At 31.1% G+C, this 118387-nt stretch overlaps 7 protein-coding genes across 9 annotated transcripts; 3 read left to right on the forward strand and 4 right to left on the reverse strand.

Moving 5' to 3' along the window:
- The first annotated feature begins 3733 nt into the window (after positions 1 to 3733).
- Positions 3734 to 4673, forward strand: LOC148239184 (uncharacterized). Its single transcript, XM_088205478.1, has one exon. The coding sequence runs from the start codon at positions 3803 to 3805 to the stop codon at positions 4013 to 4015; it is 213 nt and encodes a 70-aa protein (XP_088061604.1). The 5' UTR covers positions 3734 to 3802; the 3' UTR covers positions 4016 to 4673.
- A 1724-nt stretch (positions 4674 to 6397) lies between these two features.
- On the reverse strand, positions 6398 to 9067 carry LOC148239185 (sec1 family domain-containing protein 2-like). The gene is made up of 9 exons (XM_088205466.1): positions 8749 to 9067; positions 8484 to 8687; positions 8107 to 8415; positions 7871 to 8043; positions 7591 to 7811; positions 7359 to 7528; positions 7011 to 7291; positions 6786 to 6947; positions 6398 to 6719 (listed from the first exon to the last, which is right to left on the reverse strand). The coding sequence occupies exons 1-9, from the start codon at positions 8932 to 8934 to the stop codon at positions 6506 to 6508; spliced, it is 1920 nt and encodes a 639-aa protein (XP_088061592.1). The 5' UTR covers positions 8935 to 9067; the 3' UTR covers positions 6398 to 6505.
- Positions 9068 to 11841: 2774 nt separating this feature from the next.
- LOC148239186 (cytochrome c oxidase subunit 6A1, mitochondrial-like) lies at positions 11842 to 12844 on the reverse strand. The gene is made up of 3 exons (XM_088189523.1): positions 12678 to 12844; positions 12130 to 12272; positions 11842 to 12059 (listed from the first exon to the last, which is right to left on the reverse strand). The coding sequence occupies exons 1-3, from the start codon at positions 12778 to 12780 to the stop codon at positions 11976 to 11978; spliced, it is 330 nt and encodes a 109-aa protein (XP_088045649.1). The 5' UTR covers positions 12781 to 12844; the 3' UTR covers positions 11842 to 11975.
- Positions 12845 to 15554: 2710 nt separating this feature from the next.
- On the forward strand, positions 15555 to 115437 carry S6KL (ribosomal protein S6 kinase like). Of its 2 annotated transcripts, XM_088182014.1 has the most exons (9): positions 15555 to 15700; positions 18194 to 18309; positions 18392 to 18620; positions 18689 to 18812; positions 18869 to 18976; positions 19042 to 19200; positions 22507 to 22595; positions 113949 to 114122; positions 114733 to 115437. In XM_088182014.1, exons 1-9 carry the CDS (start codon positions 15647 to 15649, stop codon positions 114850 to 114852), a joined length of 1173 nt encoding a protein of 390 aa, XP_088038140.1. In that variant the 5' UTR covers positions 15555 to 15646; the 3' UTR covers positions 114853 to 115437. The 2 variants fall into 2 exon arrangements, with proteins under 2 accessions (XP_088038140.1, XP_088038147.1); XM_088182021.1 differs by lacking the exons at positions 113949 to 114122; positions 114733 to 115437 and adding an exon at positions 22744 to 23268.
- Atg101 (autophagy-related protein 101) lies at positions 19194 to 22264 on the forward strand. Its single transcript, XM_088182035.1, has one exon. It carries the CDS (start codon positions 19433 to 19435, stop codon positions 20090 to 20092), a length of 660 nt encoding a protein of 219 aa, XP_088038161.1. The 5' UTR covers positions 19194 to 19432; the 3' UTR covers positions 20093 to 22264.
- bnb (bangles and beads) lies at positions 28621 to 38195 on the reverse strand. 2 transcript variants are annotated; one of them, XM_088181992.1, is made up of 2 exons: positions 33872 to 38195; positions 28621 to 33823 (listed from the first exon to the last, which is right to left on the reverse strand). In XM_088181992.1, the coding sequence occupies exon 2, from the start codon at positions 30742 to 30744 to the stop codon at positions 29086 to 29088; it is 1659 nt and encodes a 552-aa protein (XP_088038118.1). In that variant the 5' UTR covers positions 30745 to 33823; positions 33872 to 38195; the 3' UTR covers positions 28621 to 29085. The 2 variants fall into 2 exon arrangements, with proteins under 2 accessions (XP_088038118.1, XP_088038126.1); XM_088182000.1 differs by having other exon boundaries at positions 28621 to 30744; positions 38096 to 38174.
- LOC148239190 (uncharacterized) lies at positions 114808 to 117237 on the reverse strand. Its single transcript, XM_088181323.1, has one exon. The coding sequence runs from the start codon at positions 117235 to 117237 to the stop codon at positions 115447 to 115449; it is 1791 nt and encodes a 596-aa protein (XP_088037449.1). The 3' UTR covers positions 114808 to 115446.
- Positions 117238 to 118387: the final 1150 nt, after the last annotated feature.

Genomic DNA, 118387 nt, shown 5'->3' on the forward strand with positions numbered 1-118387 from the left:
TAAATTTAATGAATTCAGTTTCATACTTTTTAACTTCCGTGAATAAATACTTTTAAATTACCTGTCTCGTCGAATATAGCTAGTCTTTTTACTGATTTTTAATTGCGAAGATTGTTCAGAACGTATAAATATTATTCATGTATTAATTATAGCATTTGAATGAATACAAAAACATATTATATTATTATATCAAAAATAGATATAAATTCTTATTTTTTGTTATTGTTTTAATTAAAACAGTTTATTGTATTAAATATTATTTATTTAATCTGTTTTAATTTTATAAGTCGATAATGGTAGATAATGTTGTGTTGAATTGCAAAATTATAATAATATTCTAAAAATCATAATATTTATGACGTTAATATTTGTTATCTAAAAATGTTTATTATGATATATTAACAAAGCTTTGTATATCAATAATATGTAAACAATACAGTGTGAAAGTTTAATCTTCTCTTATCACTTTATTGTTTTGTTTATATTGTATTGTTTATTTTTAAATATAATAGCCAATATGCCTCGATTTGTTTGCAAATACAAATTTGTTTGCTTGTTTGACCTTGTGATTTAGTGTCATGGTCGATTCTTGGCGGGCGCTTCATGCTCATGTTTCCATAGATAGGTATTCACAGTATTCGTTTTCACTGTTCTTGATCGGCTAACATGAAAAAACAAACTAGAACCGACGTGATGTAAAAATATAACAATTATGCAAACAGCGTTCGTACACCGGCTTTGACCCATTGGCGTACCGAACCTTTATTTATATGATTCATAGCAAAAAGTTAATCAAATAAATTTACACAATTTAAGTTAAAAACGATTAGCTAAAAATATATGATATTGCGGTTGATCGCATCTTTAATAACCCTTTATCAGCGAAATACAACAAATAATATTTACTGTAGATAAGATAATGTTACATAGTTAAAAACACATATATTTCATAAAATATCGAAATGATTGCATTTTTTGATGAAATGTTTTAAAGAGAAAAAAATATATCACTAAAAGATCTTCCTTAATTATACATATGTGTATTGTTATCAACTGACAAATATAAAAAGACTTATAAATGAACTTTAAAACAATAATTTATTGCTATTTAATAATTTAATAAAAGTAAAATAAATAAATCTTATCACTGTTAGACCAATAGACAAAATAGACCACTAAATAGGTTCAAGTATGTATCTTTAGTAAACCAGTCGCGTTATGGCAGTTTTTATCAGAGCTGGCTCGAGAATATTCAGTTCCCCGGGATCATTTGAGAAGGTTTTGTTTGAGGAGGACAAATTCATGAGAGATCTAAAAAACCAACTCAGAATTTTTTTGAGGAGAAGAACTTACTGTGGGAGCTCAAAAAATGTCTTTTTGGAAATTTTTGTTTATGGAGTACAAAATTATTGAGGAAGACAATCCTCCTCAAGAGATGACGTCTGGTCACCTTAGCTAATGTAAACGTCCAACACCGTGCTAAATATAATCAAATAGCGCCCCTCTTCAAAGTAATTGAGTACAGCCTGACTCTCGGGCCGGCCCTGATTTGAGATGAGACTACATTTGAGAGGAGGGGGAATTTGTCCCCCTTGAATTTTGTCAAAAATTATTTTATCTAATTTATTAATCATATATAATATTATTGCACAATAATTAAAATATGGCAATATAATTGTTGTTTACTATTTTTTTGTTTTTATACATAACATATTTATCATCCTAGATAATATACTACTAATTACTATTATTCTACTAATTGTATTTGATATGTAATTACAGTGCTGATTAAAATTGATATTTTTACCTAAAATTTCTCCTAAATATGTTATATTAGCAACTATTTTTATATTATTATTTTACATATCTTTATAAGTGTAATATATATACATATGTAGTTTCTAAATAAAATGTTGAATACAATTTTTTGTATAAAAGTCGTTATGATGCATTGGGGATGATGATTATAATGATTATATTTGTTATAAATAAATATAATTACAGTAAAACACATAATTAGATCTAAGAAAAGTTCGTGTGTTCAATATAAAAAATAATATTTTACTATAAAATTACAGGTAAATATATAATATGAATTGTTATTTACATTTATTAGCGTAAAAGTTTGTTAAGAAAATAAAAACGAAACTAATTTATTTTAAATAATTTAATAATATAATATATAATTTACATTCAATTTTCATGAAATCATGGAATAATTAAATGACTAATTTGACTTCAAAACATGTCTCTAATCTATCAAAATAACAATTTCTCAAAAATACTTTTTTATTGCAATCTATTTTTTTTAACTGTTATCAATATTTCAATGCGTTACAATATTAATTAAAGAAAATTTGCATTGTAACAAATTTATAATCAAATAATATTTATGTACTTCCATTGTAAGTCTTCTAAAAAAATAGCAAACAATGTTCTCAAAAGTAAGTGTTTAATTATAACACTATAATATAAATATATATATTTTTACCAGCAGATATATATTTCTACTAGCGAAAATAGCATATAACTGACAGGTGCTAATGAAATTATATGCTGCTCTAAAATGTCTATGAAACTCAATTTAATGCGAAATGTACATTTTCTGTTCAAACCCAAACCTAACCTACACAAATTAGCCAAACCCAACTTGACCTAATGAAAGTTCTAAAACTAATTACAATTTTAGAACTCTTATTCGGTCAAGTCTAAAAATAAGCGGAAAAAGAAGTACAGACAGACGTCGCATCTCGCATATTGCTCTATAGTTTGTCTGCATTTCGATAATACACTATATTTTAAAAATATGATAACTAACCTTACTGATATTTCTACGGACTTCTGATATGAAAATGTAAGCGTGCATTAATTTATGTATTTATATAGGTTTTATTATGGCTCAAACTTAGCGGCACTCTGGTAACATTGACGTGACGTGGAGAAGTCAAAAATTCACGCCAAAGACTATAAAATATTGTCGGCGTGGATTTTTTACTTCTAAGAAGGGATAATCGTTTTGCGCTCTCCTATTGATTAAATTCGGTTTAGATATCATTAATTTGATTCTCATTTATAATGAATCGTAATATTGTTAGAAAAAGTCATATTATGTACGCTAGATAACCAAGCGTTCCCACTGTGATATTGCCCACACGATTTTATTGCTTTTGACGTGGATTTCTGTGAAGGGATAATTTTTTTGCGCTCTCCTATTGGTGAAAGTTCGGTTTATATATGCTTAATTCGATTATAAAATACTTAATATGGCGCTAGAAAACTGAGCGCTTAAACTGCGAATGCACGGTAAAATTGTTTATGATGTGGATTCTAAACAGAGACGTCGTTGCCCCCCCCCCCTCCCTCCTGGAAAAAGCTGAAATTACGTTCCTGTTATAATTCACTACGATTTCTTACCACCGTTTGCCTAAAAATAATTTTTCAATACGAAAATGCATTGGCTCAAACTTGATGCCTTATTCGTGATTTTTACCCCAAAACGATACTGTCGCGATGCTGCAGCTACTATATTCATTAGATATGACTTATTATTTGAATGACAATGTATAAGGTAAAACTTGTTAGGCGGTAAGATGTGTTTGTTTATTATCGATTTGTAAGCGTTTGCGTGTAAAGAAAACTCGCGCTGAACGGGTTGAAATTTTTAACGATGAAAATACAGTATACGCATGCGCGCCGCCGTCGAGTATATAAACCCCCTCTTTGACGTCTGACCGCCATTGGCTGAATCTCGTTTCGCGGGGGAACTCGTACGTCAAAACAGAAGCTAAACAGCTGAACAACAATGTCGGAGGTCGAAGTCGACGAATACGAACATTATAACTACGACATCGACAAGCACGTCCATTCCGGCCACAGCGGAAAACAGAGGAGCAAGAAGGAGGTGAACGAACACACGAACCACCACGATCCGTCCGGTCACTCCAGGAAGATCGTCACCAAGATGATGAACACGGAGACGAACCAGAAGAAGGCAGAGACCAAGACGAAGAACTGAGCCGCGAGGTCGTAGGAGCTGTTGGAGAAGTGATTTTTTCGTTCGGAAACGCATTTAGTCGGGACATCGTGTGACGCAGCAGCGCAACGGCAATCACCTTGACTTTTTATCTACCCACCGCCGCCACCTACCCACGGAACGCTAACGTATTATATGATATATAACGCTAAAAAGTCAACTTTGCCGGTTTGACAGCTCTGTACCTAGCGTCATTTTTTAATACTTAGCGCGCGGCCTTCGCCTCTTGCGAGCCGACCATAGACTCCACTTTTAAAAGTTGCAAAAAATCACTCCAATTACCTATGCGCATGCGTCGCTAGTCGTAATATCGCATTTAGCGTCCAACAACTTTTTTATTTCGTAGCAACGAAAAATCAACAAAAAAAAACTAATAAAAACTGTGTTATTATTATTAAAAATATATATATATAAAAAAATTAATATGCATTTCAAAATCTAGCGTAGGTATTTTCTGCAATATACTTTTGTGATATACAACTACTTTGGCATGATTTTGTTGTGAACGAATGTTAATTTTTGCGATGTGCGAATAATACTCGTCGAAGGATCGTGTGATTGTCCTTCCGTTTATTTATAAGCAAATTTGTTTTTTCATGTATACCTATTTCTTTTTTATTGAAATAAAATATGAAATGTTTTTACACGACTTTTATTCAATCCATACACGTTATCAATATTGAGAAGATAACCTCTCGCTCTTCGTAAACATAATTATGTCGCCATCGACTCATACATACAATCGCATTGAGGTTGAATTTGCATAAATGCAGTTCGACGAAATTTACGAATGAGCACATCGCTGAATTGACATAAAAATCGTCAACATTGCTTATTGGAAATATTTTTATCACTAGTCAAACACAACTGTGTAAGCAAATCGATCATTTTGCTACAGAAAAACAATATCGTATTTCGTTTGATATAAAATAAAACATTCTCTAGTATATTTTTAAAACAAAGAAAAATGATTCATAACAAAAACATTTGCGTGATTGTAATATATATATAAATACATACATATACATATTTAGACAGTTGTACTCGTTTATGTATAAGTTAACTCAACTTCAAAACTTTTTCACGCAAATCTAATACTACAAAATATGATAAAATCAAAGCTAAACATTTGACGAATAATCCCCATAATGATCTAATTTGTTAAAGTCCCCAGTGTTACATTATTTATTCTGTATTATATTAGAGTCAGCATCTTTGTATAATTTTAATATTGTAATATATTTTCTCCAAATAAAACCATTATAATAAAAAAGGACGTGAATGTGTTTTTAAATGAGATAATTAATCTGCTGCTCTTCGACGCACGTGTACTACATCAGGAGTCCCAAAAACTTTTAAAAAATGTTAAAAAATACATTTATTTAAAAAAATATATTGCTTTAGAATTTTTTAAATATTTTTTAATATTAACTAACTTTAGTTTAAAATTACCTCAAAGTTGGATCCATCGGACCAAATGACATTCGCCCAATTTTCAGATGTCCAATCTCGGTGTTTTCGGGCCCACTGAAAATGTTTGGGAAACACTGACCTAGATCAATGGAAGGTTGCAGAAATAATAATAATAGCAAAACTAGGGAAAGATACCTACAGACCTCTTGATTTTATAAAAAAATCTTCGAAAAGCTATTCCTTCAAAGACTAAAACCAATATTATTATTCCCAATCATGAATTTGGCTTTAGGGAGGAACATTCGATGACCGAAGTACGTAGAATTGTTAATAAAAGATCCAAAGACTTAGAGGAATAACAATACTGTTCTGTAGCGTTTTTTGACATCACACAGGCATTTAATAAAGCTTGGCACGAGAGAATATTTTACAAAATAAAAATAAACTTTCTTCATTAAACTGAAGTTTTATATAACCAATAGCCATTTCTTAGTAAAACATAAAGAAGAACAAACAAGTATTCTCATAAACTGGTGTCCTTCAGGGAAGTGTGCTTGGACCAATATTATAGATCTTCCGAAAACAAAACACACTACGGTGGCTACATTTGCTGACAACACGGCGGCACTAACATTGCATGACAAACCAATAAATACTTCTAGTATGCTGCGATAAAATACAGACATGGCTAATGAGATAGAAAATAATACCAAATTAATCCAAGTTAGTGCATATAACATTCACCATGAAGAAGAAAAACTGTCCGTTAGTATTTATAATCATTGTGTATTGGCTTTTTTATTCATGATATTAGGGTATCAAACAGGTAGCAAAAACTCATACACATCTTAAAGATAAATTAATTGTTGAGAATTTAGAAATTTCTATCTTAGAAAATATAAATATAAAAACACAAAGAGTTTAGAATGGAATGTTAAAAATACAATATTATAATAATCATTTTATTCATGATAAATTAATAACAAAACAACATAAATTACAAAATTAGCTATCGATATATTCTCATTTAGCGCGCTAATTATTGATGAAATCAAATTATTACAAAGCTTGCTTCATAGCTTCTATAGGATTTACTAATGCTGTAGAACCAATAACAACATTTACATCACTACCACTCATCATAATAGTACGATTCATCTTAAAGCATTCCTCGATCGTCATGCCTCCGACGATAAAAATTATGACGGTCGGATTATCGAAAGGATGTTTGGAAATGTTTTGAGCTGATTTAGTCGTTGTATTCATAAGCATACTAAAAACATATTAGTATTAACAATTATATACCATAAAATAAATACACGCACTTAAAATTGAATACCTGAGCCCACTTTTCAAAAAATCTTTTAGTCCACCTGTTCTACATTTGAGATCCGGTATTTCAGGCCTTCGCTCGTCGACTAAATCACAAACAAGTTGTTGTAAAACTCCTTTATATTCTCCAGGCGAAGCGCTATCCAATACTTTGATCACAGATTTATACCTTCATATAAATAAAAATTGATTAGAGTCGTATAAAATGAACGTTAAAAAATATTCTCATTACTTGATCATTGAATCCCGAATTTTTGAAATGTCGTTCAATCTTTTGATCAACATCTCGGCAAATGAGCTGATCGCTTCCGGCGATTGTAATCGCTTATCTTCATTTTTAAGCATCGTGTGATCTTCAAATAAAGCAATGCTCAAAGCGTCGTGTAAATTTTTCTCTTGCGTTTCTGAGAAAGTCACGTAGGCTCCGGCAATGGAATAAACGTATATCAAAAGAGCTAATATGCGCTCTAAGGATAATCCTCTTTGCTTCCATGACTTGATGATATTGCTGATCTAATTTTTATTAACAAATCAAGCAATAAAAGTGTTTGGATTATAAAATACTATTATATTGTATCACCTGAGATAAAACACTTGTGGAATCTTTGCTGGTTGTTAAGCTTTGTAACACTTGTATTTCCAAGCACGTTAACAATTCTATTTGTTGCATTTCTGATGACTTTAAGGTTTGAACAACACTCAAAGTTTGTTGTAATAACCCAGCGTTAGCTTCAATTAAGTCATAATTTCCTACGCATAACAGTAGCATAAAAATAAATTGTCTAAAACTTTTACAATATTAATAATAATACCTTTACATGACGACACGATTTTTTCTAAATTTTGTGCGGTCACTCTAGTGGGTAATTTGCAAGGCGTCGTATTGGCAATTTTTGATAATTTATCATACAAACCGAACAATACTTCAGGCTGTGTTTTATTCACAAGACGATCTATTGTTTGTCTGCAATTTTCATCGTTTGGATGTATTATGCATCCTGGATTTAAATGCAAATCTTCTATGACAGAAACCCTGCAATAATATTATGTTATTGCTTGGTTATCATTTAATAATACCAACGATTAAATTACATGTCAGCTTCGCATAGATTAGAAATATCAACAGCCAAGTCAACGACATGACCTGGAAATCTCGGCAATAAATTCATCATCTTATCTAAGAGCGACACAGAATTATGTGTTGTTACTCCAGCTAGATCGATAGTCCTGTCGATGAAAATTATAGAAGTCTGTTTGCTAGCATTCTAAAATTATAAACAATATTAATTACTTTTGTAAAATAATAAATTTAACCAATTTATATTCACTTTGCGTCGAGAAACTGCTTCAGGTAAGTGTTCCAAAACGCCAGCTATAATAGAACTAAAAGGACCCATGTAAAAAATGTCTTCTTTAGAATCCAAATACTCTAATAAACTATTGAAAGAAACGGCCAGACGTCTGACTTCATTTTTATCTTCTAATGATAGCGAATATAAATCCAACGTGGTCAAAGAAGGTGGTGTGAGTTCTTCATCGAACTTGGGGTAAAGAGTGTTAAATATCGGAGCAACAAATATATTACTTGTGAGTGAAACCGTAAAAATTGGTGAATAAACAATCTCAGCGACACATGGCTGTAATTAAACGATAAATACAATTATCATAAATTATAAATTCATAAGTTTATTTAGATTATAACAACCTTCTTAGGGTTCCAATCGTTGATGTTTCTTTCTAAATCAGCGTAATTTATGTCGCATTCATGGAATAATACATTAGAATCAGCTGTTAGTACCAATATTATGTTAACGAAATAGCTGTTCTTTAAAATCTCTTTAATAGTATCAAGATTTGTAGCATTTCCAATACATATAAATACACATTTCTTTTGATTTTCATTTCCACACTAAATAATAGTAAAACATTATATATTATTGAATAATGAATGTATTGTCGATAAGGAATACCTCAAAAAATGAAAGATTCTTCACTCCTACTGCACCAGAGTCTATCAAATTAGAAAGGCCGCCATCCCAATGTAGGCATTCTGCGCAAGAATCTTCAATGAAAACTACTCCACCAAACAATCTTTTGTAAATTTCTTGCCAACATTTCTTGTTAAACTTCTCGATGAAATTCTCAATACTACTCATGTTTATAGTGTTTTTGAAAATATTTTTTTATAATATTAATTTTAAAATGTTGACTGCCGTTCAAAAAATTAAACGTTTAGAACATATTGGAATCGTACACAGCTGACGCTGTCAACGTGACATTTATGTTTATAAATATTTATTTGACTATAGCAGCAGAATCAATGATCATATTCGCTTATTTAATTACAGTTGTATCGTTCAATTTATATATTATTATTATTGTTATTATTATTATTATTGAAAAATGTAAGTGTAAATGTACTTTAAAACTCTAATAAAAAAATATATTTAATTTAAGTAAAAACAAGGTGTCGCATCATTCCAGATCCCTCCATACATCACGTGTCAAAAGCAAAATTAATATGATATATAGAAGTAAATGTAATTGATTAAATATAAACGCATTTAAATTAATATTTTAATACTTTAAATACACTGTAGCTCTATAGAATTATTGTTATGTTTGTAATAATGATATATTAGTAAAAGTAAATCTCACGCCGTAACAATTCTATTGAACTCTTCACCCCAATAAATGTGAAACATTTTTATAAAAGCCAGTGTAGCGGGGCTATTTATTTAGATTTATTATAGCCAAAACTTGCCGGCACTCTGGTAACACTGGCGCGACGGACTCTTTTGGCTTGGCAACTTCGGAAGGCTCGCACAGCCGATGTGGGCACCACGCACCGTCCACTCACACTCATTTGTATATTCACGTAATTTATTTATCGCAATAAAATACTTCTGCAGCGGCTCAATCTGTATCTAATTGCCACCCGTCACCTCCCTTCGCCAAACCAGCAAAAAATTGTTTTATTAACATTTATAGTAAGGGCGGGTGGCAAAGGGTAGTCCATAACATCTCAGATTAGTAACTCTGAGGCTACAGGTAGCGTACAAAAACCCCGGCAGCGGCAGTCGAATTTTTATTTATAAAAATGTACTACTATTTATAACCAGTCCCAGCTGCAATAAGCACTATTGATTATAAATTATATTACACATAATGATTTATAATTAATAAGGTAGTTTCCATAAATAATGTTACATGTTAAAGGGGGCGGGATCAGCGGTATTGTGATAGTGTGAAACAAGCAGGATTCTGGCTCAAAGACATTTTGAGACATAAAGGGGGGTGGGAAGAAATTCACGAAAAACTTGTGACATAATTTATGGAAGCCGCCTAATATAGATGTAACTGATACTTTTAGTCTGTTGGTTATTATTTAGTTGTAATTTATTAAGAAAAATCTGTAACCTTAAAAATCCGGAGCAGACGGACTCTTTTGTCTCACTTCCAAATTACGCTACATACCCTTCACATATTATTATATATGCATATTACTTATTCTTGTATATATTATTTGTTTTTTTATTTAAGCTAGGTGTTTTATAATACAATGAAAAATGTAATAAAATAACGAATTGTCAAATTATCATTATAAATAATTTTAAATAATACAATAAAATGCAATATATCAAATAATATAAAGTACCACAAAGTCAACATATCATTACAGAGTAAAAAAATACAAAAATTATTAATTATAGAATTAGCAAACAAACTATGTATTATAATAAAAATATACTTTATTATTTATAATTTCTACTTAACTAAACGAAACTAGAAATTACAAATACGTGTGTATAATTTTTATAATAATGATGGATTTCTACTTTGATCTGTCAAATAATAAATTTAAATAATTCACAATTAATTAATTTTATATACAATTTATAAAATATGCCGCCCCCAAGCAAGTGCCGCCCGCGGCCGCCCCTATCGCCTTCTTATAGCTTCACCACTGCTTTCACATAAATATTTATCTTATACTATATATGATATTGTTGCCTTTGTAAGTCAAAATAATTTTGTTTTGTGACATGGCATAAAAATATTTTAATGATCGTTATTCTTAAAAGATTTTCATTTTTAATGTGTAAACTACTGTAGATTGTTAAAACAAAATAAGGCATAAAATGTTTTCAAACCATTTTATTAATAACAGGGATAGCAACCTGCCATCCGTGATAAAAACATAAGGGTGTTTATCAAGGGATACCGTAAATTTGGTGCATTTTGCTACTTTCTTTTGTTCACGCGAATCCAACAAATCTCATTAATTATTGCCTTCTAACCCAATTTTCTTCCATCTAAAATATATAACGGGATTTTTAACATGTATAGCTTGTAATTTGCGAATTTTCGCAAAAAATAAACCATTTTATCAACAAATTAGATATTAAAAAATCGGCCCATGGCACTTTTCGCATATACATACATGAATGACCGAATAATCGGACTCATAGCAGTTAAAAGATTAAGGCATTTGAAATGCAGATATTACTCCAACCGCTTAATGACAACATGGGACAGAGCATCGTATTCTAACAACAAAACCGATGTACTAAAAATTCATGTTGTTTTGATTAAATTGTAGGTCGAAGAAGATTCTTGAGGATATCCGTATGTCTTTTTGGGAACAATGTTCTTTTTGGACACATAGTGCTCCAAAAGTACCATTCGTTTATCACAAGTCAGCATAAAATATTTCGCATATGAAAAAGTTACTGGCAAACAGCAATTTAATTTTGCAGCCAGCTAGTACTCACTATTACTGTTGTGTGTCTGCTACATAATTCACACCACTTCATAAATGTAGTCTACGAGCAAGCGACATACTTCACTATAATGGATTGCTTCTTCACTACTAAAAAAACCAACATCCAAGCGCACGTAGCAAGTGCAGCTCTGCCTTTGTGTTACATGTCTGAATTGTACTATCAAACTCCCTATGTAACACGAATAAGGTATTTTGAATTTTTATAACATTCAAAGATCTTTATTTGACTAACGCTCAAATGGCATTTACAATATTCAATTAAATTAAAACACAAGTGTACCTTTTAAGCATAAAAAATAAATGCAAAGAAAGATATTACTTTATTTTATTTTGACTTGACCAAAAAATTACAAGCATCTATCACTTTCAAATAACAAAGAATATTATATTGTAATACATAGTAAAATATATTTATTCATCTACATAGCCATCAGGAGTAGCGTTAACTTTAGGATTGAAGAAAATGGCCCTTTTTCCATCACCCCATGGGAATCTCTGTAAATACATTTAAATTAATTAATTACCGAGGACTATTTAAATTTATTATAATATGCAAATTAATCACCTTTGTAATGATACGCAAATAGTCATACTTGATGAATTCGGGCCTATGGTGTTCATGATCGTCGAGGTAAACATTCAACATTCCTAATGCGACGGCAGGCAAAGCGACAAACAACGTCAGTCTCTCCCAAAGTTTGTCAGGACCTGAAAAAATATTATTGAATTTATTAGATTTAGTATATATGAACATTTATAGTTTTTAACATACATGGATCATATAATAAAAGATGTCATAAAGCAAATGTGCAGAAATAACATTGCCCATTCTGAATCTTTTGGGCTTTAAAAGCAAGTAAGATAAGGGTACATTTAAAACAGCGAGTATAGTGTTTTATTGGTATTATATTAAGATTGTTAGGAAAATATTTTTCAACTGAGCATTTGAATATTAGAACAAAAAATTACATGTTTTGATATAAAAAAGCTACCTTCAGGATTAAAAGTATATATATTGTAGTGATTCAGTGTAGGTTGTTTACAGGTCACTGAGAAAGCCGATGTTGTCTTCAGTAACGAGCGTGAGTTATGTAACTTCTGTCAAAAACTTACCGCCATAGCTTTCGCCGTGAGCGAAGCGACGCGGGCCGTTGGAGACAGCCAAAGAGGCTGCACGGTTAACCGGGCCTTTCAATCTACAAACCAGCATACGCATCACGGAGCGATTCTATCAACGAGACGAGGAGAACGTCTGCAACAGTGTTGCTAGTGCGTAAACTGCGTCACAATCGATTCCCACATATTGAATTTTATTTTTTTATTTTTAACCCGTAATTTTAGTGATTCGCTAATTTTTATTGGCTAAGAAATATTATATGATAAAAATAGTTATCTAATCATAAATAAAGCAAATAAAACTGAATAGGTAAAATTTTCATTTATTTTAATTTTTAACTAAAAAATGCTATTTTATTATCATTTTAAAATTAAAGAATAAAATCTATATTTTATTCTTTAATTTTAAAATATTATCAAAATTATATTCTTTAATTTTAAAATAATATCAACAAATGACTTTTGATATGATCTATCAAAAGTCATTTGTTGATTAGGATAATACCGAATATAATCTCAAAAAAAATTTGCAATATGTAATCGAATTTAGAAAAAATGTGTGCACTTTTCTCTGTAACGTTATTTATATTTTTGATTTTAATGAAATTTCAATGTTATATTGAATTAAATTGTTCATATGAGTTAGGTTGGAGTGTGGGACGCTTGTGGTAGCTAAAAAATAGCGGGCATCAGACATTTTTGGTTGTTTACAACTCATGTATTTATAAAATATATAAAAATCATTTAAAATACTTGTTCGAAAAATTTTATGAGAAAAATATTTTAAACACTTCTTTTCAAAGCAAATTAAACGCAGAAAATAAAAAAATTATATATATGTTTTATATACAAAAATGAATATGTAATTATAATAATAATAATATCATACAATAATAATATGTAACTATCATTCTAGATAAGGTGGTCGCCCGTGCGCCATTTAATAATATTTAACATGGTGATGGAAGTTTGTTTAAGCACCAGCAACGCTGTCCATATGGCAAAAAAGGTTATCTGGGAATTTTTGTTCATTTAAAAATGTCTGAGATTACATTTTCTTAGTTGCGGCTAAACGAACATAAATTTCCCAGATGACCTTTTTCAGATCCAGAAGCGCTGAATATTCTCGGGCCGGCCATGACTCTACTTCACATTTCTATACAACATGAAATGACAAGTCGAGCACTGATACAATACTGAGTTGCGTTCATTTCTGGTATGAGACCAAGAACGAACGAGGACAAAAAAACTATAGCTCCTAGTCTAGCAGACATAAGACCTAATTTCTATGCCAGAAATGTTGTTTCCATCAATTGCTTCAAAGGTTGCTATATTTCAATAGCTATATTTTTGCTGGATTTGTATTTTTATTTTCCAAATAACCTTTTTCGTGTAATTTAATAATTTCGTGTAATAAGCTACGTACCTTTTCAATAACTTTGAAGCAAAAGTTTAAAGCATGATAAATCTAAATTAATAATGACAACAGTAATTGAAAATCAGGCTTGGTTATTAAAATTACATTTATATACTGTTTCCACAAACATTTAATAATAATATACGTTTTATGCATTTTACTTGATGAGCAACACTACCATTTCCTATAGAATCCTCAGAATAAATTGCTGCTAAAATTTAGATATTTATTTCTGGCTATGGCAATATCTCAATATAATTAAATATCACAAACATGATCAAAAGAAAAGAATGTAATTTTATTGGAATGGCGACAAAAAATTTTTGAATCTCTTAAAGCTTGATTCTGGAAGTTGACTATATATCTAAGACGTAGGTACGCTCAGTCTGCCGTCAGTTCAGTCCATAATTGTGGTCCGATTGACGCTAGAGTGAACGTGTAACGCATTGAATGACGGACTGATGAACCGGACTGTCAGATATTTGAATATTTTGATAATTTTCGTCAGTCTGGTGCAGACTGACGGCAGACTGATCGTGTAATGCATTCCATCAGTCTGATCTATCAGTCACCACTCGGACAGCGATGGAGGTATGCGCCGAGAACGCTAACTACGCAGCCGTTTGAGGCATAAAAAGATTTTTTATGTAGATTAGAATCATTGCCTATTCTCTGGAATAAACCCATAAGAATTATGTAAATAAGTATTAAAGAAATGAAGCTTTGGAAAGGTTGTTGTTAATTTATAAAAAAATTAAACCTCTGGCCACCATCGACGATATTAAAAAAATAAGCACATTAAGATCAAATTTCCACCGAGAATTAAAAAAAAATAATAATGTTTATATTCCGAAGAGCTGGAACTTTAAATATCTTCGTTTTTTGGATAAATTCGAGTGACACCGAGTATGTTATTGTTAAATAAAAACGCTTAAAATATTTAATGCATTTATTAAAACGAATACAACATGACCTAATAAATGAATACAGTCAAATATTTATTACTAATTCTCGCGAATATTCAATATACCCTCGTTATTGAAAAAGTGACAAAATTTTTCTCTTTTCATTTGTACATCGTTTGGTGAATTTTGAGTGCTAATGGGATCCAATTCAAGTAATTCATTTCCATATTGTTATGTGATTTTCCAATTCGATGCCAAATAAGACCGTGGTTGGGTTTTAACCAAATAATTATGTAAATAACAGCACATCGCTTTATCGTTCTCTAAAATACTGGTGTCAGTTTCGACTGATCGTGTAATATCGTTCGTCAGTCCATCAGTCTGCTATCAGTATTTTTACGATCAAGATCACATACTGAACTGATGGCAGACTGAGCGTATACCCTACGTCTATAAGTGTGTATTTGAATTTCGTACATAGTCGGAAAAAAATCGATTATGATCAAAACGTATTTTTGTTGAGTCGGTGGCTGGTGTTGCCATAGTCGGTCTGATTTGGTGCGACGTTCGAAGAGTGCGAGGGTGCGGGACGACGTCGCTGTCGCCGATAGCACCGAATCGAACGAAAAGCGTACGCCCGGTGGATGGGCAGCGGCAACTCCAAGCCCGGCCCGGAGCGCCGACAGCGGACTCAGCAGGTGTCACTTCGCCCTCCCTAGATTCGCACTGAAGCTCCGTATGAGACCCTCTAGCTGCGCACTTTCCGTTGTCCTCTCGTCCTCTCCTCCCGATCGAGTTCGCTTACTCGCTCGTCGCAGCTCCCCGGATCGTCGCGAAATCCCCGATTCGGCCCTTGTTTACGTTCGATTGTTCGCTCAGCTGTTGGCATAAATAAAGCCTTCCGCCATATTGATTTGGAATTTCGCTTCCGGGTTTTTGGGTTATGTTTTAGTGTCAAATAACACACAACACTTGATTGCGAAAACAATGCAGACTGAATCTTGAGTCAAAATTAGGACAGCGTTTGACCATATGTGTATATTTTCTTTTGAATAATTACAATTATTTCATCATTTTTACTATACTTTTTTTATCTGTATTTTTATATATTTCATATCGATGTGTCGATGTTTGCCTCACCCAATTCTTATTTTTTTTTACTGTAGTAAATTTCAAAAAAATATCGTCCAATTATTTAGGCGTTCTTGAACACCGTTCATGTTTTAAAAACAACGGATCTCCTTCAATTTTAACCAATTATTTTCTTTTTACTTATTCTCTTTAAAATATATTAATTTCATTTTTCATAGCCGGGGCCGAGCCTAACCAGGTGGCCGATTTTATGGGCCACCGAACACATAAAAGTTAAAAAAAATAAAAGTTACAAAATGTAATATTTCAGGTAATTGCTTTTTGGTTGTATACATTTTAAATCTTATCTCGGGTAAAGAGCAGGTATAAATTGGTCCCATTGAGCCTGCTTTGTTGTAGGAAAGTACTATTTTTTTATGTGGAAAAAATGACACAGAATTCCTCTTTGGTTGTCCCAAAGGTAGCCGAAACGAAAAAAATCATTGTCTGCCACCCTCAGTCCACCATCATCTGTTATTGTTATCCACATTGTCATTGATGGAGGTTTTCCACAAATTGTTTTCGAGCATTGATTATTATAATTGGTATTGAGAGCTATCAATTTTTCTTGTGGATATAATTTTCAGCAATGAATTTCGCATTAACCCTTTGATTAGTGAGTTAATTTATACACATTTGTTAATTTGTTAGTATACACCTGGAAGTGAGTTAATTTTACGTATTTTTCTATAAATATTTCTGTTGTTATTTATTTATTATTTTATATTAAGTTTTTGGCAAATTATAAAAAAAATCAGTGATTCTCGACATTTTGAACTTTTCTATTATTAAATCTGGTTCATTTATTTTATATGTTTTTCAGCTTTTGTGGATTTTTTTATAATAATTCAGAGGCTCTTAATTTTTTTTATAAAATTAATATAACATATTTTTTGTTATGTTCATAGTCGACATAGAAAAATGATCTTGCTTATTGAATTTAATTCAATTTAATTTCCTTGGGAGTACTAGTTACTCTAATTTTTTGCATTGTTTTATTGCAGTTTGTCTATAAGTCTATATTTGTCTACTTACTATTAATATATATTTATATAATTCTTTTCAGAATATTAATGCATTTGCATTTATTTAGAAGAATGTGAGACAATTTTAAAACTATTCGACTTGATATAAGTTCATTATTGTCTGTCCGCGTGTGTATGTGACGTCGCAGACTAAAAATATTTGTTAAGATATAAAGTAGTCAATATACATCTCTGCTAATATTTTGAATTGTGAGAATAACTTGCCATGTCTTACCCTATGAAAATTTTCATTTGGCAGAATGTTCCAGGAATTTTTAACGGTTGAGTCAAATTGTTTATTTTTGTATTCCTGAATTTTAATTGAAGCTAAATTCTCAACCTTTGACCTAAAAAGATACTGTAGTAAAAGCTTATTAAAATGTATTTATTTATTTAAGTTGTATTATTCTAATAAACCTAATGTCTGCACAAAGATTACAACTAATAAAAACGCAAGATAAAATCAGAGAACTGCAAATTAATATAATATTAACCCTTCGGTTGTCGAGCTCTTTTGGAATTATTATTTAAATATCGATCTATTACATTATGAAATAAAATATATTTATTTGTTATTTATCTTCTGAGCAAATACCCTACAGCACATTAATAATGTATCGGATTCTTTCTTCAATGATGACGTCAGAACTAGCAATTCTCGCCAAAGTAGCCAAAGCCAATATATATCGTTTGGGTATACCGAAAAATGAAAAAGAAAACTTCTGTAAAGTTGTGAATTTTATTCGAGTTTGAGGTTGAATCGTGTAATGTATTGTCGCTGTTTTCTTAATTTTGTGTGGAATATTTCAAATTATTCTTAGTACTATTATATACATACATTTAAAATATCCATAAAATAAGTTTAAATTTTTGGGAGGGTATCAGACAAATTATGATCTTTAAAATGTCAGTGACTAGGGTCTTAATCCGCCTTTGGGCTGAATTTATAAACAAGCCTTACTTTATATTCATAGTACTTTTCATGTATACATATTTATATAGTTGTAAAATTATCTTATTGTTATAATTTTTCAGACTTCCTCGAGTATAGCAAACTTTGTCGGAAATCTAAGCGGCAGATCGTTTGTAAGCGGCGTCAGCAATAGGTCATCTGTTTCTTCAAGACCCTGGTCAAGAGTCTCAAGGCGTAGGTTTGTATTCAATTAAAACAAATCGTCAGTATGTAGTGGATAAAAAAAATTATTATTTACTTTTTAAATTTTGTATTTTTAGGTGGAACACTAGCACTCTAACTGATCCGTTAATAGCTAGTAAGACAGCCTGGCCGGTTCCTCAAATAGAATCTATTTTTCTGCCCGAATTTAAGATCAACACTGACGATCACAACAAACAGTTTTACATACTAGACGTAATATCAAAAGGAGCTTACGGCAAGGTTTATAAAGTAAAACAGATCGGTACGCAAGAACTATTTGCTTTAAAAGTACTATCTAAAGCGCAGGTATTTATAAATACGTTCACTATGATTTATGATTCGAATGTGTTGATTAATTTAGATATCGATAATAGATCTTATCTGAGAGTGCTGTGTTGCAAGTGAAAGACGAAGTGCATATTCAAGAAGTTTGCGGACACAATCCTTTTATTGTAGCTTGTACTTTAAAGTGGCAGAGCCATAAAAAATTGTTTATCGGTATGTTTATTGTGTTTTTTTTGTGCTATGTTCTTATTTAAAGGATGGTTATTTAGTTTCAGAATATATCTCGGGAGGGGAGCTTACAACTTTGCTGGAAAAATATCCCTGTTTACCTGAAGAACTTGTCCGTATTTATGTGGCAGAGCTCGCTTTAGCTTTAGGTATATATTTATGGCGAGAATTTACGGTTTTGATTCAGTGTTTAATTATTGAAATTATATTTTAGACTTCCTTCATAACGCTGGCGTTGTATATCGCGATCTCAAGCCTGAAAACATCTTATTGAATGCATCGGGACATTTCCAATTGATAGATTTCGGTCTATCAAAGTGGTTAAAATTTGGTTGCCGAACTTCTACCATCTGCGGCACTCTACAATACATGGGTACAATATCTACTATACATTCCAAAACGGCAATATACTTAGTTACTGTGGTTCTATTTATTGTCTAACTCTCTTGACGGGTATTTTATTATTTTTCGTGTAAGGCATCGAATTGGATTTCAGGTGGTCCCTTCGTAATGTACAGATGATTGTTTGTGTGTAATTTAAAAATAAAATGATAGATCTGTCGTCGAGTGCCACCAGGTGATATTCGCTAAGTCAATCAGTCAAAATGAACGCTCGCTCGCAAGTTTTCTCCCTATCGATGGAGGGGAGGCAGGTGGACGAAGCCGTCGCCAGCATATTTCAAACGATACTGTTCCACAGATCGTTCGGAAAGTTCATCTATAACAACGAGGGCAGTTATTCGATCGGTACGATCGGTTACACGGACGTCGATTGCGATTTCATAGATTTTACATACGTGTGCTGCTCGTCGAAGAGTCTCGATCGGACCGTACGCAAGGAGATACAGAGTTTCTCCAATTTGTTGCGCGGCACCGACGGCGCGTCCACTGGCCAAATCAGCCTCGAGTTCTTCCAAAAGAAACGCTACAGGTGGTTCAGACAGGCCGAGTGCACACCTTGGGAGGTGTGGACCATCCGCCTCGAATTGATTAACTTGCATGGCGAGGACGACAGGCAGGTGTGCCGGGAGAAAGTCGGCGAGATGTTGCAGGAAAAGATTTTCTACATAACCGAGGTTATGAACAGGCACGAGTACGTCCCCTCCGTGCCGATCCAGTCGGATCTGGATATGATTTTCGATACGACGTACGAGGACGTCCAGCCGTATCTCTTCAAGTTCAATTATAACTTGGGCGGGAACAACGACTCGAGCAGTACGGTGAACACTGTTAAAAAATTGATACGCGAGACACTCGCTCTTTGATTGTTTTGCTAGTTTTTATTTGCCCCGGTTGGACAATTAAGTTTTGAGGCTAATTTTCAATTTTATCAAGATGCAGTACTATTTAGATTTACTGCATGATTTTCACAGAATAGATAAACACTTTTTGTGTATTTTTCTTTGCTCTTTTTTTTCAAAAATAATACGTACTTAATATTTAAATGATTCGTTATTAATATTTTTCAATCAAAGATCTGCACTTATATTTTATATATACTATACAAACAAATTGTGGATATATTTTTATCATTTTTTACAATATTTCAATTCTCAATTTAAAATTGGGACTTAACCTACTGTCAATTTGTTAGTTTCTAATAAAAATTAACATAATTTGGAATATATATGTATTTCTTAAAAAATGATTTCAATTGTGTATAAAAATTACACATTCATCATTGTAACAATCCCATTCTTAATTCTATGCAATTGTTTATTTCATTCACAATCTGGTTTAGAATTTCATTATATCTATTTTCTTTTTAATTAAGTGGCTTATTAAAAGTCATTCTTGAGAAATTACATAGTATGTAAATGAAACGTTATTTCTTCAATAATTAAAATGAAGCATAGATGTGCTGATGTATTCGCCATAAACTTCAAAGGACTAATTTTATGAGCTTAGATCACTCACTGTTTAGGTGAATAGTATATTGCACCTATCAAAATTTCCACATTTAGCTCCACTTAATTGTCCGGCTATATATTGAATAGTTTTGCGATTAAATACTATCATAGCGTAAAATAGTAATTTATCCGAACTTGGTGTTAGCTAAAACAGTTTTCTGTACAAAACGATTAACGATAATTTTGTGATAACGATACGTCTAAATTATTCGTTTATTCGATTTTTAACTTTTTTAATACCAAAGCACAAATGTTGAAATTGATGTATAGAGCGTATTGAATTAAATATTTATAATAATATGATAAAAATATGCGGGGTACTTACATTTTTGTCGTCTCTCTTTGGGTTATTATAAATGTGTTTATATTTATTTTTTCGCAAAAAGATAAATATTAATACGAGAGACTGTTATTATATTAAATCATTGTAAATTGTAAGTGTGAATGGAAAATATACATACGTGTATAAATTCAAAGTGATAACGTTTTTAGTCGATAATAATACATATATGAATGAAGTTGTGTGATTTTAAAATTATATAGATTTTTATCTTTGTCAATAGAACAACGCTTGTGTTACGATGCATATAATCATTGTTCTAAGATTTATTTTTTGTGACAACCTTTCGTAGTTTAGGAAATTTTTAAGCGATTATTTTAGAAGTCGATAGTCTTATGATCGACTTTTTTAATTTCTTATTTTAGTTCGTCATGTGATTAGTAAAGTTCAAATGTATTAGTGAGAATCTGAGAAATGTATATTTAACAAATAATTTTGTTGATTATTTTTAAACTATTTAAAAGTAACCATAGTTATTAATCTTAATTATTTTGTGGTGTAGTTTACGATAGTTATGTATTTATCTATTTAAGATACTTTTTTTATACTTTGTTGTAATGTTTGCTTATAATTTGTGTATCGAATAATGAATTGTTATTTGTAAAAATGTCTTAATAATTTGTATAAATTCAATGATTTGCCTTATGGTCCGCAAGGCCAAAAATGTATTAGTGTAAGAAGTATATGCTACGATCATATACCATACAAGGGAATAAAAATTATAAGCGTTTTATAATAAAATAAAATTATCCATACGTGTTATTTTATTTCTTAGATAAGTTATTTTTAACACATGATTGTTGCTTGTATGAAATTTGCAAAAAAATATCACATTATAGATACGACAAATCATGATATTCAGCTTTTTTATCTTTATATAATGTACCTGGACGTAGTAGATGAAATATATGAGATATCTTTGTACAGGGGTCCAAAAATAAAACGTGTAAATGGATGTATTTAACGAAAAACTATATATAGTCATGAATTTGCCGGTTATGTTGTTTAGCGAGATCGATAAGTGATATATGTTGTCTGTGTTTGTAAATATGTATAAATAAGGTGACTTGTTATCTATATGATTAACACGTATATAGCGGATAAGTGTACAAATATATTTATATTTTACATTATTAAATGTATATATATGGAAAGAAAATCATTAAATGAGTCACTTATATATAACAGTTTATGTTTTCATTTCTATTCAATCTACCTCTATTGTCTAAATTTTTATCTATTTATAAGGTGTCTTTTACATCATCAGCATTCTTCGCCGTGTTTCGAGAAGTATCGTTTTATTTTATTTTTCATTAATGAAATATTGTCTTATGATATTAGAACGTCTGAGAAGAATGAATGATGATTGTAAATCACACATTTTAAATTTATTTCTATCTCTTAGTGGAATGTTTGTTTTGTTTTACAGCCCCGGAAATTTTGAACAACGAACCTTACGGTCATGCTGCAGATTGGTGGGCTCTTGGAATAGTCATGTGCAGAATGCTGACTGATAAGGTAAGAGTGCTTCAACTTTTCCGTCTCGCGTGAACGTTCATAAGCAAGAATTTTTGCACCGTTTTTGAACGTTCATAAGCAAGAATTTTTGCAAGGCACCTTTGTGGTGTCTCGATTTGACACAATAAATTGTCTTAATATATTATAGAAACCCTGTGAAATTTGCCCTATTTGGTTTATCCTGAGCGTGGCGAAATGCAGCCGTTATGGTTATGATTAAGGCAAAGCTAAATTCTCTGCAAAAAAATGGACAGCGTAATTATCAATAAAATTAGACATTTCATTTTTTTAATGGAATGTACCTTTGCATTCACATATTTAATAAAATGAGGAAAATGTTGTAATTGTATATTAATTTCACTCATCTTGTAGTGCCAATTTAATTAACTGTCTTATGAAATTTGCGATTGTTGAAATTATATTTAATATATATGGCAGTATTTTATTTACAGATTAATTCTGGTTTAAACAGTATTATAAATGGTAGAAATTATACTAATAATAATATTTAACATATATATTAGACTTGACATTAGGGTCAATGATAAATGTTATGCATTTTAATTCAAGTATAAAATTATTGAGAAATTATATAAAATGTATAAACAAACCATGTTTTTAATATTTATTAATTAATTATACTTTAAGAAGTATTCATGACCTTAGATGTATATTGATTGTTGTTTTATTTCCTTACATAAATTATAATTGTTTATTTATTTTAAATTATAAATAATCGATTAATAATCACAGCAAATATCAAAATTATTTGTTCATTATGGTACATGCTTCATCAAATCCTCCGTTTTAATTTTCCTATGTTACAAAAACAAAATAATCTTAGTATATGTATTTATATATGATATAAATACATATATGATAATCCAATCAATTTCCTGAATAATTTGAGCGGCAATTGATGTTGATGCAGGATACTCACTAGATGCCGTTGCCACCAATTTTATGTTGTAAATTGCCGAGTCCAGATGAAGCTCAACGATGCCACTAATTTTGTGTTGTTATTTTGCTGGTCGTTCCAATGGTTGTTAAGATTTCAATGAAACTCCGCGACTATTCTCAGCTTTCAGATTCAAAGTTTATCATATTATTAAACTCTCGGTATCGATTGCTTACTTATCAATTGTCTGTTAAGACATTATCCTAAATTTTTTTTAATCTGCTATATATTATACCTCTATAAAAAGTATAATCGGAAACTATAAATAATGTTTCTTATTGCTACTTTTGTTACAAATAAGTTGCTTATATATTTAATTTTATTAACCATATATATAATTATTAAAATTTTCATTAAATTTATAGATGCAATAAATATTTGGCCTTTTCTTATAATTCACTGTAGGGACCTTGCATGTATATATTAATGAATTAGTAAAGATGATAAATTGTTTATTACATGGCAAAAATATTTAATAACTTGAAATAAAAGTCAATCTATGAAAGGTTATTTGAAGAAACAATGACCAATGAAGGCATGATTGGCATTGAAGTGGAAAATAGGACACTTAACTGGTAATTCATATAATTCTTACATTGTACGACCTTTACAGATAAATATGTCATTTTTATGTGAAATAATTATCACTTCAACATATTTATTTATAGTTACCAACATTTATATGAATAACATTCTCTTTGCTAATAAACCTTTTCTATATACGTCATTACTGCTATGTTTAAATTTCAATATAAAAATTATATTAATTTATTTAAACTTGACTTATATAATATATAAAAACTCAAAGAAATATAGAAAATAATTATAATTTAATATATATTTATTTGACATAAAATATGGTTGTAAAAAATAACATATCTAAACTTTTATCCGTTAACTCTCTTTACGGCAACGACTTCATGAATATGTTGATAAAGAACAATTTTGTATATGTATAATTTATATAAAATGGCTTAAATATGTGATCTAGTCAGCTGCGATAAATCATTCGTATTTAATTTTCACACAAAATCTTAAGAGATATTTGTTTATTTACATACATGTGCAGGGCATAACAAATTTACGCCAATGCATTCACAATAATAACATTTATGGTTGGACCATAATGCGTCCACCAACTGTGAGTACCTGAATGAGAATTAATCAATACTATCTGACAGATGGTTAAAAAGTCAGTGCTTATTGGGGAGTTGTCCAAAACTCCTGTTCTTGCATTCGGTATTTCAAACAATACTACTTCCAAAATCTTTCTTAGCAGCAATTTATTGAAGTACTTTCCCAAGTGCATTCGTCGACGTGACTCAAGGGAATCATATCGCAACATACCGTGTTAGAATTTTGGGGGAAATAAAAATGGATAATAATTATATTCCCTCATGTATATCTGAGAAACCTTTTTCGGACCTATTCTATTAAAAAAGAGTCGGTCGTATTACTTGGCAACCAGACCTGAGAAGTATGCTCAAGGATAGTGCCAAAGATAGTGCCCTCGAGCTCCTCAATTGAATCTTGGAGCCTTTATTGCATATGTTTTATATATACTGATAAAACCTGTAGTCTGCTTGAAATAGGACACCGAAATCGGTTACCACTTCTATGCAATCAAGCACATTGTTATTTTATTAATGATTAGAATCCACATCAAAAACAGTAAAATTGTGTCGTCGCAGTGGAAACGTCCGGTTATCTAGCGCTCATGTTAAGACTTTTTACAACATTATTTCGACTTACAATAAGAGAGAATCGAATGAAGCATATCTAAACCGAATTTTGACCAATAGGAGAGCCCAAAAAACAATTATCCCTTCTCAAAAGTCAAAAATCTACGTCAAAAGCAATAAAATCTAGTCGGCGCCATCACGATTTTATTGCTTTTGACGTGAATTTTTGCCTTCTGAGAAGTGTTAATTGTTTTTGCGCTCTCCTATTGACCAAAATTCGGTTTGAATATATTTTGATTAGCCTTCTCAAATTAGTAACATCGGTAAGGATAACTATCATATTTTTAAAACATAGTGTAATATCGAAATGCAGACAAACTATGGAGCAATATGTGAGATGCGATGTCTGTACTTATTCTTCGGCTTATTTTCCCCGGAGAGATGAATTGGCTTAGTTTGTATACTATAATTAGTTTTAGAACTTTCATTAGGTTAGATCTGGGTTTGAACAGCAAATGGACAAATGGAAATTGTGTTAAAGCAGTGATCATCCACCAACTCGTCATAATTACGTTTTACGAATTTCCTACTCTTGTCTTCAAATGTAGGTTGGATTTTTCATTTAGAGGCCATCTCTATTGCTTCAGCTTTTTCTGATGCATACATATTGCTATTTGTTTTTAATTCACTCGTGACTGATTCTAAAGCGTGTAATGCGGCAATGAGGTGAATATATTTTTTGTAATAACTTTGATGACCTATTTATTTTTGCTAATATTTTTCGGTACTGGGGCAAATATCGACCTTCACTATTACCGGTGCTACAAAATGAAATACCGGTAGTACAGGAGCCACATTATCATTCTGTCTCCGAGTCAAGGACAGGATCAAATTATTAAATAAAACAAATTAATGTTTTATTTAATAATTATGTACATTTTCTAAAAAACGGTCCCCTTGTGTATGACACAAAATTGAAAAATACAAACTCGTTACTACTGATCACGATACACAATAGCTATGTTGATCAATCATACTTATGAATTTTCCTTTTTATCTATGCGAATCATTTTCATAATTAGCCATGCATCATAGAAAATATTTGTTAACATTGGAAGGATAAAAACAAATAACAGCCGATTTGAAATATGGTCCTGAATTTATTCATACTAACTTAAATGAAATCAGGACCTGCCGATATTTTCGCCTTCAATCTCCCAAAACTACACTGATGATCAGAATGGCTAGTAAATGTCTTCAGATTCATTCAATCGAAGCTGTACTTTTGTTATTTGCATCAAGTAGATGAAGCTCCAAAAAGTTTGAGGATCGCCCAGCATACTAGAGTTATTAAGGATCCTATTTTTGTACAGGTTTTACACTTTCTGGGAGTTAGCTTATTGTATAAATAAATGACTTGTCTAAAATAGATTTTGCATCCTCCGTTCTTGAAATATTTTAGTCGAGGAAAAATGTTGTATATTCATATTTGTACGAAATTTAAGCTACAACTTGGCGAATGTTGCTTTTTAAGTGCTCTAACGTTTTGGGTGTGTCGGTATAGACACGACTCTCCACAAATTAAATTCAGCAGCCAGTTGTCGTCACCAAAACTTTTAAAAAATTCATTTTTTCATGAACATTTTGTGGCAAATTGTGCCGTCTTGATGGAACGACACGTCTTCCACATCAATATCTTTGATTTCGTGCCAAAAAATAATCGGTTATCATGCGTCTATAGCGTTCACCATTGACTGTTACGGTCCAACCATTGTTCTCAAAAAAGTAAGGCCCGATGACGCCGCTTAACCACAAAGCGCACCAAACAGTCCTTTGTTGGACATGTAATGGTCTCTCGTGAATCATATGACGATTTTTATTGCCCCAAACACGACAATTTTGCTTATTAACATACCCAAAGAGGTGGAAATGTGCCTTATCAGAGAAGAAGCTTTTCTTTGAAAAATCAGCATCGACTTTCGCGGCTTTAACACCCAATCTGCATAAATTCTTTACTGTCCATTGAAGATTAAATACAGATCATATATTATAAATACTGACTATTATTTATAAATACTGACCAATAAACTGACTGAAAAAAAATATTATGAACCATTCGACACAAATTCTGGCCGTTTATATTCTGACCTTTCAACATAAATTTTGATCACAACCATATTAAAATTCTTACCCAAAAATACGTGCCGTGTAACTGCTATAAAATCATTAGTGTGTGTAATCTCCGACTGACACCACTTCGTTTCAGCCTGCAGGCGAGTGACATTACCATTTACAAATGCTTACTAATTTCTATAAATGTATCAAATTTTCGCTTAAAAACGTATGATCTTGACATAACGCATGAAGTTAGTCACGAGTGAAATAATACATATTTTATTTATGGTTTTAAAGTAGGCTACATTTGATTTATTTAATATATTTTTTTGTACATAGATGTCTACACATTTAGTAATAAAATATTTATGTTTTAGATTGATAGTAAATCTATATATTATATAATAACATACTGTCTGATTTTATAAGATAGAACAATATTATTCTCACACGTTACAATTGATAGGACCTTTGAAACAGACTGTTATTGTAAAATATGAACAATTTTCAAGCAGATTAGATAATTTGTATTAGTAATCATAAATAAATAATATATTTCAAAACTTTTGCCTTATTTATATTAATATATAGAATTTTTATATACTCACCATTATCTTTTATAAAAATTACTTATAGTGTTTGTAAAATAATACATATTTTAAAGTTTGCTAAATTTAAATATAAAATTATTGGGAATGTTTGTATGTATTACCTTTTATTTAATTTAAAATACACTTAAAGTGATAATTTTAATTACAAAATATACGTAGGTTTTTAATAATATCGTACCAATAGTAGATATACCGTTCATTTTTTATAAATGAAACCACCTTTCCAAATTGCAATAGTATGAGATAAGACGTTGTCGAATCAGACCAACTTAGCAAGATGTGATGATGCAATACTGACACAACAGCTATTTCGTGGTGAGTTTTAGTAGCTTAGTTATTTCGTTTAACCAGTAAAAATAATTGATTGATTATTAATTACAGTGTCATCAATATATGTTTGTATTATGATAGATCTGTAGTTTTTTTGAATGATCTTCGTAGGAGAGATGTGTAAATATTTAATCCATATCAGGCTTTGTGAATCTAACCGAGGACGTTAACCTACAACTGCCTTCGGGCAACGGCGTTCAGCATTGCGTGACTCCCTCTTGCAATTATCCTATCATTGGCCTTCTTCAGGTGTTCCATTTAGCGTTGATCACAGCAATTACTCTTACAATGTTTGTCTATGGTAGTAATGAAAATAAAATACGTTGAGATTTATTTTATAAAACTTTATTTCAAAGCTTTCCTTAACATAATAACTTACAATGAAATATAGTTACATCGAAATGCGCGTCTGATTTGATTTGATTTTTTATTTTGCATATGTAGCCAAACGACCGAATCGGTTTTGATGTTACGATCATGGGTTTTACAATTAAATAATACAACGGTGTCCTCCATTCACGCCATCACTCTGACGAACAAGCACACACTAGGTCCCTTTTTTAAATAAAATAAAAAAAATAAAAACCACAGCAACTTAGCGGACTGTACGTTCCACTATTGTTTTATTATATAATTTATATAATTGAAAATGACTCGAAGATGGGGGGATGGAGGGGAGCGGGGCGTCAGACGGGGCGCCGGCGGAGCCCTCGCCGGTAGGATTTAAGTAGGTGGGTGTCGTTAGCGACGAGGGATCCGCCGGACGCGCCCTTCGGCCCTGCTCGTTGAACTCTTTAGGAGCTGGCCTCCTCCGACACTCCTTCTGTTGATTTTTCATCGTCTTTTTTGGCATCCGTTGACTCTTCGCTAGACTTTTCGTCAGATTCCTTCGATTCGGCTTCTACCTCTCTCTTTTCGGTCTCCTTCTCTTCGGTCTCTTCCTTCTTCTCTTGCGATTCGTCGCTGCTGGTCGCTTCCTTTTCTTCTGGCTTAGCTTCGGATTCTTCCTTTACTTCGGCTTTATCTTCCGATGGGATTTCGGCAACTATTTCAGCAGGTATTTCGACTATGGCCTCGGGTTTATCGTCAGCTGGCTTATCTTCTACTTCAGCCGCTGGATCAGCAGCCACTTCAGCTACCGCTTCAGCAGCCACTTCAGCTGCCGGTGCAGCAGCTTCTTCCTTCGTCTCTTCTTCGGTGTTTCTCACGACTCTGGTGGCTTCCTCTTCAGCGGGCGGCGCTACAGCAACTGCGGGTTCTTCGGCAACGGGTGCATCTACTTTGATTTCATCGGCGGCTGGTGCTTCTTCTTTCTTATCCTCAACAGAAACTGGTGCTACTTCGGCTGGGGCATTTTCTGCGTCGGCTGGTTCGCTCTTACCTTCTACTTTATCTTCGACTGCCTCTTCTTTTTTATCACCAGCTTCTGGGACGGCGGCGGATTCGGCGACGGGCTCGGCAACTGACTCGACAGCTGGTACTACAGCTGGTTCAGCAGCCGGCTCAGCGGCGGCGGCTTCTTTCTCTTCTTCAATGGCTTCGCTCGGTGCTACTTCGCGCTTTTCTTGTACGCTAGCTGAAACTTCATTGGAAATTTCTTCCTTATTTTCTTCAGCTGCGGCAGGTTCGGCTACAACTTCAGGTATAATTTCAGGCTTTTCTTCTGCTGGTGCGTCTTCAGATTTTACAGCTTCTTCTTTCTTTTCTTCAGCGGCAGGCTCATCAGCTTTGGGTTCGGACGCTTCCTCTTTCTTTTCCCCTTCGGCGGCGGGTTCATCAGCTTTAGGCTCGACCGCTTCTAATGGTTTTGCTTCGGCGGCGGGTTCATCAGCTTTAGGCTCAACCGCGTCCTCTTTCTTTTCTTCGGCGATGGGCTCTTCGGCTTTAGGCTCAACAGCTACCTCGGCGGCGGGGGCATCAGCTTTAGGTTCAGCCGCTTCTTTATTTTCCTCAGCGATGGGTTCATCAGCTTTAGGTTCGACTGCTTCTTCGCTCTTTTCCTCAGCGGCGGGCGCATCAGCTTTAGGCTCATCTTTCTTTTCTTCGGCGTCTTCTGATTTTTTTTCTGCGGGAGCGTCAAGTCCGATTACACTCTTATCAATGTCGATAGGCTCTTCAGCTATGGCGGCGGGTTGCTTGTACGCTTCGACGATATCGACGCTTTCCTCAGCCGGCTTGTCATCAGACTTTCCTTCGTGGCTTTCTTCGCTTTTATCAGCTTCTTTCTCTTCTGGTTTATCATCAATTTTTTCAACAGATTCTTCGGAATTTGCTTCGGGCTGCGGGTCCTTTTTCTCGTCCGATTCCGATTCGGCCGGTTTGACTGATTCTTCTACTGCGGAGACGACATCAGCTGCTATTTCTGCGGCGATTGCCCCGGGTTCCGACTCGCTCGCCAACGGATAGGCGCTGGCGGCTACAACCAAAGCGAGGACCAAAAATAAGAACTTCATCTGAAACGAAAGGAAAATCTCGCGTTAATCTCGGTCGTATCCATTGTGTACGATGGCAATAAAGAGAGCGGATATTGGCATTACGGTAATGACCGGTCACTTAGGGTTCAATTGGAGAATCGCGCAAGCGAGCGAAAGAAACGATCTGACCGACGATCGAGCGTGCACTTCCTATTGTCGCCGATGTTAAAGAGGAAGCTCATTTCTAGAAAGTCGACACACGAAGGCCAATGTTACAATGCGTCCGCGAAATTGCCAATTGCGATCCTTCGACATCATCGTATGCAACTACAAATCTTCCAATTAGCCGGTGTCAAATCAATTTGCACTAGATGTGCTTATTTGCAATAAACCGAGGTCGCCGTTCATCTAAGATAATATACAATACCTTCGGCCGTGTGATTCGAATAAATTAAAATTATAAAACTCTCCGTTGTGAATGTTACCGTTGCCTGTCGTGACCATTCCGACTATTCATATTTATGCTAAGACTGGAAGACCATGTCAATGGCCGATTAACTCTCGATCAGGTTTTTACCGTTTCATTAGTTTTGTCCAAAGCGAACGTCGTGTTCGTTCAATCTATAATTATACATCCTACATTTTATTAATACAGTCTAACTAAAAAATGCTAGATAGATAGGCTTTGTATAGCATGACCCAATGAGTCGCTTGTGCATTCCACGCAATGGAATAATTAGAAGAAAAGCGGTTTCAAATAAGGTGGCATCTACCCGTGACATCTAATCCGTTCTTTAAAATTTCACATTTTTAACCATCGTTCTGTCATGCAATTGATTTCGTATGGAAAAATATTGTTTGATCAATATGTTGTGGAATATTTCAATTCGATTGAAAGTTAGATTCAAGATCTTCTTGCAAACTCCCAAGACTATTTCCTCACACTTCCTTCCTAGCATGTCAACATCAGCCTTCATCACTAGTATTTGTGCGTAATTGTCTGATATCGGATGTTGCAAAGAATATTATTTAATTAGCTATTAAATTATCTATAGACAAAATTACACAGCCTCGCTATTGAAACACATATAGTGAAAAACTGTTTTGTAATATAAGAAAACGTTATTATACCTAAAACAAATTACTGGATTCTACATCAATAAATATAATAAGGGAGCTATTTAACAGGGAATTATTTTGACAGATATGTGCATTAAAATAAATACTCTGTTCCATAAAACGAATTGTTCGTATATTTATGTAAGATTAATATTTGAAAAAGTACTGTTCTGACCAATGCTCGCTCGCTGCCGCTCGCTCCTTTCTAACAATAATGCACAATCTGTTTTATTGAACAAGTGTTTTATATATTGCTCATTTAAATTGTCCTCATAGAATAATAAAAGCGAAAACATACACATTGATTATGTGTTGTGTGTAATACTTCGGAGAAGATGGAAGCATATTTGAGAAAATTAGTGGAAGATTCATATTTATCAGTGCCTAAGTTATATTATTATTTGATATAAACTTATGTGGAGCAGACGGGTTGTAGCGACAATACAACTGTAAATTAGAAGATTCTAGTAACTCTTGTAACACGTTTCAGCGATTTGAGTTTATAGAGTTCAATCGAGTCCATCGCAAGCAGCGACTCGTTCTCTTCTCATGAATGAGACACAAGAAGAAGACTCGCTTCAGACGGCGCGGTACCATCGAGATCTCCGCCGAAGATTGTCAAGAAGAGGACGTGCGAAACACGTTCCGAGTGCATTCCCCGCTGAGCGCACGCGTGTAATTAATTATTACAGCTAGAAAAAGAAGAAGTAGAAGAAGTACGAGGCTCGGCCCCGTCGGATGTCAAGTTCAAACACCTTCGGGCGGGTGACCTCAGCAGAGCCGGGAAACCCGTTTTGTAGAAAACGTATTTTTAGATCGGAATAATTGCACGCCGCCGCGATGCACTCGCCACCGACGATGCCCCGTGCGTCCTCCTCCGTGTCCGCGTCTTCCTTTTTTCCGTTCTCGTTTCATAACTCGCAATTACGCGAGCGCGCACTTGGCCGATTAATGACCCACGGCCGGTTTTACGTAACGAACCCTGCTCGGTGCCGATCGGTTAACGCGCTCGCGAGCAGTTGCATAACGAGCCGGTGAATGGGTCGAAAACCGAAGCAGTTTGACTGCGAAATGGGGTGGGGGTGGGTCCTTAAATACTTACATATGACGCATGAATCATGCATGAAGTATATCCTATCCTACTTGTCTTGATCAAGACTCAAAGAAAAATGTGCTTTTCATCCCCTAACTATCAAGCAAGCTCTGTCAATATATTATATTAGGGTTAATCATATTGATATTGAATAGAAATCTAGCGTTTAATACATGGACTCAAAAATTTAATTTATTTCGGAACTTCGCTCTAAAGGGCTTGCCGCAATCGCGGCCTTTAGACCGACATTTCATAGAAAACGTGTTCATTTTAACATATCCGGTGTTGAATAAAAATATTTTTTTCTAATCTGCAAGTCATCCAAAATAATTTTCAATACACATTTTTATCTTCAAAATCTTAATTGGCAAAATAAAATAACAATTAAAGTACGTTGTTTTATTATACACTATTTTGCGTAACCACACTATCCTACTTACCTCAAATAGATACGAAAGCAAATTCCTTAATATAAAAATATATTTTAACATAAAACTGTTAGAAAGTAGTAACATATTACATATATTATATTTAATACTGAAATAAACGTTTAAAAACTACATTTGTATTCAAATTACATCTACCTTCTCTATTTTAATTTATTAATTAATTTCTATATATATCAAGGGTGGCCAAAGCGACGACAGCGGTCGACTGGTCAACCGCGTAACTATTCCTAGTCGCCCGCCAGAAAAAATAAAAGAATATTGCTTTATTTATAAACTATTTTTATGTTTCTGTGAAGTAATCATTAATTTCTGATATTAAAATAGCTTGATCATTAATATGTATTGCTATTATCTATGTTTATTTTAAATTTAAATTTTGATCAAAATTTATTTTTGCTTTTCTCAATTGTTGATGCAGAACTCCTGAAAATGTTTCACTGACTCAGTTTGAATATCACTGCTACGTACAATCCTATAACAATATGTTCTTAGTTGTATTTAGGGCTCTTAATTATTCGTAGTTTGCAACTATTCGAGTATTAAAAAAATGGATAAAATATGCATAGAACAATGCTGTGCGAATAACCCTTTTAAATTAATATTACATGCGACTGAATTAATTCAGCACAATTGATGGAATATTTCAAATACATAATTTTGTTGAATTTATTGATTAATATAAAGATTGGATCCGTATCAGCGTTTATTTTATGTAGATTTGCATATAAATTAAATAAATTGAAATAAAATATTTGCGCCTCGCCACAACAAATACAAAAACGAAACATTAATTTCACTAAAAATTGCGACGCACACCTGTTTTTGAGATAAGCGTTGAACGATAATAAAGGGCGGGCCCATATAAAATTTTGTTTTGTTCAACGAACGAATTCTGCGAATTTCTGTCATAGTAGATACCGCCGATGAAAATTTTTTTAGAAATGTTTTTAGAATACGTAAAAGCATTGTTTTTGTTAAAAAGGAGCGATTTAGAAACAAAATAAAGTCGCATAAAATAACATGAATTTTGAAATTAAAAAAAAAACGTGTTGCTCAAGTATTTCATTCTAATTTTTTTTAATTTCATTCGAGATAGTATATACGATTATTTGATCAATTATTCGAATGTTCGAATATTTGATTGAATCTATCTCGAAAATATTTTCTGAAATATGTCATATCGAAACACGTTTTACTAGTAAAATATAGTTTTTTTGGCAGGTGCTAGTAAAATTATTTGATATACTATAAACGAATATTCATAAAGTTGAAAATCAGGTGAATAAATCTAATGTTCGATTGAGAACCCTAGTTATGTATATTCTAGGACCCTAAGAAAATATATAGACTCTTCTTTGTACGACATTTTGCATAATCAACGAATATTTTTTTAACCCTTTGCTTGCCTACTGCTTGTATATTTTATATAATGTTTTTTTTTGCAATTTATTAAAAAAAATACATAATAGTTGAAAAATTAAGAATTGTATGATTTATTTTGTGCAATTTAAAAAACTGCTGTTTCAATTTAAAATATCATGAAAATGTATTCTTTAAACCATATCTGAGTTATTTATTTACAACTAACTAAGCGTTAATTTTACGAGATGAATTGAAGATGAGCGAAGTCAAAGATTTTTTAAATTTATTTACAAATCGAATCCGACGTAATCATAGAGAAAGAAAAAATCGAATGTTTTTAATAGGACGTAGAGTATTTGATTCATGGGAAATTTATGTAATACGTCGATATCAGTATTCCTAAAAGGCTCGGCAACTAAAGAGTTAAATTAAATAGTTAATATCTGCTTATATTTGTCTGATCTTTATGAAGAGCCGCCTTCTGATCCATGTGTGTAAATATAACATTTTTTTTTTAATTAATTGCATAATAGTCAAATCTTAGTATATTTAAAAAAATGTGTAAAAGTGTCTAATGGGATATTTAAAGGTTAAAGTATGCGACTTTACTGCAGAAAGCTTGTTGATATAAAATAATATCATCCATGTAATTGTAATATGATTTTTTTGTATTAGTTCGAGATTTAGTAAATCTAGGAATATATTTAGCATCACTAAAAATGAAAATTAGTCTGAAACAGGTCTAACTTACCAATACAGTTGTGCTGTTTTTAAGTTTGAATAGATTAGAAATATATCTATTTTAATTATAAGTATAATGATTAGAGTTGCCAATTTCAGATTGATTGGATCGTGGTTGAGTGTTAAGTTATCCAGGAATTTCAGAGAAAAGGTGCGCAAAAGATCACCTCAGATATTTTTAAACAAAAAATTTTGAGATGCCATTTTTTTTCCGAGATGGCCTTTATTTAAGACGGTCCTGGTTTAGAGCTTCATAAATGTGGTAATTTATGTGAATGTATTTTTTAAAACATGTATTCTTGGAATGATGTACATTTGCGCACATTCCACTGTATGCGATAGCTGATAGCTTAAAAACTATTTTATCTTTATCGCCTTGAGATGTTTGGATAAAAAAATAGCGATAGTTATGTGCTTGAAAAAAACGAGTGGTTAAATTTAGTTGTCGAGTTTAAGGCATTGTCTCGCATCTGAGTGCCGATTAAAATTTAACCACATTGCCAACACACTCGAAAACACCCTTCGACCCGTATAGTAATATTTCGGACATTTTATCGTTATTGGCCGTCTGACCGCGAAGCCTTGAGTTTTATCTATTATACCATTGTTGAAATTCTTCGCCGGGTGAAAAGCGTTCATTGTGTTGCGAAATGTGTCAGTTCTCGAATGTCCCATGAATGAATATAAAAAAACCTTGAATCTGTGAGCCATCTGCATGCAAATGATTCTCAAACGCGCGTAAATTAAACGATTGACCGTTCGAGAAAAGTTTTAAAATTTAAATAGCCATATTAAAAAAAAATATCGGCGTTCAGAACGTGGCGAAAATAAATTGCCATGAGACATTTTGCAAAATCGTTCTCATCCTGTGCGGAAGGAAGCAAATTTTTTGTCGCCTTGGGACGTGTTGTCTATAAGCTAAAAATAAAGTGAGAATTAATCAGAAAAGCTCGCAGATGTTCTGAAAATGCAGACGTAACGATCTACCTTTGAGTATGCATATGTACGTGTATATGCATGGGTGTAATATATTTGTAAACGAAATGGAAAGCGTACATTATGAACAATAATGACTGTCCCACTTTTTGCATTTGCGAATTTCTTTCTGCTCGTGCTCTCGTGTTTGCGATTGTTTCGAGTGACGTATGTGTAGTAAAATAGTGGTAGAAAACAATATATAAGTATAATATGTATTTAGATGAAAGAAAAATTGCCGAGAAAATTCACATGATTTTGCTATTCAGCAGATTTCATATAATATAAATTTTGATGAGCAAATAATATTTTTTTTATATATACTACTTTAAATATATATGTATATTTCCCATTTTTTTTATATATTACAGTTGTGTTTTTACAATAAATCAAATTTAAAGAAATACTTATTTGCATGTGCTTTTTTTATTCAAATTGAATAAATAATAAACATTTGTTTTTTTCTAAATAACAATTTAAATTTATGAGACGCGTATGTTTCTCATTTAATTTATTTTCTTAGTTTGCGTTTTCATGCATTTATTTAGCTATTAATCATATTGATTCTAAAGTTCAATATATTTTAATTCAAAACATGCGTATATTTCTGTATTTTCAATATATTTTCTTTACTGTTTTAAGGAAGATTTATTTGATTGTCCTAAATTGTGCTTAAAATATATTTATTATTGTTTTAATCTACGTTTTATTAAAATGGAAAAAAATATACTTTAATTTAAAACCAATTTTTTGCGTTTTACGTTTATTTTATTTCTTTAAAATATTAATAAAACGCAATAGAAATGCTTCATTTACTATCTGCATATAATATTGTGTATATAAGAACTGTGAAAAAATTATTGTTTTTTCAGCTGTATTTCGGTGTCGAAGAAAATTTTCACCGAGACGTCTAATATGCAAATATATGATTACAGAATTGCACTAAAATAAATAAAATATATAAAATAATAAATTCAAGGCAATCGTCGTTTTTGCTCAAATATTACGCATTACGTTCACGTAACGTACATAATCCAGGGTGTAAATATAAATTATGTGCGATACCACGTAGATGTAGGATGGCCGCCTTGTCCGCCATCGCCGTCCAATCTTTCAATTTAAACTACGTTTATCACATTAGGCTAAACTGGCGAATTGGCCAACACATATACATACAATCATATATATGCCTCTAATCTGTCACATTGTGATTCAAGATTTTTAAATATATATATATATAAATAATAACGTCACGCACGATACGCTATTGAAGATGGCTATTGTCACAAGCTTTCGATCGATAATTTCACTCTTTGTTCTAGGCGCACACGCGGGAAAGATCTACTTTACAGTTAGTAAGAGTTTCACAACTATTTACCGTTGAAACAAGTTGAAAAAATGGTGACCTTATAGATCAAAATGGACTGTGAATCACCGGCGCTAGGGCAAATTTGCCTATTGTCCGATCGCGATTGTTTGATATGTAGTACACGATGGTTGACAATTGGTTCTGTGAAGAGGTGAAGTCGACTGAATCGATCGTTCACTTGCTCCGAAGGGCTTTTTCGCGTCAAGGGTCGAATCACTTGGCTCGGGGGTTTGAGTCTTTTCACTGGTGGTGGCACTTTTTCAGGTTTTTGGGATCACTCACCTTGGTTCTTGGTTCTTGTCCAAGGTGTATCCGAGTTGCAGTTGGTACTGTGTTGGGCACTGGTGGCTCTCTGGTAGTCGGCCGCGCGGTGCAGTTGAGTGATTTGACCCGTCGGCCGCGGCCATGTTATATAGGGACGAGAACAGAACGCCGGCGAGGGGGGAGGACGATGCCGCTGGACATCTTCGGAGGATGAGTAGCAGATGGACGACGACATCTTGCGTCCGATCTGTCTCCGCGAGAAGCGAGGGATGCTGCCAAGCAGGCTTATGCTACGGTCGTTTTTGACATGGAGTATAAAATTAATTAAGAAATGACAAATGAATTATATTTATAAATTAAACCATAGAAAATTCATAGATATATTTATAATTCCATTTCTTCAAAAATAAATATATGTTTTGCCAAATACATTATTTTAAAGTTTAAATGAAAAACTTAGAACTACTTTTAATATTTATGATCGAAACTCAATAATTATTTTCTTACTAAAACGTTTCATTACAATTTTTCGAGTAGTTTGTGCGCAATTATGCACACAAAATATTGTGACAAGCACACACATGATATTTGATAGGTTTTTACTGAAATTTGATATTATAATATTTCTATGCAAAAATCCTAAAATGATCACTGCGTTGCTTATATTTTTTTTATTATGTTTTCTTTGTTGTTAAAAAGTTAAGAATTGTATGATTTATTTAACATTATTATTTTTTAAATATTTTTAAATATCATGAACATATTTTCTTTAAACATATCTAAAAGCATTAACACTAAGACATGATAAATAGAATTGCAGATGAGTGAAATCAAAAATACTCGTATTCTAGAAATACTATTTATGTATATGTTCTCAGAAAATATTGGAAATTTACCCAATACTTTTTAAAGAGTTACTTTTAAATAGTTTAATAATATACTTTTAATAATTCTTAATAAGAGTTTACATATTTATTCTGATTATATCAATACAATTTTTAAGAGGATATTTATGTTTATTAAAATATCTTTCAATACATAGTATTATTTGAGATACTTTTATTAATATAATATTACCACATGAACTTCGGTTGTCACTTATCACATTTACTGTAATATTTTAAATAATTAAGTTGTCATACTTGGTCATTCTAAAAAAAATGTTATTTGATAAGAGCATGGAAAATTCTTGAATATTTTTCTACAATCGCTTACATTGTAATTGTGTAATAAAAAAATAAATTTTCATGAATTTCAATTTATATTTAATATGGTATAAAAATATTATGCACTTCAATTGAAATTGGCACAATTATCTTGACACTGCGATTATGATAAAAAATGAGTTATTTGTGTCGTACGTGTCAATGGCGCATCTAAAAGTAGTCTAAAAGTTTATATTTGTTAATAATCGTTTATATTGATATGATATTCTCGATTAATATTGAACTTGACTTGTTTTATAAAAATATATAAATTATACTTTTATTAAAAAACATGCAAATATAAATTTAAAGGAATTTAACCACTTAAACACCAGCGACTCACCGGTGAGTCACTGGTTGATTATTATTCTTAATCAAATTATTGTTCTAAAACAATTTTTTTAATAATAAAATATTATTGTACTAACTTCATTTATCAATAAACCGAGTATTTTATATTTATTTTTAGAAAGAGATACTGTCGCGTGAAGAGTGACTCACTAAAATTTGCGTTTAAAAGGTTAAAAAGCAATTTAATTTTTGACATAATATTTATTTTATTTCGATTTACATTAGCTTTTTATTGTACCCTATGTATTGTACCACTGATTAGAAGCAATAAATTTATAAAACTTGATTTATTCTTAGAGGATATTATATAATAAGTTATTAATTGACCTTTTCCCCGTTGACAGGATGTACATATGTCTATAAATAGATAAACATTTTCTTCTCAACTTCCCACCGGTTTTTACCGTATATCGTATTATAGAACTGCATTTCGTTAATCGCGTTCAATGTCATAACGCGTTTTATGATATTATAAATTATATTTACCAGTTAATTTGACTGCCTTCGAATATAATACTAAATATACTTATTATCTATCTTATTCCACCGTAAGTGTAGGTGAAAGACTCCGATAGACCTTGTCAATGTTTAAATTCCATGCACTGATAACAGTGTAACATATTGGCAGTTTTTAACGTGTGATAATCTAGACAAACGGACAATAAACAAAATTATCTCTAGATTGATGACGTTTGTGACACGCGTGCCACGTGCTCGGTATTCCATCTTCAATTGCGATTTACACGTGTGTATCGTGTTACATAAGAGCGTAAATATAACGGATATTTCCATAATTTTACAATTTTATGATTATGACGATTAAATAACAACTTAACAACCCAATTGCTAGCACCTAAAACCTGTATTGAGTGTTTTAAAAATACATTTATTTTTTATACATGGTTCATGAACCTTTTGGGATGAAATTCTTCATGCTTCGAAGGGTGACCTTGTTTGCCAAAAGGATAAAATTAAACTAAAGTTGATTTTTTATTAACATTTTTATTAAAAGCAATTTGTTACAGGTAGGTTTTTTATACGACCTTATTTTTAGTTTTAAAAGTAACATTGTAGCCCAAAATCATTAAAGCAGCTCTTACCCTTTAAAGTTTTTAAACGAACTTTGAAATTTGCAAAGTATTATTGCATTATTTCGTATATTTTTAATAATTCTAACAAATTATTCAATGTAAATGACGATTTTGTCAAAAGATTGCTAACATTGTTACTAGTGTTTCTTCTCGTTTTCTTGATATAAATATTTTTATAAATAAATTTGTACGAATATATTTAAATGTTTTATAATCGCTTCATAAAAAAAGTAGATCCGTGCCAGATGTTTGAAAATATGCATGCTTTCTTGGATGATTGGATGCAAAAAAATTGTTTTTGATTTTCTTAACTATTTTAATTATTTTTATCTGTGCTAATTAGTAATCTTAAAACTACAATAATGATCAGATAAAAAAGCGCTCCGTTTGGGAATCGGTAGATTACAAAAATATATGGGAGCTTTCTTTTGTGTTTATACTTAACATATTTTTCATTCTGGATAATATGTTTTTCTTCTATTGTAATTTTTAAATATATAATTACAGTGTTCCTGCAAATTTAATTTTTATTTACAATTGCTCCTAAATATTTTAAATTATCAACTATTTTTATATTACTATCTAACATATTTTTACAATTAATAAACATACATTTTGTTTAAGTACATTATCACCTATGTAATATATTTATGTGTCGTCCATAAACAAATGTATTTTATACTTTTATATATTATTAATATATAATATAAACAGGAATGGTCCCAATTTAGACCTATGTGGTACACCATAAAATATTACATATTTTATCTTTGTAATACGTAGAAATTCTTGCTTTTTTTTTTTTTTAAATAAATATTAAACCATCTTAACAGATTACCACCCGGGTTGTTTTTGCCGAACTTTGCTTGGTAGCCGGGTGATTTCGCAGAATAATGGCAAACAATTATCTTTCTTAGTAATTTCCTTAAAACTTATAAACCAATTAAGATATTTTATTAAAATTTAATATGTAGCTTTCTTATGATTTTTCGCGTAAATATACCTTTTGAAAATTAATCTATTAGAGTATTTAGAATATAATCTAAATATATAATCTATTAGAGTAAAATATTTTCAATCACCCCAAAATGGACGAAGAAGATGAAGTGTTGATCACGCCGATCAATACATAGTTACCTAATATTTAAAAAAAAACAACAAAACAAACAAATGTTGTTTTTTATTTATTTTAATACGCATTGTTTTATTCGTTCAGTGTCTCTCGAAATTTGAATCGTAACCGCAAAATTAAATTCAAAGATTTTCTTTTGAGTAAAGCTAAAGGATGGATGCAGAATTCAGTGGAATCTATCGATTCTGAAGACATTTCTACCACATCTTACCGTGCTTGTGCTGTCGATCCAGAAAGGCTTTCGGATAAACTGAAAAACCATCAGTCAATAAAAATAAAAAGTGTGGAGATATATGTGAGAAGAAAATGTCGTGTTTGTTCTGCACATACACGTGCAGAAGTTGTGAAATTTCTCTTCATATTGACGAATGTTTTTATACGTTTACAGAATATTAAAATAGATAAAAAAGTGTAAATAATAAAAATAGGTAGTGATATAGTGTGGTTTATAAGTGTAATGTGAAAATAAATGTGTCCGTGACAGTTGTAAGCAGAAAAAGGACGTCGAAAAATTTGGTGAGTGCAAATTACTATATTATATTAAAAACGGATATTTTTCATAAATCGTTAAAACAAAAAAATATAGAAGCATTTGAACATACATACCATTTTCAATTTACACAAAATATTAGGAATGAAAAATACATATTTATTCGTTCATGATTTTATTCCTCAGAGATTCTTTTAAGTGCATTAATATTTATTTTTCAATTATAAACTAATACGGCGATAATTTATCCGAATTGTAGCTTTTTTCTCCTGATTTTTTAATTTATGACTCATTGCGGCTTACCAAATGGTGAGGAAATTTCAAAATAACGAACACCGGGAAAAATGTTCGTATATTAATGGATGATATTTTTGGAAGTTCTTTGATTACTGTGTTATCTAATTTATCTACATATAGCGTAACAATTTTTCTTTTTAATTTTACAATAACATACAGAATTTTAGATTGATATACTATCAACCAAGATGTTTCGACTTTATGATTACCTAGCCAGATATTCTGACCCTGAAATTCATTTCTGTTAGAAGTGCAACATAAAATATATTTTTTTTTTAAATGAAATAAATTATTGTTTATATATTGCATAAAAAAATTCACGTGCCTCAAAAAGGCGACGTCTCATTGCATTCCGCTGCAATGGGAAAGACGACTCTTTTTACAAAAATTTGACGTAAAATATAATTTATTTTTCTTTTGATAGTACGTAGAAATAGTATACTAGCATCTTTGATTATCATATAGACAAACTTGGTGGTATCCCAGTATTTTTTTAATGAAAGAAAATGCATGACGCAGGGCTCATGCGTTTGAGTTCACGGCCACTAAACAACGTTCTTTCTAGACTCGTATACGAGTCCGCGGGCGCTAAGCGGTTAAAACTATTTAACATATACCGATAATCTCTAATTTATTAAATATTATTATTGTGTCTATTGTTTTGAAAGCTCTATTGAAATCCAAGAAAAGTGCTCCAATATAAATTATTTTTTAATGTAATAGTACTACGAATTTTATTTTTATCAAGTCTTTCGTTGTAACCTGACAGGCGTAAGCCTAACGTATTACAACATGCAAATCTGTATTAATTGAGTAAATTAATCAGAGAAACCATCAGACTGAAAGTCTGAGTATCGGTGACATATGTATTATTAATTATAAATTATTATGTGCTATACAATTTATAATCAAAAAATGTCACTGTAGCTTGGACCGGTTTTTTAATAATAGCGCAATTTTATAAATAAAAATTCAAGTGTCGTTGCCGGGGCTCGAACCCGCAAGCTCAGAGTTACTAGCCTGAGACGTTACGCCCTTAAAAAAATAAAAGTCGAATTCCAGTTACTTCAAACATTTTTTTGAAACACAAGCGCTGATAATTAAGTGGCACAAAAAAATAAGTTTTTCCAGAATCTCTGGATTGTGTATATTGAATATCCTCCAGGAGCTTGAAACAGTGCTTCCAAGTACACGTGTCAACGCGACTCGAATAAATCATTTCCCAGCATATATAGTAGGAATTTTATATGAAATAATAGATATTCTTAGAGATATTTTCTATTATAAGTGAGTCAGTTGAATCATTTGGTATTAAGTATGATTAAATATAGTGCACATCAAGTGATTATACAAGGCACACAGTGCCCTCGAGACCCTTAATTGATGCGCGTATCGCAAAACAAATTCCAATATCTCAAAAGTTTTATTACATATGCTTGAAATTGTATCGAATACTACTTTTGTACGATAAAGCATATTGTTATCTATTTGACGTTGAATGGTGTTGAATGTTAACATACATTTTCAGTATAAAATTGTAGTTTTCGACAATCTTTAATGGAATCTATTTTAACGGATACTTTATTGGGCATCAGCGAAAAATAAAAAAATCGGAATTATGAATAGCTTTCTTCTTATCATTAAATATGTGATGTAGGATCGTATTCAGAAGATTGAACATAATAAAAAGTACGACTAAATTATTTTTATCGTTTGTATAAATTAATGATTAAGCCATTACAAACTTTATCAAAAGTCTTTTCCAAATCAGTGTTGATGGCATTTACAGATTTTTCTATCCAAATTGGAAAAATAGCAGAAACGTTGCTAATAATAAATTTTATAAAAAAATTATTAATTGGCGTAAAAACTGAAACTTACAAATTGTTTTGAAATTAAAGAATGACATAATAGTATAAATATTAAATAAATATTAGTGTAGTGTATAATTGTCGACAATTGTTTACAACATACAACCAGATCTAGACAGACAGACAGACAGACAAGTAGACAGCTGGAAAAACAGTCTAATACGAATTTGTTTTTACCTTAACGTAACATACATAATATTTGTAATAGGTGAAAGCAGACGACATAATAAATTAAAACTAAAAGTCCACACTGTAAGAAGAACATTTCGAGTCAAAGTTCTTGGATTTAGATTTACTTAGTATCATTCCATACACAACAACAAGACATCACTAATTTAGACAATATTATATTTTGTTGCAAATATCAATCGTTAGTTAGCTTATGTGGTATCTTCTCGCCTTAATTCTGGTACGATTCTATCATCCAATATAGAAACAGTTGTAGAACGATTATAGTTAAAATTGATAGAGACATGTAAAAAGTATATATGTATATACATTAATTTATTTAATAAAAAAGGCGCAGCATAGATTTTTAATAGTGACGATTAATGTCACTTTATATTTTCTTTTTGTTAACTCGTTTACCTTCTTATTTTTGAGAGACTCTCTAAATGTCGCTACACTCTAGTGACATTTAGATAGCCCTATTGACTAGATACACAGACTAGTTTAAATTATGCTTAATAATACATATGTAGAGTAGTTAATTTTAACTATTAAAAAAATTATCACAGAATTTGAGAACCGTAGGATTTGTGAACGTTCGATAGTGAATCAATGCGATTTTTTCCTCCAGCCCGTTGCTTTGTTAACGAATTAACAATCGGCAATAAGAACGACATAGATTAAATGACAAATGAGTCACGCACAAACATAATAATAATAATTAACATAATGGCACATACAAACACTCCTCAAAGTGTGTGTGACTAATTGATTAATTTAATGCAGGCATCGATTGCTATTGAGATGACGAATTTTTTTGTGTTGTTAATTGATTCGATTACCCTGCAAAGTGTTTATCCAGTTGTGTGTATTCTTCTACAAACAGAGTGTTTGTCTATGGTTATTAAGGCAAACATATACTTACACTTTTTGTAAGAATATATGTATGTGCATTTCCGTTGGTGTAGGCGATGCATTTAATAACTAATTAAGTCGGGTAAACAAAGTGAGTAAAGTTAAAAAAGGGTATGATTGACAGCCGATATTAAAGTAAACTATGGAAATGTATGTGTTTGTCGGTTAGTTCAATGGTTATTTAAAGTGTAGCTACTTTTAAAATAATTTATTTACAAAGTTCAAATGCTTCCAGAAAATTTATCTATAATTTTTGTAATACGGAAGTTCAAGTGGATTTCTTCCTTGCGTATTTAGATAGATTCCTTAATCTGATAGCTATCTGTTAAACAGGATTTTCATCCATTTTTAGCTCCGTAGGTTTTCAATCTAAGACCACAGCTATTTATTTAATTTATAAATGACATAGACATGGACATTAAATGCCTTTGCATTTATTGTGGATAAAAAAAATATCCGGTAGCATCATATAATTTTCTTATTATCAAAGGTAAAAAGTAACTAACTAAAGACCACGTAATTTCGTTCGAGACGAAGAGGAAATTCTCTTTATTTTTATATAATTACTAGCTTTATTTAGCAGATTCAGACTCATTCTTTAATTATTTTAATTAATATCATTCATCCTGTATTGCAGTAGCACGCAATCGGTCGTTACTACGTCGCTGTTCAGCTCAACTTTTAACTAGAATGATATGTGCAAATGTCACGTCGCTACTGTTCTTGTGACATACAGATACATGTACTTTTTTATAGTATAGATTATCCTAAGTCTTCTAGGATGCTCGGAATTGTTATGAGCTGCGTGTTTCATATGAGGAAACTTAATTATTATCTTTTCCTGAAGCTTTGGAATATGATTCGCCGTATTTTCATAAGAAGATTTATTTTTCTAATAATTTATTTAAATAATGAAAGGTTCTGTGGAAATCTATCTACTCTCAAGAATTTTCAGCTTTGGGTTCCGGAACATCCTCCAACCACGCGTTCAAGGATATCCTTGCCAGTTTCGGCAAGGATATCAGCACTTTCCAACTCGCCTGTGCCATTAGCTATCCAGCTTCTTAATACGTTGGCATTGTACGTTGATCTGTTCAATGTCACCTATCAGCAGCTAGTCCATTTAATATTCTAGTATTTTTTAATTAATTTATTTTAGGTTTTATACTTTATTTATTTACCTCCTTTTTTGTTGTTGAATATAGTGACGCATTGGGATAATCTGATATATATGATAGTCTTATTTTTATGAATCAATTTAAAAAAAATATTGATATTCTTATCATACATAAAATATTATTATTATTTTTTTGATTGACTTTGTAATGGTAACACAAGATTAATCAACTTAATTGCTTTATTTTATTTTATTAAATTTTAATTTCTATACATTTTCTTTGTAACAATTATTTTATTAACTATAATAGTTACATATTATATGCTCTCACTCTTCAGAGATTGTAAAGAATTCAAAATGAAATAATTTATACATATATTTAATAGGTATTTTAACGCATTTATGTAAGGTAAATCTTATTACTAATTTATATGATCCTTGAGTAGATTCGTTGCATATAGTTATTCATGAGGTGTTCCCTGTCTAACGCTATTATTTTATTGATCAAATGTGGTTAAAGTTGACGATGTAATTAGCTCATGTCGGAGAGTTCACACACTCACTAGTTAAAGCATATATTACCTAGTGAACTTATACACAAAATGTAGCATTATAAGCTTTAACTAAAACTCATAGTTATAAATCTAGTTTTAAAGAATATCTGGTTTAACATTGTAGCTAAACTTCAACCTTAATTTTTTAAATCTTATACCAATTTTTTCTGTGTCAAATCTAATTGACTATTTTTTATATGTATTAAATAATTATTTTTTTACATTAAAATAGTTTAGAATTACTGCATCTTAAAGTAACCCAAAAATGCATTAATATTAATAATATTGTTCGACATTGTCGCTACTATGATTTAATTGATGAAAATTTTACACATAAAAAATACTAATACTTAATCGTAAATTTATGTATTATTGTTTGGAATATTATTATTATTTTTATTCATTGAAACAAACCCTTGGTCTATAGTACTCTATAAGTGCAGTTTATTTATTAATATAATGTATGGTACTTTATACACATATCTATTTACTAAATGATTTTTACTTACACAAATCACATATTAATTTACTCAATATATTTTAATTCCTATATTTCAAAAATACATTCAGTGAGAGGTAATCTTTTTTGTCGAGTACTTGCCTTGGCAGAAGCTTTATAACATGTATTTATCTATCTATCTTCAAGCCATGTTTATCAAGTAGATACTCATGCGTAGAATTATAACTCAGTTGCAGTTGCATTTCGTATTTATTAAGTGTTGAACTCCTATATTCCTAGAAAATTATCACGCATAATCGACTACGATCACGTATGTCTATAAACGACAATAAAATATAAATCTTTCTGAAATATTTTCATAACTTATGTTTAGTAATGTAAGGATCAGATTTAACTGTTTATTCCGTACCTAGTCAACGGATTTAGATACACCATTTAAAATACCCGGCGTTTTTTCGGTTTAAAATTGGTATTTTTTAATACATTAACACTTTACCGACCGCTCACGCCATATGGAGTGCGAGCCTGCCGAACGTTAAATACCGCGCACGCCATATGGAGTGAGCGGTAGCTATGATTTCGTTATCAAATTAAAAATATATGCTTAGAGATTTTTTAAGATTTTTTTTTTTAAAAAATTAAATATTAGTATGAAGTTTCATTTGATATTGAAAAAAAATATTTAATTACTGTGCCTGGCATAATTATTAGACACGTTTGTCTATATATTATAATTTGTTTATATATTATAATTTTTAAAGCAGAAATTCGTTTTTTTGCTATTTTATTATTTTTTATAGCATTAGTTATTGAAAAAGAACTAATTTAGTTGTGAGAAGTCATAAATTATATTTTTTTTAATTCAAAACAAAAATAAAAATATTTTTCACTTTGCAATTCGGGACTATATTTAAAATATTTTGTATGTCCTTCTTTAGATTAAATAAGTGCCTGAATTTACTTTATAAACGTTGTTTAATTTTTGAAGGTTCAAAGTATGATTCTATTCCCGAATCACCTTCTCGATTAGCTCTCTTTTAGTGGTTATTTCGATTTTATCAATCTCTTCTTCAAATGCTCCCAAATATTCTCGACGGTTTTTTTGTTTTGCAAGTATGCAAAATATCTTCCCAGTGTTATCAGTAAAAATTAACAACAAAATCATATATAATAAAGATATAGTTCAAATATAATTAAGCTGCCTTTGTATTTCTTTACTTGTGTCTTATAATATAATCAGGTACTGTTTATCTATACAAATTCGAAAATCCATTTAAAAAATATATATTTATATCAAATATATTTTGTAAATTCTTTCTACTTTGCATTTTTTTAAGTACACTAACATTTTTTGTGAGTTAATCTATTAGATAGTACCGGTTTCCCGAATTTCTAAATTGACAGATTAGCGAGATTATATCGTATTTTTTCTGTCCTGTAATTTGGAAATTTCGACCGTTTATTTTATTGAGTGAATTTTATCTATCACGAGATAGCACCGATTTACTGGAAGTGATTCTCAGAAGTGACTCTTTTTTTGAAATTGGGAATTTCTTTTGAGATAAGAAATAATATGATGCACTTAAAAAAATATGAATAATAATTCAGTTTAGCTAACGCTGTCGTGTAAATCGCATATTGTTTTCGTGTGCTCGAGTGAATATTCTAAAAATAATAAAAAAATAAAATAAATAAAAGGAACTTTGTGCTGCAGTGATTCTTTAAAAATATTACGCTTACGCCTCTTTATAAAATATAGTGTCTATAAAAATATAAATACAGTGTATTTTATATAACAAAGTGTTAAAAATATAGTTTTTATTTAAATATAATTATAACCCAAATAAATAAATGGCAGAAGATAGTTTTGTAGAGGAAAATTACGCGGACAATGATTCAAATATTCCCAGTGATAACGAAAACTTTAGTGATAGTGATACAAGTTCGATTGTTCATGAAAGAAATCGTCCTCGAGTAATGATGCCTATTAGCGATGGAGAAGATACTGAGGATGATGATATTCCATTAGATTGGTGTGAAACTGATACACCTAGGCATAACCAGCCATTTGAAGGATTGTCGGGAGCAACTTTTGATGTTGATATCACGCGCCCTGAAGAAATCGCCGAAAAATTTATCGGTGATGACCTGTTCCGCATTATTGCAGAAGAAACAAATAGATACCGTGCTCAAACTTGGAATAAGTACAAACAAGAAGTTAAAAATATTATACAAGAAAAAAATAAGAATATGTGGGGCTTACCGGATATTCTAAAAAAGGCTAAACTACGAATATTTGAAAGTAAATATAAGCGAAACGGGGAAATTTTATTACAATTGTGGAAAAAACAGTAAAGAGTAGAGATATTCGAATGATATCAACAATCCATAATACAAATATTGTAAACACTGAAAAAACTGACAGAAGAACTGGGCTGCGTATAAAAAAACCAATTTGTATAATTGATTACAATAAATACATGAAGGGAGTAGATCGGGCTGATCAATACCTTTCGTACTATCCAATATATCGTAAAACTAAAAAATGGACGAAAAAAGTGGCCATGTATTTATTTAACTGTGCATTATTCAATGCATTTACAGTGTATAGAAGTGTAAATTCAAACAGCAATATAAAGTTTTATGATTATTTAATGAAAATAGCAAAATATTGGATAGAGGAAAAAACACCAGAAACAGAAACACCAACAATTTCAGAAATGTCTGAAAATTCACAACCGACATCCACATTCGCCACTGCTCCCTCATTTCAAAGGCTTTCAGGCAGTTTAAAACAACACCAATTAGTCAGGATATCATCTACTAATGAGCGTAAAAGAAGAAGATGCATAGTTTTTATCGCACATAAAATAAGAAAAGATTCTCTTTACATGTGCAAAGAATGTAAAGTAGCTTTACATGTTGGTGAATGTTTCTCCTCGTATCATTTGAAGAAACATTACTAGGTAAATAATAAAAATAACGTTTGTGAATTTTGAATTTTATTTTTTTGATAATTCGTATTGGTATTATTTTAGAATTAAATATTGTGAAAAGTGAATTACAAGGGAAAGACATTGAATAATAATAAAGTGTGTACCTGAAATATTCCGTATTAGTGTGGAGAAATTTATAATGGTGAGTGCACTTTAAACTTGCATTATATAAATAGTTATTGTGAAAAGTGATTTACACGTGAAAGATAATGTACAATATCTGTGTTTGTGCCTGGAAGATTTCGCATTACGATGGAGCGAATTACAATGGTGAGTGAATATTTTATTGCAATTGAATTATATATCAGTAAACTCATATTAGTAAAAATGTCATTTCTCATTTTTGTAGATAATCATTTGCACAAAATACAACAATACGAAAAAAAAGTGTGCTTGAAAAAAGTTTTTTTAAATTTGAAAAAGTTTGAGAACCGCTGGATGACTCAATTTAAATTATTTTTATTTAAATTTTTAGGTTATTCATTTTTATAATTTTAAAATCAAGATAATCATTTTAAAAATCTAATAATAAGGAAATGTAATAATTAATTTTTATTTCCGGCGATCCACATGTTGAGAACCACCTAATAATGACTTAAATTGATGCATTGATACATTTTTAACATGTTTAGAAAAATTCAACTAAATATTCGGACCGTATCAAAAAATACATAAATTTAAATAAAAAAGGTAAAATTCGCGAAGATTTGTGAAAAGGTGCCGGTATTTAGCGTAAGTCTGGTAGTGAAACTGCCGGTCGGTAAAGTGTTAATATATATAAAGCACTCCACAAATTGCTCAAATAATTTTCTTCAGCTCAGCCAACTTGTTGTTAAATATTAGCAGCACCATGTAGATTGAATAAACTTTCTGTAAAAGCGCGGAAAATTTTATTTTATTCTGTGAATCTTATTTTGGCATACTATATCTTTTGACATTCAGTGGACGTCAGATTGATTTCATATACAATTTCACAAATTCCACATTTTCTCTATCATATTAGGTGTCCCATCTGCTGTCACTGATACAACTTTAAATATATCAATACTTAGGTCACAGAACGTTTTTATTAAAACCTTACATATTTCGTTCCTTATGTACTTATTGGTATTGATTTTAGCCCAAACTTTTAGTAGAAAATTGTGGGGCGGCATTTCAGATTCAGATACCAGGTAGTGGATTGTACTGTTTATATACTATTTGTGATTTTTATTTGATTACCATAAACACACGTACAAAATAAAAATAACATTAATCGTTTTTCTGTCCAAAAATTACATTTTGACAAAACTATGATAGTATGTAAAGTTATCAAGATTATAAAGATAGTTTGAAACTAAAATTCAAAAGCCTAACCAATCGTCCTTGGACCAGTTAAATGATTTTAATATATAGAGTTTTTCATTGATAAGCGTGTAATGTATACATACCTACACATGTTCAATGAAAAAATAAAAGACGAGACATAAACGAACTTTTTTATATGTCGAACAAATATTTGATAAAAGTGATTAATAAAAGAGGTATTTTGTTCTCTATGTAATCAACTCCCGTTGACGAATCAAAGTAAATAATGAATATGAAAAAGTTAATTAACATTAGAAAGCGCCATTGAACGATGGTTGAAATGTATGGTGTACTTATGTTATTTTCCACCGACCAAATCACAAATTTGATACAATGCGATTGGTAGTAGAAAAAGCTTCGCCAATTGAGAAATTAAAACCTTAAAAATAAAATTGACGTAATAAATTGAATTCATTGGTATTAATATTATTATTATTTTGTTATTCCTCTCTTTTATTTCTTTATTCAGACTTCGTCACGAAATGTGCTGTATTTAACATTTGTGATAATATTGACGTATTTACCTAATTTTGCATAAACTGGTATGCGATATTGTTTCACAGCGGCACACGATGGAGGCATTTTTTTGTGTTTAAAAAAAATATATTTTAAAATTACTTCAAAGTATTATAGTTAATTATATTCAGTGACGCTTTAAAAATTTTAATATATTATGTATGTAAGTTTTTTATAATTTAATCAATAAATTGCTGATAACAATAAACAAACAGCTAACGCAATTAGAATAGCAATTTCAAAGTCATAAGGTACAAAATATTTTTTGGTGTTTTTAAAAAATTATAACAAGTGATAAAAAGATAAATTAAAATTAAAGTTTGTGAAAAATTATCTATATGATATAATTCATGGATTGTTTGCATTTTTGCGATGGTATTATATAATAGTGCAAGCTGCACGAAAATTAATATTTATTTTGCTACTTTCGTATTCAGACGATTCAATGCTAATTTCCGTTTATGTTCTTTGCTTTGTAAGAAATTGTTAAATATTAGCAATTTTGGTAAATTGCGCATTACTTTTTCAGATATTTTTTTATGTAGTATATATATATTTTTCTTTATAATATCAAATAAATTAAAACTATTTAAGAAATACGGTTTAAGACCTTTATCTTATAAATATTTTTTTTTTGTGTTTTGATCATTTAATCACCAGTGGTATAAATCGGTGACGAATATTTATAAAAACTGGGTTCCAATTATTATAATGTCTGGGAGATTAGAATTAGTGATTATTTAAGAATTTTAATGCTGAAGGTGTGTGACTTTGCAGCCAAAATAGACGTTGAAAAAACTGGTAATAGTTTATTCAATAACCACATATAAAAAAGTGTGGAAGCGAGGCAGATCTTGGAAGTCGAAGAGTATTTGCTGGCGTGTCGAGTTGTACTATTGTCGGCTGTGATTTCGGTAGAGCGGCTGGAATCGTTGCTAATGTCTTTCAGCTCGCCTCTGAATGTCATATTTTAAAATGCTGGTTCAAAGCAGCTATGACAAATTTCAGATGAGGATGTTTGTGAGCTAATTGCATCTCTTTTTGCATAACATACGAAACGTGTTCACGCCTTTAAAAATATGTAGTCAATATGGTCACGTCGGTAATCGGTAATTAAAGAAAAAAAAATTTGAGTATTGCTTAACGTGCGTCCTTACCAAACAAAGAGTAGTCTTTTCGGCGGTACTTATGATTGATTAACGTCTCAAGTGGTCTATGAAATATTTTCAATTATTAACGCAATTTTTTGGTCACGAGATTGTTGTGAAAAAATACGGTGTGTGGTTTGTTTGCCGTTAGAATGACATTTATATTACAGCAAATGGTGCAGGTAGTTGAAACCCTACATCACATTTTTTATTTTTCCTAAGTTTTTCTAATCTTTCTAAGCTAGTTCGTGCATAGGGACATATATGAATCATAAGTTGTAATAATGGTTTTAAATTAATACACAAAAATGGAACAACTATTTTTCTTTAATATTATCAAAGCATTTAATGGTCAAAACCCATTAAAATTTGTATAAAAATGAGAGTTCAGTATGATGATGTGGTGATGTATGTACTCGAAACTTCCGTAGCAGCGTTAGTTTAGGCACACAACAGAAGTGGAAGGAATCGAAATTCTCAAAAACTATCTTTCTATCGTTTTGATACAACATATTTGCAATTTAACAGTTAAAAAAAATGTCTTGAATATTTATCGTGCTCAAAAAATGTGGATGATAGGAAAAAAGATTACCCGTAATCTGAAATATTAGAATTATCAAATAAGAAATTTTCTACGTACACATTCAAACAGATCAACGGAATAAGCTATTTAATTATACGTGAATACTTTTCCTTGTATTTCTAATGCATTTTTTTTCGTTTTGGGTGTGCACGATAATCGAAATGCGGACGCATTTTTTTAATAAATATTTTAACGTACATGTTTTACACGAGGACAAGACCGATGATTGATTGTCCTAGTCGTGTTCTCTTCGCATCGATTGATCATCACTGGCTCGTGATTCGGTTCTGAAATCAAACTACGTCATCCGACCATCTTAGCCTTTCTTAATACTTTTATGTTTTTCCAAGGCCGATTTTCATTGTCCTAGAATTTTTATAGTCTTCTCTTCCTGTGGAAATAATAATCTATTACATTAATGTCACAGGCGTATCTTAGCTCGCTAGCGAAACACAATTACATCAGAAAAGTATGCATCTACACCGTTTGGTCAAATAAATGAACTGCATAATTAGTTCATTTGCACCTAAATAAATTATTGACATAAGCTTATATTATTTATATAACTCCAAAACGCTTCTAGTGTCGTAGTTAATTTATGAATAAGAGAACCTGTACTAACAATGAAATTCACATATTTCGCGACAAGTAAAGTTATATATTTGTATTTTCTTAGAAATATATTGTAGAAAATGATCAGTAATGAACCAGTATTGGTATATTATTATCAATAAAATCTCAAATAAAATTTGAAAACAATTTGTATTTTTGAGCAACACACGTAATCAATTTTTTTCTCAATAAACCCGAGTGACTAGTGCCTCTCCAAAATCTATGGTTTTGAAGCGCATTTATTTTATTTTGAAATGCAGACAATGAGGCACTTCTCAACATAACATGCTTTTACGCCTTCAAAAAACATTTGTGAATAGAATGTTTATTTTCCGTATCTACTATGACCGAAATTCGCAGAACTCGTTAGTTGAACGAAAAAAAATGTGTAAAAGTCCATTCTTTATTAACGTTAAACACATATCTTAAAAACTGGTTCATTTTACGTTTTTGTATTTTATGTTTGAAACGTACAGATTATATTTAAATCAGTTCAATAATTCGATCGCGGTTAATTTATTTCTAGTTATTTAATTTGTATATAAATCCCCACAAAAAATACCAATTCGGATCCGATCTTGCTGTACATATGTACATATATCATTATTAGCTATTATCGGTGCCGTTGCAGTGGGAACGCTCGGTAACCAGCATTCTACTGCGACGGCACGATTTTATCGCTTTTGACGTAGATTTTTGACTTTTGAAAAGGGATAATTGGGTAAACTTCGGTTTGGATACGCTCCATACGATTCTCACTTATTGTAAGTCGTAATAATGTTATAAAAAGTCTTAATATGTACGACAGACTTTGGTCTAACACAAGCAATAAAAAATACGAAGAAGACAATAATATTATAGTATTTCCATAAACGGGCAAAAATTCGTCACTTTGTGTACTAGGCGTGTTTTATCATTGCATTCTTGGGAGTTTTTTTCAGACAGTGGTCCCAGTATAGGGTATACTTTAAATAAATTAAGTAAGAGGCCTAATTTTCGTAATTGAATAAATTGGACCGCAGTGGATTCAATAAGAAAAAAGTTTTTATCCGGTAAAGGTTAATTTTCAATGCGAAACCTACACGTAAAATATATTTGTAACCATTGATTTAAAAAATATAAGTACATTAATAATATTTGTATGCGTCATAATACTTTTTTAATTAATTTATATATGTTGGAAATATAAATATAGAAATCTGATTACATAAATACAACTTTATGTTATCTTCGTTGATTTGTTTAGTGAATTAAGTTTGATTAACTGGAAAATTAGTCATATGTCCCTAGCTTATCAGTATTTGCTGTCACTCGGCAAAAGTAAGTGATTATAATCGCTCAACAATGATATAAAAATATTTTTATAGAAGTGATATTAATAATTATTGATTTTATGCGCCGGCGCCTGAGAGCAACCAAAAAATAATCGCTCGCCTACTTTGATTGTGTCGATGCTCCATTTCCGTCCTTGCTGTCTTCTCGCCGATTGTTTTTGCTCCGAGTCTAAGACCAGTTGTTGTTGTTGTAATAGAAAAAAATAGATAACCATCACCGATCCACTATTTCGATGGCATTCCGTCCATGCTGCGCATATCGTTGTCAGGCCACTGGCATAACTGTAACGCGGATGCACTGAGACACTGGCCCAAACCAGATCGGCCACATCCTAAAAACGGATCAGAGAAGCAGAATTGAAAAAAAGCTACCAAAAAATTCACGACCTTTACCATCCATAGTCATAACGGAGACAAGAGTCGGAATGGTGGTATGCGACCGATCGAGATTCGAAACGAGGCTGACTCGGGCTCGAATCTATAATACATGCGAAAATATTGCAGCCGTCGTAAAAAAATATAACTGGATTTTTTTATGGTTGCCGGAAACGGTCTAGTATAATCTTCAAGTGCTATAAAAAATATAATGATTAACAGTGATGCTTCTGTAATATCCTAATACATTTAAACTGTCATATTGCACAAATCGTTAGACTTGTATTGTAATGTTCTATTTGACCATGTAATTTTACTATTATGTACGTTTCACTTTGCGCTGTCGCAATGGGAACGCTCGATTTTATTGCTTTTGACGTGAATTTTTGACTTCTGAAAAGTGATAATTGTTTTTGCGCCCTTCTATTGACTAAAATTCGGTTTGAATTCAGCCTTCTTATATCAGAATTTCATAGTAACGTCTCGAAGCCATGTTTCGAAGCATAAAAAATATTGCTGTTGACTGTTGATTTGTATCCTAAGTATGATTTGAAATGTACACGTGCCTAATGATTTCGAAAACTTCAACCAGTGTCAATGAAATAGCCACCAGTCTATTTGATTTGTTTAGTCGGAATAACAAAAAATAAGTCTTGTTGTGACATATCAAACCATATAGACGGGAAGCTGTCCGTTGCTCCCATTTTTATTTATTGTCTATTCGAAAATCTATTGAGCCCATGCCCTTGGCTTTGGCGCGATTGTTTTCGACGCAATAGAGATAATAATTACGTGCGTGTCCAAACACAACACACATACACACGTACGTAATTAAGATAGCGCCTTTGTTAAATGATTTATATTATGTTTTTCAACATCCCATCAAGGCCTGTCCACGGCGCGGGGTTAAAGCCGTTTTCCTAACCGAACGGTAAGTTTTGTGGGGTCGATTAGCAAGCAATTGGCGCAAATGACAGTAACGTCTGAGAATACTGATTACTGAGATGCGTTCGATAGCCCCCCCACGTGCTCGAGATTGTCATGCCACCGGCGTGGATCGGCTACCTTCAACCAGTTTTTGACCTTTCGAGGCTTCGTTTCGGATATGTATCGGTCATTGGCGCTAGACTCTTAAAACGAATCAATGTCAACTATAAATAGCCAGTCTCGACGCTATTTTGTATGTAATAGCCAGGGGGGGGAAGTAGGGGCACCCCCCCCCCCCTTGAATTTGTCTAGAAAAAATATGTCATTTTATTAAATACTATAAATCTAAACAAAATATAAAAAGTTGATTCTAAACCAGAGATTATCGGGTTATCCCTTAAAAAAATCTCTAAAATAATCTCGATTTAGGGTTCTCAATTACTCGTAGTTTTTAACTATTCGAATATTGAATAAAAAAAATTGTTTATTCAAATTAATTTGTATTTTTTTTCTCGGTTTTTTACCGATATTAATTTATTTAATTAGTACAGACAATCAATTCGTTTCTTATGAATATTATTTAATCAGATAATAATTATTGATTAGTAATAATAATATTCAGCGACACGCGTGCGCTTTAAATAGCAATTAAGAGCACACTGCATGTGCAGTGAGAGATGTTCCAGATGTAGGTCTATTGCAAGCAGTAGAAATAATTAACCCATGCGCTTATACATCGCCGTGCTACACGTGTGGAAGCAAATATGTTTAATTTATGATTATATAAAAACAAAAATATTTTTTTCTAACCGCGTAAATCGAGAGATAAGCATCATACACTTTAAATCGCAGCCAGAAGTTTTCTCTTAAAAAATGGGTATAAACTGCTTTAAATTACTGTTACACTTTGAGTATTGGGTATTTAATATTTTTTTTTATTCATTAATAATTATAATGATTAAAAAAACTTTATAGTAAAATAAAATATGTGGAACTTGATTTCATTATAGTTATGGCCCCACTTGTTGCAGACACTGAACAAGCTTATTTTGATTACCAAAAATAAAAATATTAATTGCATTGATCTTCTTTAGAACTAGTATTGGCGTTTTTATCTTATTCATATTATTCCTATTAGTCAGTTTTTCTTTATGACTTTACTGTAAATTGTTTTATAGGTGGATTATATAATTAGTAGCTTCCCACGTTTATGAACTGTTCTATGCCGTGTTTTTTTGAGACACTATCCTGGTTTTACCCATTCTTCTTTTTAAATTATTCATAGATAAATTCTTAATTCTTATAAATTATGCGAATTTCATTTTTATACAGAATAATAAAATGTCTATAACAAAAACAAATTCAACAATTTGTGGCGGGGGGAAAAGCTTTCACTTTAACCATATTATAACTATAAGGTTGGAATAGTGTAATACGTAAGGTCTAGACTTGTAACACAGAGGCCATGGGTTCAAGCCACGGTAGCAGATTCGATTTTTGGCTTATGAAACATGCGCTATTATTAAAAAAAAAACGGACCCAATTGATTATAAATTTGAGTTAACATAACAATGTATTATTGATTATATGTACATCACAGGCGGGTGGTGAAATACTTTCACTTTCGATCGCTCGCGTGTTAAGTAACAAGAGTGTATGAGAGATAAGGGCATGCTGACCGCATGCTCTTATCTCTCACTCACTCTCGTCACTTTACACGCGAGCGATCGAGAAGGAAATGATGTCACTGCCCGCGCCTGATGTACATATATTGTAGATGTCACCGATTCTGGTGGTAATATCATACATATTTGTATGTATTCATTATGTCTGATTGCCTTACCCAGTTGGTACAGCTGGTACACACCTTTCAGGTTAACTAAATATTAAAATGAAATTAAATTTAGATGTTTTTTTGACGTTGCAATCCGGAGAATTCGTATAACTTTATTTTTTATTTATTTTATTTTATTTTTCATTACAATTCTGATCATTTTGACTTGATAGTTTTCCCAAATGCGTCATGATGGCCATTATACATGAAATATTAAAAAATAAAATAAAAAACAATTATGGTACACATCAAAAATCTCAATATACTAGGGCATCATAAAAAGTGCGCAGTACTAAATTATTCTTAAAGTGAGTGAATTTCTCAAGATAAAACCGAGTATATTTATTGTCCTGCATTGTGCAAGCTGAATTTTCAGTGCTTCTCAAACGTTACACTAAGGAAGGCCTGAATATAATATATCCACTTGACTCGTAAAGGCATTTCGTCGACATCGAGAACCTTGAGAATGAAATTGTTTGACATTTCATGACACTGTAAAGCAATCGGTTATCGAAAGTCAACTTTCACTTCTAAAAATTGAGATTCTTCTGCAGGTCGATTGTGTGAATCCGAAATGCACCGCACTCTCTTGAAAATTTTAAAGTCGTTCGCATATAATAAAAAAATCAAGTGATTCATTGCAATTTCTATGTCACTGATAAGCAATGGAAACAGCATTGAACTCAAGTTGCACCCTTGAGGTACACCATTAGATGTATTATGTCGCTCTGAAAATGAGTTTTTTTTACTAACGGTCAAGTAATTTAGGAAGATGATTATTTAACTCGAGGGAAAATCAGCTTAAGTATCAATTAAAATCAAATTAGAATTAATACAACTTTAAAGGGTATCAATTAAAATCAAATTAGAATTAATACAACTTCTATTCATTTTTGGGCTCTCTGACGAGGCGCTTAAGATTCTGCTGCCATATTCAAGTGAGCAGCTTTCAAAAAGAGCTTTCTCTTATATATTTGAAATAAATACCGGAACCGTAAAGCATTGACAGATTGTCGACCCAGCTTCAAAAAGTGCTTCATTCAGTAGACGCTATGCCGAAAATGAATTGTATCCTAACGCAAATACAAATACGGATACAACCCGTATACTTTCTTGTAAAGATATCTTAAAAAAATTCTTAGATTTGTCTCGAACAACAAGGAGTACATAAATACAATGGAGTCATTGAGAGATATTTAATATATAAAGGGCGAAGTCAACAAATCCACGTATCAAGAAATCAACCATAATTGCTTTAAAATATTAAGGGTCAAATAAACTAATGGATCTAATCGCCTTCATCCAAGGTCAATATGTTGAGTGTTCGGAGTATAGGAAATCACGTATTTCGTGTTGGGTTTGCATTTTTTTACATTTTAAATTTTAATAAATTTTACATATCCATTTAACACAGAGTGATTGTAATGCAATATTATTTATTGTTTATAGATACGATCTGTAAACTAATTTTAGTTATGTTACTCTTCGAGTGTTGATGAATTTTATTATAAAATAATAAAATAATGACACTTATTAAATTAGCCCTTAATATTTTGTATTCATATACTATACTATTATTCTATAAAAGAGAGTGCACTTTTAATAATATCGGTAAGACTAGTTTAACATCTAAACGTAAGATTTGACTTGTTATTATAATACTATCACGAACGATTTGAACTATAAAACAAGTTTTTTTGTTTACACGTGTTGCAACAAATCAGACCTTTTGGACTCACATGATATATTCAATGTTAAAATTGCATCACATAAAAAACACGCTATCTCTCTCCATTATTTTATATGCTTGTACGAAGACGAGGATTTTACTTAGTAAAATAAATATAATGTATTTGCTGTAAACAAGTCCATGAATATTATTTTTTTATCCTTTTTTAATTATTATGAACAATTAAGGATTTTATAGTCTGTACACGTTGACCGTCACACGCCGTTAAACAGAGATTTGTCTTTGTTTCTCTTATGTTCCCATAGTATTTAAAAATTCCGCGAAATCTGTTTTTTTATCTTTATAAAAAGTATATATTGTTGTAACTAATATTACGATCTTTCGAGTGTGAATCATCAGTCAATCTAGAAGCATTTGATTAATGAATCCTAGTAATTCAATTGAGTTAATAACGTATTATCATTTACCGTACTTATAAATACTATTATGTTTTATTAATACGCGTATTTTTTTATAAATGCTATTATTTTTTTAGTTGAAATAAAAAAATAGCAACCAAATGACCTTCCCACGGTCAAGATAGTTAAGTAATTTGCTAATGTGATGCGATGATAGAGAGAAAAAAATCAAACGAAAAACATCCGCGTGTTTTGCTTCATTCATTGTTTTTTCGCTTCGTTCTTGGAATGTCGTGAGACACAATAGTCTCGATGATGAACTATTCATTGATTTTTTAATCACTTAATTTGATTTATCCGTCATTATTGTTAAGCTTTATGATAAAACATGTGGCTTTTTTACTAACGCTTATAATAAAATATTATTTAACTAATGATGTACAATAATATGAACCCCAAGGCATTTTTATCGAAAATGTATATTCTATGTAGCAGACTTGGCCAACAAGTCGATCGCGATCGACCAGTGGATCGCTGGTCATATTGACAATTAATTTTGAGGAAAAAGTGTGTCTTTGCAGTCAAATATACGCTAAAAAAGTTGGTAACTGGTCTTAACATATATCAAAATGTAGATGCCGCTATCAGACAGTGGAGTTAAAATGGCAGTTCTTGGTGTCGAGTTGTATTATTGTCGGCTGTGATTTCAGTCAAGCAGCTGGGAGTTGTCGATGTGTTGAGAGCATCTTGGGATGCACTGACGTCTCTCGTGTATGTGCGCTTCTGCTGCTGTGTCCGTTGAGTCTCTCCGGCATCTCTTCCCTCGTTACCAAGTGTTACGTATTTTTTAATACCGGTTTTAGACGGTTTTATGAGTCAATTGTATCGCTTTTTGGACACACAAAATGTGTTCTTGCCTTAAAAGAGAAACGATCCAGATAAAACAATATTAATATGTGAGGGTAAAATGTATGGTCTAGCGTCTGTCCTTTACAACGGTTTAATTTCCATGAGAAATGAGAATTAGCATATTTTTCGTCATTATTGAAGAACAATGCTGCTGTTTGATATGTAGCGCTTCCATCGCAATAATAAAGAATGGGAATTTGGAGCGCCTTAAATTTCAATCAGAGTTTCCTATTAATTTTAAAATAAGAAAAAAGTATTTGTACGAACTAAAATCTGGATTAATCAAAGCCAATAGAGCAATCTAAGGCGCAAACAATTGCTTTTTTATAAGCGATTTATCGTTTTATTCTGATAGTAAATTTGTGAAAGAAACCTTAAATGAATTTACTGATTGACAACTTAGATACACAATAATCTCGACAAAAATATTAATCAATATATTTCATTATTTGCAGATTTTTATTTTAAAAATGAACCATTGGGGATGATTTCATTGCGTTTGAGAACTTACAGTATCGATGTTTTTACCTGATTCAAAAAATACGTAACCAAGATACAGTTATTTTTTTATTTAACTAATATAGCTAATTGTTTGTACACTAAACAAATTTAGTCGAAAAATACATATAAAACAGAATATTAAAAAATATTTATTTTTATAATTTATTTCTTAATGCTCGAAGGTGATTCTTTATTCCATTTTTTAAACCCACTACAATTTTATTATTGCGGATTGTCCTAGGAATATTGTTATACAAATTCACACCTCCATTACAGTATTCCCCTGGCCGTACTCGTTTTCTTATAACTAACTATCTTATTTCTAGTATTAAATCTATGTACAATACATCTTTATTTCTTATTAAATACTTATTAAAATACTGGCACAGCGATTATAATTTATAATTATAATCGCTGTGTCAGATTTCCAAACATTAGGGAATATTTACAAATAAATACTTAAAAAAAGATTTAACGATTTTAGAAAATATTATATTCTCGTTCAATTTATCATCAATCTGTTCGAGGATGGCGTGGATATTCAATTGGATGCAAATAAATTTGCATAGTTGTTTAATTTTAATAATAAGCGCTTTAAAATGAAATTATTACTTTGCACTGTGATATTTCTATGAAAGTCAGGTCATTGGACAAATATTTTTGGAAATATATTTATAAGGAAAAATACCCAAATTTAAATAGATGCTGTGAATATTTGAATTCCTGTTTGGGATTTATGTACCTACTCATGTGAAGCAGCATTTTTGTATCTTATATTAATAAAACATAAAAATCGGACGAGTATGACTAATGGTCTTACGGAAGATTCTTTAATTGATTATCGTTAACCAATTTTTATCCTGATTTTCCTATTTTGACGTAAGAAATTATTTTTCCATTAAATATTCCTTGGTTATGTATATTTTATATTGTATTAATTGATGTACTAAAAACATTAAAATGATTTTTAATTCGTTTATTCCATAAAATAAATCTGTTTAACCCTTTTGCCGTGAATGGCTTCTAAAGAAGTCATCAAGAAAATCGACACTTAGGTGCCATAAACCTTTGAGATTAATAATATTGTTACTTAGTATAATTTAAGACTGTAAATCACTTGAATTTATTGAACCATAATATTTAAAAAAATATGGAATGAATAGGTGCCCCTCCACATATTAACAAATTTCGAATTTCGCAAAAATATCAGCCGCGGTGACAGAGTTAAGTCCTAAAATTAAAATAAGTCGAACGTAGAGTGCCAGAAAAATATAGTCGATCGCAATCCTGAACATGTTGGCCATCCCTGCTTGTCCCAAATAAGCGGCTGGCTCTAAGTTAAAGGTAAAATTAAAATAAAATTAATTTTAAAATTTTATTGAATTATTGAATTTCAGAAAAATAATACGTAATTGTTATTTATACATATAAATACGAAATAATAAATAAAAATCTTGAACAAACCGAAGAATGGATAGGAAAATGTTGTTTATAATATATTTAAAATAATAAAAAAATATTTTTGCAAGAATTTATCAATTGTAGACTGTCTTGTATATAAGAACGTAATTGTAGCTTTTTCCACGGGGGGGGGGGGGCAAAATTTGGCCAGTCAGTGGTCGTTTTCTTAATATTTCTGTTTTTTAAATTAAAATAAATTAAGAAAATTTACATTATATTTTGATTATGTACTATAAATTAATAAGAAAAAATGTTTTTTTTTGTACGAAAATTTGTAGTATTTTATTAAATGACATGCATTTTTCTGGTCAAATTTAACGGAGTTCTTGATTAGAAACCACGACAAACCCAATAAAATCGTGTCGGGGTTACCAAGAAAACCCTCAATTTTGCTTGGAGAAAACTGTAGACCAGTTGCGTTTTCTCTTACTTGGCATTTGACACTTTTCATCGTGAGTTTTACCATGGAAATAAGCTTTTTTGTGACGCCTGATTCATCCATGGCTGCATATTATCTACATGGTGGTGCTTTTCTAGAATTTGTCGAATTGAGAAAATTTGGTCTATTGTAGATTTTCCTGTTCTAAATCCACAATAATATTTTTTCCTTTACATGCAACTGACTTTAATATTAGCTGTATTTAATAATGTTATACCTCTGTAGTTCGAAATGAAATTTATATAGTAATCTATTGTCCGTAAAAAAAATTGAAGGCTAAAAAAGGACGAGATGTTCTAAATTAGTAGTTAATTTATTACTAGTTAATAGTAAATATAAACAGCTAGCATATCCATTGGCATACATATTTTTTTCTCATCCTCACTTGAAAGCGATCGTGCTCGTTTATTAATTTGTATGTTGATTCCGTTTTTTGGTGCATTCGCGCATCTATTTTTTAACTTTTTTTAAGACTACTTTTTCCGTAACCAAGTCAAACCAAAGCCACCCACGAATCCGACCACAATTGATATTCACCACAGCCACCACAACTAACCGCAAATCGGAGACGAGCTGATTAATAGGAAATGAATGCATCGATTTGTGTGCCGATATCCAGCGCACCGTTATTCGATCAGCATTTTGCCAATCGTCTTGGAAAAAAATACTTAGTTTATTCTCTCGAGGAATAGAAGAAGAATCAAACTACAGGGGAGGCCAACGCACTTACCCAGAACAACCTTCAACCGACTATGATGCATCATTAAAGTAATGTAATTATAATGAAATTACGCTCGTGTGTCTGCCTTCATAAAACAAACACATAATCACGATCGTCTTGCGAATACACTTACAATTTCCTATAACATATTTATATGCAGTAAACCACCACAAAACATATTTTTTCTACCCTAAATTTGTAAATATAAGTCCAGATATTACGTAGATACATATTTTTAACCGTAGAAAAATTCCTCTAGTTTTCTGTTGATGTTGGTTTATTCGACGATAAGGCACAGATCAAATAGGCACTGTAAAGTATTTGTTCTCTTGCCCGTTGATTAAAATAGTTTTGGTTTTCTTATACTACTCTCTATCAGGCTGAAAAAAAATTCTTTCTCTAATTGTTGCGCCAATGATACATATTCAATTTCTTCAATGGATTCTAATGATTTAATGGAGTCGCGAAGGTCTTTTGAATACGTCAAGCCATTAAATAATCTGCGAATAATTTATTTTCATACTTTACATATTTCTGCTTTTAAAGAATAACTAAAGAAGTCAATTTTTTGTCTAGAGAAAGATTCTGGATTTTGCAAAAATGTAATTAATGACATCAATGTCTGGTTTCTTTGATTATATAATTTCTCTTTAATTTCCCGTTGAAATTTCGGGCTTAGCTCAAAATTTATATTTTCAAATTTTAAGGCCCCTTCGGCTGTCAATAATAATCGTGAGACAATTGTCAATAACAGCTATTGCTACTTTAAAAAAACAATACAAAAAACCGTTTTGGATTATCAAAAAAGTAAAATAGACATAAATCGTTTTGCATTCTACCGATTCCCATGCGACATTTATTCTTATTGAAGCGGGTTCTTAGATCACCAACGCAAGGATAAAACCGCCGGCCGGTTAGAGTAATAGAAAATCGCAAAAATTGTTAGTCATTAAATACTGTTGATCTTCCGAGAATATGCATATTTTCAAACGTCTGGCACGAACACCTTCGGAATGGTTTTTTTATCTGAGTATATTTTTTTATTACTTAAGCAAAAATAAGAAGAGTAAACAATTTTTGTCATTCCCAGACCCCTATAAAAATTTTCCAAGAAGTATGCATATTAGGCATGAACCCGCCTTTACTTATGCAGCGTTATAAATAAGGCAGTGGTTGTAAATCTTTTGAATATATTCGTACAAATTTAATTTTATTTATTAAAAAATGGTTTATAAATTTGTAGAGAAATGAAAATTCTACATATTATTGAAATACTGATTAATAGACGAAAAAATTGCCGTCTTAAAAATGTAAATTTGCAGTTTTTTAATATGTGATTTATTATAATCAATACGTGTTTAATGATCCCAAGATTATTGGTATGAAACAGAGATTCATCCTATCTAACTTAACAGTTGTTAAAGTAGGCGATTATGTCTCGTACAATTTGGTGGAGGTTAAAGAGCCCAATCTTCACATTTTTAGTGATCTCTGATTCCAAGTCAATTATTTAAAGATTAAGTTAGCAAATGAAGCATGTTAAAGTTGTAATGTTGCTATAATATTATTCTCTTGTCATCCGATAGCATACTTATGAGACATTCACCATTCGCATACATACACACATCTGATGTAAACACATAAACATGAAAAGATCGCGGCCATTCAGATTGTCGGAAATATCAAGTTGTTAATTGGGGCTCTAAACACGATCTGTGGTCATGACTCCCTGGCACTGATATGTCATCCGATCGAAACTCGGATGACATGCAAATAAAGTGGGTCGTGCTCTGCGAAACGTATGAACGTAGTGTGTATCAGTTTTTCTACTTTGACAAAATTCATTTCATATGCATCACGGTCACGCTCTTCGGAGAATTTTGATTCTAGAATCGCAGAAAAACGGTAGTGAATAGTAGCAGAAAAAGTCGAAACGTGATGATTCGAAAGATTTTTTACATGGCAGTCAACACACCGTGACATTGGAATCTATACTGTAATTCTCAAAGTTTGTCTCATGTAAAACTCGCGAATGGAACACGAGATGATACGATGTAAATTTTTAAGTGAACGTAATTTAAAATAGTATTAATTATTTGATAGATACTTAATATGGATTTAACGATGGACTTAGGTACTTGAAACGATCAATTTAATGATTTAAGAGATGGAACTAAAACGTTCTACACATGGAAAGTTATTACGTTCCATAGTGTACAAATGCTTTAATCGAAAACCGCGATAATTACTTGACAATGATTCTCAATTATCTGTGCTATTAATTTAAAAATTTTAAATCATTAAAAGAACGTATCATATATTGCAAAAATGCATCTGGAACTCATTAAATAAAACATTTGGTGATTGGAAAAGCGAAAAAGGGTAGACAATTTAAAGGAGCTTAAATAAAAAATCGGATAGAGAAATCTTTAAACATTTAATTTAAAATTAATTGGGTTTGTGAAGTCTGATTTTTTAAAGTAAAGTGTTGCCTCTGAAAGCAGTATTGTTCATAAATAATGCTCTTTATTCAAAATAAAGCATGCTCATGCTAAATGCTCTTTTGCTTCACAAGTCCGTAGTAATATCGGTAAGGATAGCTATTATATTTTTGAAACATAGTATACTATCGAAGTCTATGTAATTAGTTTTAGAACTTTCATTATGTTTGGTTTGGGTTTGAACAGCAAATAGACGTATCGCAACTGTCAAATTGAGTTTCATAGACATCATATAGATGCATGTATTATCACCAGTGCATGTATTATCACCTAGTAGAAATATATATCTACTGGTAAAAATGTATTTGGATTTCACTAGTGAAAATATAACTACACAGATAAATAAATATTCATGTAAATAAATATTGATATGTATGTATCGGTATATGTAATATATATTACTATGTATGGAAAAGTTAAAATCATATAATTTACTAGCACCTGCCAGATAAATTATATTTACACTGGAAAAAATATATATTTACTGGTAAAAATACATTCCGATATGATTTCATTAAAATTACATATTTTAAAAAATATTTTCGGGATTGATTTGAGATCGATTTTTTATATTTTATTAGAGGGATAATTCGGGAATTTCTGGTTTAGAATCAAGAACGTCAATTCAGTTTTTTCAAGGCGGGGGGAAGCTAATGTTAAGTAAGGGGGGAAACCAATTAGTGATCGTTTTTTTTTAATTTTTTGATTTCATTAAATGGCATATTCAAGGGAGGAGGCAAATTCTACCACTTGCTCCCCCCAAATATCGTGTTTGAAATCGAATATAATGAAATAAAAGTTCTTAGAAAAATTCATACTGATATTCGAATTATACACATTGAGTTCATTAATTTTTTTAGAACTCTAAGATCAATTTTTTTAATCGCGCTTTGAGAATTTAATGCTGGCAACATTGATATATATAATTTATTTTTTTCTTAGGCCGGTTTCACACGTGCCGGGTACATTTGCCCGGCACCGGGCCGGCGCCGTCTACAACCTTTCACACGTAGCCGGTCTCTGGCCGGTTTCTGGCCGGTTTTTTCCCGGTTTCTTCCCAACCCGACCTATACCCCGTCAACTGGTGCCAGTAATTTAGGATTAACGGCTTCACATAAGTCCTTCCACACATTTCGCGTTATTTTTTTATTTTTGTATGTATTCTACTAAGATAATTAAAAGAGATTACATTAATATAATTAAAATTTCGAGGTCTATTTCTTCCGCTATTGCCTAAACACGAGGAATATATATTATATTTTATTACAAGATACCACAATCACTGTCAACGGCCCGGTTCATGTTTGAGTTTTACCCCCACCACACTCAATTCGGTACCCGGCGCCGGACAGTTTAGTGAGCGCGGCCGGCGACAACCCGGCCGCCAGCGTCGAGCCGGCGCCGGGTAGATTTGTCCGGCACGTCTGAAATGATAGGTACTAGCCCATACAACACCATCCCCACTACACGGCGCCGGCCCGGTGCCGGGCAAATGCACCCGGCACGTGTGAAACCGGCCTTAGTGTGTTCAAATTGTTTCTAAGATATTCAATAAATAAATCATCATTGCCGAGCAATTTTTAAAAGTACAAGGTTAGTGTTATTTAATTTTTTTTTTACAGATAGTGTGATTAAAACTAAAATATTTATGTACAGTAATGTAAAACAGATCGTGTTTGATCAGCTGTAGTTTTTTTAATCCACATTAAAAATTTGACAATAAAATCGATTAAAAACAATTTTTATAATTATGACCAATGGTTGGATTTCACGTATGAATGTATTTTAGATAATTTTTTTCCTAGTATTAACCGATCACAAATTACGCAATAATTATGATTATCAAACGTCATTACGAGTGAGAATCGAATAAAGCACATTTAAACCGAATTTTGACCAATAGGAGAGCGCAAAAAACAATTATCCCTTCTCAGAAGTCAAAAATTCACGTCAAAAGCAATAAAATCGTGTCGGCGCCGTCGCAGTGGAAACGCTCGTTACCGAGCGTTCCCACTGCAACGGCACCCACACGATTTTATTGCTTTTGACGTGAATTTTTGACTTCTGAGAAGGGATAACTGTTTTTGCGCTCTCCTATTGATCAAAATTCGCTTTGAATATACTTTGATCAGCCCTCTTATATTAGAAGTCCATAGTGATATCGGTAAGGATAGCCATAATATTTTTAAAACATATTGTAATATCGAAATAATTAGTTTTAGAACTTTCCTTAGGTTAGGTTTTGGTTTGAACAGCAAATAGACGTTTCGAAACTATCAAATTGAGCTTCATATACAGTTTAGAACATAATATATTTTTGTTTGTAGAAATATATATCTACTGGTGAAAATGTATTTAGACTTAAATAGTGAAAATATAACTTCACGAAAAAATACATATGCACTATAACATTTATAAATCAGATGTAAATAATAATGATTATGAAATAAGTATGTAAAAATATATGTATAATATATTACTACATATACTTTCACTGGCAAAAATATATATCTACGGGTGAAAATATATTTCGATATGATTTTACTGAAATTACGTATGTTAAATAATATATTCAGGATAGATTCGAGATTATTTTTTTTTTATTTTTTTTAGGAATGACAACATTAAACTTAATGTATTATTTATTTATTTTGCTGCATTAAATCCAGTTGTCAAATTACTGATAATACAATCCATAAAAATAATAAATTTATATAATTCAGCTAGTGCTCTTGTTGACTTTTCTTTATTTCTATGCTTCTTCTTTAAGTACTCGAGCTGAAAATTCAGATCGAATACCTAAATTTACTGCTACTTATTTAAATTCGTTGAATATTTCCTCTCATTTCCTCTAATCTGTGTTGTAAATATTTAAAACCAAATAAAAATTACTAGTTTGGATTATCTGTGTATTTTAATTATCCGTGCTCTTTCTCAGGATTTGTTCGGATAATCGAGAGAATACCTACTGCATAGTATTCCATTATAAAAGAAGGCACTGAATATAATGACTTACAAACAAAGAGTGACAAAATTATGAGATTGCCCCATAGCACGTTATCCACAAATACGCGACACATTAGTCGATACTTTTATTCCAGACTACATTCTGAAAGGATGCAAGTCTGGTATTTTACAGCCTCTAAAATGTATATTTAATTTAATTTTGAGATCCTCTTGTTTTCCAGAATTGTGGAAATGTTCAAAGATCACTCCGATTCATAAAAAGGGTCCCAAATCTCAGATTGACAATTACAGATTGACAATTACTTTGATCTCATCACCTGCAAAATTATTTGAAATTGTTTTGCATAAATACATTTTTAATCATTGCAGGTGTATGCTTCTCGACCAACAACATGGTTTCCGTAAATCTCGATCCACTGTCACTAATCTAATGGTTTTGTCTAACTAAGTTTCAAATCATTGGACTCTGGTGTACAAGTGGACGTCATATACACAGATTTTGAAAAAGCATTTGATAAAGTTAACCATGCTTTACTTGTAAAAAAGTTATCTAATTTCGGGTTTTCTGAAGATCTCATAAATCAATTCTCAAATTACTTGACCAATAGATATCAATTCGTCAAGTATAATAACTCTTTTTTAGAACGATATAAGACCCCTACTGGAGTACCTCAAGGATCCAATTTGGGTCCATTATTGTTTTTATGGTTCATTAATGACATAGAAACAGCAATAGAGCATTCAGATTTTTTATTATATGCAGATGACTTGAAAATTTACAAGAAAATGCATTCGATTTCTGATTCCCTCGACCTACAGGAGGATCTCAACTCTATATGGAAATGGGCTTGCTATAACCAATTGCCTTTCAGTGTAAAGAAATATCACACAATTTCATTTTCAAGGTCGTTAACGCCGGCAAAATATTCATACCATCTAGGCGGATATTTTCTGGAAAGGTTTTCTTCAACTTAGGATTTAGGAGTGACTTTCGAAGAACGTTGGAAATTTAGCCAGCACATTGCAGAGACTCATAGGAAATCCTTAAAAATGCTCGGTTTTATCTTGAGAAATGCGCGTTATTTCAGGAATACTTTAGTATTGCGCACTCTTTATGATACTCTAGTCCGCAGCATACTAGAAACTAGCTCCATCATTTGGATCCCAGGCGTAATGAATCAATGTAATGAATTGAAGCTGGAAAAAGTACAACGTAAATTTCTTCGATATTTATACTTGAAGGAATACGGGTATTATCCGTTCTTGTTTCCCAGTGCTTTTATTTTGGGAGCCCTGGGATACGTTTCTTTGTCGACTCGCAGAAGCGTTTATGTAATTAAACGCTTCTGGAAATTGCTCAAGGGCATCGTAGACAATCCTTCAGTGCTCGAGCAGCTTCAAATGTGGGCTCCTGAAGGTGGTTGTAGTTCTCGGTCGCGTCCACTATTCTTGCCTGTAAAGTCTAGAACTGGAGTTTTGGTTCAGTTCGTATGGGACAATGCACACCTGTTGAGGTGATTTGTGTCTGTTGTTTTGTCTTGTTTTTTGTGTTTTTACTTATATGCTTTGAGTGTGTGTGTAATTGTGCGTATGTGAAGTTGTATATATGCATGCAGTATGTTTGTATGTATTATGATGTATTTGTACTTTTGACTATCGTGACGCATTGGGTTTGCCTGTCAGGTCACGATGGTTATAATTTTAATAAATAAATAAATACTAGTTATTGAGTTGAGTACTCAAATTAATCGAAACTCGCTTTGAAGGCATTAAATACATATGTATGCGATTGATGCAATGCTCTTGACTGACGCATTTAAAGTCAAAAAATTGTATTTTTGCTTCAAGCTACTTAAATTGCCTTGCCTTCGCCATAACAATAAATAACTTCCCTCATGGTTAAGTTTATGTCGCAACATAACGAGCAGAGCATCCATATATAAATACTAGCAGATCAGTAAAAACGTATTTGTTCGAAATTGTGAAATATAAAAACATTTAACGCTTCACAGTCACGTGAATAATCATGAATCTTTATAGAAACTATTGAGCTTTCTTAGCGATTGAAGGTTAGGTTTAGCTGCGATATAAAGTTAAACGATACTTATATAAATGATAGATTATTGTCAGATATATTATAGTTTCCGTAGATACTGATACACATGACCTTTCTGTGAACACACCTGCAAAGTGGTGCTATTTCTAATCCCGGTTGTATTCTTTATCTACCTATTGGGTTGGCGATCACAAACGTGCCCGATCAATTCATCGGCAATCAAGCCTTCAATGTCAATAACGACCGGACAGCTGCCGCTTGAGAACAAACGACTTGATTATTTTGTCATTGCTTTATATTGTGTGGGTATATGTATATCCACAGCAAAATGACTCACAATCTTCTCATGTCTACTGTTTGCAGTTGTATACACTCAATTTTCCAGGAAAATTTTGGTTAAGATTAACGCAAAGAATGTTTTCTACGAAACAGTTCATTCCTAATGTCATGACAAAATTAAACTTGAAAAGCTTAATATTTTTATTTTTAGTACTAATTGCAATGAAAAAATAATGAGACTAAACTAATTCGCTTTATTATTTCATTTTCTGTAAATAATATTAATTTCAATTAATTTCATTAAAATCGACATTCCGGACGTTTTCTTCCTAAAGAGTTTGTAACATACGATAGCTGAAAAACTTGATATTATCGCTGTATATTTAATTTTTCAATGTTATGCAGTGTTTTTTTAAATAAATTACTTTCATTCTGACAACAGTAGTAGCATACTGTCAGCTTAGTTATGGCAGTAATTGAATGGCATGTCAGTAAATATAAAAAAACTCTCATATCTACTTCAAAGAACATAATGACAAACCATTATCTGTGGAAGAAACGTGCTACGAAAATAACGAAAGAAACTTCTAGTCATGGGCATCACTAACGTATTAAAATCGAAACGAAAGTTTTGATGGTGCAAAAGGACCATATAAAAAAAATACTGTGAATATTGTAAATCAAAGACCACAAAAAAATAGATTATAATTCACTGCAACTTAATAGTCTATATTAAAAAAAGTATAGAGGTCATGATGAAAGTTAATATCTTCATATTTTTAGTATATGTTATATTTATGTATAAATACATATAAAAGATTTTATATATTTATAACATGCTTATATATTATTATGGATATTATCCTGATAGTCCTCTTTCAAGTCGACGATATGTATAATAACATACGTCAAGAAAATTGGACTAACTTGATAATGAATAGCAATTAATATCTAAAGCACTTTAAGGAGCACAAAGGAGCGAATACAATGAGGCACTTTCTCGTTTCCTTTAACACTTTAATGGTTGACAAGTATACTTTGTAGTTCACTGCCCTCTTATGTCTTCATCAATAGTTGTAACGTCATGCAAAATAAATCCCAATCTTATCTAAGGGTTGTCTCTGGAAAATACATAAATTCTCCTACAACTATTCAGACTTCTTATCTGACCCGCCCTTTATGGATTTTTCCCATTTCTTACTTGTTTAGGTGATGATATAAAAGGAATTTTAAAAACATATTTTTGCTCTGAGGACGCCAGCTTTGTTTTTTTTTCGATCGATATATATTTTTTTATCGATACAATTAATTGATTTGTGTGTGTGAAAAAAATATGATTGACGCGTATTGCTACCCTTTTTTCGTCCGAAGCCGTTAGACGTCGGAGAGGAGTATGCATAAAAAGATAATCGAATGCTCTCGGTACAGCATGTATTCGTCTGGGTCTTTGACCTCAGATTTAATATTATTTAATATGCACATGGGCTTTTTGTTAACATTTTTCGCTAATTAAATTCCGCATTAGATAAGCTTTAATATGGCCAAATAATATTTGCTTTATGAAATATTAAATACATTGAAGCAAGTATTTATTATATATTCATTTCAGTGAGATCACTTGCAACAATGGACGATTACGATTTTTTGGTGCTCTATTGTGATAGCAAACGAAATTCCATTTTGGTATGTTTATGGCTGGTTGAAAAAAAGGGTTTCGCGAATATGTTGCTCGGTCGAAATTAAAATAAGATTATTATCTGTGCTTAATTTAATCAACGATGCAGGAAAAATAAGTAGAAAACTTGAAAATGTTTCTAAGAAGCGTCTGATTTTGCATAAAAATGTATATAATTAAAAAAGCACGGCAAAATTAAAATACACGTATAGAAAGCTGTAAAGTAATCTAGAGTAGGGTATCAGCTATTTTTTTAAATTAATAGTTTCTATAAATCATCTTTTGATCATCTTTTCTAGGAACTAAAGGTGCTTGTAAATGTGTGGATATTCGAATATTATATGCTCATATATTTTAAGCAGAAATCATAAAGTATTGATACATTGCAATTTAATTTGATTATACAATTATATATTTGTTATTCATTTTTAAGTTAGTTAATTACATCATATGTAAAATTATTTTTTCATTCAAATGAAAAGTACCAAAAAAACATATCTGTATGTCATATTGGTAGTATTCTTTCTGGGCATATAGTGCTACAGATTTCTTGCTAACTATATTGGCTTCCGACTGATTAATTTAGGTTGCTTTTGAGCGCTGCAAAATTGCCTAGCTAAGCAAGTATCTAGTAAGCTAGTGTGGTACCCACTTTTCAGACTAAATAATATCATAGACGATATGGTTTGTGAGGACGAATAAAGAATGCAACATTATAGCGCAGCAGTAGCTTAAAATTTTCGACGCAATTGCAGCGAGTTTTTTGGCTAGATAATTTATTGTACGAAAATTAAGTTTTGTAATTAACTCGATCAAGTGTACGATTGAACTAGAAAATTCTCTTGTGATTCATATGAATGCTTAGATGGACCTTTATTTCAAATCAAAAGTAGTGAAACTAAATAAAGTTCGGACTATAATTTTAAACAAAATAATTCAGTATGGCCTGTTTATATAGACACTATTCAGAATTAGGAAAAGTGCAAGCATTTATAGATTTAGATATTTAGATTCAGATGATAATGCAATAATATGTCCGACTTTTAAGGCTAACCAAAATATTTTAGAAATTTCATCTATACATTCCAAAGCATGCGTTTTGAATTTTTGCTTTGCCAGAACGCATAATTGAAAGTAAAAATAAGGTTCTATGTACGAGTCTTTGATTATTGGGGGCGGAAACAGACGGTGTATTTTAAGGTTTGAGAACCCTAAGGGGTGTGCCTTCGCAGCCAAGAAGACGCATGTGGAATATAGTTAGAGTTTTATTAGATATGTTGCTTTATTTACTCCAAACGGTGGCGGAGAAGCTGGCGGAGGGATGATGTCCGTGAGAGGTCCTCAGATGTATCGTTGGTGGCAGCGGAAGTTGATCTCTTTCTGCTATATGGTGAAGTCCCTCTCAGGATGTGTGCGTCCATGACAGTATGTCATGACAGGCGGACGTCTGATATGCGGTTTAAATTTGCTAGTCTCTTTGAGTATCTGCCAGTCTACGTGTGAATTTGTTTGGAGATTTTGGATTAAATGTACAAGATGACATTTTTAAGTCATTTTCATACAAAAGTGAAGTTAGCAAATTTTCACTTTAAGCCATCGATATATTTTTTTACTATTAGTAATGTTTTTATATTTTTCAATATTTGTTACAAATGTATTTATTACAGTAAAATATGCAAAAATTAATACAAAATTAATTGCCTCTATATGGTTATTGATCAGTTATTATATAGCTGTCTCTGTTAAGGTGAAAAATAAACCAAGCATTATTATTATTCAGTGTTATTGCTGTTTTTTAGTACTACATAATGCAATCATAGATTACTTAAATAAAATATTTTTTATAGCTAGTGATTATGACATTGGATTATTTTCTAAGGTGATGCACAAGTATAGAAAAAATCGTTGAATAATATTTTAAAATAGCTCAAATTACAATGGAACTCTTGAGAACAAATAAGCTAATGAAATCTAGATAAAAATAAAGGCATCTGCAAATTACGAATTAAACTTATTTGTGAAAAAGGTTTTAAAGCATGTTTTTATGATATATTATACATATTTGAGAATAGAATTAGTAGTGCAGTCTTCCGATGGGCTTTTAGCTTTCGTTAATAATATGTTCTATTACTACACTTTAAGCAACAATAAAAAAATATAATAAAAAGTTATTTTATCTGAAATAACCTACGTGATTTTTATTACACAGGGAAAAGCTAACCCTTGTCTCCGTATATTTTTTTAAAAACCTGATTATTATTAAAAAAAATCATATTCATAAACTTTTGATTGTACACAAACAACTTCTATATCTATGGCTTTTATTGTGCCTTAGTTTATAATTTTTATAATTTATTAATTTTATATTTTGAATATATAATTTAATTCAATCCATTTTTTTTCCTAGTAAAATTAAATTGATACATTTTTTTTAAATGTGAAGTGACGTACAGGGAAATATTTATTTTTTATATTAAAAAGAGAAGGAAGCAAAAGCTCGTAAATTACAGTTCTCGCTGATAAGTGAAAAATTCTCAACACCAGTGCCAATCGTCGCAACAAAAAAGCACACATACACACGGTAGTGGAACGCTTGCGGATTAATTATATGTTGAGCGGAAGAAAAAAAGTTGAGGCCGCCGGGGCAGACGATGGCGCCGTCTGCCCGCCATTACGATAAGAACTATTACGACTCTCCTGGATTATGTCGGCCGTAATCGCGCCACGCTTGTAACGGCCGCGCAATCTTTATCTTGTTTATCGGCCTTGAGCGATCCCGCTACAGACGGAGCGGTGATGGCCGAAGAGTCTCGCGCTTGGACCAAAACCGTCAACTCCCGATTTTTCCTGACTCAATTCACTGCGCATTCAAATGACAAGAAATGTTCCAAATAGTGTTATTTGTCATATCAGTGACAGAAATTATCATTAGACTAAACTAATTTTCTGGACAAACATTGAATAGTTATTATAAATTAATTATAATATAACAAAATGTATTCAAGATTTACTATCGTTTCTCCCAAGTTAACTGGGTAGTAGTATAGAATGAATATGCAGAGCCCTGAGCCCATTTGGGGTATATCATGAAAAGCATTAGCATTTTAACCCTTGCGTTGTGGGTCATTGCTCTGTTCAATTCGACCAGTGATTGTTAGCAGGAACAGACTGATTTGAAATATATTAATTATGATATTCCTAGGGATGTCTTACGATCGTTCGCAAGATCTACTTTCCGACGGGGAAAAACATCTTTATAGCCGGACGCGCCGTGTTGTTTTCTGTTTTATGCGTTTGCGAAACCTTATTTACGACCGTCATCTTTCTCTCTTCTATTTAATCTCACCAATATGCAACGGAGGGGAGAAGGGCATTTCCCTCGCTGGCTGCCCTTGAGTGTCAAAGCTCGTTAGTCGCGTAATCCCCCGTGACATTGCAATTAAAAACGTATTCGCATTTCGTCGAACTGGTGCAAAATGACGTTTTCCAAACACGTACAAGCGTGCAACACAATGTTGCTGCTCTGCGATAGGTCGTCGTGATAGTGTGTGGCATTCTAATCACGAAATTGGGAGCTGCGAGTCCAAGCACGCTATAATCACATACGTTTCTCAGATTGATCGGTTTTATTATGTTATGTTAACGCTTTTTTTTAACGCCCATACGTGATTGCGGGTTTGAGAAATGTAGCAGAATTCATTATTTTACAATACCTTATTTATATATTTTTAGTATCTACCACTAAAATTCACATTTTGCCGCGTTGAAAAAATATGTATATATGTTATAGTGAATATGTATTACCAGTGATTTTATATTTTCACTAACATTTCAATTAAATCATATCAGAATATAATTTCGACAATAAATATATATTTCTACTAGTGAAATTTTTGGAACAAAAAAGGGTTTATGTCGATTTAAATATTATAAAAGTATTAATTCCGAGTTACTGAAGGTCAGATAATTATCAGAATAGAAAGTTTAATTAGTAAAATTATATATCTACTAGTGAATATATAAATAATGATATAACTTATATAACAAATATTGGTCGTAAACATACACAGTCTATATTCAAAATTATATTTCTGATTTATACAATAAATAAAAGTGTGGTTTACACGTCAACTGTAAGGGCCAAAATGGTGCGAACTTGTACCGCATCATACACGCAGTGAATAAATACAGATTCACTGATATTGCCCAGTGGAATTTGATACATTTTAACTTGCCTAGTTAGTAAAATGCTATTTATACTATTGAAAATATAACTTTACAGTAACAGTTGCGAAACGTCCAAGTGCTGTTTAAACCAAAACCTATCTTAATGGAAGTTCTACAACTAATTATAGTTGTTGAACATAAAATATTGCTCAATGTTATATTTTTATTGAATAAAGATATATTTATTTAATGCTCTTTTTTAAATATTGTATTGCACAAATCATTTTAGTGCACACTACAAATAAAGTGTTGCTCAATCTAATTGTTTTTATTGAACATAGATATATTTTAATTTAATTTTGAGATCCTCTTGTTTTCCAGAATTGTGGAAATGTTCAAAAGTCACTCCGATTCATAAAAAGGGTCCCAAATCTCAGATTAACAATTACAGGCCAATAGCTTTGATCTCATCACCTGCAAAATTATTTGAAATTGTTTTGCATAAATACATTTTTAATCATTGCAGGTGTATGCTTCTCGACCAACAACATGGTTTCCGTAAATCTCGATCCACTGTCACTAATCTAATGGTTTTGTCTAACTATGTTTCAAAATCATTGGACTCTGGTGTACAAGTGGACGTCGTATACACAGATTTTGAAAAAGCATTTGATAAAGTTAACCATGCTTTACTTGTAAAAAAGTTATCTAATTTCGGGTTTTCTGAAGATCTCATAAATCTATTCTCAAATTACTTGACCAATAGATATCAATTCGTCAAGTATAATAACTCTTTTTCAGAACGATATAAGACCCCTACTGGAGTACCTCAAGGATCCAATTTGGGTCCATTGTTCTTTTTATTGTTCATTAATGACATAGAAACAGCAATAGAGCATTCAGAATTTTTATTATATGCAGATGACTTGAAAATTTACAAGAAAATGCATTCGATTTCTGATTCCCTCGACCTACAGGAGGATCTCAACTCTATATGGAAATGGGCTTGCTATAACCAATTGCCTTTCAGTGTAAAGAAATGTCACACAATTTCATTTTCAAGGTCGTTAACGCCGGCAAAATATTCATACCATCTAGGTGGATATTTTCTGGAAAGGTTTTCTTCAACTAAGGATTTAGGAGTGACTTTCGAAGAACGTTGAAAATTTAGCCAGCACATTGCAGAGACTCATAGCAAATCCTTAAAAATGATCGGTTTTATCTTGAGAAATGCGCGTTACTTCAGGAATACTTTAGTATTGCGCACTCTTTATGATACTCTAGTCCGCAGCATACTAGAAACTAGCTCCATCATTTGGATCCCAGGCGTAATGAATCAATGTAATGAATTGAAGCTGGAAAAAGTACAACGTAAATTTCTTCGATATTTATACTTGAAGGAATACGGGTATTATCCGTTCTTGTTTCCCAGTGATTTTATTTTGGGAGCCCTGGGATACGTTTCTTTGTCGACTCGCAGAAGTGTTTATGTAATTAAACACTTCTGGAAATTGCTCAAGGGCATCGTAGACAATCCTTCAGTGCTCGAGCAGCTTCAAATGTGGGCTCCTGAAGGTGGTTATAGTTCTCGGTCGCGTCCACTATTCTTGCCTGTTAAGTCTAGAACTGGAGCACTTGCCAACTCTTCTCTGGCCAAGGCTATTTATCTGCTCAATTCTGTCCATAGTAATATTGACATTTTCTCTTGCACATATGGAGTTTTGGTTCAGTTCGTATGGGACAATGCACACCTGTTGAGGTGATTTGTGTCTGTTGTTTTGTCTTGTTTATATTTGTATGTATTATGATGTATTAGTAATTTTGACTATCGTGACGCATTGGGTTTGCCTGTCAGGTCACGATGGTTATAATTTTAATAAATAAATAAATATTTATTTAATGCCCATTTTTTATTAATGTGATGCACAAAGAATATGTTTTATTAAACAAAACATTTTTTTAAATGCATAATTCCCTGCTAAATCGAACCCAAATATTTACACTAAGGTTTGATCTTTCGCTCAATTTTTCCCTAATAAAGTCAATATTAATTCAATATCAAATTTTTTGTTACACTATTCTTTAACATATCTTATTTATATTCATCGTTTTCTTTAAAACATGAGAAAAAATCTCATGTCAGTCTCTTATGTACATTTTTTGTCATCAATATAAGCAATTACGCATTAATCCCATATTTTTTAAATTCCATAATTTAAACTTAGCTAATTATTTTCTATAGGATTCTTGCATCCTAAGTTTTTCTTTACAATGCCTATTTTAAAACTTTCATTCAATTGATTTTTTAATTGTCTACAATTTAAAGCACTTGTGTATACTATCTACACATTAATAAATACACAAAAAAAAATCTTACGGTTATTTGCCATGAATCTTAAATCTTGAGAGAATTTTTAAAAATATTTTGCGAGAATTGATACTGATTATTTTTGGAAATTTTCAATAAAAAACGCACAACCTAGATGCAATCTTTAATAGAGTATATTTTATAGAATTCCTTTACTTCAACATCAAACAGTAGTAATTAAAAATTACTTTCAATACTTTGATACCATTATAGTAAACATATTCACGATCTTGAGCAAAAATAAGCGATCATCAATTCTGTTTTCGGTACCACCAGTCACTGTCAAATAAGTACATCGAGTCATTCAGATAATCGATAAAAATTTGAAAGAAAAAAATAGTGTTTTGCTACATTTCTTGATTGTTCTCAGGCATTCTATAAGATGTGTCATGATTCCCTTTTCATGTATGAGTAACTTTTGTATCTTTTCAAACGCCATTTATGTTCAACGGAAGGTGCAAGGTAGACGCGCCATTAATTAATAATAATATGATTGCTTCATGCGATGCTGTTAACATTGATTATTAAATTGACTGTTTTTTTTGACAGAATATGTCAAAAACTGTATTGTAGATTTATCTCAATGTTTATGATTCTCAAGGACGTATTGTCTAATACTAATAGATACCAGCGCAGTGTTATTTTTTCTTGTCCATCTACGCCGCAAAATAGAACAATCGATCTTTTTTGTTGTTAACTCATTGATCCACTAAGACGTCTGTCGGCTTAAAAGCGTCCATTGTTGCGATCGATCGAGAAATAACGTTTTTTGTTATCGAGCTAATTTTTAATAGCTGTAGAGATTTCAGAAAACTTGTTTCGCGTCCGTGACACATCCGTTGACATGTTGACCCGAAACGAACAAAATTGATGACACACTGGTGTGTTTATATCGAAAAATTCGGCGTAATTGAACAATTGAGATTTTCAGACCTTGCATTTTGTTGCATCATTCGAGATGATAACTTATTACTGATTGCCCAACGTTTATTTTTGTTGTTTTGTTCGGTTGAGCTATTAAATGTATCTTTATATTAGTGCGCTTTAGAAAATTTTATTCTCAGAAACGTATGTTTCATCTACAAGACAATCGTTTATAATTTTATGATAAAAAAATGTTTTTTCTTTAATATTTTTCACACTCATCTTTTGAATTTATATAATCCTCTTATCTATCTACTTATGTACATATATTATAAAGAACTGTATAAGAAATTGTGGAAAGTACGTGGTACAACCTTGAAATATGGCTTGTTTTTTCAAATTAAAAAATAATATTATTTTGCTTGATTGGACAAGCATTTTTTTTCAGTAATTCGACCGACTGTGTTTTTTATTCGACTCAAATGTGAGACCCGTTTAAAGTCTAACCTCCTTAATTCTAGGGTTCACTATTTGCTTTTATTCCACAAAGATACTATGATAGATTTGTTCAAATAAAATATTATGGCATGTTTGATATCGGAATTTCGGTATTGCATACCCTTCAATGGACATGCCAGAACAATCATATTTTAATTAAAGTAATAACGATACGTTTTAAAATAAAAACTGAAACAGAAATATTTTAGTTTCTACGCCCACCGAGCCCTTACATGCTCAGATTTCTGCGAAGGCTTTTCGCAGCGGGGCATTGGTGCAAGCTTGTGTATATGTGGGCTAAGAAGGCACCTATCTATTCACTGCTGTATTTATACGCTCGTTGAGCTCGTGTTACCATCCATAGGGTCTTTCGTATTTACGACCTCTGCTGCGTTTTGTTTTATTAGAACCGACCGACGACTGTTTGTTTCTCTTTTTCAACGCGAAAAAAATAAACTCCGATCGCATCTCTCGTGTCCAGACGATCCTTGGCTGAACAGGTATGCTGCATGCAGGCAGGCAGATGTTATCCCAGTGGTGTGCTGCGTGGGAGGCTGGCTTTGCGAAACTCTGTCCGCCACCAGCTCCATCCAGCCGCAAGGATCTCTCAGCCTAGATAATTGCCCGGTGGTCTAGTCGGACTCCCCCTGGTCTGACCGGCCTTCACCCCAAGACGTGCACGTACTCCATGTCGAGAGAACACGTCTTGTACTCTCGGGGGTTTAAACGCCATCGGTGCGCCTGGTTTATGGTCTGCCATTAAGTCGTGACCTTCCTCCTAACAACTCTCGGAGGCTCTCTATTCTGGATGGATGGCCGCTGTTGCGCGTCGGAGCGCATCCCGTCGCAAAAAGGCGTCATTAACCCTTTAAGTGCTAGACCATAAAAACTTACTATATTATTTGCTATCGTTACGATTTAAAACTTGATCAATGCTTATTTCCTTTTTGTATGTTTGACATGCCAACAAACATTATTTAGTGATTAGCAGATAATTCAAGTTTAAATTAGCTATCGTTTCTTGGAATATATAAAAGCATTTAAATTGGCTAAAATGTATATACTAGACTTATATCTAAAAATGATTTTTTGTAGTAAATAGTTTGCATAAAATGTTAAATTATAATATGTTAAAATTAAAATTTTAATATTTTTTTTTATAAGTATAATATCCTATCTTTTATAAAGAAGTTTGGTTTATGCAAAAAATATTAAAAAATTGATTACATTATCATAATATATATTTAACGATAATATATTCAATTCAAGTTATAGAAAAGTGGTTATTAAATAGTTCGTATTTAATAATCGATCACAAATAATTATTTATTTTCTAACTTCAACTCCCTAAAATCTCTTTTGCACAAAGGAGGAGTGTCATAAAGAGAGTTGCTTTTGCATTGGAGTGGAATATGTAGTTGTCTGTCTTCTTTACCGAATTAAACGTATTTAAGATTTGGCAATGCTGTTACTGGAGCACTTGTAATTTCGGTACCTATTAGCTATATTTCACTGATTTTGTGTTGGTCCTTTTCTAGTCGTAATAGCCAGCGGTTCTTAACGGGTGTTCCGCGAGCTTGTTGCAAGTGCAATTATGAAAACTGAAAACGACGAGAGTATGACACGCTTCACTTGCATCGTTCTCGTTCGTTCTAGAATCGGTGTCGCTATTTTGTGCCGAAGACAATGGGTTCTATCGCTCTCTTTATATTTTCCTCTTGGAATTCCTTCAACACCCCCCCCCCCCGAATGTCGAATGTTGCGGTTTAATAAATTTTAACAAAAACTACTCGGATATGCGTGTCCGTGTCCGATCCCACGGACAGCGTACAGACAAATCTGTGTCTTTACTCGCCACACGCGATCGGATTTGTCCGATAACCAATACAAAATATAATAAACACGAGACTTACCAATTTAGGCGAATAATTGAGAGTAGCTATATTAACTATTAAGCTTTAGATAAATTTCATTCGCGTATTTTTACTTATAGTTTTTGCAAATATGTATTTTTTAAACTCTTATGTCATATGTTTAATTTGTACTAAAATTTATGATTTTATTTTATTTTTTCTTACCCTTTGATTTGTATGTTTCGTGAATTTTTCTTGTAATCAAAAGTGCTTCTTAAATTCAAAAGGGTTAAGAACCACTGGTGTAAACACTTACGCGTTTGTTTAGCTCCAAAAAAGATGCATTTTCAAATTGCCCTTATCCGCCTATATCTCCGATCTTCACGTGCGCTTGTATATCGTCGATATTATACATAAACTTTTACCGTGAGACTCAATATTGATAATACTTAATTTTATTAAGCTTCTAACACTATCAATACATACATACACACAAAAATAGTGCATACAAATGAGTAATTAATTTGTAGTAGCAAACAACTTCCGTCCAAAACTAATTTTCATTCGTTTTCTATCCTATATTTACTTCGGATAATTGTTAGCATAACTAAATTATTGCGTTGATGTTTGATGATCATATTGTATGACAATTCTATACACATTTAAAATTTGGTGTTGTAAATTTAACGTTGAGCTGCTATGAGCCGTGTAAAATAAAAATACTACAAAATTTATAATTTCTCAAATACGTGCTTATATTCCAAAAATAATATAAATGTAAATATTTGTTTTGTCTCTGATAATCAATCCTAATGAATAAAAATCATGCAAATTTATATATTTAATAGTTTGTAATGAAGTCGTAATCTTGATTCTAAAAAATCCTAACGTTTCCATTGGAAAATTGAGTAATGATTGTCGTTAGAAATACGAGTATAATATATGTTATGTATATTTACTCATTACTCTTCAATTATGGTAATTTTTAAACGTGGTTAGCTCTTGCTTGTGAGATTTAATAAGGAACTTCGCAGATTGTTTACGACTATTAATTTGCGCATCTAACGTAACATCGTCCATATCTTGGATCGGCCCTTTATGAAGGTTCAACATCCGAGCAGTCTTGAAAATCGAATAAATTTTAAATAAATCTTAAAGTAACATACAAATAGAAAATACTTTTTATTATGTAGTAAAATGTATATATTAAATATAAATAGACTAGTCTTATAAATACTTAGTTGCTTTATATTATTGTAATATACATATCTATAATAATATTTAAAATTAGGTAAATTTACTTCAACGAGTACTTATTAATGCATTATTTTTTATGCCTGCTTTTTATAAATATGTTAATAAAAAACATGACAAAGCTTGTTTATGCGTTAAATTATTTAAATTTCTTTTTTGCGTGAAAAAAGATAACAATGGATTTTAACATATTACATAGAAAGAGTGAAAATGAAAATGCATTATTCCAACTACTCTCCATTTTGTTTTATCTCTCATGGTCACTTTTCCAACCATATTACGAAAGGATATTTTTATTTTGTTGTATTATATATTATTTAAAAAAAGACTATGCTATAATTCGTAAGTCTGTATTTTACAATAAGCATTCTAGAGAAAATGTTTTTTTACATGACGTGTACTGCAAACTTTTTAGATTGCACAAATATATGTTATATAAGACCTGTGTTTGAATCCTATATGAATTTTAGAGTTTTTCTATCGTCTCTAAAAGATCGGACTATCAATTATTATATAATTATAATATCAATCGATCAATACAAATCAGTTTTGCCTAACTTACAATTACTGTAATGTTTAATTATAATCGAGCTAAGTTTCTAAGCTTCTAATTTCACGTACAATTACTGTAATGTTTAATTATAATCGAGCTGAGTTAATAATATATGATATATCAAATCCAATAATAATCTAATTTAGCTTATAGAAAATAAGACTTATGTATAGACTTGAATCTGAATATTTTTTTTAAAAAACATTAAAAGTGACCAGCTTTTAAAACACAGTTGTGTATTATTATTTGAATATTACAATTTGTTTTATGTATTTATTTTTTCTTTATTGTAACGCTGCTTTTTATTCAATTGTCGGTTTTTATATTTTTAAAAATCTATTCTCTTGTTTTTATGTTATTTATAGAAGTCATGATAATAGCAACTAATAGCCGATAAACAAAACTCGTTTTTCCGAATCAATATTGTGCAGCTGTGGACTTTCTTAATAGCGGGTATTTATTTTTTGATCTCCTATAAATCAATACGAATAATATCGAATTTTAAGTCTGTCTAAAATAGTTTATAATTGTAATGCTTTTTAAGCATACCGAGTTGTGGTCTTTTAAATTGAATATCGTTAATTATTTAATGTCGTTAAATCTAACTTATATGGTTAACTAACGAACAGCAAATCAATTTTAGATTAACAAATAAAAAATTAAATTATCTTTAATTAAATTTATTTTATTTTATGCAATTATTTCATTTTAATTATTATTAAATTAATTTAATAATCATCAAAAATAAGAATATGTTTAATAAATTACTTTAATATTAAACACTATTAATTCTTTGTTATGTTCAATTACATGTAGCGAATGGAGTTCTTAAAAAATTCTGGTTTCTCGTCTTTGATTCATTTCTCGCGAAATGAGAATTATCGAAAAATGTTGTTATATGTCATTATTTTAATACAGTATCATTATAATTGTCTTCACTTTTTTTATTTTTGCAATATTTTTTGCCAATATTCAAGCATGTTAATTTTATTATTTATAATAGTTATTATATAAAATACTTGAGAATTAAAAACATTTATTAAAATATATTAGTAGGTACATTATAACACATTATTCTTAAAATAATCTGCAGTTTATCCTTCTTCTTTACTTGATAATATATATTTGCAGTCGAAAAATAAATATGTAAAAAGCACCCATACATTTTTGCAATCTGACAATTTTTACGATGATCGTTTTTTTTATAACCAAAGCAAAGATAATGCCAATTAGAATAGTGTTTTACGATTTAAATACTTCTGATCTCATTTTAAATTATACGGATATTTTCAAACATCTGGCACGGACCCATTCTTTCTTATGCAGCGCTTGTGTAATTTGAAATGATAATTTTAGATTCGGCATTTTTCTCAAAAAATTTTTGAGAGGAAGGACTTAACAAAAGCGCTGTGAAAAAATCCGTACGATTCATTTCGGAATGAAATCTAAGCAAAAATATTGCACTGATAATTTTAAGTTCGTTTTCTACTAAAGAAACATACTTTAACGGCAATTATAAAATGAAACAAAAATAAATCTTTTCTTTACATATTCCTGTCTTACATAATAACATATGAGATGTAAAAAGTACGAAAAACTAATACACCTCAACTTTCGAAACAGACGAATTTATGTTAGTGATGCTTTTACCTTACATATGGGCTGACATTTGTAAAAGTATATTTCTCGCATCTCGCAAAGTATTTTTCATTCAGTTTGTATACTACTTAATTACTGTATTACTTTAAGTGAAAAGCAAACATCCGATGGTAAACATTGAAAAGATTCAAACGAGCGGCCGAGCGCCGAACCCGAAATGGATTCGTAAACACAAACCGATCGTGCGCAAATACGTCTGACCTTATCGAGGTCATGGCCGCTGAAGGATGCGCTCCTCTGCTCTCTTCGTCCTTACACACACACACAAAACGGCAAATGCTTTTGGTTTCATAATAATTCGTTTCGCAATCCACGCCTCGAGATGCATTCCGCCATCTTTTGTTCGACACGACGATTTAGGAATTTGCAACTTCTTCAACCTATCGGTTGCGACACAAATTTGGTTCGTTTCGGTCACGAAACGCCATTGTTGGTATCTTTATTTACAATGAATGTTGCGAATGATTACAAATATTATACTTCACAATTAATAGTATCATAATATTATATGATTAACTAGCGTATTTCTTTTAATTTTTTATAACAATCCGATAATTCGACGTATATCAATATTTATTTTTTTATAATGTACTATAATACATAACAATCGTTGCTCTGATTAATTATTCCCTAATGAACTTCTGAAATACCACAGAGATACAATCTGTTTTTTTTTGCTCTTTATTAGAAACATACATGCGGTAAATAATAATATAATAATATATAACTGTTTTTTTACATCTTTATTATTGTTTGTTTAATGGCCAAAATAGCGCATTAAAAAATCATATTAGTTACATTTGTTATAAAATATAAATATAATACGTAATATTACTATTATACTTAGCTTCCGACTTGAAAGTTCGGTATATATATTTTAAATAGTAACATATTATCTCACAAATACCCTCTTTATATATTTTATTATACTATAGACTTTTTTTATACGCCTAATTCAAAATACTCGTTTTTAACTAAATAGAAAATCGGTTTCGATAAGTAATACAAATCGATTAATTTGCATAATAATTCAGCAGTTTGTTCAATCGGTCTGTGACTGGTGTGAATGTAAAAATATTCGCATTTATCATATTGCAAACATTGAAAAACCGTTTTTTATACTATTAAAATCAGTAAATAAAATCGCAAATTGTCAAATTCAAAAGCAGTGATTCATTATGCTAATCGTTATGTAAAAGTAAACAGAACACGTGGTCGTCGTGTTGTTGTTCTGTTAAAAACGTAGCATCAACTGCTAAAATATCAATATTGACAGACTTGGTCCAAATGCACATGTTGATTTTTCGTCACAATTTATTGATGACAGAATGCTAACACTGTATCATTACCATTTAATGACCGAATCTAATCACACAAAACGGCACTAGACGCATAAATTTATGGCAGGCACCAAAACCTTGTCATCCTATGCCCCTTTTTATTATTACTACGACTTTTAAGTAGTAAGAATTGCGACGGCGCCGACACGATTTTATTGCTTTTGACGTGAATTTTTACCTTCTGAGAAGTGATAATTGTTTTTTGCGCTCTCCTATTGGGCAAAATTCGGTTTGAATATACTTTAATCAGTCCGCTTATATCAGAAGTCCATAGTAATATAGGTAAAGATCATATTTTTAAAACATGCGATATCTGTCTGTACTTATTCTTCCGCTTATTTTCTCCTGAGAGATGAGTTAGCTTAGTTTGTATTTTGGACTTGACCTAATAAAAGTTCTAAAGCTATTATGAGTTTTAAAACTACAATCTGTCCCTTTAAATAGTGATGTTTATTGTAAAAGTACTATCTAGAAAGTGGGCGCTTTTGAAGGCAATGTTTTTTTTTCTTTATTTTATGTATAAAAATGGCTGAAGGAACATATATCTGAAATACATGAGTACAAAAATCTCAAACAACTGTAGTTTAGTTCAGATTCATGATTTGAGGTCGGTTTTTAATTTTTTTATAAAAATTTTCTTATAATGATATTTTCATTTACCCTTCTCCCTTTCTTGATAAGCTTGCTCTTATCATAAAACCAGCGTCGTTTTATAAAGCTCAGATTTGGGGTGTGATCGATATTCAATATTCTTGAGAGATTTCAGAAAAAAATCTTTGCGTTCTTTGGTTTATGCCTAATGCCTGCACTACACTCTCTGGAAGTTGGCCAAGGTTGGTCAAGGACGGAGAATATAGTGGGTTAATTCGGTTGAGTTCGGTTCTGCCTGCTCTAAAATCTCTCGGAAGTTGTCCGAGGTTACCGAGAACGGGAGGTAAAGTGGGAGTAATTCAGTCGACTTGGCCAGCTTCGAGCACTTCCGAACATTGTCGGCAAACGGACCGAAGTTGGAGCGGCCCTTTCGAGCGCGAGCGGTGAGATACTTCTCGCGTGCTAAGTGACGAGAGTGAGAGAGATAATGTTATGGTTTTTCGCAAACTGAGATAGAACAAGTAACTCGGTTCAATTGTGAACACGCATGTCAAGTGCTGCATCGTGATCACGTGGTCAAGTTATAATACCACATGCTTATCGGGGACTTCAACAGACTCTTACTGACATCTTCGAATATTTTAGGGCACCAAAAGGGATTAATTATATTTTTGATAGTATATTCTTCTAACAGATATCGTTATTATATTTTTTTTCATATAAGATTAAATAATTAGTGGTACTTGGTTTTGTTAAAAAAATCGTTTCTAATATCCTTATGTATAATATTTTCCTAGATCGGTTTATATAAATGTCACACCATAACGAATTCTTATTTAGAATCGATGGCGACAAATTCTAGGATAGTCACAGATGTGGTGTTCGTATTCTGAAGTATCATTTTTATGCCTTATGGCATTTTGCAAAAGCCGACAAAAATTTTGCGTAAATTGAATATTTTCGACGGAAAAGTTTTCACTGATGTTGTATTGGTGAGTGCCCACACAAACTTTTATAATTATAAGTAGCGTAATTTTAATAATATGACAATTTAAAAATTGCAATTATTTGGCACATTTTTCGATCGCGCGCAAATATGGCAGCTGTATGTGACGGCAGCCACCGTGCGGACGTCATTTTTCTTTGCATATTAGAGAACCTAGTTGCTTGAATAAATATACATATATTATAATAATTTATTATTGTCCCAATAAATAGATTGCATTTTATTATAAAAATACATTTAATACACATATTTTTATATTGTATATAGGTATCAAAAATTTCAGGAAAAATCTTATTTAAAATATTTTAAATTATTGACAATTAACTTCCATTTATATTTTTACAATAAAATATTTATGACTATCCTGACTTTTATCGATTGCTTGGTGAACTTTTTTACCGTCCAATCGATTCGTCACATTATCTACGATGTTTACGATTGGACTAATCGACTATTCTTTTTTAAAGAATTATTAAGCGTAAACTAAACGAGTCACGACTGTATAAGTCAACATTCCCATATCACTATAAATAGAAACATATACATATTAAAAACACGTTGACCGCAAATTAGCACCTCTAGTAATATCTTCGAACCGTTTCTTTCTATAGTGTGTCGTTCTAATAAATGTACAGTAATGACTATCGCATATTTTTCATCTCCAATAAAGCTCCTAAACACTAAAACTATTTCTATAAATTATTATTGAAGTGTGATATAAAACTATTTTAATATTATATAAATTGTAGTTTGTATAATGTACATAATTCTGTAATGGAACATATTTTTCACGTTAAAAATTAATTATTTTGCACATTAAGTTTTCCTGATTCTTATAGCTTAGTTTTTATTTTAAACTTCAAATAAGTAGCAATTAATTACATAAAAAATATTTTCCTGTATAATTATAAAATTGTGTTTTCAGCAGTTACTTAACTGTAATTATTTACTCTTTTATCAATTTAATTAGTCATTATCGTTGCGTCACATATACGCCATCCTGTTTATTTAAAACATACTTAAAGCCAAAAATGCGTCTCTAACTGTCTGATTTTAATTTATTGTATAAATTCTTTTAACAACGATCACTATAATAAATATGATTAGTTCATAATTAATGGCGTTGTAGACTGAATTAATTTTAATTTATTTATAAACGATTTAAATTATTTTTCAAATGTGCAGATAAATATTTTATTGCGTTGTATGTTTAACGAAACTGCTATTTTTATGTGCTAAAATATTTAAATAGACAAACCCGTTTATAAAAGTCTTAGTAACTTTACAACAATTACAAAGGATAAACCTTCGCAGCCTTTTCTTTTAATTTTAGTTAAAAAATATGTAAATGTAAATCACTTTGTTTTATCCAATATATTAGATTAAAAATATAATTTTATATCAATAATAATTTATTAATAATATTATCTCAAAGAGAAAGGTGTTGTTTATACTAAAGAAGGTTGTGTATCGTGTGCGTGGTGATAAGGACAGATCTTGTACCCCTATTACCACGCACGTTTTATGTATTTCATTTATGTTATGCCTTAATTGCCATGTGGGTATAGCTGGACCGCAGAGTTACATGCGTAGAGATGCATATTGACGTTGTTATGCTTATGTAAAGTTTTTAAATTATGAATTATTTTAAAACAGTTTAAATTAGACGTACAATTTGGTAAATAATGGGTATATACATATAAATATCTGCTTTCTAGTCTCCATGTCGTCTCGAAGATTGAGTTGAACTCTTCTGATTTATGTGATTATTACTGTTAGATTAACTTGCTCTAACGGTCATAGTTAAAAGCGGTTGGTTTTTTGAGCTTATAAGAGTCGTTTCGGTTGATTTAATATAGCGCCGCTAGGCGCGAATTTGACGAGGCTGTCGTTTATTCCAAGGCAAAAGCGAAGTGGTTCTGCGTCAGGTTCTGATAAAAGTTATTTAGAATTGCCATGTTTGTGCTTAAAGGAAGCTCGACATTTCTCGCCAATGTAATGATTTGAGGCGGAACCAGACTATGTGTTATTGTCTAATAAATATATAGTTAAACTGTTTCTGCATAAAAATCGAATATATAATCTCGGATATTATTTTGTATTTTGTACTGCAATCGCAAAAAGCCATACGCAATTTGTAAATATAATGTCGACGAGAAAATTAAGTATTCTTATTAAATCCAAAAGACACAAACTAAAAAATAGTTTTATAAGCATTTTGTATTTTGTCGTTAGGGTTTTGGTGGTAGTAACAAGTTAACTGCTTAATATTTTTATTAAAAATAAATTCGCATAGCAACAACGAATTTATTTTTATAGACACATGTTGCGAATTATTTAAATTGTATGTAATTAATATTTTAGACTTGTTGCTAATTAATATCGTGGAGAGATTAAAATAAATAAAGGTCATTAACCAGTCATCACAACGACACACTGTCGTATTATTGCTGGAGCATCTACGCCTCACTTATTCCTGGTTTCCACTACCACAGCGCCCCCCTGGAGGGCGAGCACTAAAGTTCCAAACTTATATACGTATTTCTTATTTTTATTGTACATGTAAATAATTACTATAAAATAGAAAATATGTGTCTGTCTTTCTGTTACAAGAACTTTCTCTAAAAGGTGAACAGTAGCGACATGACATTTGCATATGACATTCTAGCTGCCATTTTTAAGTCAACTGTAGTATTTAAAACTATTAACTTTTATTTATTAAATACGATTACATGTTACTGCAATACATGGCAATTAAACTGAAACTAAACAACGACGTGCTTAAAACATATTACGTGCTACTGCAATACATATGTAAAATTAAATAAATTTATTAGAACAAGATAGATTAAATTATTTAAAATAAAAAATAAAAAAACGTATTAATTACGAGTGTTTAACGCGATCTTATAAACGCTACCGCAAAATTGTCTAAATTGCTAAAAAAAAGTAGTGTTAGGTTCCTATCATTCGCGATTAACGCAGTATGCAACAATATAATGCAAAAGTACTGATTTTAAGTATCGTCACTATATGTCTAGTATTATCATATGCTCCTCAAATGTCAAAAAGGAAACCACTTATCTCTAATCCATGTTTTACTTTTACTTTTACAAAGTAAATCGCATACCACACGGTTATGGTGCTATTAAAAAAATATTTAACTTTGTTTTCTCTGAGCTTAGTGTTTTTTTTTCTCAAATACTTATGCGTAACAACGATGCGTTGTTTGAAGCTCAATAAATATTTATATTTGTAGTTATTCATTCTGTCATGTAAAATAGTAGTCGGACATTTTTTATTGTATGACATACATATTTTTCAGCTGTATAAAATTATGCATTTTGATCAATATTTACTATAAATTTACCTTCTTTGTTTGCCTCATAATTTTTATATAATAAGTATGGATACACAAAATAAAACTTTTGAAAAGTAATTTTATAAATTTAGTGAACATTCAGTTTCGACCGAAATTAACGATCAAAACCTTTTTTTTATTTTATATGATGTATGAAAGTGTTTTTAAATAACTGATGTTTATATATATATTGCTATAAACAATATTGTTTTAACATATTTTTTGTAAAATTCCGCTCAGATAACAAACAAATAAAAATAGAGTTCTCAATCGAATTTTCAATTATTCAAATTATTTGTCCGATTTTCAACTATATGTTATACTATCTGGAATGAAATTAAAAAATCTTAGAATGAAATAATTTATATACTTAAGCAACACGTGTACTCGTTTTTGCTCTCAATATAACCGAGTGACTAGTGCCGCTCCAAAATATATGTTCCTTTATGCGCTTTTATTTTGTTTTGAAATGCGAGACAATAAGACGCTTCTTTTCATAAATGGAATGTTTATCGGCTATGTCTAATATGACCGAAATTCGCAGAATTCGTTCGTTGAACAAAACATTATATTGGAAAGACTCACCTTTTATTATCGTTCAACGCTTAATTAAAAAACAGATGTGCGTCGCAAATTTCTGTGAAGTTCATGTTACTTTTTTTATTTGTTGTTTCAAGACACAAAGATTTTATGGCAATCAATTCAATGATTTAAGCACGGTGAATTTATATATATTTATAAAATTTATATAAAAATCTGCACCAAAAACGTATTCGCACAGTATTATGTTATGCATCTTATTCATAAAAATTTAAAATTAAACTATTATGAAATTAATTAATAATTAACTAAAATAATTATTATTAACCACTAATTAAATAATATGTCACAGGTAATTAATTGACTTTTTGCACTCACTGGTTAAATAAATTAATATCGGACGAATATATTCGAATATTCTAATATTTAATAATTTATAAATAATAAAAACTACGAATAATTACAAAACTTAGTTGCCATGTACTCAAGCAATTCTATCTTAATCATTTTAAACGCAATTATATTGCAAAAAAAACCATGAGGCTTATTTCATAAATAAATAATTGAAAAACTTTATCTAAATTCATTTCGCCATTCGAATCAATACTGATTTCACTATTATGGGTTGTGTGGCACATATCCACCAGATAACGCTAGGTATGCTATTTTTGTTCAAGAAAATTTTGAATCAATTATTAAAAAGGTGCAACAAAATTATGCTACATCTCATAGCGTAGAAATGTGTGAAATGGCATTACATAGAAGACGCAAACTATTCGGAAAACTGATGATTATCACAATAGCTTTTAATCAACCATTGCATACCTTTACATGAAAAAAATATCTCTATATGATATGAATTTAATTTCTTCTTTAAAATAACATTTATTGCAACGTGGTGCAACATATGTTCCATTCAAGTCCATACAGCTGCAGTTGTGTATTTAGTAATGCCGACATCAGTAAACATTTAGATCAGCTGGACAAATCAATAAATACTCGCAATATACTGCCTTTAACATTTGTAATTTTGAACATACTTAATGTAGAATTTAATAACTGGTATTAAATCTCCATTAAAACATAATCCTCCAACTATTTTTCTCCTGGTTTCAGACATAACCACGCATTGTTTACTACTGCAGAGATGCTATCTGATTCCAAATTTTCCAAATTATCCTAGCTCTGCTCCGCGGGATCTTCAGCCATCGTTAACCGAGGCCCTGGCCGTAATCGCAAAATAACGAGGCCGTTTATCGTGTGTGTGATATTCCGAGTCCCTGGCGAGTGCAAGTAACGAGTATTCCACGTAACAAACTGGTAACCGCAATTATTTATGTAACAAACTCACTGCACTTGCTGCGCCACCGGTGACTAAAAATAAACATAACTACGATTTTGCGGCCAGCGTGCAACATTCCAGCCCTCGGCTCCCGGCGTGACCATATCTAGCTGGAATCCTTTTTTGTAAAATAACAACAGGGCTCGGAATGGACCTGAGCAATCCGGAACGCGACTCCGGTTCGAGAAATATGCGAAATTGTAACTCTATATCTTTCAACATCTACTTAAGACTCAATATATTCCTAACAGCGGAATCAAATTTTACCTTTTAATTTATGCAGTATTTTTTATTGACAGCATTTTTGCTGGTTTAATAAATAATTCACAATTTATAAAAAAATTAATTGCTTCTTCACAATGGTAAGCTTTGAGCTAACACGTGACATGTTACATCAGTGTATTTACAATAATAGGCATACCGTGACATTTTTTTCTATTTAATAAATTTTACTTTATATAAAATATTTGTTTTTCGAATTGGAATTGGCAGATGACGGTGGATTTGTACTCAGTTTGGTTTGCCATTTTGCCATGAATAGACTTACAGAACAACGCTTGTAAATTATGCAAATTTATTTCGAATATCGTGGTTCAGTTTGCGAAACTTACCTTGTGCTAAATCCATTTTAAGATCGATATAAATATCCACCCGATCAAGTAATTGAAATAACCATGGATCGTTTTCGCACCACGCATACTTTAATTGATAATACGTATCCGCAGAGACGTCGTACAGTGCGCCCCGAAGAAGTTGTTTCTATTGTGTGTTTCTACGAATGAGTCGATTCGCCATCGTGCACAGTAATTGGAGCTGTGTCCATCCACTTTATGGAAGGTTTTGTGGAAATAAATTGGTTTATGAGCTTACAAAATACAGCTCGTGCAAGAATTAAAGCTGCTCGATCGTGTGAATGGGCCGAAAATGAGATTACTCTTGATCCTCATTTTCACAATATACCACCGTAAGGTCACAATATTCCCGTTATGCAATTCACCTCGGAGATATCCATCAAGCAAATGTCACTTTCTAAAGGCGTATACTTATTTCGTGGTTCTAAAAAGCGAGTGCAACAATTGGCTGGATAATCGCTGCATTATTGAAATTGGTGAACAAGCTTTGCAGCTCTGAATACTTAACCCTGGACGGTCATGGACAGTCACATCCTGAGAAGGACCCAACCATATGAACACCGCAACAAAGAGGGATCTACCTCCGCCTCTGAGGATCTTCCACTGACATCATCATTCCGCCAGCTTCTCCGCCACTGTTCAGAGAAAACATCTCGCCATTCATAGTCTGTCGCAATATGTAATATAATCTATTGAAATTCTCACTAGTTTCTACCTGCGTCTTACCAAGCCTTAAGGTTTAAATTCTGCTGAATTAAATTTATAATTTAAATATTCTGCAAGAATTATCAATGTTTCTCTAGAATCAGGATTAATTGGTGCCTCTCATTTTTATATCTTATTCTTTGAATATTTGGAAACATTTCTTCTACTACAGAAGAAACATTTTCTAGAATTGGAGTTCTGATTTGTGATGGGTTGCTCATTGTCGTATCGACTATTTTTTGGCTGCTGTACTGTATAACTCTTTGCATTATTACTTTGGCCGCATTCTCAGAACAGCTACATGTGTGTTCATGTCTTTCAGAAACGAATGATCCATCACTAACACTTGTCCAAATTCTACCTTTACATCATTTGTTTTTATTTTCACGTCGCCAGAATTGAATCGAATCTACCTCATTATTAATCTTGTCTTTAACATAAAGATATCCATTCCAAGCATATTTTTCCTTGTCTCTGACTTAATATACCTGAATTATCCATTTATGAAGAATATAAACTGGAGTAATTCAATACTTACTGCACTTAATTTTTTTTACCAAAAATGCAGTGACAACTATTAGCGACAACACAATTAAAACCACGACAAAATCAAAGACGCAAAAAAAACTTTTTCTAAGTGTTTCCAGTCAAAATTCAAAATTATACTAAGCGCTAGTTCTGAATTATTGGAACAACTCTATGTACTTTAAAATAGATAACTGTAAAATATGTGATTTTTGAAAATTCTGTAAGCTTGTTCTCACGGTAATTTCCAAGGCTCAAAACAAAAAAAACGCGTCAAGGGCAAAACCCACAATAAACATATATCTGTAGTGATAGATATCTACATCAAAATTAAAAGCTTATGCAGAAATGTTTTATCGAGTAACTCTCAGAATTTCTTGAATAAAAAAAACAAATGTTTTAAGTGATATTTTATGATTATACATAAATGATAAGTAAAATATATATATTAGCTTCATATATTGTTTGGATCGTATAATGTTTTTATATTTTAACTATTTTCTTAAAAATATTACTATTATTTTCGTATGTATGTATTTTAATATTTAGTAAGTCATGGTAATAAATAAAATGATACAAGTAAGATTTGCGTTACGTATTTCCAGTGTAACGAATCTTCAATTTGTTCCTGAAAAACTTGTATACAAAATGTTTTCACTGTAACGAAGACTGATCTCAGTATAACGAAAAATTTTGATTCGAATTTAAGAATGATACAACTTACAATATTTCTCCGAAATCAGTTTGTCCGTTCTTCAAACTTTTTTTAACAAATTTTATAGTGTTTATTATTCTTAAAAATGGACAAAAAACGATCTGTCAATCTTTTAAGATAATATTATGGTAATTAAAAATTTAATAAAAATATATCATTTTCCTTACATTTAATATAACGAATTTTTTTATTCGGTCCCGTGAGCTTCGCTATACTGAGATTTTACTGCACGTTTAGATATCATGTGGCATGTGGCACAAACTTTATCTGATGTCCCTTCAATACGGATTTTGAGAAGGTTTGTCACAGATTATTAGTGAATACTTGTCGGAATTCGTTTTTTCGGATGATGTAACTCGGTTATAGCGACCGATTATCGAAAAAAATATTTGACTCCTTTAGAAATTTCTTAAAGGTCCAACTTGGGCCTTCTGCTCTTTACGTTATTTATTAATGACATAAATACGGCAGTTACAAATTAAAGCTTTCTTCTGTATACATACAATTTAAATTGTTTAGATGCATTCAATCTGTTGCTGAATCTTTCTCTCTACAAAGTGATTTAGATTCGCTATGGTAAGGTGACCAGAATTAAAAAAAAGCCATTTCAGACATTTTTGTTTAAAAGCTATCTAGATTTTCTTGTTTGAGGAGGACAGATTGCTGCGAGAGCTAAAAAAAGTGAGAATGAAAAATTGCTACAGAGCCCAAAATCTTTCATCGGTTTTTAGAGCTTTTTTTTATAATTTAAATACTATTTTTTTAATTACTTAGAAATCCAAAGCTTGCAAATCATTTATTTGTATATACCTAGCGTTAGAATGTTCACGATAACTGGCCGCGGCTAGACCATCCGCTGACCGCGCAAGATCAAGGTTGCTAAGTAATCGAGTTTTTCACCTCACGGCCAGATGCTGCCAACCATTTACGGCCATCGCATTGGCTTCTACATAAAAATAATATTTTTTATAGCACGTGTCTCTATGCGTTCTTTGTTCTGCAATTGAATATTATAGCAATACATCATAAATTGCAATATTTGCCATGTATCATGTATCAAGTTAAATACTTAGCATCTGCAGTTCGATAATAATTGGCTCAGTTGATTTTAACAGCTTGTTCACTATCAGCATTTCAATTACAATATAAATATTTTAAAGGTTGAACGTCACTTGAACAATATCTGACGTAATTTTGTTTTATTTGTTATCATTCGAAAAATGTTAAATAAACAAATGACGTTCGCTTTTAATTTATTTGTTGCATTTTTTCAGTTGTGGCAATAAAAAAATATGGTACAATTAACGTAAAATATATATAAAATGAATATGCATGGCTGTTGATAGACTAAATTGCACTGTGAGGCAAAAAAATAAATAGCATCCTTGATGTCAAATAAAATAATAAAATATCTAATTACTAGTTTGTTATTCTTACAAGAAAATCACAAAAAATATCACATACTATTAATAATTTAAAGCTTGATCTACGAGGATGTCACACAATAAAGCTGTTTATAAAATCTTCTAAATTTAAATAGTAGGCTACGTCCGCCTCTATCTATTTAGTTTCTAGACCAACCAATCTTTCTTCTGTCATTGCTGTTCGGAAATACATTTAGAAAACTGTTATCCGCACTTGCTACGCTAATATAAAATAATAATAATATTCTTAGGTTGAACATTTATGAATATATACATATATATGATATACAGGATGTGTATCAGCTGCCAAAGCATTTTCCAAATATTTACAGAGTTTTTAATATTACGTACGAAGTCTAGTTACGTAAATAATTTGTGTTATATGAAAAGAAAAAAAAATGTGTCAGTTGTTCAAATTTATTTCGTGGCGCACACAAAAACATTTGTCTTTTTCTTCTTGTTACTTACATCAGAAAATTATGGTTATACGGAAAGTTTTTCTACAGTTTCAAATGCAGTTATTTTATTTTTTCATGTAGTAAAAATATCAAGATGACATTAAACTGGTTCAAGGCATGACAAATATTTAAATATACCGATCGTTCACACTTTCACGATAACAGTTTGCCGTAAAATGTCATTTATGAAATATTTTTCGTCAATTGTGAAAGCGCAAAAATCTTTAGTTTGCCGTCGTAGTGTGAACGACCATTTATACGGTGCAATAAATTTCGTCGAATTAAAACCGAAATAATATAGTAAATAATAATACATATTTTATTTTTGCTGTATAAAAAAAAATTATTTACACCTATGCATTTAAGAACAAATCAGATTATTTATAATTTCCATAGTAAATATTCCTGCGATTAAGAATTCTCGTTCGCTTTCCGTTGATGTTGGCTTAATTGTGAGCAAATATTTATATATATATATAAAATATTTAGAATTTGAGTCTTAAATTAATTTCGTAGATTTTTTTTATTCTGGTGATTTATTAGATGTTTGTTTATTTATTCCTCGGCTATCGACATCATATTAATAAAATCATCATTGATATTCTCTTTATTAATTATTCAGTATAAGATTCTGAACTTTCTAAATTAGAAAAATATTCGTTCTAATAAATCTTCCCCATTATTCAAATAATAGGTAATCTCAAAATTGAGGTATTTTTTTTAAAGTCAGTCGTGCTTTGGTCGTTAAAACCTGAGTACGTCCTTTGTTATATCTGTGTTTATACAAAATTGCATGTTATATGAATTCTTAAAAAAAATTGAAAGGTAATTGGTGATTCATTAAATATTCCTAAATGTCAAAGATGGCTTAAAAAATTTCGAACGGGAAATTACGATATCAAGAATAATCTTGAATGTGTTACCTAAATGCGTTATTTAAAAATTCTTACTTCTTAGTAGCTAATTCACGTTAAAAGTCGTGCTCTTGCCGCCTTAGTGTGAACGATCGGTGAGGCAGACTGCTTCTATGCTACATCATTAACTAGCCTAAAACATCACTTAATCTGTAATAAATTAATATGTGTGTAAATAGATTCCAGAATTTTTTCATAAAATATGTATAAATAAATCTATTTAGAGATAAATAAGATTAGTATAAATTTCTAAATAATAGACTCCACTCTTGAGCTTATTAAATCGACTTCCTAGCAGTTTTGCATCTATTGAAACAATAGAAGCGCTGCTTCTTCTATGTTGCAATTTAGAGTTAAAATATACATTATTAACATGATCATATGCAATTAATATTAGTAAAATCATAAAGTAAATTATTATTAGTAAACCATAAAGAGTATATTTTGGTTAAAAATTGCTTATACATCCTACCGATCCTATTCATGTATTTGTACAACAAGCACTAACCTAACCTAACATATATTAACTTAACCTATCGTTTTTTTACATACAAAATATGTTACACATATACTTTTTTTTATATTTCGATATATTTGTTTTTACTGTATTCTTACTAATGATTTTCACTATATCGCGATTTTTAATTACTATTCTTACGATTTAATATGAGATTTAAAAAGTCTAAGATATTCGAACAGAATAATATAATTAATATAATAAATATCCAGATCCGCGTGTAACACTAGTGAAATAATCAATATTTTTATTGGTTTTAAAAATGGCTAAATATGTCTATAAATTATTTAAATACATACACACGAAGCATGCCAAAATAATATTAATAAAAAACTACAATATTCAGAATGCGTGAGACTATAAACTATGTTAAAATATGACTGCTTCATAGAACTGTTTTTTCACTATTTTTACTCACGTGTAGTTATTGTAAACATTTTTGTAATTCATATTATTTTCACTACAGTGTAGCTAAGCTATAAATACATTTCTTTTCAAGAAATATTTTTTGAGATAAAAATATTTTTTTATTTATGATATATTACATATAATTCTTTAATACGAAAATTTTGATACAATATTTACATTTTAAAATCTAATAGCATAAAAATAAATATTCTGATTCTATCGGAGTCAAAGACTAATAGAACGAGTTATATTTGTGTAAAATAATATTTATCTTACAAATTAATTAAATTTATCCATAAATAAAAGCTAGACTATAGGGATATAACTAAAGAGTTGTATTTATTCTAAACTACAGAATTTTTACAGAAACTAAGGGATGCATTGTCGGTGTTTTAACTCTGTCCAATTAGAACTTCTCGATTACAAATAATTTTATATTTTGTCGACTCAACGTCGAATGTGTTTTCTAAAACATTACTTAATAATAAATAAATATTATTTAATAATAATTTTGATTTACTATCATACATATTTATCTAAGTTGTATTTGAAATATATATGTATGTATTTTCTTTATGCTTATCGCGGTATTTGCAAAGGAGATAGAAGGGCTTGCGTATCGCACATTTTTCTCGCTCTCTCTCACGATTCCCATGTCGATGTTTTGGCCTAGATAATATAGAATAAATAGATAGTATTTAAACAAATTGAGTTTGTAGTGAAGAGGCTGCAACAATAAAAGTTGAAAGTATAGTGGGAGAGCTGCAGCTACGCACCGCCACTGGTATGTACATAATACGTAAATTGTTTTTCGAGAGTATATAAGATTGGCAATGTCTTTTTTTGAAATACTCGAAAATTCTCTAAAAATACAGTGTAGAGAAATATAGTATTGGATACACCGCTCTATCAATCTATCTTTGGTTCATTTCTTAACATCCAACCATCCATTTGCAAAATTTCGCATCCAAATTGCGACATTTGACGAAACCTTAACATTATATTTAACTGCTATTCACTTCAAAAATGATTCATTAATAGAAGATGCATATTTTTTTATTGCACGTTCGACTTAAATGTTAATTATCATATTGTTGCTACGTTAAACGTTTGAAGAAAAAGAAAAAGACGTTCGTAGAACACTTGTGCTAATTCTAAACGTCGCAAACAGCATATACGAATGATTTGAATTGTAACTGAGAAAAAAATGATAATTATCTAGCCATTTTGAATAACGACATTTTATTGTTATACCTATTTGTTAGATATGCTTAAAGCATAGACAATGAAAATACTGCACTAAGTAATGAATGCATTTATCAGATATTTTAAAATAGAAAATGAATTAAATTACTTTTTAACATATATTACAATTGCTATATTTTAAATTGATTTAAAAAAAATGGTGCTTCTTTTAGAGAATTTTTCGAAAACAATTTCAAATCGAGTATATTAATTTCTCGAGAAATTGTCTGTTTCTGTAAAGCCTTTTTTGTTATCAATTTAATTTGTACGAATATTTTAAAATGGTTTACAACCGCTGCATAAAATGGGTGGGTCCGTGCCAGGTGCTTAAAAATATGCATGCTTTATTGGAAGCTTTTAATAGAGGACAGAAGTATTTGAATTGCAAAAAATTGTTCACGATTTTCTCAACTGTTCTAATCGGCTTTATCTTCGCTTTTAGTGATCTAAGAACTACATTTATAATCATGTACAAAGAAATGGCTTAATGTGAAAATCGGCAGATTGCAAAAATATATGGGGGCTTACCACAGAATACGCCATAATAAATTTAGTCATCAATAACCAGAAACATATTAATTTTTTTTTTTTTAATTACAAATATTATATATGTACATGTAATCCATAAAGGATGGGAAATACGTAGTAAATCAATGATATTAATTAATAATCTGTTTCTCTATCCCAACGATTCACATTCCGCTCTCGTTGGCTTAATGTTGGCTATGTGGTTTTTTTCTAACTTTGCCCGAAATTTATGCGAATAACAGAATATTTAACCGCTCGATAACTGGTCGAAAAATCGACCGATAAAAACATAACAGTCATAAACATCTTTTTACTTGTGTGTGTTTATCATTATTTGAGTCAACAACCTGGTGGACACCTTCGGAGAAAACTTTTCCCCTACTTTATAATTTACCATGCTATATAAATTAATATTTATATTTATGTTCGTAATTTATGTATGGGGGACGAACGAGCGACCGCAGAGGTCGTATCGGATAGCTGTGTTTGTTATATGTATGTATATAATGTGATAGATTTGTTTACGTTTGCACAAGGAAAACTGTCCATATTACTAGTTGATGGTCATTTAAAATGCTCAACGTATTTTGATTTCGAAGGGTACATCCCTATCAGACATAATTACATAGTTAAAAAAACATAAATTTTTAAACCAACTTGCTCATTTTTTGTTAAAATAAAGTTGATTTATGCTACACGTTTTCAATTACATCTGGTACTTGAGACGTCGTTTTAATTTGTTTACTGGCATTAGATGTTTTAACATTAACATATCTTTGCCAGAAGCGTTAAATGGATGTTTAAAAAAGTGAATGGAATAAAACTTTCTATATACAGGCGGCCCTCGACTTTCGCACATAATTAGTTCCTGAAAATGTGTGCGAATGTTGAAGGTACGAAAGTCGAGGGAAGTAAAAAAAATTTAAATTGTGTGTATTTTAAAATATTTATTTATCAAATAAATACAAGATGTTTAAGAGGCGTTTAAGAGACACGTTTAAGTGGGGTTTGCTGGTGTTTCCTTTGAAAAGTTATCAAGAGTTAACTGTTTTCCACTATTCTTTTTCTTTTCTTCATATAGTATTTTATAACATGTTATGTTTTTATTGATCGCCCTACGCACTTGAGATATGCGTTCTCCATTGGGTTCACAATCTTCCATAATATTTAAAAATTTGTCAAGGTGCGTGAAGGCTTCATTCATATTTTTCATTGTTAAAGAGTTTTCAAAAATAAACCTGTCTCATCTACATTAAATATTTGGCTAGAGGAATATTCTCCATCTTCAATAATTTTGGATAATTAGGAAATAAATTCTTTTGCAGCATCTTTATCCGCATCAGCCGATTCTCCAGTAAATTTAATATTATGAAAAGAATACCTCATTTTAAAATTATAAAATCAACCGTTACTTGGTTGAAAAACCGTGTTAAAATCTTTTTTTAATCTATCCTTCCAATGTTTGTGCAAATTAAGAGCTTTTGCTTGAATAATTGAAATACTCAAAGGGACATCTTTTTGACGTTGGTCATCGATCCACGATGACAAAGATTTTCCATTTCATCCATGTTTTTTTTTTTGCTGTGTTTTTTTTAAACATATCTTTAAAGATTGCGGAAATATATGAATCGTGTGAAGCTTCTGAGTACTTGATTTATTTTTGTTCGTATCAACACAAGTTTTTCCGTTTCTCACTCGTGTTTATATTTTATTTAATTTTTTTTTAAATGTGCGAAATAGCCAATTGTGCGAAAGTCGAACGTACGAAAGTCGAGGGCCGCCTGTATATATAAAGTTTTATCTTCATTAGCTCTAAAATTGCATATATCAACTTTTTACTATAATTTCTTTGCAATCAATAAATATATCGATTTCTGATTCCCTCGACCTACAGGAGGATCTCAACTCCATATGGAAATGGGCTTGCTATAACCAATTGCCTTTCAGTGTAAAGAAATATCACACAATTTAATTTTCAAGGTTGTTAACGCCGGCAAAATATTCATACCATCTAGGCGGATATTTTCTGGAAAGGTTTTCTTCAACTAAGGATTTAGGAGTGACTTTCGAAGAACGTTGGAAATTTAGCCAACACATTGCAGAGACTTATATCAAATCCTTAAAAATGCTCGGTTTTATCTTGAGAAATGCGCGTTACTTCAGGAATACTTTAGTATTGCGCACTCTTTATGATACTCTAGTCCGCAGCATACTAGAAACTAGCTCCATCATTTGGATCCCAGGCGTAATGAATCAATGTAATGAATTGAAGCTGGAAAAAGTACAACGTTAATTTCTTCGATATTTATACTTGAAGGAATACGGGTATTATTCGTTCTTGTTTCCCAGTGCTTTTATTTTGGGAGCCCTGGGATACGTTTCTTTGTCAACTCGCAGAAGTGTTTATGTAATTAAACACTTCTGGAAATTGCTCAAGTGCATCGTAGACAATCCTTCAGTACTCGAGCAGCTTCAAATGTGGGCTCCTGAAGGTGGTTATAGTTCTCGGTCGCGTCCACTATTCTTGCCTGTAAAGTCTAGAACTGGAGCACTTGCCAACTCTTCTCTGGCCAAGGCTATTCATCTGCTCAATTCTGTCCATAGAAATATTGACATTTTCTCTTGCACATATGGAGTTTTGGTTCAGTTCGTATGGGACAATGCACACCTGTTGAGGTGATTTGTGTCTGTTGTTTTGTCTTGTTTATATTTGTTGTATTATGATGTATTTGTACTTTTGACTATCGTGACGCATTGGGTTTGCCTGTCATGTCACGGTGGTTATAATTTTAATAAATAAATAAATAAAAAAAAATATTACTTATAAATATATTCATGGTTGAAATAGAATTTCTAAAATATTTTACCGAGTTTATTGAGTCAGTAATACAGCAATTTGATTTAAAATAATGTCCCTCGGTAACCTATAAAGACAATAAAAGTTTAGTAATTCGTTTGCCCTATAAAAAAAAATGCATAAAATTGATGTAATTTGTGTGGAAATCTTTTTCAGATGTCATTTTCTCAATCAATTTTTTTTATTGTTTCTGCGTAGTTTCTGCTTCCACAATTATATATGTTTTTAAAATTTAGAATAACTCGTTTTTAATGGAGGTTTTTATTATGTAGTATTTTATCAGAACAATCATTTACTTAAAAATTCTTTTAAGAAAAGACATAATAAGTATTGTATTTAATAAATATTGAAATTTATCTAATAATTTAAAAAATTTATTAAAAGTAGTACTTTAAAATTAATTACAACGGCGGCTAAAAATTTTGTTTTTTTACACAAATATTATGGTTGATAAATTTATGTAGAATAACGGATAAACAATTTGATAACTTACATTAAACTAACGTAATTTTTATAAAGTTGTATCTAAGAAAAAAATAATTTTAGTCATAATATATAAATTGTAAAGTCTACTGACAAGACACAATTTTACATTGAAACCAAAGATGGAAATAAAAGCAAAAAATATTTCAGAACCACTCTTGTTTTGCCTTTGACCACCATTTAAAACATCACACTGTATCTTTACTTCCCAAATATGTCTGAGAATGAAACTAAATCTACCGATTGCATGCATTTTAATTAAAATTCCGATTATAAATACTTATCATTCGCCTCTATCACTCTCTCTCCCACAACGCGAAAGCTCAGCTACATTACTAAAGGTCAAACACGTGCAAAAAACATTACGTAATACAATTCATAATAATTAACGCACTTCACGGGACGTAAACTTCAGCGCCCCCGTCGCGCAGCACCACTGCAACCTCACGCTCGTTTTTAATCGTTCTCCGCGCTCGTTAACCGTACAGAAACGTGTTAAATTCTTGCGGGGCCGAAAAAAAGCTGCGCAAAAGCTCTCGGGGCATGCATGTGTGGTTCTTTTGTTGCCTTGTTCTAATCACACTCGGGTGAGCGAGTTTATTATTAGCGACCGGTGTTTGCCTTCCCTGGCGCCAACCGACGTCGCCCCGAGGGGCTGATGCTTCAGGACCGGATTTACCGTTGAGTTGGCTAGCTAGAGCCTTGCAGAAAAGATTATGGTTTTGCATTGCACATAAAATTGAAGGAGTTTGTATTAGTCATCACAGGGGGTCACGTTTGGAATTGATTGATGCACAGGGACGTAATTTAGGGGGGAGGGGCAGGTGGGAGCATTTCCTATTAGGCAAAATTCGGTTTAAATATGCATCACATGATTCTTATTTTTTATTTAAAGTTTTCCGAGCGTTCCCATTGCAACGGCGCCAATATGATTTTATTGCTTTTGACGTGGATTTTTTACTTCTGAGAACAACACTCTTATATCAGAAGTCCGTAGTTATATCGGTAAGGAGAGCTATAAAATTTTTAAATATAGTGTAATATCTAAGTGTAGATTAACTATGGAGCAATATGGGAGATGTGACGTTTATCTGTACTTCTTCTTTCGCCTTTTTTTCCCTGAGAGATGAGTTAGGCTAGTTTGAATTTTTGATTTAACAAGTTGGTTTGGGTTTGAACATCAAATGAACGTTTCGCAACTGTCAAATTGAGTTTCGTAGACATTTTAGAGCAGCGTATAATTTCACTATCAGTAAAACTATATTTTCACTAGTAGAAATACACACTATCTACTGGTGAAAATGTATTTGGACTTCACTAGTGAAAAATTCACGTTCACTGTAACATGTATACATCGCATGTAAATACATAATGATAAGTATGTAACTTTAAAAAATATATATTCACCGGTGAAAATATATTTTGATAACATATTATAAAAAATATTTTCAGATCAGATTCGAGACTGTGTTTTAGATTTTCTTTTAGGGATAACCCGAGAATTTCTGGCTTAGAATCAGGGACGATCCTCTTTTTGATTCTCTCACACACTGGCATCCAGATAGCACGTATACAATTTACCGTGTTATTGGGGGGTCTACTGTATACCATAAGATTCATGTTGTATGTTTATATTTATATTTTTTAATTATTTTTATGTATTTTTAACAATAAATTTAATCCTATATTTTACTAAAAGAATGCACAAAAGTATTAAACAGTTTTTGGGGTAAAATTTGCCACTATAAAACTATTTTTTTTCATTTATTTGGACTTTCTTTGTCATTATATTTCATTTTCTAGGTCATTAACGCCGGCAAAATATTCATACCATCTAGGAGGATATTTTCTGGAAAGGTTTTCTTCAACTAAGGATTTAGGAGTGACTTTCGAAGAACGTTGGAAATTTAGCCAGCACATTGCAGAGACTCATAGCAAATCCTTAAAAATGCTCGGTTTTATCTTGAGAAATGCGCGTTACTTCAGGAATACTTTAGTATTGCGCACTCTTTATGATACTCTAGTCCGCAGCATACTAGAAACTAGCTCCATCATTTGGATCCCAGGCGTAATGAATCAATGTAATGAATTGAAGCTGGAAAAAGTACAACGTAAATTTCTTCGATATTTATACTTGAAGGAATACGGGTATTATCCGTTCTTGTTTCCCAGTGCTTTTATTTTGGGAGCCCTGGGATACGTTTGTTTGTCGACTCGCAGAAGTGTTTATGTAATTAAACACTTCTGGAAATTGCTCAAGGGCATCGTAGACAATCCTTCAGTGCTCGAGCAGCTTCAAATGTGGGCTCCTGAAGGTGGTTGTAGTTCTCGGTCGCGTCCACTATTCTTGCCTGTAAAGTCTAGAACTGGAGCACTTGCCAACTCTTCTCTGGCTAAGGCTATTCATCTGCTTAATTCTGTCCATAGAAATATTGACATTTTCTCTTGCACATATGGAGTTTTGGTTCAGTTCGTATGGGACAATGCATACCTGTTGAGGTGATTTGTGTCTGTTGTTTTGTCTTGTTTATATTTGTATGTATTATGATGTATTAGTACTTTTGACTATCGTGACGCATTAGGTTTGCCTGTCAGGTCACGATGGTTATAATTTTAATAAATAAATAAATTATACAAACACATTATCTATTTAAAAGCACTTGCAAAAAAACCTGTACAAAATTTATTGTTGGTGTCAAATAAAAAGGGTACGGCCGTTGCACATATCCGCCAAAAGGTACCTCAACTCAAGATTATATGTTCCATAAAATTAAATCATTGCTAAGTACGCGGATAGTTTAACTAGATATTTATTAGTAAATAACGAATAGTCCAGAATAATCGCATTGACTAGAAAATCGAATATTGAAAGGGCGATAGACTACCGCGAACTTTTACATCAGACACTTCAGTCACCACTTCGCTTCTGACTTGGAACAAACGAGTTCAACCACACCAAAAAGCCGATTTTTACTTTTTGTATTATATATAATATATAGTATATTTTCTAATAAATTAAAAAAATGCTGTCGCACAACTGTCTTTATTTTTGTTTATTATAAAATTATTTATATTTCAAGCTTGTGAGTTTATCGATTTTAAATTCATAACATTAGTGAATATTATTTATTTTTGATTTAATCCCACTTTTCCTTTCGTTGTTAGAAATAATTGAAGATGGCTATTATTTTTTTATTTAAATGTTTTTGCTCTTAAGCTCCATAATAGTTTACAATGCCAATTCATTATCAAGTTCTTCGCGTACGTGTTTTATAGGAATGCGATCTCGAGACGGGCAAGGCAAAAAATGAGAACAACTTGTCTATGTTGAGGATGACCAACGTCAGATTAGAGCCAACGATAGCCAGTATTATATATAATATATACCTATAGTCAATTTGTTATCAGATTTTATGTGCCGGTTGTACTCTTTTGAACGAACAGGACCAATACCCTTTCTTGTCTTTCGATACCATTTGTGCCATAGCGAATCGGGTCAATTATTTTTTTTTGATCCTAGGTACATACAAGCGAAATTTGGTTAACACAGTTATTTTACCGTTATGGAGTCTAACTATAGATTTTAATGATTTATTTGATTCCAGTAACGAATAAAAATATATATTTTTCTATTAATATTAAGCAAATTTGTGGAGTATTAATAACATTGCATATGTTAATATGTGCTATTGTAAATATAATATATGTGGTAGTCTTACGAGTGGGTGGATATTTGGCGTTTGGTTACTTTTACGAAATAATAACGATATTTGATCTATGCAAATGAGTTCAAAGGAATTTTGGGCAATTTATTTTTATTCTCAATCTGAACCGGTAAAGTTTTATCTGTATCTTTTAGAAGTGTAAGATTTAAATAAAATATATTATGTGATTAGATTTGTATTGATCGAAATTAATATTTTTATGGTTCCTAATACTAATCTCTTAACATTTTTATATTATTGTTATAGATACTTACCTTAAAACCAGATGATTTAAATCAAAACTAGTGCAGTCCAAAACTAAAATTATATATATATATATATATATATATATATATATATATATATATATATATATATATATATATATATATATATATGTGTGGTTGAATGCGTTTTCGCGGAGAAATATTTGGTTAATATTTCTAGGAGTCGGATTACTCCGCGTACTTTTTTGATTCCGTGTGGAATCATGGTCCCTACGTTTCGGCCAGATTCGCCCGGCCATCCTCAGGGGAAAATTGAGAATATGAACATCCGGTGTGGGCAAAGCCCAGCATGTGGTTGTTCAGATCTGAACAACCACATGCTGGGCTTTGCCCACACCGGATGTTCATATTCTCAATTTTCCCCTGAGGATGGCCGGGCGAATCTGGCCGAAACGTAGGGACCATGATTCCACACGGAATCAAAAAAGTACGCGGAGTAATCCGACTCCTAGAAATATTAACCATATATATATATATATATATATATATATATATATATATATATATATATATATATATATATATATATATATATATATATATATATATATATATATATATATATATATATATATATATATATATATATATATATATATATATATATATATATATATATATATATATATATATATATATATATATATATATATATATATATATATATATATATATATATATATATATATATATATATATATATATATATATATATATATATATATATATATATATATATATATATATATATATATATATATATATATATATATATATATATATATATATATATATATATATATATATATATATATATATATATATATATATATATATATATATATATATATATATATATATATATATATATATATATATATATATATATATATATATATATATATATATATATATATATATATATATATATATATATATATATATATATATATATATATATATATATATATATATATATATATATATATATATATATATATATATATATATATATATATATATATATATATATATATATATATATATATATATATATATATATATATATATATATATATATATATATATATATATATATATATATATATATATATATATATATATTATATATATATATATATATATATATATATATATAATTGTAATTATTCAGTGATACAAATTTAAAACGTCGCTCTATTGTATTTTAAATTGGTGGCAGTGTTACATATAGTTCGAAGATTAGCCGATAGGTACAACAGTAGCTTAAAATGGCTGCCGCACTCGCAACGTGTGAACTAAAAGTTTATTAATTCAATCGCAACAGTCAGAAAAATGCGCCTAATTCGCCTCACTTCTGGATATAATCCATGGATCAATACATCACATCTTACACGATTCTGCAGTTCTACAAATTGTTTCTACAGAATTGAAAGAACGGTGTGCTGATGCTTGTCGTTCACTTTTGCAAAATATGACAGCTTCCTATGAATAATTGTTACTGACTCCTTTAAAATGAGTACTGCAATCAATTAAAAATGACGTAGACCTCTGATAAAATTTTCTCACAACCATTATATACGCAAATTTATAAAGAAACAATTTATGAGAGCTTCGAACTGCGCCGACGATTTATTATGCAACATAACGTAATAAACGGTTATTCTCTATGTTTTTAATAGTCTTAAATTATGTGTGACATTCATTTAGCATATCTAATGAATATCCAATTTCGACCTCTGTTTTTTACTGTCGCCATTAACTGTTATCAATTAATGCGGAAACATCTATAAAATCGAATGTTTTATTTTTATAGCAGTCGATAAATTGCCATTTTTTGGGTCACATCTTATGAACTTTCATATATAATGATTTCCTGGCATGATTAAACTACAATTTAATGTCAACGCGTCCCACAGTTTTGTACTTTCGCTCACACAATATGGCATAATGTAAGCATTATTCAATTACACTAATGCCTGCCACAATCACTTAAAATTTATTGAATAAAATCATCGTAATGGAGTCGTGTGATTCACCCGGTGAGATATTAGACAATTGGAAGCATTTTCACCGACCTTGCATAATCAGATCAACGTATAATGGAATTAATCATAAATATATTATATTAATATCTGCTTTATTTATTTCAGTATCCGAATCCTGATGGTGATAAATTCGAAGGACTGACAATGGGAGTCTCTGCTAAGACTTTACTCATGAGACTGCTGGATCCAGGTCCATTGTATAGACTGAGATCGTTGAAGATGATACAAGAGACGGCATTCTTCAAAGATTTTAATTTTGCTGCTGTTAGATCGCTTTCCGTAAGTATTATTAAGTCCACATCTACTTATTAATATATCAGATCAGTGTATAACGCATCGCTAGTATAATAATAAATATTTTAATAATGGCTTTTAACTTGATTAAATTTATTCATTTTAATTTTTTCTTACAAATTGTTACATAAAGGTGAGTGAAATAAAAACATGTAATATTTTCTATATAGAAATTTATTGAACTTTAAAGGTGTAATAAAACATTTTTCTACCCAAATCGGTTACTAAATCAGCGCGATTAACCACATGTCTTATCATTTATATATTATACATCTATAAATTTTTGTATTTTTTTTTATTTAAATTCAAGATAGTTTTTAATAAAAAAATTCCAGATATGTTTTTAATAAACTACTTCGTTTTTTGTAGGTTTTATTGTGGTTGGCTTAGACGTGCAGTTAGAACTTTTACTAAATAATATAATTTTATTTTTGATTTGCCATTGAATCTGCTTATATTAATAATCAAGTTGTTAATATCTGACCTAAAACATATAAAATTATTGATAGCTCGATAAGAATTTATATATTTGTCAATTAGAGTATAATTAATATATATTCTATGTTAAGTATTAATAAACTTTTTATCTTTTCAGGTCATTCCAAACGAAATTTTAAAATCTCACTTTCCAAATGGACCACCAAAAGTAGAGAATGTGTCAAAAGAAGCAGACGAACTCTTCGCTAAATTTGACAATTTTAATATAGAATCTTAAATATCATTCCCAAAATGTATAGTAGAAAATTATAGTTGAATTTAATTAATGCCATATATGAGTTATTTTATTTTCTCATATCTGTTATTATGCCATAAAATATATTTAATATTTATTGTTATGAATATTAACTGACATTAACGTAGTTTATAGATACTTTAATATTAGTGAATTTAGTCTTATTTATATTATTTATAACATAGATGATTATTGAAATGCTTAAAAAACAATATTAAATACATCTTTGATATACCATTTTTAACAAGAAAAATGTTCTTAATTCCAAAAATAAAGCTAAATAATTCTGCAATATTCTCTAATCAGTAATAGATAAAATCACTTAACAATTTCATTAGTAGTAGCTAACGATATTTTTATGAAGGGCATGCATGACATAACCTCAAATAAAATTTTATTTTATTAATAAAATAGAATTGCTACGTTTTCTCTTACAGACTTTACACCAAGAACATGTTAAATATGTATTTCAATTCCATGAATGTCAGTGCTTCTCTATTGTACTTAAATTATATGTGTTCATGTACTATATTTATTTTTTAAATTAGAATAGTATAATTATCTGAACTATTTTGTTTAATTTGCCTTTCTCTGATTCATTTTATTGTATGATACAATATTGAACTTCTTATAACGCTTCAAGTACAGAATTTTTATAGATTTACATATACACTCTAAAATAAAAACAACAATAGAAATAAAAACACCAAAGATTAACAAATAAAAACAAACCTTAACATCTAACATATTTAACGATTTAACATTTGTAATAGCATCTTCTTTAAAAATTACAGAACCATACCAATAAGTCAATAATCCAGCTTCAAATATATATTTTATATAGTGCTCATACTTTCTTTTCATTGGAGATCCTCTGGGGAATATTTTTGTAAAATAATTGCTGTGTATTCTATCATTTCCCATATGGATGAACAATTTACTTTTATCGTCTCTTAATAACTTGCTGTAATGTAAACCCAGGGCACAGCTGCCCCAACAACCTTTCTTCATAACGGCTAAATCTTCGAAACAATTGACGATGGTCATGATCTGTACAAACTTTGTGTTTATTCGTTTAAAGAGCTCACTCTCCTCCGGCAATTTAGCATCGGGTGAAGGGTAACCTTCGATTTTGTAATTGGAAGCATCCAATTGTTCGAACGTATCAATTTCGACGTCCGTCTTTGGTGATGTCAATAAAGATATAATCGAGCCTTGGAACATAAAGTTGAGCAAAAATATAAACCAGAATATAAGAAAGACCACTAATCTAAGAGAATGATTTCTTCCGGTCCATTGCACCGGTAGCGATAGGAACAGTTGTGTGGTGTATAAATACCCACGTAATATTGCGTCAAAATTACCGATTCTTAATTTCCTCAATGTATAATAATTGATTATCACAATTATATGAAATACGATAACGATTAGGATTAAGGCTTTAGTCTCGAATATATTCAACATGTTCTTCCAAGTCGGAATGAGCTCTGCTCGGTGGGTGAAAAAGCATAATCCGCCACTTTCAACGGGATAGCTCATTTCAACCGGTGGAAATGTTAACACTGTGTAATACACATTACCAGTGCTGAATTGACAACGTCTGAAAGCCACATCTAATAATCCATTTACATAGGCTTGAAAATTACTTCTTAAGTATTCGGCATCTCTGTTTTTGTATCTCACGGTGAAGTTGAAAAGTTTCGCCATTATTTGCAATATCATCCCATCTTTTCCTGTAAATTTCTCAATTCCGGTTACATTATGATCGATTTGCATAACAACTGGAATACTAACTGTGAATACAGACAATTCAAAGCCCTTCATATCAGCCATCTTATCGATAAATACTTCCAAATCACTTTCGTAATACTGTCCTTTAATTTCGATGCAAGTTTGAATGAACCACTCGGTCGAGAATGAATCATAATCTAAAAAGCTACATGTAAGATTACAGAATAAATTTTCAAATACGTTTCCTTCGTTCATCAAACTTGGATCTAAGACAGAATAACAACCATATTGATCGTCGTTGTAATCGTCCTTGTTAATCACAAACGGATCGTACTCAACCACTCTTGTTTTACGCTTATTATAATCGTATTCTAAAATAATAGTTTTATGTAAATTGTACCACCAGCTCAGGTAAAACATCCAATGTAGCGAATATTCTTCTTCACAGTAAATCATAACTTTGGCGTCCACCGACCAGAAGGTGGATTGAATAATTTCAGGAATCGCCTGTGATATTTCTTTATAAGATTTTACATAAAACACAAGGATTCCAGCCGGATACAAAAAAGTATTTTCAGCGTAGGTTTCCGGAATGTTCATTTTGAAAGAATTACTATCTTTAGGACTTGAGCTCATTACGGCAATCTGTAGTTTTAAATGTCGTATTTTACTGAAGAATCTTCCTGGAGGTGATCCATAAATTAAAATTGTACTTCGATATAAATTTGGATGATGCCTCAAAATTATGTCGCCCTAAAAACAGTATTATTATTAATCAATCTATATTAGAGAAAATTTATATACTACAAAAATTAATTAAAATAATATTTATCCATTATAAAGATTTTTGCCAAATAGATAAGATGATGCATAGTATAATGAACGTTAATTTTAAAATAAGTTTTAGGTCCTACATTATAATTATGATTTTTTTAACTTAAAACTTCAACATGTTTTTTTACTTTCAAAATTTATAATTACAACGTAGAGCCAAACACTCAAATTTAAATATGTTAAATAAATCATAAGCAACCATAGAATTGATATCAAAAATAATTTTGGAGTGTCCTGCAAAATAAAATCTGATTTATCTAAAAAAAAACTGACTTTATAGGAGATGACAAATAATACAGTGAAATTCTGCATATAATCTTAAATTTAACTTGAGTGTTTTAATCTTTATGGCAAAGTTATATTTCCATTAATTATATTCTAAATTGAATAAAAAAGAGATTGGTTGTTCCATAAGTATTCGCGTTTTCTAAAGGCATATACCTATTTCGCTGTTCTAAAAAACGAGCATATCTATTGGCTGGATGATCGCTGCATGATTGTGATTGGTCAGCAAACTTTGCAGTTCTGGATACTTAAGCCTGAACTCTGACGAGGAAAGGACAGTCACTCGCAGACTCCGGCAGATACTCGAAGAGACCAGCAGACGCCCGCCGCCCGCGAACAACATACAATCATAGACGCACACATCCCGCCGCCAGCTTCTTCACCACCGCTCGGAGAATATACTGCCGCTGCCACACCAATCAGAACTCTGAGGATCATCCACTGACATCACCCCTCCGCCAACTTTTCCTCCACTGTTCGGAGAAAACATCTCGCCATGTATCGTCTGTCACAACATATTGTATGTAAATAATGTAATAAAACTCTGACTAGATTCTATCAAGCGTCTCACTGGCTACGAAGTCATACGCCTAGGGTTCTCAAACCTTAAAAAATAAATTAGCTGAGCACAATTGTTTGCCTATAATCAAATATTCATTATGAATTA

This window comes from Plectrocnemia conspersa, unplaced genomic scaffold, assembly GCF_051122295.1.
Source record: "Plectrocnemia conspersa isolate PC_06_02 unplaced genomic scaffold, ASM5112229v1 ptg000001l, whole genome shotgun sequence".
NCBI lineage: Eukaryota > Metazoa > Arthropoda > Insecta > Trichoptera > Polycentropodidae > Plectrocnemia > Plectrocnemia conspersa.

Bases quoted from the DNA above. Each gene is read 5' to 3' on its own strand.
- LOC148239184 (XM_088205478.1), top strand. From the start codon at position 3,803: ATGTCGGAGGTCGAAGTCGACGAATACGAACATTATAACTACGACATC.
- LOC148239185 (XM_088205466.1), bottom strand. From the start codon at position 8,934: ATGAGTAGTATTGAGAATTTCATCGAGAAGTTTAACAAGAAATGTTGG. The intron at 8,688-8,748 runs GTATTCCTTATC...ACTATTATTTAG, and splicing joins AGAATCTTTCATTTTTTGAG to TGTGGAAATGAAAATCAAAA. The intron at 8,416-8,483 runs GTTGTTATAATC...GTTTAATTACAG, and splicing joins ACGATTGGAACCCTAAGAAG to CCATGTGTCGCTGAGATTGT.
- LOC148239186 (XM_088189523.1), bottom strand. From the start codon at position 12,780: ATGCGTATGCTGGTTTGTAGATTGAAAGGCCCGGTTAACCGTGCAGCC. The intron at 12,273-12,677 runs GTAAGTTTTTGA...ATATTTTTTCAG, and splicing joins TCACGGCGAAAGCTATGGCG to GTCCTGACAAACTTTGGGAG. The intron at 12,060-12,129 runs GTGATTAATTTG...ATGTATTTACAG, and splicing joins ATTTGCGTATCATTACAAAG to AGATTCCCATGGGGTGATGG.
- S6KL (XM_088182014.1), top strand. From the start codon at position 15,647: ATGGGCAGCGGCAACTCCAAGCCCGGCCCGGAGCGCCGACAGCGGACT. The intron at 18,621-18,688 runs GTATTTATAAAT...TATCGATAATAG, and splicing joins AAGTACTATCTAAAGCGCAG to ATCTTATCTGAGAGTGCTGT. The intron at 18,813-18,868 runs GTATGTTTATTG...ATGGTTATTTAG, and splicing joins CCATAAAAAATTGTTTATCG to TTTCAGAATATATCTCGGGA.
- Atg101 (XM_088182035.1), top strand. From the start codon at position 19,433: ATGAACGCTCGCTCGCAAGTTTTCTCCCTATCGATGGAGGGGAGGCAG.
- bnb (XM_088181992.1), bottom strand. From the start codon at position 30,744: ATGAAGTTCTTATTTTTGGTCCTCGCTTTGGTTGTAGCCGCCAGCGCC.
- LOC148239190 (XM_088181323.1), bottom strand. From the start codon at position 117,237: ATGAGCTCAAGTCCTAAAGATAGTAATTCTTTCAAAATGAACATTCCG.